At 43.2% G+C, this 132,472-nt stretch overlaps 2 protein-coding genes across 3 annotated transcripts; one reads left to right on the plus strand and one right to left on the minus strand.

Annotated features, from left to right (window-relative positions):
- The first annotated feature begins 421 nt into the window (after positions 1 to 421).
- On the plus strand, positions 422 to 63,149 carry SUMF1 (sulfatase modifying factor 1). Its single transcript, XM_035106599.3, has 9 exons — positions 422 to 658; positions 5,225 to 5,398; positions 7,634 to 7,708; positions 22,635 to 22,717; positions 26,307 to 26,429; positions 34,178 to 34,292; positions 36,935 to 37,048; positions 53,832 to 53,891; positions 59,653 to 63,149. Exons 1-9 carry the CDS (start codon positions 431 to 433, stop codon positions 59,764 to 59,766), a joined length of 1,086 nt encoding a protein of 361 aa, XP_034962490.2. The 5' UTR covers positions 422 to 430; the 3' UTR covers positions 59,767 to 63,149.
- Positions 63,150 to 75,474: 12,325 nt separating this feature from the next.
- On the minus strand, positions 75,475 to 80,810 carry LOC118081601 (histone-lysine N-methyltransferase SETMAR). 2 transcript variants are annotated; one of them, XM_035108100.3, is made up of 3 exons: positions 80,576 to 80,701; positions 77,537 to 77,592; positions 75,475 to 77,399 (listed from the first exon to the last, which is right to left on the minus strand). In XM_035108100.3, exons 2-3 carry the CDS (start codon positions 77,582 to 77,584, stop codon positions 76,599 to 76,601), a joined length of 849 nt encoding a protein of 282 aa, XP_034963991.1. In that variant the 5' UTR covers positions 77,585 to 77,592; positions 80,576 to 80,701; the 3' UTR covers positions 75,475 to 76,598. The 2 variants fall into 2 exon arrangements, with proteins under 2 accessions (XP_034963991.1, XP_034963990.1); XM_035108099.3 differs by lacking the exon at positions 77,537 to 77,592 and having other exon boundaries at positions 80,576 to 80,810.
- Positions 80,811 to 132,472: the final 51,662 nt, after the last annotated feature.

Genomic DNA, 132,472 nt, shown 5'->3' on the forward strand with positions numbered 1-132,472 from the left:
GCTTCTTTTACCTCTGGAGCAGTTTGCCGCCTGCTTTAAACCAGCCTGCTACCTCCGCGCATGGGCATGATTTCACAGTGCCAAGTGGAGCGAGAGAGAAGGCGAATAACGTGGTCAGGACAGGAGGGAAATACATACGAAGCGCGATTGTGAGAATGAAAGCAGGAAATGGGTTTAAGAAGAAACAGGTTTGCATTTCTTTGCGGAGCGGGGTTCGCGCTCCCGGCCCTTTCTTTTTCTTTTTCTCCCCCTCCCCCCACTATCATCTGCCGCGGGAGACGAAAACAGCAGGTAACCAGTTCCCTTGGAATCCGTGATCCCGAAGAAAGATGCTTAGGGTTTGAGAGGGAAGGCGGAGGAGGAGGAGGGCGAAAGAGACGCCGAGGGAAGTCAGCTGACCGCTTTGGCTTCACGTGACGTCCCAGTCAACATGGCTGCGCCCAGGCACAGGCCGCTTTGGTTCGCTCTCGCTTGCTGGGCTGTGTGGCTCCGCGCCGCCGTGTGCTTGGAGGGAGGCCAAGGCACTTGTGGCTGCAGCAGCGCCAACCGGGCGAGCGGCGAAGAAGCGGCCGCGAGGAAGTACTCCCTGGAGGCGAATGCCGCACATCAGCCAAGAGGCGAGCCGGAAAGCCCGCAATCGAAAGAGGAGGGCAGGCAGGTAGGTGGGTAAAGCGAAGCGGTCGAAGGATAGCTGTGGGGAGAAGAAGGGGGCGGTGCAAATGGTGGCACTGCAGAGACCAGATTAGGAGCACGGCGAAGTTAGGTGAACATGTTCCAGTGGACTCTGCAGATGGCATTTGATCCGAACCAATGGCTTCAAGGTACAAGAAAGGAGATTACCACGGAACAGCTTTCTGACAGTTCGGAAGTGGAACAGACTCCCACAAGAGGTGGTGGGCTTCCTTGGTTGTTGTTTTTTAAAGCAGAGGACTGGATGGCCACCTGTCATATATGATCTAGCTGAGATTTCTATATTGCAGGAAGCTGGGCTACATGACCCAATCAGAGACCTTTCCAACTCTACAATATGATTCTAAGAGGACCTTAAACAAGGTTACCCAGGAGGTATCCTTAGAAGTGCTGTGTGAATGGCTTTGTGCTTAAGTCTAAGGCATTGATGGTGAACCTTTCAGAGACCGAGTGCCCAAACGGCAACCCAAAACCCACTTATTTATCGCAAAGTGCCAAGACGGCAATTTAACCTGAATATTGAGGTTTTAGTTTAGAAAAAAAACAACTCATACATTAACATCTTTTGCAGGGGTCAGCAAACTTTTCCACCAGGGAGCCTATCCACTGTCTCTCAAACCTTGTGGGGGCTGGACTATTTTTTTGGGGGGGATGAACAAATTCCTATGCCCAGAGATGCATTGTAAATAAAAGGACACATTCTACTCATGTAAAAACATGCTGATTCCCGGACCGTCCGCAGGCTGGATTGAGAAGGCGATTGGGCTGCATCCCGCCCCCGGGCCTTAGTTCGGGGACCTCTGATCTTTCGTCTTAAAAGAAAAACACAATAACAGAGCTTTCAATGATACAAACAACTTTTTTTTGAAAGGTAAAAGTTTGCATTTGGCATACTTTTGAACAATTAATGTGATTTTTGCTGTTGTACGCATGCAGATAATTTGTCTAACCTTGCTGAACTCAAGGCGGCTTACTCCCGAGTAGGAACAACAAACTGGCAGGAGGCCCTGGCGCATCAAAAGTCAAGGCCTGCTCAGCCGCTTGCCAGAGTTACCACGGGTTACCACAGCTCTAAACGCTAGAGCAGGAAGGCTGGTCGGACACAACTGAGCATGATGGTGGGGAGGCAGAGCCAGCCCAGAGGCAGCTGTCAGGTTTGGTTATGGTGGCAGATGGGCTTGGTCAGTGACTTGAGTAGTGGTGACGCTGGCTTTGGACGGAGCGGCAGTTTCCCAGCATGAGCCCTCCTCTCTCTGCCCCCCAGCGCGGCCTCGAGGGTGAAAATGGTGCCCAGCAGTGCTGGGACCATGCTGGAAGCGGCCAGGAGCCTCCTGCAGCGCTGGAGCACCAGTTTCACCCCTAGCTACGGCCCTGCTGGAGCAATGGCGTGCGTGCCCACAGAGAGGGCTCAAGAGTGCCCCCTCTGGCATGCTTGCTATAGGTTTGCCACCACTGATCTAAGGCTTCCTCAGTGCGTACCCTTGAGTACCACCAGAAAAAAACCCACTGGCCTTTCTCAGCCTGGTGTCATCCAGATAATTAGGGCTACAATTCGCATCTCATCCTGCTTGCCAGGCTGACTAAAGAGCTCTAGGGAAGTGACTGTGCAAAGGCAAAATCACTCAGACCTATGCCTAGAAAGCACGACTAGTGGAAAACCTTTTGGACCTGTGCTTGCTGGGCATGGGGCAAACAGAAATGTGGAGGTAGCCATAGGTTTTCCTCTTCAGCTAACATATCACACAAGAGCTGGGTTGATCAAAATACCATTTCACCAGCTACCTTTGTTTAGTTTGTTGTGAAGAGGCCACATTTCCTCATCAATAAACTTAAGTATCTTTTCTCCTGTGACACCACCCCACTATCTTGTGGACTTTTTGTTATTTCTATCAATAATATGACCATTCCATACCTCAGATAGCAGGAATGGAATGATTTGTACAAGTTCTTTTTCACAGCTCATGAGGATCCTGGAACCATGATTGCTTCACAGTTTTGATCTGGTCTGGAATTTAGATTCTCCTGTTCATTGTGGCATATAGCCATGTTGGCTCAACTGCACTGGCTGCCAATTAATTTCTGGGCCCAATTCAAAATGCTGTTTTTGACCTATAAAGCCTTAAATGGCTCAAGACCGCAATACTTCAAGGACCTCCTCTCCCCATATGAACCGACCCAGAACCGATGATCATCATATGAGGCTCTTCTTTATGTGCCTTCTCCACAAGAGGGTAGAAACATAAAAATGGGCCTTTTCTTCGGTGGCTCCCCACTTGTGCAATCCTCTCCCTCAGGGAGGCTTGTCTGGCACCTTCATTACATTTCATATATTTAGGCACTAGGTGAAAACATTTCTCTTTAATCAGGCCTTAAAATACAATAATAGTAATAATGCCTAACAACTCATTGATTTGAAACAGGAGCACCATTAATGTGATGGCTCTCAAAGATCTCAGGCAAATCACTTTCTCATCCCTTACAATGGATATTATTTATTTATTTATTTGGCCCTGATCTGGCCACAGTGATCCATGCGACTGTCACCTCCAGGCTTGATTACTGTAACTCGCTTTATGCAGGGCTGCCCTTGAAGCTGACCCAGAAACTCCAGCGGGTGCAGAATGCCGCGGTGAGGCTCCTTACGGGGTCCCTGCCGCGGGACCACATTCATCCAGTGCTCTACCAGCTGCACTGGCTCCCGGTGGAGTACAGGATCAGATTTAAGGTGCTGGTTTTGACCTTTAAAGCCCTATGCGGCTTAGGACCCTCGTACATACGGGACCGCCTCTCCTGGTATGCCCCGCGGAGGACCTTAAGGTCCACAAATAACAACATTTTGGAGATCCCAAGCCATACGTCAGTGTGGGATGATTCAGTCGCTGAAGCATAAGAGAAGGGTTTTTGTTCTTCTGCCTTTAATTTTTGAAATGCTCCTGTTCTTGTGTGTGCTCCAGAGATAACCGAGGGGTGAGCTATTAATCTGTGATTTCTGAGCCAACTTGGAACAGCTACCTTAGCAGTAGTGAGTCAGCAAGAAATGGGAAGATAGGCAGAGCTGCAGTTCATACCTTCACCATAGTTTTGCATTTTATTTAGATCAAAAGAAACGCACACACACAAATAATTGCACCCCGCCAAGCAATAAGCCAAGGAAGAGAGAACACAGAACTCCTCAGCTGATGGGTGCTGTTGATGATGATCACAAGGCATTTAGGCAACTGCTGCGCTTGAGAGATGCGGCAGGTATTGCTAATATCAAATCCAGCCCAAGCTTAGGAAATAAACAGAATTCTGTTGAAAGCATGTGTGTCTCTTTTTCCTTTAGGGAACTTCGCAGTTGTGGGTGCACTGCTAACTTTCGTGCCCATTTTGTATTTGGATTGATTATAGAGAAATCAAATGGGCTGGGAAATGTTCTACCTGTTAAGTATTTTTGCCTGTTAGGTGGTTGTGTCCAGGCACAGGAGGGATAAAGAAAGAAATCTATATATATAAAAATGTAAAAATCGTGAAACTGCGTTCTCCACTTTTCTCCGTAACCGCTTGACCGATCGTCCTGAAATTTTGACACAACGATCCAGGCCACTCCCCAAGCGTTGTTGGGGACAAAAATCCCTCAAATCACACACCTGGGCAGGTATAGACCTGGTTTTCCACCAAGTCAAACAGGTGGGGGGTGGGGTGTCCGAATAGAGGGCAGGGATACGTAATGGGTCAGAATAGGGTGGGGGGAGACACAGGGATGAAACCTGCCCTCGCCACAGTATCTCGCCTCGACTCAGGGGGACTCTGAGGCTCAGGGGGATATGAAGGGGGGCTATTACCCTCCATTTCACAGACTAACGCACAGCAACGCGTGCAGGGCCAGCTAGTAGAAAATAAAAAAAGATGATCCAGTCTTAGAGCACAACAGTTTGGAACTGAAGGCAGAGCTGTGGAGGTTTATTTGAATATAGGCTCTGTAGTTTTTGTTTACTGACAGCCTTGTTGCTTGAGACTTACAATAAACCAAATACTGTATATTAGTGCTGTTTTGAAAGGTCCAATCTACCATCTTGATTCAAGATGGCATCCAAGTGTTATTCAGAAATAGACTTTCTGCCTCCCTGCAGTCAGGATAGTCTGTACTGCATTATTTTGTCTTCATTTGTTCTTCAAACTTTATCTCAGTCTTCTTTGAAGCACACCTTTATGTGTACCCCTATTCTCATTTACCTCTTTTGCATTCAGTGCCTAACTACTGATTCCTCATCCCGCTCTGTTTTGCCTGTGTAATACAGTAAAGCTTCAGATATCCCCATATCAACAACCTGAAACTCCCCCAGCCCCCAGCCCCATTGATTTCAATGGGTCTACTGTGAGAAGCACTAACATTGAAGATTACCCAATATGACCTCAGTGTAAAGTTGTTGGTCAGTGGCACGCTGATGGCCCTACAAGTGCAACAATTGCTTCTTTCCACATCCAGCATGGAAGGAAAATGAGGAGCTTTGCTGATATGTACTTTCCTGAAACTGCCTCCTTCATTTTGCAGATGGCCTCTATTCCAGCCGGAGTGTTCACGATGGGAACTGATGAGCCAGCTATAGAACAAGATGGAGAGTCACCCGCCAGGAGAATCCACATCAAACATTTCTTCATGGATCGCTATGAAGTCAGCAATGCAGAATTTGAGAAGTTTGTGAATGCCACTGGCTACCTCACAGAGGTAGGGAATAGAAATGTTTGGGGTTTTTCCCCACGGCAATATTGCAGGAAAACAGTAACTTACAAAGCGATCGTATGTGATGGATTAAGATAAAATAAAATAAATACTATAATACAGGCGACTTCCCACTTAAGAGGGGGTTACGTAAGAGGGGGTTACATTTTGCCGATAAGCAAAATGTGTGGAAGTGGGGAGTCTCGTCAGAGCAGGGAACAAGGGCAATTTAAGAGGCATCAGAAATAACTTTTTCTTTTATACTGTACCTTTGTCTCCTGAACACCAGAAAGGGCAGGGAACAGCCCTTCTGATCCTGCGGCAATACAGTTTCCTGCCCAACAGCTGTTGAGCAGGGTAGTGCAGCATTAGTGAGAGGTCCCGTGCGCCATTTTGGGAGCCCATAGGTTCTTTTTAAAAAGCCTTTCAAATATTTATTGCTGGACTTTTGGCTCACTGACATCCTCCTCAGACTCTGAGGAGAGACTCCTCATGAGCCTTGAGGACTTTCCAGCTCTTTCTTGCCATTTCCAGGATTGCTTGCTTGCTTGACTGACTTATTTTCCGGTGCCGCAAGTATACATGATAGCCGCTGACTTCTGGTCCTGCCCCTACTTAATAATAATGCAACATATGTAATGAAATGTTTTTGCATTAAATAAAATAAATTCCTTAGAGACCAACTAAGTTTGTCATTGGTATGAGCTTTCATGTGTATGCCCACTTCTTCAGATACACTGAAACAGAAGTCACCATGTTTCCACCTTGTTTTTGCATAGTGAACCATTTTCCATTGATTTGCTGGTCTTCAAATCTCACCTTAATGACAAGTTCATTAGATGCTTCTGATCAGGCTGCTTTCTTTCAGCTTCTCTCCTACTTAATAATATATCTCACATGAGCATGATTGTGTCCCGCAAGTTTCATTTCAGCTTTTAAAAATAAACTTCTAAATGATAATAATAATAATTGAATTTGAAACATTATAAAATAGCATTCCCAATCAATGGAAGTAGAAATGTTTGCTGCAGCTGCCATCTTCTCTTCTAATCAGAACCAACAGTTGTTTATTATTTATTTATTTATTACTACTACTATTGTTTCCTATTATTTATATACTGACCTTCATTTAAGGATCACAGGGTAGTTTACAACAGAAAAACACAAAAATGCATACCATAGTAATAAATAAAAACAATACCCTCCCTCCACACAGTTTAAAAGGCCATAGATTGTTTAATTAGCCAAAGGCCTAAGAGAAGAGGAATGTTTTTGCCTGGCACAAAAGTGCCAGGGCCAAGCCTCCTTGGGGAGAGCGTTCGTGAAGCAGGAAGCCACCGCAGAAATGGCCCTTTCTCATGTTGTCACCCTTCAGACCTCTTGTGGAGGAGACATACAAAGAATGGCCTCAGAAGATGATCTCGGGGTCGAAGTCAGTTTATATCTTAACAATGGCTTTAGGAAGTATCAGCGCCATCTTCTGTGGTGTTAAGTACCATCTATAGATATGCTTCAAGGTAAGCTCCCTTCTTCTGGCTGAGATGGATTTAAAGAGAGGTTTAGACCACAGTTTAGTCCATTGCGTAGGGTATATTTCGTAGTCTAAAAAGGACCCCTGACCATTAGGTCCAGTCGTGACCGACTCTGGGGTTGCGCGCTCATCTCGCATTATTGGCCGAGGGAGCCGGCGTATAGCTTCCAGGTCATGTGGCCAGCATGACAAAGCCGCTTCTGGCAAACCAGAGCAGCACATGGAAACGCCGTTTACCTTCCCGCTGTAGCGGTTCCTATTTATCTACTTGCATTTTGACGTGCTTTCGAACTGCTAGGTTGGCAGGAGCTGGGACCAAGCAACGGGAGCTCACCCCGTTGCAGGGATTTGAACCACCGACCTTCTGATCAGCAAGCCCTAGGCTCAGTGGTTTAACCACAGCGCCACCTGGGTCCCCTATTTCGTAGTCTATGAGGGGGGGAAATCGCTTTAGGAACGATCATGACCTTGAGCAGAGCGATCTTGTCATCTCCCTGTGAGTCTGCCGCATGGCGTATTACTTCCTTTAACAACAAACTCTGAATTGCTGTTAGGGAGGATTAATTAAAGGCCATTGTGTGCTTAATTGTCTGATTTGATGCTTTTTTCTTTTGACATTTTGGGAATAAAAACACTGGTGCTGCATGCATGCAAATCCAATTGACTTAGAGTTGCCTCTTCTCTCCCCGCTTCCCTTTTCTTCTTCTCAGGCAGAAAGATTTGGAGATTCCTTTGTATTTGAAGGTGTGTTGAGTGAACAAGTGAAGACTGGAATTCATCAAGCTGTGAGTCACATACTTACTAGCTATTGTGCTTTGGCCTGATAATTCAAGGCTGTGAACATTTTATAGTAATAATACTAATATGTCTGTTATATTCAAAGTACGTGGGGACCTGCAAAGATGTGTTAGATTTCAGTACAGGAAACATTATCATAATTATTTTCAAGGATTATTAGTTCACATTAATTTTGTCCATTGTATTCCTCAAATTCCTTGGGAGAAGAGCAAATACAAGTACTGTACAAAGGAATAAGTATATCAGAAGTAAATGAGGACGTTGTGGCTGGGTTATCTCTCCTTTCTAGGGGTTGATGCAGTGACCCGTGCAAACTGCAATAGCTACAGAGCTGTGCCTTTCCTTGTAAGCAGTAATTAGAATAATAGAATTGTAGAGTTGGAAGGGACTCCCAAGGGTCATCTAGTCCTACCCCCTGGCGATGTAATTGTTGTCATCTCTGTCCATCTGTCTTTCACAGGCTCTGAAGATGCCTGCAAATTAGTTGGTTGGCACCTACGATGTGCTTTTGGGGAGCTCCTAGAAAGGAAATGTAGCTCAGTGGGAGAGCATCAGCTTTGCATGCAAAATTATTGATCATTTTACTCATATAAATTACTCAAAGTGATCTACAAACACAATAGAAATACTGAAACCAATTCAAAAAGACACAATGAATAATAACTCTTTAAAAAAAGAAAAGAAAAGAAAACCAGCTATATAAATGAGGCCTAAAAGAAGCTACAAATACTTAAAAACCCTTAAATTTAAGGGCCAAAAACCCAGGTAAAAAAGTTTTTTTTTGACTGGTGCCTAAAGATGGTGCTGGGGAGAACATTCCAGAAGTAAGGAGCTGCCATTGAAAAGGTACGTTTTTTGTGTAGCCAGCCTCCAGACCTCCCATGAAGGAGGCTCATGGAGAAGGGCCTCAGATGACGATTGCAGGGTCCAGATCTGTGATTCCTGCATTGCAGGGGATTGGACTAGATGGCCCTTGGGGTCCCTTCCAGCTCTAAAATTCTATGAATACAACCCTAAAAATCAAGGTGGTGATTATACCTGTATAACAACAACAAAACCTTGCTAGGCTTACGGAGCTGATAAACTGTTCAGAATCAGGATAAGTGTCTTGCAGTGCTGTGCAGATATTCCCCCTCTGTTTTGCTCCTGCTTTTCACCTGAGAAATACAGTTTGCCGAGGGGGGCAAGAACACATTAATTTCCCCTTAAACACATGAAGGGGGCCTCTTGTGGGCTTTCAGTTGCATTTTGGCTGGCTGTTCGGGGAGAGCGCCAGGTGACTTAGTGTTTTTGTACCTTAATCAGTTTAGCTTTTGCAGAAGTGATTCATCTTACCATGCTCCCACTGTGCTCTCAAAGGAAAATATTATGCATTGGATAAATAATAGCACGCACTGGAGCACATTGTGTGCAGAGCTTCTAGGTGCAATTAGACCTTGCCGGGTTTATTCTTTGTCGCTGAAGAAAGTGGAAGCTGTGAAGAAAAGGGGAGAGAGGAAGCTTAACAAATCTGTTAAGCCACAGTTTAAGAAACCAATGGAGTGTTGACTCTGACCCGATACATGTGGCAAAACAAAACTCCCTCGCCTCCCTCAACTCTTTGGGGAAATGGGCCCTGCTTCTGCTGTTGACAATCTGTGAGGTGGTGTGTTTGCTGCTTGTAGGGCAAGATGTTGTTGTTGTTTAGTCGTTTAGTCGTGTGCGACTCTTCGTGACCCCATGGACCATAGCACGCCAGGCACTCCTGTCTTGCACTGCCTCCCGCAGTTTGGTCAAACTCATGTTGGTAGCTTCGAGAACACTGTCCAACCATCTCGTCCTCTGTCGTCCCCTTCTCCTTGTGCCCTCAATCTTTCCCAACATCAGGGTCTTTTCCAGGGAGTCTTCTCTTCTCATGATGTGGCCAAAGTATTGGAGCCTCAGCTTCACGATCTGTCCTTCCAGTGAGCACTCAGGGCTGATTTCCTTCAGAATTGATAGGTTTGATCTTCTTGCAGTCCATGGGACTCTCAAGAGTCTCCTCCAGCACCACAATTCAAAAGCATCAATTCTTCGGCGATCAGCCTTTTTTATGGTCCAGCTCTCACTTCCATACATCACTACTGGGAAAACCATAGCTTTAACTATACGGACCTTTGTAGGCAAGGTGATGTCTCTGCTTTTTAAGATGCTTTCTAGGTTTGTCATTGCTTTTCTCCCAGGAAGCAGGCGTCTTTTAATTTCGGGACTGCTGTCACCATCTGCAGTGATCAAGGAGCCCAAGAAAGTAAAATCTCTCACTGCCTCCATTTCTTCCCCTTCTATTTGCCAGGAGGTGATGGGACCAGTGGCCATGATCTTGGTTTTTTTGATGTTGAGCTTCAGACCATATTTTGCGCTCTCCTCTTTCACCCTCATTAAAAGGTTCTTTAATTCCTCCTCACTTTCTGCCATCAAGGTTGTGTCATCTGCATACCTGAGGTTGTTGATATTTCTTCCGGCAATCTTAATTCCGGCTTGGGATTCATCTAGTCCGGCCTTTCACATGATGAATTCTGCATATATGTTAAATAAGCAGGGAGACAATATACAACCTTGTCGTACTCCTTTCCCAATTTTGAACCAATCAGTTGTTCCATATCCAGTTCTAACTGTAGCTTCTTGTCCCACATAGAGATTTCTCAGGAGACAGATGAGGTGATCAGGCACTCCCATTCTTTTAAGAACTTGCCATAGTTTGCTGTGGTCGACACAGTCAAAGGCTTTTGCATAATCAATGAAGCAGAAGATGGCAAGATAGATAGCCTATTTTAAATTCAGCTAGAAGGGTCTTGTTCAGCGGTGGCCATGTTCCCCCCCCCCATCCTTTGAAGATGAAGGATTCTGATATATGCTGTGAATGGCAAAAGATTTTGTGATTGCCAGACTCTGCTCCTGTTCGTGGGATGGACAAGTCTGACAGACATATGGTAAAGCTGGGAACAGTGTATGCTCCAGCAATGCTTAGTTTTAAGTGTCAAGCTCTGGTTTTCAGAAGCCTGAAGAGGCGTCACTGCTTCCAAATGGGGCTCTGGAGCTGAAATCTGTTGGGAGTTCAAGCTCAGTTATTTCCCATCACCCCTGGCCATTGGTCATGCTTGCTGAGGCTGATGGGAGTTGTAGTTCAGCAACCTTTGGCTGGACAAAGGGTCCCCACGCCTGCACTACAACATGCTGACTCTCAGCATCACACAGGCACATAAAAGGGGAGGGCTGCATAGACTCAAGGTTATGGTTTTGTGTCTAGAGCACAATTTTAGTTTTTTGAAAAGGCATGGCCTGTTGAACCCAAAGCTGATTACTACTACAAAGGCCAGCGCTTCAAGGCCTGCTGTTTTGTAGTGGCTGGGCAGGGGTGATGGTGACATTTGCCTTTTGACAACAAAACAATCCCCTCAAAGCCAGGCAGGCGGGGAATGCATGCCTCTCTAAAAATATTTGCCCGCCGTATTGTTTCCCCCCTCAAGGAATTGTCAATTTTGGCAGGGAGGTAGAAATGCTGTAATTAACTCCCCCCCCCCAAGCGTTTGTTTGCATGCCTTAAAAAACAAACACATGTGAAATACCAGCAAAAAAACATTGCAATAAACATTGGGAGATTGTCCATCTCTCCCTTAGAGCGCTGTTCAGGAAACAACCATTTTAATATTCTGTTTGATAATCTGTGCCTCCACATTTTACTGTTTTACCCTGAGTCAAATGGCAGAATGCCTTTTTTTTTTAAAGCAGCTATTCTGTATGTCATGGTCCTTGGCCTAACTCAACAGGCATTGTCCCTGATGCTTGCAATTGGAAGCGAGTTGGAACTGGCTCATGGCCCAAAGTGTTAAAACGCTGTTGCTTCTTTCCAGCGATTTCCCCTATTTGGTTAGAGTAACTTTTAGAGGACTGTCCTTTGCCTTGTTTTTCAATATGTATTATTAGGACATCCTGGCATGCAGAACATCATCTGGGTAGGCATGGAAAAACGATATTATTCTGATGACTTTGGCCAGCAGCCTAGTGATGCAGGGAGTTGCTTTTCTTGTGGTTTGGCATTCTTAACCTGTTATTTAACAGTTCACCCCAAAGTGTTTCCCCTTTCAAGTATGTAGGCTGGAATGGAGAATACAAAAGCAACATCTGGAGGAATATTTGCTGCTTGTTGTCTTTTTCTTTTTAAATCCTTACATTTAAAGCATTAAATACAATGCAGTTTTGTTGCTAATTTTCTAAACTTCGAGCTCTCAGTTGTATGTAATTTAATACTGCACACCCACCCACCCACCCTCCCTTGGGTATAAATTGGATGGTGCTGGCAAGGCCAGGGCTGAGGAATTCATACAATTGACATTCAGGCTTTATGATCACAGCCATTGACGCCATCTAAGGAACTAACAAGGGTCATACCTAAAAATATTGATTTTCACAGGCATTTGGAAAGGCAAGTCAACTTTGCATCAGGTTCCCAGTCCAAGGATGCAAAGTTGGATCCAAAAAGCAGGCAAGATTAATTTGTTTGGCACTGGATACTTGGTAGAAAAATTGCAGAGCACAAGAATACAGACCAATAAGGATCAAAGGGAGGCTAGTTTGACATGTGTGTTTTTATTCTTCTAAGTAGCCGCTTATGACAGCAGTTTATCAAAACTTTATGAAATGTGGCCTCCTAAGCTTATTAGATCTTCTGATCTTTAGCCTAGAAACCTGACTGTCATATCCCCTGGGCTGCTACTTCCCTACATGCTGGGGGTTTGTACACACTTCTCTATGATGGCTTTTGCATGGCCCTTTTTTTTTTTTAAATGCTGCTTGTCCTGCAGTACTTCCAAACCAACTCAGCACCAACCCATTGTATGGTGTCATGGATTGTATTCAACCAAGTCATTCCATTTCCACATTTGCAAGGTCTTAACCTCTTTACCCACCCAAATCTGCTCTGGGAGGTTGTGAGAACCGCACAACAGATTTGTGGGTGTGCAGGGAGAGGAAATCCTGTTGCGCAGAAGAAGGCCTTCCACTAGGAAGATGAATTAGTTGGATATCAACCAATATTGGGGAATGGGGTTATATGTGTTTGGTTTTTCCACTGCGGTATTTGAACTAGAGGCCTGGGGAGCATGTGTGTATTGGTTTGTGTGACTTTTTCATCTTTCCCTTTTTTTGATGAACCATGTTCTGTAAAATCTATTGGAAATACCTCATCCATATAGGTTAGTGCGCAACCTCTGCCCAATTCCCGAGGAGGCCCTCTTTTCTTTTTGTCTTGAGCAACTCTTCCTTCTTGGTATTATTTGCATTGCGGTATCTCTGTATGGTTGGTGGCTGCTGTTTTCAAATTTAACGCAATTCTGTTGCTATGGAGGCAGAACATTGAACAGAAGTAGGTCAATTCAGTACAGGGTCCGATGTGCTTGGAAAGCAGAAAAGCTTAGCTGGAGAGAAATGTGGATCAGGTGAGCACCAAAGGTGCCTTGTGGACAGTCTGTTTGGAAGAGTACACGGACCTGTGTTTAAGCTGATATCTTTCTGATCGGGGCTGTCAAATACGCTGAAGTGGACAGGGAACGTGCCGTGAGACAGGTGGGATGATTGTCTTGTTTACTTTGCGTGGGCAAAAAAATAAATCGGGCCTGAAATCCTAAGAAGACTTGTTGCTACCTTAGTTGACAGAGGTGGGGTTGAGCAATGGGAATTGTGCAGGCTGTCTCCGTTCCGGCTGCTGGAAGAGGAAAACTGAAAATAAAATAGCTGCCACATCGGTCGCTGCCCACAGAGTGACGGGGAAGCTTTGTTGGGTACGTGGGATGATGATAATGTGTCAGCTGATCCCATTTACTTTGGGGTCAGAGACAGAATTGAGGTTGGCAGTGAAAAAGACAGGCAGGTACTTATTGAGGTGTCATCCTACAGACGGAACTTGGATAATGTATTGCCTGTTTTGCAAAGTCTGTTCCTGAGTAGAGAAAATGCTATGCTTGTCACTTCACAGCAAATGAACACTCTCTTCAGGAGCAAAGGGTGGCAGCCTGAGGATGAGATCAAATATGATGTGAACTGGTGTCTGCTGACCAAAGGAGCTTCTACCTTCCTCTCCCTGGCCCCCCCAGCATGCTTCCCAAATTTTCTCCGTAGCGTTAGAGGACAAGAAGGCAGACATGATTGGAGGTTGCCCTGAGTCAGTGATGCTAAAACCAGCGGGGTAGTGCTCATGGCAACAGTTTCTCCCCATGCCCACACCATTTTTAGTACATTAAAAAAAAACCATATTACGGTATTGCCCAGAAGGATGAATGCTTTCCCACTGTACTAAAGAAGCTTAATGCTGAACACAACACCAGCAAAGCTACCTGTCTCCCTCCCCAGTAATTTTCCTATCATTTTATATTCCTTTCCCATTCTTTTTTTTATTATTTGAAAGCTGTGCGCCCACCCCCTTTCATGGGTAAACATATTGGGATGTTCTTTCGTCTGAGAGAACTCTGGTCTTCTATCCTTTCTCTTCCCTGCTCCTACTAGGAGGCTGACAGCTGCATTGTGCAGCATGTACACTTTGGGCATTTGCCTTAAGGGTGGCTACCCTAAGGTTACACTGTAGTGTCTCATCTTCCAGCTAATGAGGAGGCTAGTTTCTAACCACACTCATGCAGCCTTCTCTATCCTCCAGAACAAGAGGCATTGCCAGAGTTCATGGGTGCATTCCATCCAGGCACAAATGCTCAAGGAGGCTCCAACAGAGGGCCAGTGAGAGGTGTGGCTGAGGAGTCCCAAAAGCCTGGAGGGCTGTGTTTGAGCCCTGGGCCTAAGGTTCTCCATCCCTCACCTAGAGTTACCATCTGGCCTATGGACTCGCTATTTCGGGAAGATACGAGAACCAGACAATCTTTCCCCAGATTGTGGGGCTCCCAACCATTATAACCTCTGTTTTATCCAGCTTTGGTTTGCTCATCTGCAGTCGCTCCACAGCAGCCTGCACTAATTCAGAACCAACACTGCTGCTCTTGAATTTGAAGATAATGAAACTGTTAGGGTTGCCAGACTCAATAGAGGACAGGACTTCTGTGCCTTTAATTGCCCTGCTCTCTTTTGAGTCTGGAAACCTTAAAGAGAAACCAGAATACCCTTTGTTTATGCTGGTTTCTCTTTAAGGTTTCCAGACTCAAAAGAGAGCAGGGCAATTAAAGGCACAGAAGTCCTGTCCTCTATTGAGTCTGGCAACCCTAGAAACTGTGAGCAGATACACAGACTTTATTTAAAGCCTATTCAGCGCACATTTAAAGCTCACCCCTTGGCAAAACAATTTTGGGAACCATAGTTTATTAAGGGTGCAGGAAATGGTAATTCTGTGATGGGGGGCGGGGATAGACACAATTCATGGTTTCTTCCAAGTGTATGGTTAATGGTAAACTTCAAATGGAGTGTGGGGGGGGAAGCCCCTCTCAACCACTGGATCTAGGGAGTACCGTGGTTTTCTTAGCAGCAGTGGCCAGCTCTGCAGCTTGGGAAGAAAGCACCTCTTTGCATGAAAGAGGTTGCTTTGATTTAATTAGCCATAAGACAACCCCTGCTGGATCAGACCAAAAGCCTTTTTTAGCTCTCTTCTTGTTTCCTGCAGCAGCCAACCAGATGCCTTTAGGAAGCCCACAAACAAACATGAGGTTTCACGGTCTTCTCCATGCACTGTTTCTGCATCCATTGATACCAGTAACCAAAAACTGAGTCATATAATTTCCAGTGACACTTCTGCTTTGCTTCAACTGCAAAATCTAAGCTTGGAATACTTGTGAGAGGTTTTTTTTTACAATAATAATAATAATACAAAAATTGCCAAAAACATGTTACATTAATAAAAACCCAGCTTTCATTCTTCTTTTTGTCGATTGTGCTACTTCTGATAGGTAACATTCAATACAATTTCGTGAGAGAATACAATAGAATTCACTTCAATTTAGTTAATTGAGCTTTTGGGAAATAACTAAAGGTAAGGCACTAAAGCTTCCTAACAAACAGGACAAACAGAATGTTCACATTCATTTTCTTTTATTAAAAAATGGCATTTTAATGGATTTGTTTTCGACACTTAGGCACACCCAGCATTAGAGTACTGGACCTCATTTTATTGGCTTTATTTTCAGTAAATGGTCTTTGATGTCAAAGTGAAAATGCTTAAGAAACTGTTTGGATATTATCTCCGCACTCCACCCAGGGTGTGCTTCAGGCTCACACATTTACCAACACATTTAAATCTTATATTGAAGCAAAACAAATGCATGGACTGAGAAAGCCTACATTTATTTGATAAACTAAATAGGTTTAATATCCATGCTTGAGAGAGACCATAGTTTAGACAGTCACTTCTGCAATGGGGTGCATGGGTGTGTGGGGTGTGTGTGTGTGTGTGCGCACACACACACACACACACACACACACACAGAGGCATATGCAGTCCTAATTACTGATGTCATATGCATAAGATGGTAGTTTGGGGTGGGTGGGAGAAGAATGCTCAGTCCTTAAATGCACTTCCCTTGGATTTCCAAACATTAGCTGCTATGGGTGCTATTGTGAGTTAAAGGGTGGTAAACAAAGCAACGATGTCTCTTTAAATGGACATTTTCATCTTCAAATCTGGAACCATTTCCAGTTTTAGAACACACAGGCTTGCCAACCTAAGGGAATTAGAAGTATTTTCATGCTTTTGTAAATAACCACTATGTAAACAGTCATCTTCAAAACAGATATATACCCCAGCGATGTTCCATAATTCTTATAATGCAACAGCATGACAGTATTGCATTAGTCAGAATCTAAATTATCAAAGTAGACAGGTTAGCAATGGTACAATAAAGGGACCAAACTTTTGTTTGGTAATTTATAAGCCTTACTTACCTCTTGCAGAGTAAAGCTTGAACATGCAACTGTGGCAAGTATCCCAAGACCTGCAGGGAAAAAACAGATTTACTATTGATGATTTATATGACATATTTTAAGTTAGCAAAGCGCTATGGAATGTTATTGCAGGGTTTCTTCCCCCCCCCCCATGTTTTCCCAAGAACTTTGGCTACTACCATACTTATTTTGTACGTGGACAACAGAGAGTGTAAAAGGATCCTCTCCCTCTCCGGCCAACATTGTATTGGCAGCAAACCCAGTTTTGCTGCCAATCATCTGCTTCCATGACTAGCATCTCTGTAGGAGATGGTGTTTGTAGACAGGTTTTGCTGCATTCACACTTTTAGGCCAAAGATGTATTAATTCGCACATGAAAAGGTCCATACTTTGGTGGCCTCAGCACTGAGGCCAATAGCTCAGTTGCTAGAGCAACATGACTCCTTCATTAAGCTTTTAGGTGCCGTCTCCTCAGCTGTATGCTCCAACCTGTGGGTTTCTCATTCTTGGAGCTGCAGTCCTGAGTCTAACTAAAAGAGCAGGAGCTCTCCTCGTACAGGATGGTGGAGCTTTTTTTATCAGATTAAGTATTGTGTTGCACAAGCAACAGTCTCTCCATTAGTACATTCCATCATCACAAACGTTTAATTGAGAGGAAAGAGGTTTTGAGACCTTTCGCAGTAAGCAAAGGCTGTGTGGAACCTGGCCCACAAAAGAATTAAAGATCTTGTTGTAAGACATAGCCTGGGTTGTTCGAGTGCAGATTAAAGTGTGCTTTGTTATAAGCTTGATATACGCACACTTCTGTCAGCCATAGCCAGCTTGCCTAATGGGCAGGAATGAAGGGAATTGGTTGGGCATAACGTTTGGAGGGTGCCACATTGGCTACTGCTGGCTTAGGTGTTTAGGCAGGCATCCCCAAACTTTGGCCCTCCAGATGTTTTGGACTACAGTTCCCATCTTCTCCGACCACTGGTCCTGTTAGCTAAGGATCATGGAAGTTGTAGGCCAAAACATCTGGAGGGCCGTAGTTTGGGGGTGCCTGTGTTTAGGGAAAATGCCTCTATTTCATAGAAGAATCATATAAGAGTAGAGTTGGAAGGAATCCCGGGGGTTATCTAGTTCAACCTCCTACAATACAGGAATCTCAAGGTAAAGGTAAAGGACCCCTGGACGGTTAAGTCCAGTCAAAGGCGACCATGGGGTGCAGCGCTTGTCTCGCTTTTCAGGCCAAGGGAGTTGGCATTTGTCCACAGACAGCTTTCTGGGTCATTTGGCCAGCATGACTAAACCACTTCTGATGCAACAGGACACTGTGACGGAAGCCAGAGTGTATGGAAACGCCGTTTACCTTCCCTCCACAGCGGTACCTATTTATCTACTTGCACTGGTGTGCTTTCAAACTGCTAGGTTGGTAGGAGCTGGCACAGCACAACGGGAGCTCACCTCGTTGTGAGGATTCGAACCGCCGACCTTCTGATTGGCAAGCCCAAGAGGCTCAGTGGTTTAGACCACAGCGTCACCTGCATCCCTAGGAATCTCAGTTATAGCATCCATGACAGATGTTATTGTAAGTTGTTTTAAACTGAGTTTTAAACTGAGTTTAATATTGCATTTTATTGTTGTAGCCTATGACAAAGGGTGGGAAGTAAATAAATGGATACGTAATCACACGAACACAAACACTCCACTGTCTACCCGTCATCCCTATTTGGGAGCACTTCTTTTTCCTGGAAGAAGTTTATTATGCTTCAAACCCTAAACGGGATTTGGGAGTGGGGGGGGGGGAGACACTGAGGCAACAAGTTGTGACTTTTCTCCCCCCCCCCACTCCACAATCCCCTCTACCCCAAGTGTGTATTGCATTTGGCTTTGAATTCAAGTTGGTTGGTATGCAGCTGCCAGCTTTAGGCATTATGTAACTTCAGAAAATAAACTGCTTTTACAGAAAAGTGAGATTGCTATGTTTCAACATTTTAAAGGAAGCTTGGCCATGACCTGATGACTTGGCAAGGCTAATACTGCCTTGTCGACAGAACACAGATTTCTTTGCGAGAGCAGTGATGGAGCTAATCTATGGTCATGATGATGTGAGTTTTGTAAGCTGATCACACACACAAGAATGCAAAACGATTGATTGGAGGTTTCTGCCTGTGAAATACATCACACCATATCTCTGCATTTGCAATTATGCAAGCATTTCCTTCCGAGATCTTGAGCCTGTGCTTGTTAATGGATCAGGACTCGGTCACAATAATATGCCAAGACCGGAACAGAGGCAGGCTTTAATTTGAGCCAGGGCAAAGTAGCAGGACCTGTTTCATTGCCAAGTTTCAGCTGTGGGGTCTGCGTGAAGAAGTAAGAGAATGCAAATGTGTACGGATAAGTTCCTTTGTCTCCCCACTCAGTAGTCACACCCAGTCTCTGAAAATCTGGGATAAAGAGAGAAGACTACTAAATCAGAAGTCATGACCCTGAGGTAGACCAGAACCCTCCTCTATACTTTGGTATCTACCCTTACTTTCCTTTGGAACTTGGTACCTTGATCCCAGTGAGACGCGAGTGGCGCTGTAGGTTAAACCACAGAGCTTAGGGCTTGCCGATCAGAAGGTCGGTGGTTTGAATCCCCATGGCGGGGTGAGCTCCCATTGCTCGGTCCCAGCTCCTGCCAACCTAGCAGTTCGAAAGCACCTCAAAGTGCAAGTAGATAAATAGGTACCGCTCCGGCGGTAAGGTAAACGGCGTTTCCGTGTGCTGCTCTGGTTTCGCCAGAAGTGGCTTTGTCATGCTGGCCACATGACCTGGAAGCTGTACGTCGGCTCTCTCACCCAATAACGTGAGATGAGCGCTGCAACCCCAGAGTCGGTCACGACTGGACCTAATGGTCAGGGGTCCCTTTACCTTTACCCTGAACCCAAGTGGAGAATCCAAAGCACACGTCAAAACTTATTGCAACCCCATAGCATCTCTGCAAAGCACCATCTCTGCTCCAGTTTCCCTATTAATGCCATATCACAGAATCCCACAAGTGACTCCCATCGTATGCCTTTCCCCCCAATTCTGGGACCTTGTTCCAGCTGTGCTATCACCATGTTGCTGTCTGATGCTCCCACTGTTGTTAAAACAGGTCGATTATAAATGCTGGCTCCGCTTGGGTCAGAGTGGGTCTGTTGGAAGGCTCTGTTGTAACTGCACATTGATGTCAGTTGAGAAAGAGCCAGGCTTGTTGGTCTGATTCTCACTTTGGATATGAGAGATCTTCAGGGCAGGTGTGGTTCTCCATAGGCTGCATATCAAAATTATGGGTGTGGCAAAAGCTGCAGTTCCGAATGCTGTCTTCCAAAGGTTTCAAATTATTTTAAATAATGTCTTTATCATTCATACATTATTATTTTTTATCATTTATTCATTATTAAACAGAGGTCCCCACCCCCATTTTTTTAAATGACAAATTTTGAATGGGGTTTGGGAGTGTCACAAAAATCTTTTTTGGGTCATAGAATCCCAGTAGGGGACCTGCAGAAGCAATACGTTTTTAAAAAAATTAAAAACTTAATGGCACGTGGTGGGGGATTTGAAGGCCACAAAACCTGGTTTGGCCTCACAGTATCACATGTATCAGCCTTTCTCAATCCCCAGATGTTGGACTACAACTTCCATCATCCCTAGCTAGCAGGACCAGGGTCAGGGATGATGGGAGTTGTAGTCCAGCATTTGGTGGCCCAAGGTTGAGAAAGGCTGCTATATTATTATTGTTGTTGTTGTTGTTATTATATTGATATATTATATTATATTGAAAAGAAGATTCCCTGGAAAAGACCCTGATGTTGGGAAAGATTGAGGGCACTAGGAGAAGGGGACGACAGAGGATGAGATGGTTGGACAGTGTTCTCGAAGCTACCAACATGAGTCTGACCAAACTGCGGGAGGCAGTGGAAGACAGGAGTGCCTGGCCTGCTATGGTCCATGGGGTCACGAAGAGTCAGACATGACTAAACGACTAAACAAAATTATTATTACTATTACTAGACACTGAGGGGACCAGAGTTTTGGAGTTGGGGGGACGGACAGATATAGCCTGCTTTAGAGCCATTGTTAGTCAGCACTAGACTAGACAGCCCAATGCTCTTAAGTTTATATAAGGCCAGGGTGGGAAATCTGGGGACCTTCAAATGTTCTCAGATTCCAACTCCCGCCAGCCCTTTCTAGAATGGCCCGTGCTCATGGATGATAGGAGCTGGAGTTTGATAACATCTGAAGGGCCACAGCTTCCCACCCCTGCCTTACATCACTCTTGACCTTACAATACATCATCATATAAACCTACAGGGCCAAGATTTTTGTTATTGCTGTAGGAAAATAAAAACATCTATCTGCTTATTAACAAGATTGCAATTGTAATTTTGTGAGTGAATGATTAGGGCAAATACAGGAAGGGCAACATCCAAAACTACTCAAAAAGCACCAAAGGCAGAAAGTTTTTAGGTACAGAATACATTATCTTTGGAGCAGAGGATTGAGTCTGTTGATCCATAGAGCCCTCCTAAGGAGAGTCAAACACAGTGAAGTCCATATTTTTCTCTCTAGTCAATACTCCCTACATCTGTGTTTCTGCCCCAACCCTTTTCCTTTCCGACCTATTGCTGCTTCTGTTGCAGAACACATTTCCTTTGATCCGAAGCATGAGAATGCAAGGTATTAGGAAAGCAATTAATCTCCTTAGTTACAAGAGAAGGATTGTGGCATTAAATGATCTGGGGCGCTTATATCTCTTACCTCATTAGTACAAAGGCTAATTAGATTTATAACAATTAGAAAGCTTTACAGCATTCTGAGAATTTTTGGGAAGGATGTAAGATTTAGGCAGCTCACTCTATTTTGAACAGAGCAGCTTGAAGCATACTTAGAGGATGCTGGAGAATAATTGACTTAATAGGCACTTGGAAGTTTTCATTCTGAGGTTACGACATTGTTTCAGCAGAGGCACTGCCCTGGGAATCATGGACGTACCTCACATTGGAACTTGGCTTACCTGTAATGGGTGACTGTCATTTTCTCTTTATTGCAGTGCAGAGTATGAACTGGATCTCATCACAGCACCCCCACATGTAAAAAAGCATGGATAGCCAATGTGGAATTTTCCAGGTGTTGTTGTTGGAAAACAACTCCCATCACCCCCTGCCATTTGTGCACCTGCACTTTTCAAATTTTATTTTAAGGGAAAGCAAGATCTTGCGTAGTACAGGCTGGGAAACAACAGGCCCTGGGCAGCAACAAGCCCAGCAGCCAGGGAGTTAGCATGCTCCCTCCCCCTGTTTCTGTTGTCTTCTCAGTTTTAGAAACATAATACGGGCAAAAGCAATAGAGATTAAAACTCTAATCCTGTTGATGACTGAAAAACCTGAAGCTTTTACAATGGCGGAATACCTAAAACTTTAAACTGGGACATTGTTGTGATGTTTACACACATGCTGGGGGCGGGGAAGGTTATTAAGAAATCCCTAGGCAGGGCTTTATGGATATTCTGAGCCCTTGCAACTGGAATTAGTTTGGATGACGTATATTCAGCATGGAAGCATTCCAAATGAGAGAAAATGTTCGTGGTGTAGTATTTCAGACGGAGGAAGGCGGAAAAGAAACCCAAAGGTGATCAACGGAATAGGATAATGGAATATAGGAAACTGTCTTATACGAGGCCACACAATAGTCTAACATCAAACTACGGTTTTATGATCCTGGCTTGTTCCAAAGCTAGTAACCATAGTTTCCTTGTTTGGACGAAACAGGAAACCATGGTTAATTAGAGACTTCCTGGACAAATCACAGCTTCCATAAAGAAATTGTGATACAGACAAGGTGGTTGTTCGAAAGCAGTTTCATGTACACTTATCTGAAACAGACCATTAACTGCCAGTTAAAAATGTGCACCAGTCATTTCCTACCCCCCCTTTTTACTGCCAATGATAACTTCCTTATTGAATGACCTCTGATAGGCTGCCAACACTTTCTTTGCCTGTTTCGTTTTAGGTGGCCATTGCTCCTTGGTGGCTGCCTGTTAAAGGAGCTAACTGGAAGCACCCTGAGGGTCCCGATTCTAATATCTCAAACAGGTGAGCCTCAGATAGGTATTGGGTTTCAGCTGTGGTATTTAAGGCTGCTTCTCACTGGATATTTTGAATAAAGGATGTACGGTATGTACATTTCATCAATTATGAAAGCCACATTATTTCTAATGCAGCTTTTAAAAGAGAGGTAGAGGACCTTGCTCTGTCCTTTAAAAGGAAGAGCAGCAGTTTTTGAAAGCCATTTGTGCCCATAATTGATGTAGGGTGCATATACTTTGCTCATGGACATCTGTGCCCAGATACTGAACACTTAGTGAGAAAAGGGCCCTTAAGTACATCATCTTCTTCCTGTGAGTAATGAGATCCCTAGCTTCCTGCTCTTTGACCTGTCTCTTTCCTTTCAAGTTTCCATGTTTTTCTTCCATTTTCCTCCCGTGAACATTGATCGAAGCGTTTCTTTGCTAAAAAAACAAAGACAATAAAAATAAACAAAACATTTCATTGTATGTTATTAAGACCTTCTTTGAAAAATGGCACCATGGCTAGTGAACAGCATTAACCTATTGATACGCATAGGGTCTGAGAACCTATTTTCTGTTAATAATAATAATAATAATAATAATAATAATAATAATAATAATAATAATAATAATAATTATTATTTATACCCCGCCCATCTGGCCGGGTTCCCCCAGCCACTCTGGGCGGCTTCCAACAAAACACTAAAATACAGAAATCCACCAAACATTAAAAGCTTCCCTAAACAGGGCTGCCTTGAGATGCCTCCTCATATTCTTTACAGAGTATTTGAGGAGGATGGAGGGCATGCAGGGTTTCTCTTCATTTCCCCCCAATAAAGCTACCATGTTGTATCAGGGAGCACTGTAATATGGTGAAGTATTCTGGGCTTTCCAGACCTTTTGGACCACAATTCCCATCAGCCCTGGTGTGATGGTTGGGGCTGATGGGATTTGTAGTCAAAAACATCTGGAGAATGCCAAACTGGAAAAAGGCTGCAATAGACACTTAAAAATGCATATGACTTCAGATAAAAACAGGACATTTAAAAACAAACCCTAAGAGAAACTTTTATATTCTGATTTTATTCTGTGAACTGCCCTGAGACCTGCGGGTATAGGGCGGTATATAAATTCATTAATTCAATAAAATAAAATAAAAAGGCTGCTCCAAATCCCCAGCACCAAGAACACAGATTTGAGAATTTTTTGGGCTGTTTGTAGAATATGTTAAAAGTTGTGTCACAGCTGTTTGGGTTCTTCATATTTGCTCCTTGGAATGGCCTCCTTTTGCTCTATTATCTGAAGTTGTGTATATTTTTATATTAGTTTTTGCTTGTCAATTTTAATGTGAGCTGTTAAGCTGCCTCACAGGTACGTTTTCTGTTAGGCTAATTTTATTAGGTTGAATCAAGTATGTAGCAAATCTCATTTATATTGTCAAAATACAAAAAGCCAAGGTAGCTAGAAGTGGCTTCTGCAAGGCAGGAAAAGAGGGATGGAAGAGCAGAAAATGACCTAAAAGGCCTCAAACATTCATGGAAAGCTTTGTTCTACTTCATTTATTCTCAAAATTTATGCCTTCCCTCCTTCCTGCACCCCTTTCCATTATTATTATTATTATTATTATTATTATTATTATTATTATTATTATTATTATTGTGTAACATCACAATGTGCACCCTTTATTTTTCTTACCTGAATCGCTTTGTGGAATGCTACAACAAATGAAGTGGCCTTGAGTCTGTCATTAGCATGCATTAATCAGATTCTCCCCCCCAGGGCTGGCAAAACTTGGCATATTCTTCAAATCCTTTAAGACAAGAACCACATCACTGTAATATCATCTGATGCTTGCTCCTCAGGACAATTCCGTCACTTGCTCTCCGATGGGACGGAATGAGAATGAACTGACATCAAAAATAGTTACACCAGTTGCCAGGAGATAATTAATTAATTAACAAAAAGAGGTCAAAATTAGCGCTAAATAACAGTTCTAGAAAGCAGCTCCCTTTTGTCCTACTGCATTCTGGAAGTTTATCATCCTGACCTAGGACAGGTCAAAGGCATGCTATTCCAGAATAGTATTCTATAATAAGAAGGCAGTGTAATACACTTTCTTATTATAGAGCAGCGTTCTATGATACTTTCCTTTCTGGGTTTTTTAAAAACCCGAAAAAAGAGGACGCCAAATACAGATGAATAAAATGGGTTGCTGAGTTTGTGACGTGTAGAGAATGCTGTTCGCTAAGGGAGATTCAGACAAACTATTTTGGCAAGGCCATTATCTTATCGGGACGGCAGGAGTGAAAACTCACAACATGTAGTCCGCATGTGAGGGAGGTGTGTGTGTGCGTTGGAGAAGGGGGGAGAATCAGAGGGGAGAGATGAATGAGCATTGCTAAATGCACTTTTGGTTACCGTTGGCTGGTCCTGTGGCATGCACACACGTCATTGCTCTCCGAATCAAGTTAGTGGTGCAACTCTCTGGCTTGGATTGGACGTAATGTTCCTGTTTTTCTTCTTTAAGAAAACATAATGTATTAAGCTAGAACTAGGTGTCAGAATGCCACACATACTCCCTCTGCCCCCTCTGTGGTTTAATGTCTGTTTACTAAACCAGGATCTCAAACCACAATTTGATCATTGTTAAACAGGACGTTATTAAACCACAAATCTCCATTTTGGACATCATGTAGAGCTGCAGATCAACCAGATCTGGGCCAACGTGAGAGCACAAATGAAGGAAGTCAGGTGAGGGATAACAGGGGAGTGTGCACGTCTGTTTCCTGGCTTAATTAACTATAATAAAAAAAAATTCCTTCCAGTAGCACCTTAGAGACCAACTGAGTTTGTCATTGGTATGAGCTTTCGTGTGCATGCACACTCATACCAATGACAAACTTAGTTGGTTTCTAAGGTGCTACTGGAAGGAATTTTTTTAAATTTTGTTTCGACTACGGCAGACCAACATGGCTACCTACCTGTAACTTTAATTAACTATGGTTTTATTAAGCTAGGTATATTTAACCCAAGATGAAATTTTCAATGTCCCATTCTTTTCTTTTTTTAAAAGCAATTTTGGATAATGATGAGCATTCAACAAAGTTTGCTTAGAACTCATCAGAGTATTGTTTGCCGTATCGTTTTAGACATGTTGTGCACACAAAATGAAAGTGGTTTCCAAAGGTCTGAATAACACTTCAAAAAAGTGACACCATATTGATCTTTAGGTACCTGATCTCCTTTGTATTTAAGTGACTCCGCTTTGCTCATATATACACGCCAAAACCAGTTTTGTTACTTCCCTTGCAATTTCTACCTTCCACGCTTTTCTGAGCCATTGCTTCACTTTCTTTTTACCTCCAGCCATCTTTGTATGTTTGTGTTGTGTTCTTTCGTTCTACCCACTTGAGCCTAATGAGGGGAATACTAGCATTGGGAAGGTTGCATTTGTTTAACATGCTTCGGTGGGCTCGTACCTTTTTGCGTCAAGCAGTTCCATGGTTTGGTGTGATGCTCTTAGTGTTTCACTGTGTAGGACCTGTGCTGAGGTTAGTTAACACCTCTGATGCCCTTGATCACAACATTTTGTTTTGTTTTTCTTCTTCTTTCAGAATGGATCATCCGGTTCTTCATGTTTCTTGGAATGACGCTGTGGCATTTTGCAGTTGGGCAGGAAAACGACTACCAACTGAGGCTGAATGGGAATATAGCTGTCGCGGGGGCCTTGAGAATAGGTTCTTTACTTTTGATCCTATCCTTATTGCAAGTGGAAGCAAAAACAACAAAGAAAGCCCTTTCCTATATATGCTTCCTTAAGTCGATCCTATATACCCCCCATCAGTCTTTAAGTCTTGCTAGTCTCACCTTCTAAATAGACAACATGCAACCCCCTAATAACTTAAATTGTTTAAGTTTTAACTATGAGCCCTACAAATCTTGTTACTAACGAAGACTCCCCCCCCCACCCGTCATCTTGTGATGAAGGGAAACCTGCTGGAAACCTGGATGGGGAGAAGTAGCTGCCATACTAGAAATGGCATTTTCTATTTGGTGGTAAACAGCTATATGCAGAAGCATCACCATAATAGAACTTTAATAAATACACATGGGGATCCGTGAAAAGGGGGAAGAGGAAAGGAATTGGAAATACACATGGGGATCTGTGAAAAGGGGGAAGAGGAAAGGCTTGACTATTGTAACTCGCTCTACGCAGGGTTGCCCTTAAAACTGACCCAGAAACTCCAGCGGGTGCAGAATGCCGCGGCGAGGCTCCTTACAGGGTCCCGGCCGCGGGATCACATTCATCCAGTGCTTTACCAGCTGCACTGGCTCCCGGTGGAGTACAGGATCAGGTTTAAGGTGCTGGTTTTGACCTTTAAAGCCCTATGCGACTTGGGACCCTTGTACCTACGGGACCGCCTCTCCTGGTATGCCCCGCGGAGGACCTTAAGGCCCACAAATAATAATATTCTGGAGATCCCGAGTCATAAGATGGCTAGATTGGCCTCTACTAGAGCCAGGGCCTTTTCAGTACTGGCCCCAACCTGGTGGAACGCTCTTTCCCAGGAGACCAGGGCCCTGAGGGATTTGTCATCTTTCCGCAGGGCCTGCAAGACAGAGCTGTTCCGCCTGGCCTTTGGGTTAGACTCAGCCTGACCCCTGTGTTTTTCTCCCTCATGGCTTGGATTTATGGCCTACTTGAAATGAGGCTGCACTTTAAATTTTAATACTGTATTTTAATCTGTATTTTAATTAATTGTTTTTACGTTTTATTGTGGTTCTGTTGGTGTCAGCCGCCCTGAGCCCGGTTTTTGACTGGGGAGGGCGGGGTATAAATAAAAATTTATTATATTATTATTATTCGAGGCCCAGTCCCTTCCCATATTCCTTTAAACTGTGAAGGGACTTCCTCATACACATTTTAACATTTCCTAATGCCAGGGAGTGGTTAAATTCTGCTGTTTATGTTGCATGGTGGAAATTGTGACCCACAAAGCATGATGTATAAATCTCCAAACTTAATCCCATTATTGCTTCTGTTTCTTAAAGCCACTTTGTGTTTAAATCAGAAGGATAATACAGTGTCCCCTTTTTGTAAACAAGAGCGCAATCTTAATCTCCTGTTCGTATGACTTACATTCTGCTTTGTCTATCCTGTTCATCTGGACCTCCAGGATGTCAACTATGTAAGAGTTCCAGATTTCCAGTTCTTGTTCCTTTTAGGTAAAAGTATCAACAGTGTTAGAGGAACGCGGGTGGCGCTGTGGGTTAAACCACAGAGCCTAGGGCTTGCCGATCAGAAGGTCGGCGGTTCGAATCCCTATGACGGGGTAAGCTCCTGTTGCTTGGTCCCCAGAGTCGGTCATGACTGGACCTAATGGTCAGGGGTCCCTTTACCTTTGCCCTTATGAACAGTGTTGCTTTTTGATATTGTGAGGGACAGGGGATATCGCGAAGTCCCTCCCCTCCTGAGTTCAAGCCCATCCCCGAGCACAGGGGAAAGCAGAGGGAGCTCCGATTCCAGTGAGGAAGCAGGAAGTCGTGTCCGAGGCTCAGGCAAGGTAGCGGAGCCAGGGTCCCAGGTGGGACAGGAAGGGGCAAATAAGGGGGGGAGACCCATCCCCCAACTCCGGAATTACGGAGAAAGAGGAGGGGAAAGAGGATGGGTCTGCCAAGGCTTTTGTGTTGGGGAAAGACGCGCCAAAAGCCATTCGGAGGTTCTGCAACGTAATGACCCCATCGTTCCGTGTAAATAGCAATGACTTCAGCACTGTAAATACGCAGCACCAATAAAAGAATAAAATGCAGAGCTGCGTAGCGTCGTTACTCTGAAGTAGCCTGCTCCGGCCACTGTGACAGCAACCTCCGAATCATTTTTTTGGGCTACTTTGGAGTTGCCGGGATGAGTGTGTCAGAGGCGGAGAAATGGCGGCAGATCGCGGAGAAAGCCCAGCAAGACCTGCAGCAGCTGGCGCAGCAGGCGCAGGGGGAATTAAAGGCAGCTAAAGAAGAAACCAAGAAGGTCCAGGACGACCGGCTACAACTTGCAGAACAGGTGAGAGCGCTCCAGGAAAGAGAGCAGCAATTAAGGGCGGTGGCGGTAGACCTCCAAAACAAGCTGGATGCAGAGAAAAACAAGGCGGGAGGGGCACCCCAAGTCCAAGTGCTGCCAGGAAGGAGAGCCGGGACCCTAGTAAGCAAGTTCAATGGAGACCCGAGGGAATATCATGGCTTTGAGACTGAGATTGTGTATGCTCTTGAGTTGCACCATGATGACTTCCCTGATGATGAGCACAGGGTAGCGTTTATTGTGGAGCACCTTACCGGGGCAGCCAGGGAGTGGCTAAGACCGTTAATCGCAACAAAGAATCCTTGCATGAAGAATGTCAAACTATTTCTAGAAGGTTTGAAAACGATGTATTCGTCCGATAGTCATATGGACCAGACTAAGGAGGAACTTCATAATTTACGCCAAGGAAATATGACAGTTCGCGCATATTGGGCGAAATTCACCATGCTGGTGCACAGACTGGGGTGGGAACTAGAGTCAGCCCCAATGCAAGCGGCGTTCTACTTGGGTTTGCATGAGGAGGTGAAGGATGAGCTCTCGAGAGGTCCAAAGCCCAGTAGTATGGATCAGCTGAGCAAAGCGGCTCTGGCGGTGGGGGTGAGACAGGAATCCCGATGGAGCGACAAGCAAGCAACGCGCGCAAAGCGGGCTTGGTTCCCACGGTCGCAGGAGAAGCCACTCCCCCAACAACCCTTTCAAGCCACGCCTGGGGCCAGCCAGGACCAGGAACCCATGCAGATTGATAGCGCGCGCGGGCTTTTCAAACCCCAGCGGCGCCAAGACGCAAGGAGGGAAGGGGCGGGAATTGCTTTCTCTGCAACTCCCCCCAGCATCTCGTCAGAGACTGCCCACATTGCAGGGAGTGGCAAGGAAAGGCGGGAACGGTTGTGCCCTCCCCCACTGACGCAGCACCACAGCAGGGAAACGGGAAAGCCTGGCTGCAGGAGACAAGGGGCAGCAGCCAGGCACAGTCAGCAGACAACAGCCCCAGCCCGCCCACCCGCACAGAGAGGAGCAGAGCCAGCCCACCCCTCCCAGAGCAGGAGTGGTTCTAGAAGTCACGCTAACGCTCCCAAATGGCTATCCATTGACGGTCCTCGCCCTAATTGACAGTGGTGCCTCAGCCAACTTCTTCTCGAGAACCTTTGCAGAAGAGCACCAGATCCAGCTTCTGCAGCTGGATTTTCCTCTGCACGTGGCAACCATTGACGGCAGAGAGTTGCTGGGAGGGGCCATCACTCATCAAACCCCCCCCCCATGAGAATGACGGTGGGAAGGCACTCAGAGACACTGGCATTCAACGTCACCACCATCTCAGACCCCCCCATCGTCTTGGGCATGAGCTGGCTGGCGCGCCACGACCCCTCCATCAGTTGGCACCAGAGATGCATCACTTTTGGATCGGACTTTTGCCTGGAACATTGCATGCAGCACCAACCAGGGGAGGGGCCTCCGATAGCCACGGTGGCCACCATGCACGTCAAAGGGGGTGAGGCGATACCCAAGCCGTACTGGGACCTGCAGGAGGTCTTCAGCGAAGCGGAGTCCGACCACCTACCCCCGCACAGGCCTTTTGACTGCCAGATCAACCTGGTGCCAGGGGCCACTATACCCCCAGCCAAGCTGTACGCCATGTCAGACCAGGAACTGGAGGATCTGCGCGCTTTCATCGACAAGAACCTCAAGCGGGGGTTCATCAGAGAAAGCAAGGCAGCAGGGGGCAGCCCGGTCTTCTGGGTGGACAAGAAAGACACGCAACAGCGCCGTCTTGTGGTGGATTTTAGACGGCTGAATTCAGTGACAGAGCCAGTGGCTTTCCCCATGCCCAGAGTGGATGATCTCCTGACAGCGGCACGCAGGGGTAAGATTTTCACCAAGCTAGACCTGAGGGGGGCGTACAACTTGATCAGGATCCGGGAAGGCGATGAATGGAAAACCACGATGTTCACGCCTCTGGGCTCTTTTGAATATCTGGTGATGCCCTTCGGGTTGCAAGGGGGCTCAGCATGCTTCCAGGCCTTCATGCACCACGTCCTGGGGTCCCTCCTTTTCAAGAACTGCTTGGTCTTCCTAGATGACATCCTTATCTATTCCGCGGACCCAGTGCAGCATGTGAAAGACGTCAGGGAGGTGCTGCAGCGCCTGAAGGAGAACCACCTGTATGTGAAGCTGGAGAAGTGCAAGTTTCACACCAAAGAGGTGGACTTCCTGGGCTACAAGCTGTCAGACAAGGGGTTAGCGATGGACAAGGACAAGGTGCAGGCCATCCTGGACTGGCACAGCCCCAGGACGCGCAAGGATGCCCAACGCCTACTAGGCTTCGCCAACTTCTACAGGAAGTTCATCAAGAACTTCTCTCGCGTTACGGCTCCCATCACTGACTGCCTGAGAGGCAAGCAGAAGTTCAGGTGGACACCAGAGGCGCAAGCAGCGTTCGAAAGCCTCAAGAGGGTGTTCGCCTCGGACCAGAACCTGTTCCACGTGGTTCAGGACGCGCCCCTACGCGTTGAGACAGATGCTTCTGATAAAGCTGTGGGCGCCATTTTGTTGCAACTGGACACCAACAGAGAGTGGAGACCCTGTGCCTTCTTCTCCAGGAAGTTGACCCAGCCAGAGCGAAACTACACGGTGTTTGATAGGGAACTTCTTGCGATCCACGCTGCGTTCCAGCACTGGAGACACTTCCTGGTGGGCGCAAAGCACCCCATCCAGGTGTGCACAGACCACAAGAACCTGGAGTTCTGGAGAAATGCCAGGGTGCTCAACCAGCGGCAGATACGGTGGGCAGAGTTCTTCTCGAACTTCAACTTCTCCATCCACTACATCCCGGGGGAGCAGAATGTCAGGGCGGATGCCCTCTCCCGCAAACCGGAGTACATGGAGGAGGAGGCGCCACCAGCACCCAGGCACATTTTCCCCCCGTCAGCATGGTCCTGCGGAGCAGCAGTGGTGAGCGAGGCAGAACTCACAGCACTGACGGCAGCGGATGAGTTTGCCAACCGCATCTTCAGAGAACTGAGAGGGGGGAGGGAGCAGGCAAAAGACTTTGCAGAACGCAGGGGGCTGCTCTTCTACAAGGGTGCACTGTACCTGCCCACCACCCAGCTTAGACGTAAGGTCCTCAAGCAGATGCACGACAACCCAACTGCGGGGCATTTTGGAAGGGACAAGACCGCTCACCTAGTCATGAGACACTTCTGGTGGCCAGGGGTGCGGGAGGATGTCAGAGACTATGTAAGGGGCTGTGACACCTGCCAGCGGGCAAAGGTGGTCAGAGCAGCGCCAGCAGGATTGCTGGAGCCCTTAGCCACACCACACAGGCCATGGGAAGTGGTGTCCATGGACTTCATCACAGACCTGCCTTCTTCCAGGGGCAAGACCGCAGTGTTGGTGGTGGTGGACCTCATGTCCAAAATGTGCCACTTTATACCGTGTGCCAGAGCGGTCTCTGCAGAAGAGACAGCCAAACTGTTTGTTGACCACGTATTCAGACTGCATGGCTTACCTTTAAGAGTTATTTCGGATAGAGGCCGCCAATTTGTGTCCAGGTTCTGGCGGCGGCTCATGAACCTCCTGCAGGTGGAGGTCAGCTTGTCGACGGCTAGACACCCGCAGACCAATGGACAGGCGGAGAGGGTCAACGCCATTCTGCAGCAGTACCTGAGATGCTACGTCAGCCAGAGGCAAACGGACTGGGTGGATCGCCTGCCACTGGCAGAATTTGCCTACAACAATGCAGTGCACGTCTCCACAGGGGTGTCGCCCTTTAAGGCCAACTACGGGCGCGACCTCAGATCTTTCCCGGAGAGGGAGGGGGAGGAGGAGGAGGAGGGCCCGCAAGCTGAGGATTGGGCAGAGGAACTGGAGACGGTGCACCAGCAGCTCAGAGAACACTTGGAGAGAGCCAAGGAAGCATACAAGAAGGGGGCAGATCGCCACAGGCGACGGGGAGGTCATCAGGGTGGGGGACAAGGTTTGGCTGTCCTCGGAGGGCCTTCCCACCAGAGGGAGGTGCAAGAAACTGGCACCCAGAAGGTTGGGCCCCTTCACGGTCACGCAACAGGTCAACCCGGTGGCCTTCAGACTGGCACTGCCAGAGGACATGAGGGTGCACCCAGTGTTTCATAGATCGCTGCTGTCGCCGTACAGGGAAAGCAGCAGGCTCCGAGACAGCGAACAAACCCCCGAGGGAGGGGGGGAGAGGGAAGGCAGGGAGCAACTCAATGAGGCCACGGCCATCCTGGATTCACGGAGAGGGGTGGGGGGCCTGGAGTACCTCATGGCATGGGAGGATGCTCCGCAGTCCCAGAATGAATGGGTCCCGGCCACTCAGATACAGGAGGAATTCTTGGTGGAAGAATTTCACGCCCTCTATCCCCACAGACCCAAGCCCTGGCACATGGAAAGGGAGGGGGAGGAGGAGGAGGCACGGGAGAGCAGCTCACCATGGCGCTGGGAAGCGGAGTTTGAGGAACCGGGAGACGAGGTATGGGTGTCACCGAGATCCACCCAGTCAGAGGCAGAAGCAGATTGGCAGCACATTTTTACCCCCACCAGCTCGGACGCCACGGACTTTTTGGGATTCCAGTCCTCCCAGGCGGAAGGGGGGGGCTCGCAGGACTGGGGGGAGGTGTTCACACCGACGGGCTCGGAAGGTACTGAGTTCTTAGGCTTCGAGTCGTCCCCGACACCTGGGGGGGACTTGGGGAGGGGAGAAGGAGAGCTTGGGAGGGGGGTGGATGTGAGGGACAGGGGATATCGCGAAGTCCCTCCCCTCCTGAGTTCAAGCCCATCCCCGAGCACAGGGGAAAGCAGAGGGAGCTCCGATTCCAGTGAGGAAGCAGGAAGTCGTGTCCGAGGCTCAGGCAAGGTAGCGGAGCCAGGGTCCCAGGTGGGACAGGAAGGGGCAAATAAGGGGGGGAGACCCATCCCCCCAACTCCGGAATTACGCAGAAAGAGGAGGGGAAAGAGGATGGGTCTGCCAAGGCTTTTGTGTTGGGGAAAGACGCGCCAAAAGCCATTCGGAGGTTCTGCAACGTAATGACCCCATCGTTCCGTGTAAATAGCAATGACTTCAGCACTGTAAATACGCAGCACCAATAAAAGAATAAAATGCAGAGCTGCGTAGCGTCGTTACTCTGAAGTAGCCTGCTCCGGCCACTGTGACAGATATGTTAAAATATTGCCTTGTAAAAACTATCACATAGGTAGAAAATGTTAGGTACTGTACATGTTTTTGACCTACTTCTTATGGATTAAAAACACTTATCTCTGTGAGGCATTGGGAGCTATAAAACTATCATTGAAATTCATAGCCACTCTTTTCTCTCATTTTTGAACCTTCTCTCATCTCCAAGCCAGAAGCTGCCTACTGTTGCCCTGAATAACACTTGCCTGTGCTTTTCCCAACAGACTTTTCCCCTGGGGAAACAAGCTGCACCCAAGTGGTCGGCACTATGCTAATATCTGGCAGGGAGAATTCCCTACAAGCAACACTGGGGAAGATGGATACCAAGGAACTGCACCCGTAAGTGTGGTGGATGAAATAAACTGGAAGCATCAGCGTAAAGGTGCATAAACTTGGGAGATCATGGGAAACATAGATCAATTTCAGACAAAGGCATAGAGTTCAATTTGGACGTTTTCTCTCTTTTGCTGCTGAAAAGCTGAGCAACAAATTCTTTCCCGTGACATCTGTCCCACCTGAAAATGGGGAAAAGTCACTTTGTGGTGACTTTTCCATCTAAAAAATGGCCACATGTCACACTAATCTTTAGTATGAATGCAGGAAGAGACAAAGCCGGAAAAAGATGAGGAGCAGGAAGTTGGTAGTCTCTCTTTCCTTTCCTTTCTTTTTTTGTAGGCTACTTGGCTTTATGAACTGATGACTGAAGCCTCCTTCCTATTACATTGCAAATGTATTTACTGTACTAACCGGTTTTGTCAATGAGAAACATCCGGCTGTCTGCTTGCCCTATGCAGGGTGTCATTTTTCTTGCTACAAATCATTCTCCGGTCACAGATGTCAGGATCAGCAAGTAGACGATTGACAACTTAACAATTGTTCTTGTAGATGCAGTAAGAACAAGTTGTTTCAATCCATGATGGGGATTTATGCCTATTGTCGCTTAGCAAGGCAAAATGTCAAGGATTTTGTAATCCGATTGTTTTGCTCTTACATTGCCAAACCCACGCCTGGACATCAGTCCTCACCTGAATGGTGTCCTTGTTCATGACCCTGCATATTTCCTTTCTGCTTTTCTCCTGCTAACCTTCTGCCAAGGCCCAATCTGGAAATGTTAGTTTTTAGATATGCAGTTGGCAGGAAAGCAGGTAGGCAGCCTGGAACTGGTGCAGTGATTGGACCAAGATTGGCTCTCATGCTTTCATTTGATGACAGCGAGGCAGGCTCAGGATCCAGCAGATCCCAGGCTGGTTCAGTCCCCGGTTGGGTCTTTCCGCTTGCTGCCACTGATGTGATATTTGGTTTTCAGTATCACAATATATCACCAGCTAAACAAGACGATATACTGATATATCACGGTATCTGAAATAAGATGGAGCTATGTAGAGGCGAAAGGGACGCAGGTGGCTCTGTGGGTTAAACCACAGAGCCTAGGGCTTGCCGATCAAAAGGTTGGCGGTTCGAATCCCCGTGACAGGGTGAGCTCTCGTTGCTGAATCCCTGCTCCTGCCAACCTAACAGTTCAAAAGCACGACAAAGTGCAAGTAGATAAATAGGTACACCTCCGGCGGGAAGGTAAACGGCATTTCCGTGCGCTGCTCTGGTTCGCCAGAAGCGGTTTTGTCATGCTAGCCACATGACCTGGAAGCTGTACGCCGGCTCCCTTGGCCAATAAAGTGAGATGAGCGCCGCAACCGCAGAGTCGGTCATGACTGGACCTAATGGTCAGGGGTCCCTTTACCTTTATGTAGAGGCGAACATGGAGTCCTTGGAACTCCTACTAAATTATGGGTCTAAATCACCACACACCACACACTGATGAAATCATCACTTTCATCACTGATGAAATCATCACTACGGAGGCAAGCCAAAACAGGACTTTGGTTCGGGGCTTGGATACTAAATGGCAGTATTCAGGTCCAGGACAATCCAAAATACAGTGTGATGAGTGATAGTGAATACAAATAATCTGGGAAAATATTGAACAACAACAACAACAACAAATATCTAAATTTGATGTATATAATTTTATGAAAATTAACTCAATGATAGTATGCTTCAACTAAACCATTAAAGACTTCTGGCCAATATATTAATGTTCTTCGCAGTTTCAGGGACAAATTTAAAATTTACCGTAGTAGTAGATTTAGTAAAAATATTACTTTAACATGCATATGATTTTCTACTAATTTAAGAGTAATTTCAGTAATTTACTAGTGTCAAGTTGCATCTCCTTCCCCACTCAGAGGGCAAACTGCAATTCTATGTATGAGTAAGCCCCACTCAGTTCAACTAAACTTACTTCTACTCTCCTGGGAGTAAGCCCCATTGAATTCAGTAGAGCTTAGTTCTGAGCAGGCACACATTTGCTTGCACTGCTTAAAGATAAGCACCCACCCTCCCCATCATACTCACCTCACAGCAACCACCCAATCTCCCTTTTCAGCATAAGGCAGCAACTGTTAAATCTTCCCTACTCCATTCCCCACCTCCCACAGAAAGCTCTTTCCCCCCCCAAAGCCCCCATCCCACCAACCCTCTCCCTTTTTATCAAAGGGAAGCAGGAAGGGCAAGCAAGCAATGAGATAACATCCTTTAATATTTTTGTTAACTTCCTTTTTTATATGAGAGAGAGCTCTGCGCCAGCAGAGTGCCACTGATGCCACTGGGCAGGCAGCAACCGATAAGACGCCAGTAAAGCCCAGTAGGGCTAGGTGGAGGGACAGCTTTCTCCAGTCACCCCACCTTGCCCAGCGGATGGTGGGTTTGGATAGCTCTGCCCATTATTGACTAATGCCATATATATACAGATAGGTGAAATACCCAATGAGATATGAGGTCTTCAAACAGGGACCAGATTTATTTATCTTCTGGATCAGGGGAGAAATAAAATGAAAAGTGGGAGGGGGGAAAATATTGTATTGGCTTGTGTACCTCTCTGTTCTCCAATAACCTTTGTTCTTTTTCTTTTCTTTTCTTGGCAGGTAACATCGTTCCCTCCTAATGGTTATGGCTTGTACAACATTGTGGGAAATGCTTGGGAGTGGACCTCGGATTGGTGGGGTGTTATGCATTCTGCAGATGAAACATACAATCCGGTGAGCATTTTGTTACTGATAAGCATAACAGATAGGCACTCATCTGTTGCTTTGCTCCTTCTCTGATTATATCTCTGCATGTGACAGTGCAGGTTAAAGAAGGTTGCACCTAATACAATGGCTGTGTCTACACTAGGAGCCCCAGGATCTTTTCCACAGCCACCCACCCCATATGTAATTTGCTTTGGGATCCAACTCAAGGTGCTAGAATTGACCTTGGAGTGCCTGGTGTGCTATGGTCCATGGGGTCACGAAGAGTCGGACACGACTAAACGACTAAACAACAACATTAATTTACATTCGTAGCCCTGAGGTTGTGGATTGGTTTTCCAGAAGGATGCTCACTTTCCTCTTATTTTTTTAGAAAGAAAAGTGAAACCTGCTGCAGTTGAATAACAATCATACATGTGCCTTCTTTTTACAGATTGTGTACACACACACACACACACACACACACACACACACACACACACGCATACACACCCCTTTATCACTTGTCCATCTGCTTTTATGTTTGAGTTTGCACCAAACAGCTCTGTTGAATTGTCCTATCTTTGCAGCCTCAGGTTTGAGTGTCTCTGGGTGATTTCTTTTCAGTGAGTCAGATTGTTGGCCCATCTAGCTTAATACTCTGATTGACACTCAGCCAGCATGGCCAATGGTCATGGGTGGATGTGGGAGATGTCATTTCTAAGGCAGTGATGGGGAGCCTGTGGTCCTCAAAAGGTTGTCTCTCTCTGCCTAATCTACCTTATATGGTGGTTTTGAGGACAAAGGGCACTTTCTGTATGCTTAGTTATAAGCAGCTTCACAAACCTTGGATGGGAAATGTGGTATAAATACCAGCCTGCTGTCTGTATTCCTGCACGAAATCTCTGACGGCATTAAAATTTGACAGATGACTATCTGGGGTGTAAAGCTTTCAGCAGTGAAGGTGTTGGAAAAACTGTTCCGAGTGCAGCACATCCTCGTCATGTTTCACCTCTAGAGGAGATTCAAAGCTAATCTGTTATGGTGCGTTAAAAAGTCAGCAGGCTCAAATATAGAAGGCCATGCAGGGACTCCTGCACATCTGGGGTGGGCAGCCTTTTTCAACCTGAGGGCCACATTCTTTGCTGGACAAGTTTCCCAGGGCCACATGCCAATGGTGGGTAGCAAGGGCAAACCAGGGCAGGGAAGTGTCTACACAAACCCACATCCGTATTGAGCAAAAGTAGCCAAGGTGTTGCCGTCCAAATATTGTTGGGACTACAACTATAGACTACAGCTGTGCTGGCTGGGGCCAATAGGAGTTGGAGTCCAACAAAATCTTGGGGGTACCACCTTGGCAGCCCCTGATGTAGAAAGTCTCCCGTTCTTCCTTTGGACTGTTTTGTTTGATATGCAGACATTGGATTGAAATATATATGAAGACTCATATTATTCAACATGGCTGTTGCATTAGATGCCTATCTTTGTTGTTGATTAATGCTATTAATGTCCTATTAATGCTATGGAATGATCTGAAAGAAGCTCCATTTTTGAATACTTTTGAAGATCCTCATCATCTCAACTTGGGTTTGTGGCTGCTTTACCTCCCTGCAGCTCTGAGCTGCATTGTTTGCCTGAGCCCAGCGTTGGGGGTGGTACACCAGCGGAGCAGTAGCTGGGAAAGCAGGTGGCCCCCAAATGTGGATTCCCATCAGCCCCCCTCCAGCATGGCCAGTGGTCAAGGATGATAGGGGTTGTAGTCTACCAACATTTGAAGGGCACCTCACGTTGGCAGTAAAAGTGGATGTGGCGGCTGTCTGGGTTTATTTCCTTCCTGCAAAGGTGTTACACTGCAGAGACGTCTTTCAAAGTGAATGATGGTCCAGTCTGGAGACAAAGCAGATAACAAACATCTGTAGTAGCATCCAAGGGGGAAAAGAATGTTAAAACAGCTGTATAGAACACATCTCTTATTCCTGATGTGTTTCACAGTCAACTCTCTTTTCTTCCCCGAGGGTTAAGGTTTTAACAAGTGTAATATTCACTCATGAAAACAGTCTGAATCCCCACAGACAGGAGCCTGTTATGCTTGTTTGAATTTGAGGCAGTTAGAATCTGCTTATCTCTGAAAATATATCTGAAGTTGCCAGCCTGTTTCATTTATCTGCTTAAGAGTGGTTTTGAAGAAATTTGCAGATTCTAGACACGTTGACTTAACCAAACTTTAAAAAAATGAAAACTTTGGGCTCTGTGAGATGGACTCACTGATTTTCCGGTTATCTTTCATGAGTGAATTTTTCATTTGTCAAGAACTGCTCTTGAAACACATTGGGGGTGGAGGGCGGCATCCCTCCCCACCCTTCCTGTCATGGGGGGGTGTCTGTCTGTCCTTGGGGTTGTTGTTCCCTCTGAGGGCGAGTTTTAAAGATTCTACATTGCCCTCATGCCCTGCGCATAGGCTTCCCAAGAGGCATCTGGTTGGCCTCTGTGGGAAACAGGATGCAAAACTAGATAGGCTTTATCTAGCTGGGCTGTTGCTCAAAGTGTTATTTTTTTCTTGCAAAGAAACATGTCGCGCCATGTTCCTCTTCAGCGTGCGAAGATTCTGCAGATCTGCTAGCTTGGAACAGGAACTTTTAATTAGCCACTGAATCTGAAAGCGCAAGCAAAGCTTGATGCTCAGACCTACAAAACACTATTGCCGTAAAGTAGTAAACACAAATTCTCCGGGTGACCTAAATAATCAAGAATTCTTCATTACTCTAATTAAGATTTCCATCAGGCTGCTTCTTTGTTTTGGTAAGGCTTTCTGTTTTCATGCTGGGGTCAAGGCATCAGAGCTTGAGGAATGGAAGAAGTTGGGCTCTTGAGCATCATCCTGAACAGTAGCCTTTTCTGTCGTTTTTCTCTTTCCATTTTGGTGCAAGGCTGCTGCGGCACAGACCAGGAGCACACAGCTGTGTAAATACAGGAATATCTTTCCAAATTTAATGCACATCTCCCACTTTCAAAGACTCTTCTTTCCCCCCTCTAACATCCCCCTTGCGATTCCTTCTGCTTCCCACCACCACCCCATGCTGGTTTTCTCCTCATGACACTAGGCTGGTAGGCAGCCCCGGAGTATGGAATTAGAGCGAGGCACATGGGATTAGGGCCTTTGGCTAGAGCAACATCTCTCTCACTTTCTGCTGTGGAGGAGATTTACATGCTTATTTTAATTTTTTTTTGTCCAAGTTATCAGATTAGGACAGGTTGAAGGAGCTACGTGTGTTTAGCTTTGAAGAGATTGCTATTAATGAGAGATGAGACAGTTGTTGTCAAATACTGAGCTGTGACATAGATGATGCAGCAAATTTTGTTTTCTGCTGCTCCACAGGGTAGGACCCTGAATCAATGACTTCATATGACGAGAAAGGAGAACTTTTGACCAAACATTAGGAACAACTCTTGATGGCACAAGCTGCTTGGCAATGACGCAGACTGCCTCAGAAGGTGGTGTGATCTTCTTCGTTACAGGTTTTTTTTTAAGTAGAGGCTGAATGGCCTCCTATGAGAGATGCCATAGGCGGCTTCTTCTTCTTCTTCTTCTTCTTCTTCTTCTTCTTCTTCTTCTTCTTCTTCTTCTTCTTCTTCTTCTTCTTCTTCTATCACTTGTAGCTGAGTAAGATTGTCTTCCATAAACACGGTTTTAACAATGAGTCCGTAAGTGACTGTGGAGGCCAATTCTGGATCCACACGTCCTTCCACAGAGGGGACTTTGGTTCCCGGGCAGGAGTTGATCACAGTGTGGATTTGCCAAGTGTGCCTTCCTCTTAGCATGTTTCTCCCTTGCGTTCTGAGTTCGAGTGTCTTGAAATTCATTGAAACTTTCTTGGCAGGGCGTGGACTAGATCAGTGGTTCCAAATGCCAAGAGAACGTTCAATTTTTCAGCTTTGCTTCCCCTTCTCCAGGTTTTCTGAACACTCTCTTTCTTTCTCTCCCTCGCTTTCCCCATCCTTGCAAATGAGATACAGCTCTTTCTTTAGAAGGGAGCCATAGTACTAACTGTGAAGGGCCGCCTCCACTGTAGTAACTTTAGCTCTCATTGGGATCATACCGTTGCAGAACCTCACAGGGGTCGCAGCTGTCACTTTACCAGGGAGAACGAAAAGGGAGAAGGGGACAGACAGATGTGAATGCCTGTGCAAGGAAAACCCATTCACTTCTCTTTCCTGCTCCGCATACCCACTCATACAGAAGCAGTGAGAGCCACTCTACCTGACGCACACACAACCAACCAGTTGCCCCATTCCCCTTTCCAAATGATGGATCAGCTGCTCCCCAGGCAGTTAGGGGTACCCTTGCCCAACTCTGAGCCACCAGTTTTTGTTGGCATCCAGAGGGTTGAAAGGCTAGCTGACTAGCCCCCAGCTGCATCGTCTCCTTCCAGCTGTCCCACTGTGAAGATACATCGGCTTCTGTCTCCAACATAAATCAGTGACCCAGGCCTCCCAGACACTGGGCACACTTTATCAGCGGAGCAAACAGAATAGGCACGAGACTTGTGGAAGCATACTAAGGATTTATTAATCATAAATCAGGATGAAGAAACATGTCAGTGGAAGTTCCCAGCAGACTGTAAACAGACATGTGACACATAACAGTTCCATGTCTGCAACTAAAGGTGGAATGGAATTTCCCAACAGTTTTCCCCTTGAGGGGAAGGACAACAGGAAACACAGCTGGCAATCTCAATGGGATAGACTTTATCTCTTCCCCTTGAGGGGAAAATGAACTGAGGAGCACTAGTTGCAAAGCTTTGCAGACCCACTGGGATAGCTCCAAGGACCCTAGGTTATTTCTTTAGGAGTTTAGTATTTTGACATGGCATTGTTTCAGTATCTGGTGTTTCCTGATCATGTTTGCTAGCAGAGTTGTGAATGAAACAGCATAGCTTCTTTGAATTATCAGTAGCAAACCAAACCATTTTTCCTGATAGTTCCAATGGAGCAAGGGCTGGTTAACAGTGAGGGCTAGTTGTATGTGAGAAAAAGGAAGGACTGAACGACTGTCTCCTCGTGTTTTGTCAATTATAACTTATCAGCTTGCAGAGAAGCAGCCAAGCATGAGTGTGATAAATGAACCATGCTTCTTAGCCTAGAGATGGCTTTTAATTCCAGCCCTGTTCAGCTCTTGGAAATGCATGGTTGCTAGGCAGAACTGTATGCAGTTCAGCACCGAAAGGCTAAATTAGCTGTGTGGCGCCACAGCAAGTTAGAGCTCTCCATTTTTATACATGGACAGTTACAGATTGGTGTTTTGAAATGCATTTTGGATTGTTTCATAAGTGTTAGCAGATGGGGGACAGTTTAAATGTTTAAAGAAGCACTTGTAAAACAAGCTTTTATGGGTGCTGTAATGAGACTTGCTTTCCCTTGAATCTGTCTTTGCATATTCTATCTCAACCAGTTTCCAGGCTTAGTAGGGACCTTTCCTGGTCCATTGGGGTAAGCAGGCTTGAAGGAGGGAAGCAGGATTCCAGGTTGAGTACCACCTTCTGGCCTGAAGACTTTCCCCTCAGTTTTCCTTCTTGGGTCTAGGCCTCAGGGATGGACCTAGGTTCTGAATGGAAGGGATACAATGCCCACAGAAACCAGGGTTGCGTGCACACCATACATTTAAAGCCCATTTTAAGCACATGCCTTTCCTCCAAAGAATCCTGGGAAGTGTAGTTTATGCCTCACAGAGCTAAAATTCCCAGCCTCCTTAATAGACGAAGTTCCCAGATTCTTTGGGAGAGCTTTAATTGTGCTTTAAATACATGGTGGGCTCACAGACAAGATGCACTGTGACCAGCAAAGAAGCCGAGCAGATACAGGGCTGTAATCAGCCTGCCTAATTTCTGTAGAAAACATACTTATTGGCCTTCTCACACACACACCCTGGCTTTGTTTCCCCTAGACCAGGCTTCAACTTGATACCTCCCCTCCCCTCAGTCTATTTTGGGTTCCAACTCTAAGCAGTGTTGCTTAGACTCCATGTGTGGAATTACCTTGAGAAAACTCTGTGGCTCTGCACTGCTTCTGTTTTGTCTCTAGGCTCACTGTTGGGTGCTCCTAGGGTTCAGCCAGGGGTAGCTGATGTTGTACCCTCAAGATATTGTTGGGCTCCAGATCCCACCAGGCCCAGGCCATCTGGCCAATGGCCAGGGACGATTGGAGTAGCAGTCCAACCATTTCTGAAGAACACCCTGTTGATTAACTCTAGGCCAGACAGATAAAGCTCACTCCCCTGCCTCAAGATTCTACATGGGAAAAGCAGGAGAAATCTCCCCAGTCCTGCAGGATCCCAGTGGTGAACTGGCTACTATCCATAGTGACTGTACAGTCCCTCCACTGACAGAGGCAGTGTTCCGATGAATGCCAGTCGCTGGGAGTCACAAGTGGGTAGAGCGCTGTTGCACTCAGGTCCTGCTTGCAAGCATCCTTGGGGATTCTGGTTAGCCATTGTGAGAAAAGGATGCTGGACTAGATAGGCCACTAGCCTGAGCCAGCCAGCTCCTCTTATGTTCTTAATGGGATCCCTCCCTCAAAGCAAGCCAACCAGAGTGCCAGGCATCTGTCCACCCAGCCACCCTTGGAATCGTGGGCAGAGTTATTCCCAAGAGGGGGAATAATTCCCGTACTGTATAGCCTTGCTATATATTCTAGAGAGCTCTCCCTCTTGGATGATGTATGTTTATTGCCAACTGAGTCTTCTGGGTTACCAGAAGGAGGAATAAAATTCTATGAATAAAATATAAATTAAAATTCTACCTTTATTTTGTCTCTTCCTGCAACAGCCAACATCAATAAAACTGCAATAGATGACCTGATTGATTTGCCTGCCTTGGTTACTGCATCGCTCTTTCCCTGGCCTTTCTTGCTCTCATCTCTGCTGCCACAATTAGCCATCATTCATTGGTTTCCTTCACTCGGTGCACTTCCACATAGCAGTTTTGTTTTGGGCTTGGCGTAGCACAACACATGCATGCAAGCTTTGTGCAACGTCTTCTTCTTCTTCTTCTTCTTCTTCTTCTTCTTCTTCTTCTTCTTCTTCTTCTTCTTCTTCTTCTTCTTCTTCTTCTTCTTCAAATTATACCTCACTTTTCACCAAAAATAAAATAACCCAGTCCACAGTAAATTGTCTGTGGAAGTTTTCTATCCAGCTTTCCTTTCAGGGATAAATTCTTTGTGTTTACTCAACAAAACTCTTCCTTCATGTTCCTTACCCGCCCAACCTTTTGTTTCTTATCTTTTTCCTCTTCCTTCATCCAATAATCTTTCTAACTCTTAAAAGTGTTTCAACTCCACTTAGGTATCTATTTTCAGCTCTTCCCTTAGAGTGCACCTTATCTCCCCACCCCCACCCACCCCAATTTAGTTTCTCCATAGTTCTTTCCTCCCAGGATTATTGCAGAGCCGTACTGTATTTGTAATGTGTGTGTTAACCTCTGTCCCTTCCAGTGTTTGTCTCCCTCCTCTGAGATAAATTGTAAGCCCCTTTCAGGCAGGGATCTGTTTTTAAGTCTGTGCTTGTACAGTGGCGAGATGGCACTTAATAATTAGAAGTAATTAATAACAGTGCATGCATAATGACATATAATCAGAAGGTCTTTGGGGGGGTGTCAAATAGGGCCCTTAGTTTGTCTCTTTCAAATCAGCCAGGCTGATTTTCAGGCTTTCATTATGACTGAAGGCAAACAAGCAGCAAGATGCAAGCACAAGTAAATATTAGCTTTTCATGACCTTAGCCTGCATATAAACTTAGGTGGGAACTTGACTCAGTGCTTGTTGTAACAATAATATACTACCCATATGGCATGCTGGGGCCTCTATATAGGACCAGTCTAGTGATGGGAGTGCCTGCTGGATCTGTGGGAGCCCATTGCAAGCTCCGAAGCAATCCTGCTTCCGAGTCTTCACTGATTTCTAGTTTGGGTGGAATTTGATGGAAATTTTAGTAAATATTGTAAAAAAAAATCTGCATAAAAGAACAACAACAACAAAGAATCTCTCTCTTTTTTTAAAAAAAGAAAGAAAGGCCAATTCAGTTCAAGTATTGTTTATCTAAATGACTCTGTCAGGGTTCCTTGCAAATTATGTTTCAGAAACAGCTTGTTTACTCAGGTTCCTTTCAACTACAGGCAGATCATCCTGATATGAATGACTGATATATGAAGCCCATCTGTCACCACAATTTAAATAAAAACCAGCAGAAAAACAAATATATTCTGTATTCAGGCCACTGACATTGCAGATAACCTAACTGCATGTGTTGCAGCTGGACTACATGTCCCATCACTCTTGACTACTGGCCATGCTGACTGGGGCTGATGGGGGTTGTAGTTGAACAGTGTCTGAAGAGTAACACATTGGCTACCCCTTCGGGTAAACTATGGCATAATGGATAAGGAACAGGGTGACAGGAGATCCAGCAATACAGCTACATATACAAGCCTGCCCTTAATAGGCTTGCAACATGCCATCTTCATAGCCCATGCTTTGGCTTGTTTAAAGCAAGCTCTGGGAAGTTTTTAAGCCACGATTTATGGTCCTATTTCTAATGACAAGTCATTCTCCTGGCCACACAGGAAGAGGAGAGGGGAATTGTGAGAAGGAGAGGCTAGCAGCAGCTCCTCCCATTAAACCATGGTGCAGTGTTACATGCAAATGTTGCCAAAGACAAATTGAATAAAGTTTATTGTGAGGCCCATGCCTTTACACACACACACATATACAATAATATTAAACATTTATTACATACAGTATAAACAGGTTATAAAAGGAAAGAAGGGACCTTATCCTTAAAATGTTGCCAAAGACACTAGAGGACCTGCGGCTGTTATCTGGGGAAAATGGCAGTCTTTGGAAAGGGAGAGGTCTTTTTTATCAATAAGAATGGCAACAAAATAAAACAATAGCTTTGTTATTTTAAAAATAAATCTGTTGTGGTTATTACACTCCTAAATTTAGGTGAACTTTTAAGGGCTTAGCTCAGGGGTCAGCAACCTTTTTCAGCTGTGGGCCAGTCCACCGTCCCTCAGACCATGTGGTGGGCCAGACTGTGTTTTTTTGGGGGGGAGGGGAATAAACAAATTCCTATGCCCCACAAATAACCCAGAGATGTATTTTAAATAAAAGGACACATTCTACTCATGTAAAAACACTAGGCAGGCCCCACAAATAACCCAGAGATGCATTTTAAATAAAAGGACACATTCTACTCATGTAAAAACATGCTGATTCCCAGACCGTCCGTGGGCCAGATTGAGAAGGCTTAGGTTGCTTACCCCTGGTTTAGCTTAATCCTAGATTTTTCCAGAATGTGTTTTAAGATTCTGCATGGTATTTCTACACATGTATGATTGAGGGTTTTTTTTTTAAACAAAAGGTAAGCCATTCTAGAACCAGCCCTTAACCGTTTTGAACTTCCTGACTGTAAGAGCTGTTCGGCAGTGGAATTTGCTACCAAGGAGTGTGGTGGAGTCTCCTTCTTTGGAGGTCTTTAAGCAGAGGCTTGACAGGCATATGTCAAGAATGCTTTGATGGTGTTTCCTGCTTGGCAGGGGGTTGGACTGGATGGCCCTTGTGGTCTCTTCCAACTCTATGATTCTATGATTCTATGATTTTTAGAGTCGAGGTATGTGTGAAGAGAGAATGAGCTACAGAAGCGTATTTGTGGCTAAATAAATAGATGCCAACAAGCAGAGGGGGTGGATCTGTTAGGATGGGATATTTTCTACTTACCAGTGAATTCCCTCTACTGTAATAAATACTGTTTGTACTTGAAAGGGGATTCCATTAAGGGGATAATGTTGTGTAGTGCAATAGGCAGCCTGAAGAAGGTGCAGCTCAAGTGGCTCAGTAATGCGTGGCTATGCACTAATCCTATTTTGCAATAGGCAGTTTCCACTTTAATTTTTGCTTTGCTGCCAAAACTCTCTTCTCTTGCATTCTCTTCATATAATTAATAGCTTTCGAGGGGGCACTTAATCCAAATAACCCCCTGCTCATTGTATCTGTGCTTTAGTAGCAGAGGTTATCCTTTTATAATCCTGAGCACATACCATATTTGTGAGAGATTGAGCCCTTTGTGGAATCAGAGACTGCAAAGCTTTTCATATCAGTTGCTCTTCTTCCAGCAGCAAAAGACTGACTTCCCCAAGATCGGGTCACATTCAGTGTTGCTGTTGATAGACATGCTTTCTGAGATTTTCAGTCACACTTTTTGTTGACGGCACAATGTTTCCACAGGGAAGCGCGTTTCAGGCAGTGGGCAGGTACTTTTTTACCATTTTGTACACAGTTTGAGAGGTGGGAGTTCTTTATGGCAATAGAACTCCCGGAAACTATATTAGTGGAGTTAAAAGATACAGACCCTGAGAACTACAAGTACCTCTAGAAGAACTTTTGCCTGGCTCATATATCTCAGCAGATCGCTATTGTGATTGAAACCAGTAGGATGAACCTGAAACCTTTGGTGGCATTAAGAGTTGTAGCCAAATGTTAGTCGGAGTAGACACATTGGAATTAAAGGACATGGCTACCTTAGGTCCATTAATTTCATTGGGTCTACTCTGAGTATGTTGGATACAATCCTAAACTCTTTTGTAGCAAACAATGAGACTATCTCCCAGCGTCGTATCCAGCGTAATAAATAAATAAATAAATATTCTGCAGTTCTTCTGAGTGGGTACAGGGGAGAAAAAGATTGGGATGTGGTAGCAGGCAGAGGATTACACAATTTGCTTTGGTTTCTGCTTAAGGTGCCAGACGAAAACAAAGGAGACCCAGGTTTGAATTCTCAGTCAGCCATCAAGATTTCTAAGTGACTTTGGGCCAGTCTCAAGGAAGGAAAGATGGGATCCAAATGTCCACTGAGAGAGGCATTATGCTTCTGAATACCAGTTCCTGGAAACCACAGAAGTGGGGAGTGTTGTGCTTAGGTCCTGCTTGTGGACTTTCTGTAGGCATCTGATTGGCCACTGTGGGAACAGGATGCTGGGCTAGATAAGCTTCTGGTCTGATCCAGCAGGTTCTTGTTATATAAAACACACATTGGTGTATTAATTCTTGTATATAGAGCATTTGACTGAAGGTAGGCTTGAAAGTGTGTGGGCAATAGCCTTTGAAGCAAGAATGGTGTCGTGATCCTGGCGTTCTGCAGGCGATTCAGCCCAAGGATTCAGAGTGGGAAGATGGAATTGTCTTCAAGGCCAGCCCCAGGTGTGCATACCAAACCAGGAGCACCTATTCAAGGTGAAAGCATTGTGCCAGTATCTCTCTGTCCCCTCCTCTGACTCTTAGGGCTCCAGCTCAGTCTTGGTGGAATCGCAGCATGAATCATGCTCATTCCCTGCAGTGCTGAAATCAAGGACTTCATGGCTGCAGTGATTCAGCAGCATCAACAAACAAAAACAGAAGCAAGACAAGCATTGATGTTCTTTCTGACTCAAGACTTTATTTTACTTTCTGTTAAGTTTTTTTTTAAAAAAAACAACTTGATACTCCAGCTACTTGCATGTAGCTAAAGGATGTGTATGGAGTTCCCAAATAATACTAGAAACAAAGGGATGCATCTTTTTTTCTGCCTTATTTTTTCTGTATTTTAAATGCCTATAGGTAAAAAATGAAAAGAGAGAAGTATGTAGTTATTACTGCATAGATCTCTCTTTTCATTTTTTTGCTTACAAGCTTTTCTTGAGATTCTTTTGGTCCTCAGACCCTGGATGCATTTAGAACACATAGTAGTACTAACAATGCTAATTACTAATAATTCCAATGACATTATGAAATAACATCATACTGATCATTTTCACCCATAAGTTTCCCAAAGTTTGTAATATTAGAAAGCTTTCTTTTACTTTTCGCTCCTTGCCATTCACAACACCTTAGCCTGCACTGTAGAGTATGGTTCTGTTACAGTCCTTGCCTTGCCAGCATCTTAAAACCCATTCCCATTTCACCATTTTGCAAATTGTTCCCAAGGGACCCTGCTATGTAGATCAGGCCAGAGGCCCATGTGTTCCAGTGTGGTGTAGTGGTTAAGAGCGGTAGACTCATAATCTGGGGAGCCGGGTTCGCGTCTCCGTTCCTCCACATGCAGCTGCTGGGTGACCTTGGGCTAGTCACACTTCTCTGAAGTCTCTCAGCCCCACTCACCTCACAGGGTGTCTGTTGTGTGGGAGGAGGGGAAAGGAGATTGTTAGCCGCTTTGAACTCCTTCGGGCAGTGATAAAGCGGGATATCAAATCCAAACAACAACCCTTCTTCTTCTTCTTCTTCCTTCTTCCTTCTTCCTTCTTCCTTCTTCCTTCTTCCTTCTTCTTCTTCCATATGTTCTCACAGTGGCCCACCAGGTGCCTTTGTTGTTGTTGTTTAGTCGTTTAGTCATGTCCAAATCCTCGTGACCCCATGGACCAGAGCACGCCAGGCACTCCTGTCTTCCACTGCCTCCCGCAGTTTGGTCAAATGTTAGTAGCTTCGAGAACACTGTCCAACCATCTCATCCTCTGTCGTCCCCTTCTCCTTGTGCCCTCCATCTTTCCCAACATCAGGGTCTTTTACAGGGAGTCTTCTCTTCTCATGAGGTGGCCAAAGTATTGGCGCCTCAGCTTCACGATATGTCCTTCCAGTGAGCACTCAGGGCTGATTTCCTTCAGAATGGATAGGTTTGATCTTCTTGCAGTCCATGGGACTCTCAAGGGTCTCCTCCAGCACCATAATTCAAAAGCATCAATTCTTCGGCGATCAGCCTTTTTTATGGTCCAGCTCTCACTTCCATACATCACTACTGGGAAAACCATAGCTTTAACTATACGGACCTTTGTCGGCAAGGTGATGTCTCGAAGCAAGACAGCACTCTCTGCCCTTGTGCTCCCCAGCAACTGGTGTTTAGAGACATGCCACCTCTGATACTGGACGTAATGCACAACCATCATGGCTGAACAGCCTTACCTTCAATGCCCCCCCAACCACCCCCTTTTTTCAAATATATTTTTATTAATTGTTTTATAAAACACAAATTTTCAAAAACATAAAAATACACAAACATAGAAATACAAAAATACAAAAATACATCAACATCAAACAGAACAAAACAAAAACATATCCTCTTCAATCCATTTTTATATTCATTGTCTTTTGGCTTCCCCAATTCCCCACTATCTGATTTTCCTTTTTTATATACATCTGTAGCAGTTTCTATTTCATCTTTCTTACCCATCGCATAATCCCTTTAACTCTTCTTATTTTCATCTTTCTACCATCCACCAACATTTACTACTTTTAACCTCATATTTTCTCCCTATTGCCTTAACTTCTTTATTTCCCTGGATATTCAGAGTCCTAATTATCAAATACTTTCCCTATATATATTTTAAACCTCCTCCATTCTTTTTCAACTTTGTCACTTGTTTGGTCCCGGAGTCTTCCTGTCAATTCTGCCAGTTCCATATAGTCCAGCATTTTCATTTGCCATTCCTGTAACGAGGGCAATTCCTCTTTTTTCCAATATTTTGCTATTAAAATCCTAGCAGCTGTGGTGGCGTACATGAACAAAGTAACATCGTCTTTGGGAATTTCTTCCCCTACTATTCCAAGTAGAAAGGCTTCCGGTTTCTTCAGAAATGTATTTTTATAAATCTTTTTCATTTCATTATAAATCATTTCCCAGAAGCCTTCAGCTTCACTTTGATGGCGCCACCACATATGGCATGTCCACCACATATGGTAGAATGAGCCAACATCCTCTTTACATTTCCAACATTTGTTGTCACTTTTGTGGTACATTTTCGCTAACTTAACCGGCGTCAAATACCATCTGTACATCATTTTCATCAGATTCTCCTTCAACACAGTACATGCCGTAAACTTCATACCCTTCTTCCACAATTTTTCCCAATCCGACATCATCCCATTATGACCCAAATCCTTGGCCCATTCAATCATAACCGATTTTGTTTGTTCATCTTTCAAATGCCATTCTAACAGCAAATTATACATTCTGGACAAATTCTTGCTATCTGTCTCTAATAATTCTATTTCTAATTTCGACTTTTCTGATTGGAATCCTATTTTTTTTATCTAACTTGAATGCTTCATTTATCTGCACATACTGAAACCAATCACTCAACCTATCTTTCAATTGTTCATATGGCCTTAACTTAAATTGGTTTCCCTCCTCCATCAAAATGTCTTTGTATTTCAGCCTATTCTCATCCATATTTGTCCTTTTAGGTTTCTTTGCCTCAAGTGGCGAATTCCACCTAGGAGTTTTTCTTTCCAACAAATCTTTATATCTAATCCATACATTAAACAATGATTTCCTAATTATATGATTTTTAAAACCTTTATGCAACTTTACTTCCCAACCACCCCCTTTTAAAGCTGTGTAAGATACATCTTGCGGTAGAAAATTCTATAGTATCCTGAATCTTCCACCCTTCAGCTTCACTTTGATGGCACCTGGGTTCCAGAATTATGAGAGAGGGAGGAAACATCTACCTATTTTCTCTACACTATGCATAATCTTATTCACCCTCTATCCTGTCCTCCCCTTACTCCCCAGCTTTTAAAATCTAAAAACTCACAAATGTTTTAATCTTTCTTCATAGAGGAGTTCCTGCACCCATTGGTCATTTTTGTTGGCCCTGTTTGGTACTTTTTTCAGCACACCATTTCTCCCTCAGCTCTAAAGCACTCTTTTTACACAAAGCTGCAGGTTCCCAGCATTAGTAATTTCCTTTAGACATCACCCTTTGGCAGCTGCTGGGAAGCTGCTGTTCCCCAGGGCTGCAGAGCTTTCTGAGGGTCCCAGGAGCCAAAGCAGGAAAGGGCCAGTTGTTGTTTTGTCAGATTTCCACTGCTTAAGGATTTAGTCCTTTGTGTAGCTCTTCCCACTTCTATGTTGACTAGCAGAAGCCAAATAAACCAAAAAATATATGATCAGATATACAGTATTTGTTAAAAGGTTTATACCCAGAAGTTTCTACTGAATCGATCTTCAAGATAGCAATGATTTTCTTTTTTAAAACAACAACCCCAAACCAAAAAACAATATAATTTTACCAGTTCATTTAATTTGCCTTGTTTATACAGGTTGTAAAGTTTGGCTATTCTTGGAGCATCATTTGGGTTACCTTAGTACGGAATGTCAATTTTTTAAAAAATGGAATAGAGCACATAGCCTAGTCATAGCCTAAATGGCAGAATTAAGGTAGCTCAAGATTAATTCCAGAATTAGTTTGTTATTACAGTTTCTGCCCAGTATGTTTTCAAGGTGAATGAGTCCTTTAAAACCTTAATTCTTAATTAATTAAACTCAACACAGGGTTTTGTTATCTAATGCCTGACCTGTAATCTTTATTAAATCACAAAATGCTAAAGTACGTGCACCTGGCAAATCGCAAGGGAATGATTCTTACCCAGCTATACTCTTTGAGGAGTGGCGTGTTTTGTCAATTCAAAATTGGGTTGATTAGCAGCTATGCAATTGTTCCTGAACAATCTCTTTCCAGGCCTTTTATTTGGTGCCTTGGCAGGCAAGGTTGCGTTGGTAGTAGAATACTGGCTTTCCAGGTCCTCGACCATTGGTGATATCTCAGAAAGCAAGTACTTTCGAAAGCAAACAAAATTTCCCCAGAGCCATGCTGTTTAAGAGCATAGGATGAGACCTGCTGGATCAGGCCAAAGACCCATTGAGTCATGGTGGGCAACCAGACCTATGGGAAAGGGGGACCTCAGTGCAGCAATACTCTCCTCACTTGCAGTTGCCAGAAACTCGTATTCAGAGGTACACTGCCTATATCAGTTGAGGTATGGCATAGCCTTATCCTCTTTAAATTTGTCTAATCCTCTTTCAAAGCCATCTAACTTTGTAGCCATCGCTACACCTTGTGGGAGCAAATTCCATAGTTTAACTATGTGCCGCGTGAATAAGTCTGTTCTGAATCTTCCGACACTCCGCTTCATTGGATGACCCAACTTTTAGCGATACAAAAAAAAGGAGAATTCACTTTCTCTGCACCATGCATAATTTTATAAACCTCTGCCATGCCCCCTGTGTACTCACCTTTTTTCCAAACTAAAAAGCCCCAGATGTGATAACTTTTCCTCGCAGGATCATGGTTCATTTCAGTTTTCCACCGTGGGACATTTTCTAGCTATACAGTATCTGTTTAATCATGTGATAGTTAACGCGCGTCGTTTTTGCCCGTCTGAAAGAGGGAGCGGGGTGAGATTTATATGCTTCTCAGGTTCCCGAGTGATATGCTGATAGCGGCACACATCATGGGAATATGCACTAGCACCAAATAGGTGGATGTGTCACAGCGATGCATCTCTTAAATTGGCACAAATCTTAAAGCTATATGCTATAGGAGCACAGCAAGTTGGACAGAATCTTACTAATTGTTAATATGTTTTCAATCCATCATCACAATTTCTTTAGTGTCACTGAGCTCTTAGCAGCATGTTATAAACTTACCCAGGGAAACCAAAATAACATGCTTGCTGTAGACGTGACAGAAGAAAGCAGCAATTAGACACTGATGCAGCCACTGCTGCGCTTTGGCTGGAGCAATTACGCTGGACTGTCTTCTAGTCCTGAGCAATTATTTTCAAGCTTTTTCAACCCCCCCTCCCCCTCCCACCTGCCAAGCAGCTGTAGTTAGCTTACACAACGATTAGAACTCGATTTACCATCTCTTAATTCCTTTCTACCTCTACGTTGGGTGGTGTTGGCTCCTAGTTTTGCACAGATGTTCAGTCATTGGTATTTTTCCATCCACAGAAAGGACCCCCAACTGGGACTGACCGAGTGAAGAAAGGAGGATCCTATATGTGCCACAAGGTAATGCTAAAAGGCAGCTGTCAATCTGCTGCTATGCAATAGGCTCTTATTTGTACGCCTGAGAATTAGTGACATAAAATGACACACACAGAGAATTGCATCTCGTGATGCACATCTGAAAAGAAGCACTTCTGGGTGGACAATTCTGATGGGGTGGGGTGGGGGAGATAAAACAATGAACTGTTAATTTGAATTCCCCTTTATCTAAGCCGAGATAAAATATCAGTTGTCTCCTAATTTTAGCTTGACAGCAATTTAGCTGTCCCACTTTTGCATAGTTAAGACAGCAAGGAACTTTACAATCTTCTTTTTACTCCAGCGGCCAGCCCACACAACTGCTGGCACAAGTGCTTCTCTAAATCGAGCTTCTGCCGGGGCCTCTTCAAGTGCAACTGCGTAAGGATATAAGGAGAGCTATGCAGAAACGCAAACAAGGCCCATCTCACTCTCAGGGGTGAGGAACTGGATCTGGTGGGTGAGCCAGTTCCTTATCTCCCTGCCCCAGTTTGACAACTAGTTATGGCCACCTGATGTCAGAAGGATGTCAGGCAACTCAGTTTCACCTGTGCAGTAGTTTGAAGGCCTCCCTCCCCCCCAAATCCTCTGATTGTCAGAGTTTACATAGCATGCAAGTTCTGGGCTTTGCAGGTGCCTCCAGCTGACCAGCGGTGTCTGCAGCCCTTTTTGGCCCAGCCATGCCTGCACTTTCCTCATGCCTGATGTTACATCAGATGCAGAGCAGGTGGGTGTGGCTTGGCCAAAATGGGCTTCTAGGCCAAGTGGAAAAACCTGGGATAAGTTTTTAAATAGATTGTGAAAGAGACTCAAGAATATAAGAGAAGCCAATGATAAAGAAATAAATCCTACATTCTTAGCAACCAGTAATTGGTTTGAAACACTTTGAAACACGTTGCTGTAATAGGAAATGCATGCTCCTCCATCTCTATCATTTGGCTAATTCCAATGAACCACACAGCATAATTCTTTTTTAAAAAGAATTTTAAGTCAAAGCTATGACCCCAGTTTTATTTATTCTAATTAAAAAATAATCTTACTGTGTTTATCTTTTCATTTTCCTTGGGTGCTTTGAAAGGTCCTGTTTTAAAACACACTTTAAGATTCTCATCTGTAACCTATTCTCCATAAGAAGCTTACATTTCCTACATTCAGATCACATGTTCCAGGTTTTATTTTGGGGTGAAATCAATGTCACACATTAATTAGCAGATTTGATTAAATTAACAGCGGCATTGCAGTTTTCTTTACAGATGAGTAATATGGCCCATTTTAGAGTCTACTGAAGATAGTGTAGTCTTTTTTTCTTTTTTTTTAAGGATGTGAAAACTCATTTGTTATCTCAGGGTCAGAACGCACAGTATAATGAAGCAGTGCTTTACTAAACCTTACTTCTGGATTGTCTATCCATTTCTAGGGTTTAGACATAGGTAACTGAGACTGCAGGAGATTATTTGAAATAAGCCAAGAAACTTTTTCTGAATTCTGAAAGTACCAACCTGAATTATCCCCTCCCGAGCCCATAAACTCCCAACCTTCCTTTCCTCCTATTTCTTATACTAGAATACTCTTCAAAGCCGCTTTTGTTTCAGCACGACAACACCCAGCATTAAATGTTAGAGGTCAAATGGCATAAGTTTACTTAGTGATCTTATATGCAGATCTGTTCTTTGTCTTTTGCCTGTCAATAAACAGTGTTTGAGTGTGAAAATAAAACAACAACCTATAAACAGAGAAACTGACAAAGTGTTATGATAGAAAGCAGGCATACCAACACAACATTTTGCCTTGCTGTCCAAATAAGTCTCCAAGTTTAACAGTTCAAAGTGACCTGCCTTTATGAAGCAATCAAAGTGATCCACCTGTAAGGAGCACCACACAAACCTTGCACTTGTATTGCCTTGTGTTTTCCCACCTTATACCTTGCCTGTCCCAAGCTTAACATTATAATATGCAGTTTGTGCCAGGATTTTAAAATTATAGCTTGCAAAAAAAGAGCAAAACACAAAGGTCAGACACGATCTAGATGAAGGTTACACATTTTTAAGGGCCTATCAAACTCATTCATTGTGACTTTGTTCGGAGTAAGCATAGAATCGTAGAATTGTAGAGTTGGAAGGGATCCCAAGGGTGATCTACTTCAAGCCCTCTGCAATGCATGAAGGTTGCCCGTCCTGTTTGTTTCAATGTGAGGGTAAAGCACCTGCCCAATTGTAGCGGGCTGGTTTACAGTCTCCCTTCTGCCCACCAATTCATGGAGGCCCTGGGGTCTTACAGTCCTGCAGCTGCCCCCCAGTTTGTCACGGAGGGAAATAGGGGAGGTGGTCTCTTGGAGGCACTGCGGGAGACCATTCCGGGCACAATCGCAACATACCACAGTGACACAGAGATGGAAAGGGAAGTGCTCAAAATGAACTCATAAATGAGAAGAAGGAGCGACCGGGGGCTTGAAGTGGCAGGGTGATGCAAGGAAGTCAGTGCTGCCATTGCAGCAGCAGCAATAATCCAGGGCAGGGTGTGTTGGAGAAGCAGAAGCGTCCAAAGGAGAGCGCAGCAACAGTGATACTGTTGAGGGGAAGCTAGATTTTGCTGGTCAGGAAAGGAAATGACCATAATACACAGAGCTTGCCTATTGAGGTACGTGAAGGGCCTACAGGTTCTGGGTACAGAAATATCAAAGCTAGAAGAAGGAACGCAGCAGTAACCTTATGGCTCCAGGCCCATCTTCAGGAATTGTGGAATGCTGAAAGGGAAATAGATTAAGCAGTGGATGACCAGGGGCAGAGGGAGCAAAGAAAACTGGGACTGTGATGAGTTTGAGAGAATCTTCCGGAGGGAAAGAGGATTCTCGGCATCAACAGTAGCTGAGAGGAGATCTGAAATTATACTGACGTGTGTCTTGTAGCTGATGGTTGTATTATATATTCTGGCATGTCACTTTTAGCCCATCCTTGCTATATCAAACTAATTGAATCTCTACACTGACTGGCAATTTTTGAAATCCCAGGGCACAGCTGTATGGTCCACCCTTCCTCTTTCTTAAGTTTTCAGTCAATTAAATAAGATTCTCCTAGACATATGTCATTACCTCTCTGTTCTAGGTCATCTTAATTCAAAGGCAGTTGTTGACCCGTGAGCCGAGTTTTAATGCAGAAGGCAAATGAGTAGTCAGTGTTGATGACTGATCTCGTTTAATGGGAAAAGTCATCTTGATGTCATGCATCCCAACAACTGCTGACTGTATCCATTTAATCACTCACATAAGGAAATGTTTGGCTTTTCTAAATATAGTGCTGCTCAGATAGTCAAACACAAAAAACTGAAAGCAGAACCCTCTGCCTTATTCAGTAAGTTTCTGTCTTATGCCACAAATTAATACGGTGGCCACAGGCAAACCAAATCCAGTTATGGATTTGCCTTACAAAGTGCATCAGGTCATTATCATTAATCACTGTCATTAAGTACAGTAAACATTTTGGGCTACAGCTCAGACAGAAAGGTTGAATCTGTTTATTAAGCTATAAATCCCATTGGTTACTGGCTATAGACTATGAGTGATCCAGCTGTGTTCACATGTGATTATGTGCTGCAGGATTAGGCACTGAATGGGCCTTCTAATCAAGATCTCACATGGTATATTGTGATAATGTGTGTACTATTTTGAGATAAGTCTCTGTTGGCAAAAAACAAACAAACCAGTGGTCTATTTTTTATTTTATTTTATTTTAATATTTTATTTTATTTGTATCCTACCCTTCCTCCCAAGAACCCCAGGACAGCAGGTCTAGTCTTTGCATCAAATGCAGATTGGTGTATGTGTGTGTGTGTGTGTATGTATGTATGGCAAACACATACAAGAAATGCAGGTTTATGTCTTTCTGTGAATGGTAATGGATAACTGGATTTTAAAATTTGCTATACTATCACATAGCTTCTAAATAGGATCAATAGAAAGAGTTTGGCTATATAATAGGTGGTTGAGTTTTGCCCCATGGACTAAGGTTTTTCTGCCTTGTGCAACCTGAAGCCAATGCTCACAGCTATCTATTGAAGTCCAAATTACGGTAGTTTATTTCAGTGGATCTGTACATGCTGTGCCAGCCTTGCAAATTCTTAAAGCACATACCTACAGTAGGGTTGGCACTTACAGATGTGTTGGAAGTATTCTCAGATAAATACACCCCAGCCTATTGAAACTGCCAACTTTGTTGACTTTAATGTGTTTTACTAAATATGTAAATAAAATATTGGGATTTATTTCGAGTTAATGGGTTGTATCCAATGGGTGCTTTGCACTAGTGAAAAGCATTTTGCCAGTCGCTCCTACCACCTTCAGTATCATTTCCCGAACTGTTCTAGAGGGTCCCCCAACTCTCAGCAGCATCTTTTGGAGGGCTGCAGTGGATTGGGGGTGAGCAGGTAACAAATATTGATACTGTGTCCTCTGTAAGCATAAGAGGTTTTTCCCCCTAGTTCAAATCCATTTGGATGCAATTTGGAAAGTTTTCAGATAATAGGGATAACAGGCAATTGCAAACTTAGGGAACCAAAAATTGTGTCCTATTGGCTGTATTAGAGGGAATACTGTATATATATATTCATAAAATATACAGATAGAGGTGCCCACCCCATGATCCCAGAATCACTACTAGGTATGTGGTTGTGGACATCAGGTATGGACACCAACAGCATTTCTCTGTTACCACTTCCCCATCTCTAAATATATCACTGTATCACACAGATACTGCTGCCTTACATATCGCTGCAGAAGATATGCTAAAGGATTATAAGGGGCTGAGATCACTATGGCAACAAAATTCCTATCATTCTCTTACAGCTGCACTTCTCAAAAGATAAGGCAGGCCTCCCCAAGGAGATTGAAACGATTGCTAGGGAGGCGCAGTCCATGACAGAATAAAATTGAAGAAAGGGCAAAAAGTGTGGAGGAGGATTTTAAAAGAAGCTAAAATGAAGAGAAAGGGACAATTCTTAGAGGCTCATTCAAAGATGGTAAAACATTGGCACCAAAACCACTGACTACTAAAGGGGTTTCAGATCACGCGCCAAGAGACACATGAAAAGCAGCCCTGGCTTGACTACGTCTTCCCACATATGCTGCTAGGCAAGGGGAATCATACACAAAGGAACATGTTACATGTTTGATAGTCTCCGTACTGGATGATCTGGAACCATTTCCAAAACAGAACCATAAAACTGTAGAGTTGGAGGATGTTCTTAAAGTCAGAAGGTGTTGTTTTGCTTGTTGGAGTTGAGCTCCAGTAATATTTGCCTGAGTGAAAAAGCCATGAAAAAAGCCAAGCCTTTACATCGGTAGTGCACAGGAGAAAACCTAACCGTTTTCCTTCTCATCCTAGAGAGGCAGGCTGTCAAGACCAGGCATCCCCAAACTGTGGCCCTCCAGATGTTTTGGCTTACAACTCTCATGATTCCCTAGCTAACAGGACCAGTGGTTGGGGAAGATGGGAATTGTAGTCCAAAACATCTGGAGGGCCGAACTTTGGGGGTGCCTGGTGAAGACCATCCCTTTCAGCAGATGGGTTAATTTATCTAGTTTATGATTTTTCGTTTCAGGCAGGCACCATTTTTTGGGGGTGGGGGGCTACCGTTCATGTTCCTTGTTGCTGATATAGGATCTCCCCAGTGCAGGAATACTTTGGCATGTTCAGCTAATGAATTGGCACACTTTAATTGACACCTGTGGTAACAGCGCCATTGTCCCTCTCAGTCCTACTGCTATAGGTATCGATGCACAGCCCGAAGCCAAAACACCCCTGACAGCTCTGCTTCGAACCTGGGGTTCCGCTGTGCTGCTGACACGCTGCCCGACTACTTAAAGTGACAAAGGCTGGCTGGCAGCTGTGGAGGACCGAAGGATCTCACCCGAGGCGAGAAGCGCTTAAGGAAGAGTAGGAACATGGCTCAGTGAAGGATGTCTTGCTTGCAAAGATGAAAATTGAAATGCTGAACTTTCTGCTTTAATGAACCTTGGAGGGAGGGGGAATACGGGCTGGATTTTCATTTGTTTTTCCGGAAATCTAGCACTGATGTATGGAGTATTAACTTTGATTGTTTTACGTCTGAGAACTGAGAAGAATCATGGCCATGAATTGAGGGGGTTGTCTCTTAATAAGGAAAAGAAATGTTTAAGAGGCAATTGGCGTCAACTAGGAGATGGATTTACAAAAGCAGTTAGGAGGTGAAATGCTGCTTTATTTCTTTTAATAATAATACAGTGTGTGGCTTCCAAGCGGCCCCCCCGATACCAGGTATGGCCTTCAGTGGCCAACTTCCTACAATACTGGAATCAACTTTTGTTTAATTAGCCTCATGGATTAGACTCCTAAAGATGCAGTCACCAGTGTATACAGTTTGAATTAGTTGCAAATACGTTTTCATAAGAGTGCGTATAATCCTTATAGAAGCTACAAATGACCCAAATTTGAAAAAATGTGCACAAACAATGCATTTAATGTTTCCAGTTTTTCCTTGTTGCCAAATCTAACATCCTTTCACGGAGGATGGAAACCTATATACATTTAGTTAGGAGTAAGGCTGGCATTTCTGGACCAAATGGTTGGTTGAATGAAAGGGACATCTGAAGTATTGGTGTGTGAAATGAGGAGGGGTAGGGTGAGAATCAGACACAGTGTACACCAGAGATGGGAAACCTGGACCCTCTAGGTGTCTTTGGATATCTCCTACTGTACCAAACTACCTTTGAACTCCTGTACATCACTGACTTATACTAAAGATACTCCTTTTGCAGAACAGCAAAAAGTTCTTTCTCTAGTCAATGGCCCTTTTGGGGAGAAAATACATAAAACATAATGATAGGGGAAATGATGAAAATAAGTTGTGAGGCTTAAATGTGCTAATACTGAGACCTAGCTATAGAATTTGGAAGCCGTTAGCTAATGTATTCGATGTCACTCGGTCTGAGAACAACTGATAAAGGTGGAAGCCAAAACATTTTGCTATAAGAATTTGAAATTTTCTGTCTTGTTTCTAGTCACTATAAAATATGTGTGTGTGTGTGTGTGACACACACTAGTCTTCTGGTTGTAAATGGTTTTAACTTTTAACTTATTTTGAGTCTGCATTTTATATACAGGTATTTGTAACTTACTCAGGAACCTTATGATGGGTAAGAAATACAATAAATCAGGCATAACCAATGAAGTGCCTTCCAGATGTTTCTGGATTATAACTCCTGACATTCATGGGCCATGGGCTGATGGGAGTTGGAGTCTTAAGCACATCTGGTGGGCATCATGTTGTTAAGCCCTGAAATGCCATTACTACTTAGGGATAGAGAACCTATGGCACTTCAGCTGTTGTTGAATTCTAACTTCTGTCATGCCTGACCATTGGCTGCTGGGGGTCCATCTGGTGGGCTACAAGTTCCTCACCTTTGACTTAAAAGATTTCTAATCATATGAATTAAGCATCTGTTAGTGCTAAGCAAGCTGGTGTGCTGTAAGCTTCTCACATTTCATGATGTTGTAGAATACATGGTTTTTAAATTCATTGAATTCTAGTAGCATATTCATTGAAGGTGACCCGGAAACTACAACTAATCCAGAATGCGGCAGCTAGACTGGTGACTGGGAGCGGCTGTCGAGACCACATCACACCGGCCTTGAAAGATCTACATTGGCTCCCAGTACGTTTCCGAGCACAGTTCAAAGTGTTGGTGCTGACCTTTAAAGCCCTAAATGACCTCGGTCCAGTATACCTGAAGGAGCGTCTCCACCTCCATCGTTCTGCCCGGACACTGAGGTCCAGTACTGAGGGCTTTCTGGTGGTTCCCTCGTTGCAAAAAGCCAAGTTGCAGGGAAACAGGCAGAGGGCCTTCTCAGTAGTGGCACCCGCCCTGTGGAACGCCCTCCCATCAGATGTCAAAGAGAAAAACAGCTACCAGATTTTTAGAAGACATATGAAGGCAGCCCTGTTTAGGGAGCCTTTTAATGTTTAATAGATTATTTTATTTCATTTTTCTGTTGGAAGCCATCCAGAGTGGCTGGGGAAACCCAGCCAGATGGGCGGGGTATAAATAATAAATTATTATTATTATATTATAATTTTTGCCTATCTAATCTACTGTTTTCCATTCTTCTTCCAAAGAAGGATATTGTAGCTGTTTGGTCTTTTGATACCACAGAACTGGATGCCACAGAGACATTTTCACTGTAAAACCACTTCTGGGTAGTAATTGTACAGATTTTGACCTTGGCGGAATAACCAACCCAAACCATCAAAGTGACTTCTGTGTAATGGAAACAGCTAGTATTAGCTTGTACAGTATATACCTGCACATGGTGTGGCCTACCGTAGTAAAATAACACAAAACTGAGACGAACTAAGTTAATCAACAGCAAACGCTTGGGTAGTTTTGGCCTTGGTTCACATGTGTAAAATGGAAGTGAGAAGAATTTTCACTGGGGTGAATGAGACAAGGATGTTAAAGTGCTAGAAGGATTAACAATCACCACATTCTGCCTAATGGTAGGGCCAGCCCTCTATTCGTTTTGCTGACAGTGGGGCAAGTTACAGCAAAGTGATGGAAATCAAAGAAGAAATAGCTTTGACTATCTGGTACTGTCTGGACTCCATTGTTAGCAGAGAAGCTTATTAAGCAGATAAGAGTAGCATGAGCTTGTGTTACAACAGATGACTTTTTGAAAGAGTGGCACTGCTTTATAGCTTATATTAATCATCACTAAAGCCACCAGCTCCCCACAACGACCTCTGCAAGGGCATCTTCAGATTCCAGTTTTGACAAAATGCACAGCATATGAAGCAAACCTTTACCACAAATACACACTGAGAAATTAGTAGCACACTTCTTTATCTAATTGTCTTGTTAAGAAAAGCATTAAGAAGTTCACGTCAGCAGTTTAACATAGAAATCTGAACATGTCCAGCACTCATCCCTGCTCATCCCTGTCACTATAATGCTCAGGGATTTCTTCAGTATACTGGATCTCATATTGAAATTCATTGGGAATTATTTAGCAGTTTTACCCATCTTCAGCTTTCTAGCAAATACTGTACATTTAAAGGTTAACAACCCAGTCAAGATTGTTGCCTGGATCAAGCAATGCATTTTGTTTTCCTTTGGGGTGGGGGGCAAGAAAAGTGTTTCTACTTTTTCTTCCTGGTCCTGCAATTTTCTTTTTAAAATACAAAATTAAAATAAATAAATCGTGGCTTCTAATTAAACACTCTGTTCCCAGTTGTGATTCTTGCATTGGGCTAGTGTTTTGCTTGCTTAGCTATTCAGCATTTGTGGCATTTCCTGTCCTAAGTAATTGTTGTCAGTCCAGCTGTGAATTTAGCAAATTGCCCTGTGTTCTTCTAGGGAAGAAGTGCCCCAGCAAGATTTGGAGACGTGGAAAGGTGGAGATGGGGATTTTGTTGTTGTGTTAGATTATGTCAGAGGGAGCTGTTTTGATCATAATGGAAAGTGCTCAGCTGTTGTATCCTCCCGTAGCCTTTGATTGCACAAGTTTGCTGTCTAAAGTTATCATCAAAGGCTTTCCTGTTTGTGCTATGGCATAACACTGCAGGAGGCAAGTTGTGTTGGGAAGTGTGCCCCAGTGAGTTCTCCAGTTATGAACCCTGAAAACAGTCTTTCTTCTTCTTCTTTGGCGATCACTCATAGCCGAGTAAGATTGTCTTCCATAAACACGGTTTTAACAATGAGTCCGTAAGTGACTGGAGGCCAATTCTGGGTCCACATATCCTTCCACAGTGGGGACATTGGTTTCCGGGCAGGAGTTGATCACGGTGTGGATTTGCCAAGCGTGCCTTCCTCTTAGCACGTTTCTCCCTTGCATCCTGAGTTCAAGTGTCTTCAAAACCCATGACACCTTTGGTAAAGGCTGTTTGCCAACTGGAGCGCTCACAGGCCAGTGTTCCCCAGTTGTCAGTTTTTATACTACATTTTTAAAGATTTGCCTTGAGACAGTCTTTAAACCTCTTTTGTTGACCACCAGCATTACGCTTTCCATTTTAAAGTTCAGAATAGAGTAGTTGCTTTGGAAGATGATGATCAGGCATCCGCACAACATGACCAGTCCAACGAAGTTGATGTTGAATAATCATTGCTTCAACACTGGTGATATTTGCTTCTTCCAGTACACTGATATTAGTTCCCCTGTCTTCCGAAGTGATGTGTAAATTTTTTTGGAGACACCGTTGATGGAATCTTTTGAGGAGTTGGAGATGGTTTTTATAAGTGGTCCATGTTCCACAGGCATACAGTAAGGTTGGTAGTACAATAGCTTTGTAACTGAGAAGTGACTAGGTAAGTAGAACCTTGTCTCCCACCCTTAAAGTTCATTAGCTACACCCTGAAATCTGAGAAAACCACTTGATCCTGTGCATGCATATTCAGAAATAAGTCTCAGTATGTTCAGTGGGGCTTGCTCTCAAGTATGAATAGGATTTCAGGATAAAATTACAATTCCTGCTTCTCCACTGGCACAGAGTGATCCTTTATACTACACCTGCAACCTGCAACCTGTCTCAGTCAACGCAAAACATATCTACAAGCTTAAAAGGATTCCTTGGTCTTTCCTGCTGGTTTATCTAGCAATTACTTGTGTATGCCCCTAGATGTCTACAATGTACCAGCATAATGGCAATGACGTGGGGACACTACTCCTGCACTATGCAAGTAATTCCCCAGTTGTGATAGCACAGATGTGGCTCAATCTGACTATTGAATATTCGAATCATTTGGGTGTAAGAGACCCTTAAACAGAGGGATCCTCTTCTCACCTTTGTCCCTTTGTATGCCATGATAATGCAGATTTTCTGCCCTATCCTGGGTTAGCAGGAATGAACAGTGGACTTGATTGCTTCCGTTTCCCTCCTCCCCTGGTTGTGAGATAAGCGAACCAGAAGCCTTGGCTTTGTAGTACATCCAAACCAGCGTTCTTGGTTTGCTGCTCCTGAGCAAGCCATCAGCAGCAAACCAACAACAAGCCATGGTTTCTTGTGACTTGTTAAGGAGCAACAATACAAGATCCCTGGTTTGTGTTACTCCATGGTTTCCTGGGTTATCTGATTCCTGATGGGAGGATCAAAGCAGGTGGACAGTGTTCATTTCTGATTAACCACGAAAAGCCAGAAAGTTTGTCTTACTGTTGGCACAAGTCTGGTTATTGGTGTGCCATTTATTTACAGTACTTCATAAAAACTATACACCACTCGAATATAAAAAGGGGGGGGAACCCTTCAAAGCAGTTCACAATGTTATGTGCTAATCACACACACTAAGAGAGAGCAAAGAAAAGTGCACGAGCCAATCTGAATGTAATCTCTAGATCCACTATGTCCATTTATGCTTAAAATTGAGTGTGTTTATGCACAAGCAGAACTCAAGTCAATATAAGTGTTTTGAAAGGTCCAATCTTAGATTTAATCTAATCATAGGTAAAGGTAAAGGGACCCCTGACCATTAGGTCCAGTCGTGACCGACTCTGGGGTTGCACGTTCATCTCGCATTATTGGCCAAGGGAGCCGGCGTATAGCTTCCAGGTCATGTGGCCAGCATGACAAAGCCGCTTCTGGCAAACCAGAGCAGCACATGGAAACGCCGTTTACCTTCCCGCTGTAGTGGTTCCTATTTATCTACTTGCATTTTGGCGTGCTTTCGAACTGCTAGGTTGGCAGGAGCTGGGACCAAGCAACGGGAGCTCACCCCGTCACAGGGATTCGAACCGCCGACCTTCTGATCAGCAAGCCCTAGGCTCAGTGGTTTAACCACAGCGCCACCTGGGTCCCAATAATCTAATCATATCTAATCTTAAATTTCTATGTGCCTTTTTGTGCACATAGTACACTTAGTACTACAATTAGTAGATTTCAAGACTATATATATTTAACGCAATGCAAAGAAATAGAGGAAAACAATAGAATGGGGAAAACCAGAGATCTGTTCAAGAAAATTGGAGATATGAAAGGAACATTTCGTACAAAGATTACCATAATCAAGGACAAAAGTGGTAAGGACCTAACAGAAGCAGAAGACATCAAGAAGAGGTGGCAAGAATACACAGAGGAATTATACCAGAAAGATATGGAGGTCTCGTACACCTCAGGTAGTGTGGTTGCTGACCTTGAGCCAGACATCTTGGAGAGTGAAGTCAAATGGGCCTTAGAAAGCATTGCTAATAACAAGGCCAGTGGAAGTGATGATATTCCAGCTGAACTGTTTAAAATTTTAAAAGATGATGCTGTTAAGGTGCTACACCCAATATGCCAGCAAGTTTGGAAAACTCAGCAATGGCCAGAGGATTGGAGAAGATCAGTCTACATCCCAATTCCAAAGAAGGGCAGTGCCAAAGAATGCTGCAACTACAGCACAATTGCGCTCATTTCACACGCTAGCAAGGTTATGCTTAAAATTCTACAAGGCAGGCTTAGGCAGTATGTGGACCGAGAACTCCCAGAAGTGCAAGCTGGATTTCGAAAGGGCAGAGGAACCAGAGACCAAATAGCAAACATGCGCTGGATTATGGAGAAAGCTAGAGAGTTCCAGAAAAACGTCTACTTCTGCTTCATTGACTATGCAAAAGCCTTTGACTGTGTCGACCACAGCAAACTATGGCAAGTTCTTAAAGAAATGGGAGTGCCTGATCACCTCATCTGTCTCCTGAGAAATCTCTATGTGGGACAAGAAGCTACAGTTAGAACTGGATATGGAACAACTGAGTGGTTCAAAATTGGGAAAGGAGTACGACAAGGTTGTATATTGTCTCCCTGCTTATTTAACTTATATGCAGAATTCATCATGCGAAAGGCTGGACTAGATGAATCCCAAGCCGGAATTAAGATTGCCGGAAGAAATATCAACAACCTCAGATATGCAGATGACACAACCTTGATGGCAGAAAGCGAGGAGGAATTAAAGAACCTTTTAATGAGGGTGAAAGAGGAGAGCGCAAAATATGGTCTGAAGCTCAACATCAAAAAAACCAAGATCATGGCCACTGGTCCCATCACCTCCTGGCAAATAGAAGGGGAAGAAATGGAGGCAGTGAGAGATTTTACTTTCTTGGGCTCCTTGATCACTGCAGATGGTGACAGCAGTCACGAAATTAAAAGACGCCTGCTTCTTGGGAGAAAAGCAATGACAAACCTAGACAGCATCTTAAAAAGCAGAGACATCACCTTGCCGACAAAGGTCCGTATAGTTAAAGCTATGGTTTTCCCAGTAGTGATGTATGGAAGTGAGAGTTGGACCATAAAGAAGGCTGATCGCCGAAGAATTGATGCTTTTGAATTATGGTGCTGGAGGAGACTCTTGAGAGTCCCATGGACTGCAAGAAGATCAAACCTATCCATTCTTAAGGAAATCAGCCCCGAGTGCTCCCTGGAAGGACGGATCGTGAAGCTGAGGCTCCAATACTTTGGCCACCTCATGAGAAGAGAAGAATCCTTGGAAAATACCCTGATGTTGGGAAAGATTGAGGGCACTAGGAGAAGGGGACGACAGAGGACAAGATGGTTGGACAGTGTTCTCGAAGCTACGAACATGAGTTTGACCAAACTGCGGGAGGCAGTGCAAGACAGGAGTGCCTGGCGTGCTATGGTCCATGGGGTCACGAAGAGTCGGACACGACTAAACGACTAAACAACAACAACAACATATATATTTAACAGAGCAAAATATTAATTCTTCAAATCTAATTTTGAAAGATACTTGGGAAGCAGGGGTGCTGAAAGAAACACAGTTGTCACTAAATCCTACTTTGGAACATTTATAGATAGTTCAAAGCATTGGTTTCCTGGTACTTTCTGCTGTTTAATATTCCACCAGTATGAAACAAAACAAAATGTTCCCTTCAAGCTCCTGACATATGGCTGAGCAAATCTCTTGTATGGGACTAAAGACTCTTGAATATATTTATTAACAAGTCTGAAAAGCCTTGCTCTTGGAGCTACCCACTCATCTGTAAAATCAGAACACAAGTGAAATGGATGGCATCTGAACCAGTAGCTTGTGCTTTCATGCCTATAGAGCTATGCATTTGGTAAGCATGACATCTCTCTCTTGCTCTGGCACCTGTCGGTTGCAATCTTGCTTTTAAAGAGGTATTGGTAAGTATTGGGTGAGCAGAGGCGTGCAATATAGCTGATTCTCTGGCATCCAGGAACTCCTAGCTCCAGTTTTACACTGAAAGCCTATATTTTACATTGGAAACTGACTTACCCTAAGGTGAATATAGGACTGCACCCATCATCTCTTGAAAAACTGTATGTTTAATAGAATGAAACGTAGGTAAGGAAACCAAGTTAGTCCCCTAGCATTTGTTGATCTTACAGCCAAAGAACTCCTAGTTTGTAGGTCAGGGCTGTTCTTCAGCCTTGGGTCTCCAGATGTTGATGGACTATAAATCCCATCTTCTCTGATCACTGACTAAGATGGAAGTGGATCATGGGAATTGTAGTCCAACTTCTAGGGACCAATTGGGGGACAGACTGGTGGGGATGGAATGAACAAAGACACTTCATTCACCTAGATCAGGCATGTCAAACCTGCGGCCCTCCAGATGTTTTGGACTACAATTCCCATCTTCCCCAACCACTGGTCCTGCTAGCTAGGGATCATGGGAGTTGTAGGCCAAAACATCTGGAGGGCCGCAGGTTTGACATGCCTGACCTAGATACTGCTTAGAGAATATTCTAGAAGACATTTGTCACATTTTACATCTGAGTAAATCTCCTTGTTAAGGGTAGGAAATTCATCCTTTCCCCCCGTTCTGTGGTTGTTGCCGTATCGTAAGGTTGCAAACTTGCATTCTGATACTAAGGAAGGGAGCCAGGGCTAGCTCAGCCATGAGACAGACAGCCGGTGCTGGGGACCACAGCAGCTTGCCATTCTTTCCCCCTGAGCTAGCCTGCTCTACACTCCCTGAGCTAACTAGCTACCCTCAGGTACAATGGAGGATCACCAAGGTCACATCAACATGCTGATCTGCTTGAATTCTGTATGTGGATTGGGCGAGGGTACCATCTGCTCCTTTGCCTCAGGCAGCAAAATATATTGAGCCAGCCCAGCAGGGAGCAGGACTTGGCAGACTCCTGTGGCCAGTAGTGGTGCATATGGTGGGATGGAAGCACCGTCCTCACACTTACCTGGACATGGTTGGGCCAGCAGGGTGGTGAGGTCGAGTCCATGTGGGTGAACAGGAAGGAGCAACCCTTCCCCATCGCCCATATGCAGCAGTAACTCCAATAGCACCCCGAAACACACACCGCTACTGCCTGTGGCTGGTGCTGGCAGCTGTGAAGGAATGAGTCTGCCCTTAAGTTCTAACATGGGGAAATGTATAGCAAATCAGCTGCTGCTGTAAACCTCTCTTCATTCTAGTCTGCTACACTAGCTATCCCCAGCTCAACAGAGCCTATGGAAAATGGCTATGAAAGAACCATTTGAGCGGGTAAACAAAAAACCCCGACTAGGCCATTATTTTTTTGGTTGAGTGGCTAGCAGTGCTGATCTATGTTTATCCCTCTGGGTCTTCCTCCATGCACCTTAGAATTTATAAGCAATTTTTTTTTTACCCCCTAAAAAAAAAATCCTATGGAAGATGAAAGTGTAGCACTTAGGCTTGTGGAAGGTAGGGAAAATAATAATAAGATCACACACTACTATTATTACCCTTCATGCAAGGATCACAGGGGGTTTACAATATAAAAACACAATAATACATACCATAGTAACAATCAAAAACCATACCCACCCCTAGTTTAAAAGGCCATAGATTGTTTAATTAGCCAATGAAAGGCCAATAACAGTTGGAGTCTAGCAATATCTGGAGGACAACAGTTATCTGAGCATGATAAATCTTAGATCAGGCATCCCCAAACTGCGGCCCTCCAGATGTTTTGGCCTACAACTCCCATGATCCCTAGCTAACAGGACCCGTGGTCAGGGATGATGGGAATTGTAGTCCAAAACATCTGGAGGGCCGAAGTTTGGGGGTGCCTGTCTTAGATGATACATGGGAAAGTGTGGAATAGTCTTGCAGCAGAGATTTGTGAGAAGGGGCTGTGATTTCGATTTTGAGGCAGGGATAAGAGAGATCCCAGCTGCTTCTCATGAATCTCTGCTACAAGATTATTCCACTATTTATTTTGTATTTTCCAAATAGATTTACGGTATTATGCTTAGAGCAAACTCTAAGGTGCACCTATATGCAAGTCTTCCAGATGGTAGAAATAGGAGCTCCATTGCACCTCTTTAACTGTCGATTCTGACTGGTGTCCAAACCCAAGAAAAGATTGCTAAAATTTGCTTACTAGAACAAATCCAGCTCTGCATGGCTAAATCAAAACCTGGTATTAAAGGAAGATATGTATAAACAAAGTGATTTGTCATCTTTGGATACCACTAGAACTGCCCCCCTGGTATACTATGTTTAAATATCAGCAGGGCCATGAAATAACTGTTTTGAAAGCTTTCAGCCCTGTTAGCTCAGATTTCATTTGATGACCTCTGCATTTTTTAGATGAAAGACACAGCTATATTCCTGTGAGGGACTCAGGAGTGCATTGCACTATATGTCTTGCTGCCCTGTAGCAGAATGGCAGCATTATGGTGTCACAGCAAATCTTCAGTATTGGAGGCAGCAAGCTTCTGAATGACTATGGGAATCACAAGTGCTGTCGGGCTTAAGAGCTGCTTCCCGCAGACGTCTGTTTGGCCAGTGGAATAACAGAAAGATGGATTAGATGGGCCTTTGAACTGATGATGATGATGATGAAGAAAAATTATTTATTTATACCCCAGCCACTCTGAGCGGCTTCCAACAAAGTTTAAAAACACATTAAAAGATCAGTCATTTAAAACTTCCCTAAACAGGGCTGCCTTCAGTTGTCTTCTAAAAGTCAGATAGTTTTTTATTCCTTTGACATCTGATGGGAGGGCGTTCCACAGGGCGGGTGCCACTACTGAGAAGGCCCTCTGCCTGGTTCCCTGTAACTTGGCTTCTCACAGTGAGGGAACCGCCAGAAGGCCCTCGGCGCTGGACCTCAGTATCCGGGCAGAACGATGGGGGTGGAGAAGCTCCTTCAGGTATTCTGGGCTGAGGCCGTTTAAGGCTTTAAAGGTCAGCACCAACACTTTGAATTGTGCTCGGAAACAGCAGTTCTCTTTTTACACTTTTAAAAGACTGGTTCAGAAGTAAAGAAACTTTAGGAAAACTGTGGTGGTTTAGAAGAGGCAATACTGAAAGGGATAACAAAGACCTTAAAAGAGAATGGGAACCATTTAAACATACAGTGGTACCTCGGTTTATGAACACAATTGGTTCCAGAAGTCTGTTCATAAACTGAAGCGTTCATAAACTGAAGCGAACTTTCCCATTGAAAGTAATGGAAAGTGGATTAATCCGTTCCAGACGGGTCCGCGGAGTACTTAAACTGAAGCGTTCATAAACTGAAACATGGGTGTAATTGGTTCCGGAAGTCTGTTCATAAACTGAAGCGTTCATAAACTGAAGCGAACTTTCCCATTAAAAGTAATGGAAAGTGAATTAATCCGTTCCAGATGGGTCCGCGACGTTCATAAACCGAAAATTCATAAACCGAGGTGTTCATAAACCGAGGTTCCACTGTATATGAAGAAACAACATAAAGAATTGGACTCACTGGCAGGGTTTGAATAAACAAACACAATTGTATATAACAAAAAGTAAGATTATATGTATTGGGAAAATTTTGGGAAACAACACGCAGGGTGAGTAATATGGAAATAAAACAAAATGGGAATATGAGGGAAGTCCAGGGGAGGGGGGAATATAGAAAATTGTTAGATAAATATTGTTAGAGGATGTATATATGGGAAAACCAATAAAAATATTTTTTGAAAAAATAGAAGAGGCAATACTAGTAATAGTAATAGTAATAATTTTTTATAACAGTCAAAGATCAGTTCAGAGGCAATACTATATCCATATCATTGCTGAGAACTAAGCCTAGAATAAACACAGAAGAACTGCAGTTTTGTTACTGACTCTTAGCTGCTTAAAGCCAAAGCTCATAAAGGGGGTGTTTTTGATCTCACACTTGAATATGATGCACAGTTCCAGCTGACTCTGCTTTTGTTCCCTGCTCATCACGCTTGCTGCAGTCACCCCAACAGTAACATTATCTGTGAAGTACATGACTTCTGCACTGCTCATATCACTTCCTTGTTTAAAAGATCTCTTCTTCCTGCCTATGAAGATCCCAAGGCAGCTACAAACAGCACAGAATAAAAAGAAAACGAAATCCAAACCACAACTACAAATGCTATATAAAAGCCAAATTGCTTTGGCTTTGGTCCTGGCACAAAACCATTATTCATTTCAGTGGCAGTCATAGGTTACGCCCTTAAGCGCAAAGCAGGTGTAGCCGAGAGAACTATTTGCGGCCAAGTTGCATTACTAAGGAGCTCCAGTTTTTCCAGAAAAGGCATCATAATCATTAGACCTGTCTAACTGTATGTTAACTTATTTTGCTACATTGGTCTATTATCTTTGGCATATCACACACATGTTTTTGGAACGTCTTCTGAGTTTCTATACTATGTGGGGGTGGGAGGCTACCTGAAAAGTTTGATCGTGGCTGAGCAATTAGTTGGAAGATTCAGGCAGAGAGAATAAATCACTTTACACACTGCATATGCTATGGAACTCACCTGCACAGAAGGGCCACCCACAAACTAGGGTGGCTTTTAAAAAGGATTAGAAAGAAACCATGGACAAGGATAACAATGGCTACCTCCACTATTAGAGGGGGCCTGCCCTCTAATAGTGGAATTGGCTTCCCACGGGCATCTGTTTGGCGACTGTGAGAACAGGATAGTGGACTACAAGGTTTGACCCAGCAAGCTCTTCTTGTGTTCTTAAAGGTATGAATGTGCACCCATACACACAACTGTAATAATTATAATTCTGTATCAGAAATCTAAGCAGATAATTCCTTTATAACGACGACGCAAGCTGTTTGTGCTTGTGGATTTTGACCAAAAAAAAAAAAAAAAAGCGAACAGGAGAAGTTTGAAGTGTTACATTGTAAGTGAACATTCATTTTTAAAGGGGGAAGTGGTCCCTCCCGAAAAGTGGTTAATACTTGAAGTAATACAATAGACACATGTCCGTGTATAAAACGAAAAGGGAAATGTCTGACAGGGCACTGAATTTCAGACTGCTTATGTGGCGCCTCAAAAGGCAATGGTAGCAGTTATGTTATGATAAGATTAGCTAATCTTCATCTGTCCACTGTGACCCAGTTGGTTTCCCGAACTTGTCTCGCAAAAAGAAAAGAAAAGAAAAAGTGTACTGGGTAAAGTAAACCTGTCACAGGCAGACTGGAAATGAGAGCAATACCCATTATCTTCCAAGAGAACAAACTCCTCTCTTTTAAACCCCCCCCCCAATGTTGTTTCCTCTGTACAGGTACTGTATAAGCATAGAGTTAATGACTATGGAACTTTCATTTACTAACTGGAATACACAGCTGATCCAGATGACATTTTGAAGAGCAGAACTCTGCTTCTGAGGAACTGTATTTTCCCAGCTAAAAAAATCTACAATATGGAGTTGCAATGAAAATGAGATTCCTCTGCCCACCTCCACCTTCACTTCCACCCACCGAAACACGAGGTCTTTTGCGGTTCTTATAAATTGCTGGTGTGGGAGTGCTTTGCTTCAGGAGTCAGCCTGGTGGTAAAAGTGGGTGGTTGGCAAGCTCATATCCTCACCCAAGCTTTTGCAGCAGAGATGCGATCAAGAGGACAGTTCAGACTTATTCAGAACTTATTCAGACTTATTCAGAACTGCTGCCAGTCAGTGTAGACAATACGGAGCCAGATGGACAAAGGGTATAATGTTCCTAACAGTTTCTGGAGGAAACAGTGGAAGAGAGCTATCATCCCAGGGGGCTTCCCAGTGACTTTTGTTTTGCCTTTGTGGGAACCAGGATACTAGATGAGGGAGGCCTTTGGTCTGATCCAGCAGGGCTTATGTCTTTAAGGCTTGAAACACAGATATTTAAAACATGGGAATCATCACAGTATAATATTTTATTCATTTCTTTTTTAATGCCTTATAATGAACCTTATCTCAATCTCAGGAATAACTAGATGTGCTAACAGATGGCTATATGAATTGGGGGGGATGTATACAAATATATTTGTATTTGGAGTTTAGTGATATGACATGGTCAATTCTTCCTGCCTCTGTTTATGTCCTCTATCTCTTGTTAAAGTTATTTGGTGGCTGAGATCAGCCTTTAATGTATAATCTGGTGGAAGGAAGAAGTGATAACACAGGATAGAGTGGTACCTCGGGTTAAGAACTTAATTCGTTCTGGAGGTCCGTTCTTAACCTGAAACTGTTCTTAACCTCAGGCACCACTTTAGCTAATGGGGCCTCCCGCTGCCGCCCCGTGATTTCTGTTCTCATCCTGAAGCAAAGTTCTTAACCCGAGGTACTGGGTTAGCGGAGTTTGTAACCTGAAGCGTCTGTAATCCGAGGTACCACTGTACCTTCTTTGATGTTAGACATTGTTTGGAAGAACATGCGGTATTGGAAGAGGGGGCTAGCTAATTAATAATCTGCACTAGCTAGTCGGGCAAGGCACGTAGGCTAGCAAGTTAGCTATCTATAAACTGGATGGTTTGGGGGCATAGTTCTGAGAACCTCGTGCATGAACTGATGGCCAGAGGGTCGTGCAAAAACTGAAGGGGGGTCACTGCCACTTCTTGAGGGCTTCCCAGTAGCAGATCGAAGTACTTGCTTGGTAATGTATACGATTGCTGTTTAGAATAAAATCTTTAATCTTCTCATTCACTTCGTGTTTGTATTGCTTCTGAATCTCATTAAAAGAACCTCCTTGCATTTAGCTTGTTGCTGCTTCCAAGCCAGACTGAAAAAAAATCACAAAAGAGGAAAACAGGCCCCTTGGCTTTTATTGAAGGCAGGCTTGAATGATCACAAAAATAAGGCTTCATATATATATATTTCACTTATAGTCTCATACTGTGCAGCAGTGCTATTGCTTACAGTGATTTCCTTTCTCTGCTTAGAGAGCCGAAATTGAAGGGATGGGAAACCATTTTTAATCATAATAATATACATTCTTGTGTATTTGACACCAGTACCAGGGTATTTGTTCTACTGGTATGCAAGGTCAGGGCACTGATTCACACATTTCCCTTCTGGAAAAGGAATGTGAGGTTCAAAGAAGGCAAGAAAATGGCCTCCAGTCCCAATTGAACAAGTGATCATTAGAATAATCACTAGGTGCAAATTTATGTTGACTTGACTGTAACAGAGACAAGAAAAAGCAAGGACAGTATGTGTTTCTGAAAACAGGACTGTAGAAGTGCAACAAAGAGAGCAAGATAGAATGGCGGGAAGACTCAGAAAATGTGATCAGTGGAGAATATCTGTTGAGGACAGTTAAACAAGTCAGTAAAAAAGGGCAGGGGGAAAAGTTGATGGGCAAGATGGTGAGTGGAAAGGAGAATCATATATTGTGCCAGTTTATTGGGTAGAATTATTTCCTATTCTTTATTGAATGGCTGCACATACTCATTTGTTTATGTTCAGTGTTGCTTTTGTTGTCTAAATAAAATAAAAGAGCTGGCTCATATACTTGATGCCTTCTGGTCCGGATGGATAATAAATCTCAACCCACATCCATGCTTTTATCAGCCAAGTAAAGGGTAGTTAAAGGAGGTAGTGATAGTGGTAACTTACTTTAGATATTATGATGGGTGTGAACTCAGTGGACTGCCTATTAGACAGTAATTTGAGATTACCAAGTCACCTCTAGGGACAAGGGCCTGGTGATAACCCCAGGCAGATTAAAAGGTATATGAGACAGCAGTTTATGTTAAGCAATTAATAGTATACACAGACTATTTCATAAATAATTTTTATATTGATAGATTTTAGGTCTGATGAGGAATCTAGTCACACTGGCATTCATTTGTTATGCCCCTAATGCTTTAACTGCAGGGGCTGGAAACCTGTGGTCATCCAGATACTGTCGGACTCATAAGCCCCAGCGAGCATGGTCAATGTTCAGGGATCATGGGAGTTGTAGTCCAGCAACCTATGGGGGGCCATAGGTTCTCCATCCATGCATTATCCTTTTATGACTAGAACAAAATATAGAAGGGGAATAACTTATTGCTGTACAATCCAAGAACAGAAAATTACTGGTTATACGTATGTATTGCTAATCACATGTACACAAAAGCAAGTTTCAATTAAATCATCATGTCCCATTTCTAGGTTTGGGTTATGGATATAAATATCCAGATGGTGAGTCATTCATTCCATAGTAATATATTTTAAAAGTTCATTAAGTCCCCAAAGGATTATTTCAGGAAGAGAGGCCCTGATCCAGCTTTGGCTGAGTGCAATTAGTCAAATGTGACAGCTAGTAGTAGCCTGGGAAGTCACATGTTCCATGTGCATCAAAAGTTATATCCAGCCACTTCAATCAGCATTGCAATGTTAGATAGGGAAGCAGATCTCCATCATCTACCTGTGTGGAATGCTGATTCCATGCACTGATCCCTCATACCAGAACAGGGCATTAGTATTTTTGCAATGGTAATTAATATATAGAGAGCATCACATGCTACTGGTTCTATTCTCAGAGTGTTTCCACAGCACGGCTTCTTGGGTCATTTTTGTGGAATAATGAACTATCATAGGGCAAAAAATTTGCACATAATTTGGCCCCACAGTAACAAGGTTTCTTAGATACTTCCACTTGCTGCAGCTCTTCTTGATCTTTCTCAGGCGAGTAATTATGGTATCTACCTGAATAATCATATGAAAGTTCTTCATTGGCACAAATATCACGGTTGGCAAAAAGTGCCAATTTAGGTACCATTGAGTCTACTCGGACAGGAACCATAAAGAGGTTTGGTTCACAGGAATGGTTCAGGAACCTACCAACATTACCAATGTAAGTGGGATCCACAAATGTCTCCATTATCTGTCCATTGCAGAAATGCTCTCTTACTGCTATAATGTAATTTGAATCGCTTGATGTCTGTGACTGTATCCTTCCACATGCTTCTCTGAAGTTGAGTATTTCCCCAGCGTATTCACAAACAAATCTTCCTTTGGGTATAAACTCCAGGTTGCGGAGACCCCATCCTTTCTTGGCAGTCTTGAAGACTTCAAGCCGGAATTGCAAGCCCCTTTGAATCACCCTGTTTTGACACAACTCTCCACAATGGCACATAGTGTTGCATTCAAAAACAGGCTTCGAAAAATCTAGTTCATTTCCTTCACAGTTAATGCACTGATTGTTGTAGTTTTCCCCATAATGAAGGCAGGAACACGTAGAGGCAAGACAGGAAGAGGAATGACAGCTGCAGCCATTAAGGGAGACTTCAGATGGGTCTGGTCCTCCTCCCTCTCCAGCCACATGATCTGGGCTATACTGCAAAAGAAAACAGATCATTGTGTAGTGTATTCTACATTAAAAAAACAAACCAGCCATAGCATATGAGACAAATACTGCATACTCCTATACATGTCTACTGAGAAGAAAGCACCACTGAGCTCAACAAGACTTACTTTTGGGTAAATGCATATACAGCTGAATTCTCCATTCAAGGGTTTCATTATGTTTGCTGAAATACACATCAACATATGAAATGTAAACATGTTTACAAGCATACACAACTAAATGCTTTTCTGCATTTGCGTTTTTGATTTTGCCTTGCTCCCTAGAGGATTTCTGCAGAGATCTATTTTTACAATGCAGGTGCTAGTCCACATGGAATGGCTGAGGATGCACTAATAATTTAATTCCTCTAAAGTAGCTCATTAGCCAAAGCAAGGATAAAATTACCCTGCCAAGCTCACACAAATCTCATGCTTCTAATTTTATCTGAAGTGACCAGCCGTGATTCAGCGTGTTTGGGGTGGCAAATGGGTCCTTTAAAAACATTAGAAGAATGTGAAATAAAGTTTGCTTTATTTCTACATGACAGAATACAGAAAGGAGATGGTTGAAGTTTAATGCATTTCCTATTTAATTTTCATCAATATGTGGCTGTGATAATGTACATATTGATTTATCACAGCTTTGCTAGTTTCATTTCCCAGAAGGTGGAAGAAGCAACAAGGGGATCATCTATCTTGGACCTGGTGCTCACCAACCGGGAGGAGTTGATTGACGAAGTGTAAGTACTGGGAACCTTGGGAGGAAGTGATCATATCCTTTTAGGTTTCATTTTCAGAGACAAAGGAAAGCTGAATGTAGTCGGGGTAGCTAATGCCGCAGAAGACAGAATCAGCATTCACTATGACCTTAACAGTTCAGAGAACTGGGCCATCGTTTCCCCATCCCTGAAATAGATGGCACATATTCTGGAAGGTATTGTGTTAATGTTGAAAAGTAAAATATTTCCATAAGTCTCTTTTTCTTTTCCCCTTTCCCTGCCATATTTAATCCAAATTTAAATTTGTACTGATTTTTCACTACAAATTGACTGGGAGGAATAAATTTATTATGTATCATGTCTATTCCAAAATTTAAGATTATGTAATTTCAAACTATATTTCAATGAGAAGACATTTCAAAAGTCCACCCACTTTTTGTAGCATCTCATGTTGATGACTGATGTAAGAATATTTTTATTTGGTACACAGTGTACACACGTATTGGAAAAAACATGTCATTGCAACCCTTTTTAAATCAATTTATAATAAGGTCTGCATTCATACATACAACACATCTAATATTAGTAAACTTTAAAATCAAACAGCAACAGGAAATCTAAACATTTGCCTGTGAATTCCGTTTCAAAGAACACTAATAATTTAAGCAATAAGGTGGAACGGTTCTGCCAAAGATAAGAGTGACATCTCATGGATGTTACTGATAGTGCAGGGTCCTTTAGCACTCACTGGAGAAAGCAAAGGAAACCTGCCTACTTTTCCATGTAGTGATGGGCTGGTGTCTGGAAGGGTTCCAGCGGCTTTAGCATCTGCACAAGAGCTAGAATTCGAACTGGAGGTAAAAGCAGGGCAAATACCTTCAACTTTTGAACTCCTGCCTTAGCAGGAGGATTAAAGTTATAGGAGACCTGCCAGAAGACAATGAGATCTATACTTTCAAAAGACAGGGGATATCGCAATACCAAAGTGAATTAAACTTACATAACTCTCAGCTCTGCTTAGAATCATAGAATGGTAGAGTTGGAAGGGACTACGAAGGCCAGGTCCAACTCCCTGCAATGCAGGAATCTTTCTAACTGGGACCAACTGGATAGCTCAGTTAAGAGTGTGGTGTTGATATAACACCAATGTTGCAGGTTCGATACCCATATGGGACAGCTGCATATTCCTGCATTGCAGGTGGTTGGGCTAGAATAGATGATTCTCAGGGTCTCTTCCAACTTTACCATTCTATGATTCTATTAGTCAATATGTTTAGGACTAGGGTGGAATAGTATTCCAAGTAAAACAAAAGTTTGACTTCACACTTGACTTTAGAGAGGCCACAGGAAGTGGACACCTTGCTGAAAGCAGGTCTGGGTCTGCTCGAGGCCTGGTTGGGAAACCAAGCAGTGCCCCCCCCCCCCTACACACTGCCTTGAGTTCCATGGTGGAAGAAAAGCAAGTTATAAACGTGCTAAATATATGTGTGGTGTAGTACAGTAGTTCGAGCACTGGACTAGGACCTGGGAGACCAAGGTTCAAACCCCTGCTCACCCGCAAAGTTCCCTGGGTGACCTCTCTGTCTCTGCCTAACTCACTTTGCAAGGTTGTTGTGGGGGTTTAAATGAGGAGGGTGGGTGGGAGAGCACAAGAGCCATGTGTGCCACCTTGAACTCCTTTGGAGGTGGGGGGGGAAGGGCATGCAATAAACCGATTAAATGAAATTGCATGGAACTATTCTTGCAATGATGCGTGATGTATACGTGAGCTTCAGTCCCAAACATTGCAGGTATACCACCCGTACATGCGCAGCCCAATCCTATGCAACACTTCTGAGTACATCTATGTAAGTGAATAATAATAGTCACAGGTAGGTAGCCGTGTTGGGCTGACGTAGTCGAAACAAAATAAAAAAAAATCCTTCTAGCAGCACCTTAAAGACCAACTCATACCAAAATAAAAAAATTAGTTGGTCTTTAAGATGCTGCTGGAAGGAATTTTTTTATTTTATTTTGAATAATAATAATCAGTGCTTTTTTTGGGAGGGACTCATACCCCCTTTTTAAAGAAAAAAACACTAAAATAACAACAACAACAACAACAACAACAACAACAATATACACTCCCCACCCCTTTTCTCCAAAGGAACTCAATGTGGCATACACAGCTTGTTCATCCTAATCATTTAATCCCCTGTGAACTCTCTCCCCGAAGGAACAGCAGTTAGAAGAACCAGCGGTTACATAAAACCTCTGTACAGTATTGAGAGACCTGGGGAAATTCCCCTTACCAGAGGTAAGTGGCAGACCCAGAAAGAACTACAATTCCCAGCGACCCTTGCGAGAGAGATAAATGGCCGCCGTCCCCCGCCCGCTTTTCCACAGCTGCTGAAACTGGCTTCGCCCTCTCGTTCCTCCGCCCTTCCGTTTCAACGGTCGCCGCTCTCACCTGGAACGCCGGCGGCTCCTCCAGCCGCGGCCAAACAGCCACGGGGAAGTTCTCCAGCCCTCCACTCACGTCCATGTTTCGCCTCTAAGGGTCAACCCAAAGAGCCAATACGGCAGGGGCTTTTAAAAAAAAAAAAAAAACCCTACTCTTTCCTCCGCCCTGCTCTGTTAGGATTGGTCAGCTCCGCGCAAGGCTTCGCTCGACGAATGGCCAAGCCACCAATGAAGGACAAGCTGGAGGTGGACGCCGGAAGCGTCGCTGGAAGAAAAAGCCAAAGACTTGAGTTGAGAGTCGCGCATGGACTATCGCTTGCGGGCTAAGTTGCAGGAAGGCATTCTACTTACAGTAGATATTTTGTAGAATGTGTGCACACCGCTCAAAAACAAACGCTCAAAGCGGGTTTGCAAAAAGATAAAACGATAAAAGAACATAAAAAGTCATAGCTGTATTTTAAAGCATTGCAAAGCAGCAATAAAACTGCTGTCACATTTGCTAAGCAGGGTTGATTTCAAATTGGATGGGAGACTGCGTGTTGAGATGCCTGCACTGCAGGGGGTTGGACTAGATGACCCTCTGGTCCCTTTTTCAACTCTACATTTCTTTGATTCTACAATTAAAATTGGACCCAGGTGGCGCTGTGGGTTAACCCACAGAGTCTAGGGCTTGCTGATCAGAAGGTTGGCGGTTCGAATCCCTGCAACGGGGTGAGCTCCCGTTGCTCGGTCCCAGCTCCTGCCCACCTAGCAGTTCGAAAGCACATCAAAGTGCAAGTAGATAAATAGGGACCGCTCCGGCAGGAAGGTAAACGGCGTTTCCGTGTGCTGCTCTGGTTCGCCAGAAGCAGCTTTGTCATGCTGGCCACATGACCCGGAAGCTGTCTGCGGACAAACGCCGGCTCCTTCGGCCTATAGAGCGAGATGAGCGCCGCAACCCCAGTCGGACACGACTGTAGCTGATGGTCAGGGGCTGCTTTATCTTTACAATTAAAATTACCTCGGCTTTCATAGAATCATAAAGTTGGAAGAGACCATAAGGGCCATCCAGTCCAACCCCCTGCTTTCTAAGAATGTTTTCTGCAGGTGCTGAGAAAAGTACAGTGAAGGCATTTGAAAACTCTGCATGTGTGTAGGAAAACACCATACTTTTTAAGCATAGCAGCAGTGTGTCTTATCCCAACCAAAGGAAAAAGGGTTTTTAAACAAACAAACAAACAAACAAACAAACACAAAGAAACAAACAAACAAATTTTAAAGTGGAAGAATAAGGTATCTTCAGAAAAGTCTGCTGCACACTTGGGTCATATGTTGAACTTAGGCTGGGAGGAGAGAACAAGGTCACATTTTTTCTTTGGTGCACATTGAGAGGCAGTGTGTAGGATTTGTGGTGGTCGTTGTTTTTGTGTGGGGGAAAAAAACAAAGCAGCCACAGCCAAACCTTGTAAACTTACTGGATTACTTACTGGGCTATATTAGGGCTACTGTAACCTCACTTCTCGCCCTCTGCATCTCTCTATTACAACAGTTTCAGAGTATAGGCAACAGAAGTTAGGCTATCCCTGTCCAGACAGAGGCCACCAGCCAAAGTTGATGGGAGGCAGTCTGCGCCACTGAGGCCACCTGAGCCTCAAGCGGCAGCAAAGCATCCAGAAGAAGCCCCAAGCTAGGTACCCTTTCCTTCAAAGGAAGTGTGACCCCATCAAGAGCAAGCAACCTCCCATTGGGGTGCCATGGGCCTGAAGAGCATTCCCCAAGCATCAGCCTCTGGACACTACCATACAAATTTTGTAGTGAGCTTAAACAAAAAAAAATGTGCTGTTTGGTTTAAATCTAAATTAAAGATAAAGAAACACGAGAAGGGAGAGGGGGACTTTGAACGGAGCACCTGGATGGCAGACTGAACAGGCACACAGGCTACCTACTCAAAGTCTTCTTCACTATGGCAAGATACATTGCATTTCTATTAAAATTTATAGCAATTATTTTTTAACTTTGTATCTATACATATTAACATTTCTTGGTGTGAAAATACTTGCCTTTTTTGGTGATGTATTAAATTCCTTCCTTCCTAAAATTGGAAAAGGAAGAAGATTTGGAAGGTCATGATAACAGATATGGATGGCAAGCATACTTATGGTATGGGAAAGGGAAAGTGCATAAAGGATTTTACAACCATATAATTAGGAGATCGTTAATAGTGTGGGAGAGGTATAAAGATTTAATAGAACAAAAGACACCATGGTGGCTATCCCTAATTGAAGCTTTGTTACTCAAACTGCTAGGTAAAAAGGGAATTTGGCCTACATATAGAGACCTACTGAGAGATCAAGAAGGAAAATGGAAATTAAAAGACTACGATGAAATTAAAGAACATGTCCAGAGTTGGTTGCATTATAGACAATTAAATGAGATTCATAAGGAAGATAACAAAAAAGTGTTCAGTTACACAATTTCTAGATTTCAGAAGGAGGTTATAGAAGAAGATGTGAAGTTATTGAAAAAAGCATATACAGTAGTATTCTGCTAGAATGGGAAACTAAAGATGAGGTCAAATCGGTTATGTTTAAATTGGCGCAAGATATAGGACATAATATACAACTTGAGGATTAGGGAAAATTGTGGAAAGCAAATATGAAGTTTACAGATTGTACTCTCTTGAAGGAAAATTACATGAAAATGATGTATAGATGGTATATTACACCAGTAAAAATGGTTAAAATGTATAAAACCAGATCAAATGCATGTTGGAAATGTAAAGAAAAAGAAGGTACTCTTTATCATATGTGGTGGGAATGTAGAGAAGTTAAAAAAAATGGGAGATGATATATAATGAATTGAAAAAAAAGTTTTTTAAAAAACCAGAAGCACTTTTGTTAGGGATTTTAGGACAAGATTTGCCAAAGAAAACAAAGAATTGATTTATGTATGCTACAACAGTGGCAAGAGTTTTGTTAGCACAAGGATGGAAGAAAGAGGAAATCCCAACGAAAGAACAATGGCAAGAAAGATTGATGAACTATGCGGAACTGGCAAAGTTAACATATAAACTACGCGAGGACAACCGTGACTTTAAGGAAGAATGGAAACTTTTTACAAATTATTTACAAAAGCAACAAAAGGACTTGGACTCATTGGCAGGTTTTGAATGAACATTCACAAATTTATGAGTAGAACATGATGATAGATAATGCAGTGATATGTACAATTTTGTAACATGCAGATAATAATATGTACAAACAAACCAGAGAGGGGAGCTGAGGGAAGTTTCTGGAGGGTGGGAGAGGGAGGGAGGGGAGGGAATAAAAGGGGGAAAATGTAATTGGTTATATGTATTTGCAATTTGTTTTATTCAAAACTTCCTTCCTTCCTTCCTTCCTTCCTTCCTTCCAGCAATGGTGAGTGGTTACCCACCTGTACAGGTGATAGAGACTGCATAGACCATGAAAAGATGTTGGAGAAGACGAGAGGGGGAGGAATGACAGGAAATAATTGTTTTACTAGTTTTTGATGCCTCAGCTATTACAACTGGGTCTCAAAGTTTCATTTTCTTGCTCCCAGCACAGCTAGATGTATGCTCTCTCTAAAAGCTAAATTAATGCAGAACATTAATTCAGTTGCAAAGCCAATCCCAGTCAACCCTTTAGCTCCATTAATTATTTTCTAGCTCACAAAGTATCTGAAAGTATACTTAATAGCTGCTCATTTTATAAACTTCTGTGTAGTCCCTCTACTGTGAAATGTTGCAGAGCCATTGGGCTGTCAGCGTGCCCCTCTTTTGAAAGGCCAGGCTCATTATCTGTAGGTCACAGCTGGCTTCTCCTGATCTGAGAAGCAAAAAAGGAAGTCAAAGATCACTTCCAAGGCATTCACAAGCATTAGGGCTTTCCTGCTGTTTACTAATGAGACGGCCAGCCCTAATGAACAAAACTAGAGCTGGAACCACAATCAAATTATGGAATATAGCAAAGTCAAATAAGTCAATATGTCACTTGACTTTTCTTTGTCCAAAGGCAAAAGCAATGATAGTTAGGGTAATAACTCCCAACTAGCCCATAACCCACTAGGTGTCCCCATTGCAGCCCAAGACTATTGGTTGCCTCATTTTACTTAAAGCAAGCACTCAAAACACAACAATCTTAACACTTGATGGAGAAGAATGTCTGCCTCTTGTGAGAAACTTGTCCCAGTCATAACTGAGGGCAATCATATCAGATCTATGCAATTTATAATTCAGTTTGGCTTATGTAAGCAGCAGAAGACCATTGTTCTCGATTACGTTAGAGGACTCTGCAATTGAAAAAGCATCTGAAAGTAATTCTAGTGTTATCTGGTCCAATAATGTAGCATTGTTATGGGGAAATAATTGGCAATGGGGGTTGTTGCAGGGTTTGGTTCCCTTTGCTTCATTTTTGATGGTCCATTGCTGGTGGCAAGTAGTCATTTCAACTTGAGGGTCTGCCTAGGAGAAAGATAGGTGTGCATACCAAGGCCCAATGGAGGCATCATTTTCCAAGATGGGTTGTAGTTTCTTGAGAATACACTGGAGAAATTTCAGGTGAGAATTGCAGATAATATGGCGATGTTTTTTGTTACTTTCCCTGCGGGTTCTTCCCCAAGGCCACAGTTTTGTTTTTGTGAATCCATTCATTCACATTGCTTAATAGACACTGAATATCTAAGAATGTCTGATATAAGAATTCCTGCCCAAGAAATTGGAGTAAACACATTGCATAATAACGTTTAGCTGAAAGACTGGGCAGTCTGCTCTGGAGGAAAGCCGGAATCACATAGGCCTATGTGAAGAAATCATTTTTTTAAACAATTATATTTCCTGTGGTAAGGATTTTGCTTCAGTAAAAACCACCAACAGCATACGAATGTAACGAATCAATATGGCTAACTGGACCGAACAATACCCCCCTCACACATGCAAACAAACCTCACTGCAGCCATGTAAAGACAACTAACTAAGCACTCCCCCCCCATCCCTCTCACTGCCAATGAAGTGTAATAAGTGAATAGAAAGAGAACCTACTCAATTGACGCAGACACAAAACCAACCCCACACGTACACTATATAAAAGAATATGTTTCACTACCCCACTCCCTCTCCCCACTCTCTTCTTCCCCCAAATGTTTTTTGCAACTGGCTCTCCTTCTTTTAACATGAGACTCAGCAACCTTGAATTCTACAAGTTGCTATTGCCATAGAAACAGTATACAGTGGAACCTCGGTTTATGAACACCTCGGTTTATGAATTTTCGGTTTATGAACGCCGCAGACCCATCTGGAACGGATTAATTCACTTTCCATTACTTTCAATGGGAAAGTTCACTTCAGTTTATGAACGCTTCAGTTTATGAACAGATTTCCGGAACCAATTACACCCATGCTTCGGGTTAAGTACGCTTCAGGTTGAGTACTCCGCGGACCCGTCTGGAACGGATTAATCCACTTTCCATTACTTTCAATGGGAAAGTTCGCTTCAGTTTATGAACGCTTCAGTTTAAGTACTCCGCAGACCGTCTGGAACAGATTAATCCACTTTCCATTACTTTCAATGGGAAAGTTCGTTTCAGTTTATGAACGCTTCAGTTTATGAACAGACTTCCGGAACCAATTGTGTTCATAAACCGAGGTACCACTGTAGCTCAAATTTTCACTGTAATACCAGCGAAGCATTTACTACTGAACTTTGTAGGGTTCAGTAGTCCAGACAAGTCTGACTAATGGGGGGGGTGCATGCATTATTGAAATTCACTGTTTTGAAAGGGGGGGGGGAGTGAAAATCCTCTGTAACATCACAGAAGTAGTCCATAACATCAGGCTTAAAAAAACCCTAAGTTTAGTGGTATCTCAATCATAAATAAGCATAATTTCTTAATTGTATTTAAACATTGAGAATTATTAGGGCAATCTTAGACATGTCTGCTCAGAAATAAATCCAGTTGAGGTATATAGGACTTACATCTTTAATCACAACAATAGCAAGAATGCAAAAAACCCCAATCATATCCAATCAAAGTCAAGTCCTTTTTCTATATTTTGTCCAGTTATCTAATTTCTTTGAATACTGCTTCCCAGATTGTGGTCACCTTATCACAGGTCCACCACATGTGATACAAACCGAACATCACACACCTCCTCCAACAAACTATTCTCTAATAAATAATCTAATCTCATTATGGACACCAGATTTTCCAAGGCTGTTAGGGAGAAACCCTTTATGGGCTCCCTGAATGAATCTTCTTCTTCACTGTCAGGTGAATAAGCTAAAGGTGGAGAGTACAAGCAAGTCTAAGGGCCTTGATACCAGCCTTGCTAGACCTCCTCTGTGTTATTCTAGTATTAGATAAAGTTCACGACAAAGAAGTAGATAACTAATTTTGTCTGGAAATTTTAAACAACCTATAGGTCTATGGGTCTGTGTACTCCCAATGCACTGCTCTAGAGCTGACATGCTGTGTCCTGGTGTCTCATTTTTGCTATCATTGCACAGATATGCTGTAAAAACTGCCAGTTATGCTTTTCGGCTTTTAATTTATTATATTTGCCTTATGTGAAATGATAACATTTCTCTTGGGCTGATGTTGAATATTATCTTGTTATCAGCCCTTCATGCAGGACAAAGTAAATAAATAAATAAATATTCTTGCTTGCATTCTCCCCCCTCCCATAACAGCTCAGATTGATTTGTTTCTTTGTTTAGTGATGAATGTGGTACATAATGTCAGATTGCTGAAGGAGATCTACAAGATACAGTATTTGATTTCCAAATTCCTTAGCTGATTAGACCCAACTGAAGAAAGTGAAGTAAGTTATGGATAGATAGTGTCTTATAGCTCCATGCTAATTTTGGCAAGACCGTAATGTATATATTTTTAATAGTACGGTTTAAGAAAATTAGCAAGTTACAAGTTAAGCTATTAGGGAGAAGTGACTCATAAAAGACATCCGCCAAAGGGACGTTTCTGGAATGAAACCAGATGTTATGCTTGGCAGCGTAGTTTGCTTGTATACTGTACTATATGTTTAATGCTATCAGAAAAGGAAAAGCTTATTAAAATACATCCATTTTAACAGGTTTTAATATTGCATTTTAAAATTACTACAACCTGCTGTGGAATCTCACAGTGAAGGGTAGGTAAGAAATCTAATAATAATACCAGTAGTGAATGTTGGATGGGTTGGTGGCATCCACCCGGCCTCCCCACAACATAGTCACTGCTACTTATGGGGAGGGAGAGTGAGAGGAGGAACAGGGAGAACAGTGCTATGCAAACACACTGGCAGGAGTGCCAGGAAGTCATAGAACCATAGAATTGTAGAGTTGGAGGAGTTTCCTGAGGGTCATCTAGTCCAACCCCCTGCAATGCAGGAATATCAACTAAACCGTCCATGACAGATGGCCATCCAACTTCCGCTTAGAAACCTCCAAGGAAGGAGAGTGCATCATCTTCCGAGGGAGTTTGTTCCACTGTCAAACAGCTTTTACCATTAATACATTTTCCATGGCATTTAGTTGGAATTTCCATTCTTGTAACTTGAAGCCATTGCTTTGGGTCCTACCCCCCCCCCCCAAGAGCAGGAGAAAACAAACTCGCTCCATCTTCCATGTAACAGCTCTTAAGATATTTGAAGGTGACTATTGTATCTCTTCTCAGTATACTCTTTTCCAGGCTACGCATGCCCAGCTTCTTCAACTGTTCCTTGTAAGGTTTGGTTTCCAGATCTTTTATCATCTTATCCTCCTTTGCACAAGTTCCAGCTTGTCAATATACTTCTTAAATTGTGGCTTCCCGTACCCCAGGTGGGGTCTGACCAAGGCAGAATATCGCGCGACTGTGACTTTCCTTGATCTGAATACTAGACTTCTGTTGATGAGCCTGGAATAGCATTCACTTTCCCCCCCCCCCCTGCTGCATCACACTGTTGGCTCATGTTAAATTTGTGGTCCACTAAGACCTCTGGATCCTTTTCACAAGTATTACTAGCAAGCCAGATGTCCCTCATCTTATATTTGTGCAGCAGGTTCTTCCTGCCTAAGTGCAGAACCTTACATTTGTCCATTTGAAAGTCATGTTGTTACTTTTTGCCCAGTTCTCCCATTTGTGACGGTAATCTTGAATCCCAGTTCTGTCTCCTGCGGCATTAGCTACCCCTCCCAGTTTAGTGTCATCTGCAAATTTGATGAGCATTTCCTCAATTCCCTCATCCAAGTCATTTATAATGGCTTGAACAACAATGGGACAAGGACCGAACCCTGTGGCACACTACTTGTCACTGTTTACCAGGACGACGAGGAACCATTAGTGAGCACTGTTCAGGTGAAGTAAACATTGCTGCTCCACTCTGTTACCTAGTAGAAAACTGATAATTTGCAACTCATTAAAATTCTGGTTACAATAGCAAGCTTTTCAGCTTCACAATCTGATTTAGAGCATTGTTATACAATTCATGAACACTCTCTTTTAAAAACCTTTTAAGAGTGAAATTGATAAGCTAGTGATTGTCTATCTGATCATTTTCAGTACTCTACTGAGGGTATAGGATCAGGACTGCAGAGCTGTAAGGTTTCTTTTTGTTTTGTTCCCTCTCCAAAAAAGGGAAGTTTGCCTTTCCTTGCACCTGTTACACCAATACAGTGGTAAATGTACCATTGCTGGACAGGTCTGCAGCTACTATGGTGGTAGCTTGTTAAAAATATTTTCTTGCTTGTTAAAAATATTTGTTCATACAGAGCTTCCGCTTTCTGTAATCACATTCATCTCCATGTTTGTCATCAGCTTTTGTAGGTAATTTTAATTATCTCCTTCATCCATCCCTATAGTTCTCATTTGTAACATCTGTGCAAAGCAGAAGTTCAATTTCTTCCAGTCCAAAGGCCTCTAGCTCTGCAGTATCAGCAAAACAAAAAGAAACCATAATAAACCTCCCAACCTCCCTTGCTATCTAAACACTTGACCAAGAGATGGCAGTAAAGCCATGTTCGTTACAAGAAACTGATTAACTTCCTGGATGGTTCACAACCACCTTCTTTGACTGCTTCATTCTTGGCATAGCTCTTCCAAGATCAAGTTAGTTATGTTTTGCCAACATTCTTTTGCAATATTTTGCCTGTTGTCACAAAATTAGGGCTTATTTTCTTTTCCCACGCCTTACCATTTCTTATCTCATTTGCCTCCTCTTCCTTATTATTTGTTTCTCTTTTGTTCCACTAATGAAAATCTGAAATACGACACTGTTTCATTTGAGCCAAGGCGTATCAGAACACCACAGAACATACTTGCAAATAAATAAATACAATCATATGTTTAATGACCTTTTCTATCTATGAGTTGGAATGCTTTGTTCTTTTAATTTAGAGAAAAGGGTGTTTTGGACTGGAAGTGGGAAGAAAAAGTGTTCCTCACATTTTTAAAGTTTTTGTGTTTTGATTTTGGCAATTGGTTCGTAGGTATAATCAGTGCATGAATTCAAAAACTTCTCATGTGGCATGAGATTAACAACTTTACTTAAAAAATGCAAACTTAAAAAATGAAACACAATACCAGTTTTTTTGGGTTTTTTTACCAGGCGTATTAGTAATTTTTATCCTGCCTTTTTTCTAGACTGGGACTCAATGTGTCCTACAACAAATTGTAACAAAGATAAAATACAAAAAGGCTAAAAACATAAAATATTAAAGAAAAACCATAAAAGTTTAAAAAGTAATTAAACTGAAATAGAATTAAAATATAAAAAGATCTATATAATAAAAACATATAATAAAAACAGCACAGCACTCTGAAAGTGTACACAAAGATAAAGATGATGAAAATTGACTGCAGATAATGAGTTAATCTGTTTTAGATTAATACTTCTGCATCTTCCTGTCCTGGAGAACGAGACATTGCTCATCAGGTGTTCTGGACTTAAAGTTCCTCAATCACATTGTTGTAATTAACTGATGAATCCAATTCTTGTTCAGCATACAAAATCATGAACGAAGGAAGAAGAGAGGCTGGAAATCAACAGGATGGAAAAAATAAGGACGAGAAATAAGTAAAGAGGCAGAAAGCTAACAAAAGAACCACAAGAGTGGTCAAGAAACCAAAACAGGAGATTTTTCCTGCAGGGAAGACAACCCACACCACGCTGACCAGAGGCAGGACGGATCTGGAGGGCTGAGGGCAGGATGGGTCCTCCTCCTTGCTTGTGTGCAACAAAAGCAGCCCCTTACCCCCACAGACCTCTCTTCACAAAAGAGGTGGCGAGCGGAGCTTGGACAGAGACAGAGCTATGAAACAAAAATAGACACAGACAGAAGGAAAGGGCTGGAATGGATCAGCAGCATCTGCCTGCCTCTGGAACAGACCTGGAAGCTGATCTGAAATATGAGCTGCCTTTAAGCTGCTTTGAAACATGAGTTCCTATGTTTTTCTAAGGTTTCCTTACACGTAAACAGTCAATTAGTTACTTCTGTGTTTTATTTTCTTTTGAAAACAATGTCCCATTTCTGAATCTCTGTTCTGATTACTTACGAACGACTCAACAACCAAATTTTTCGAATTACGAATGGGGCAAATGGCCGCACGCTTACGAATTTCTCGACATCTGAACGGAACCCGCGGCGGTTTTAGATAGGGTTTTTTCGACTTACGAATTTTTAGATGGGGTTGCTTCAACTTAAGAATTTTTTCCGTTTCAAATGCATTCCTATGGGAAATCACGTTTCCAATGACGCTTTTCGATTTACAGATTTTTCGACCTTTGAAGGTGCCTTCGGAACGGATTAAATTCGTAAATCGAGGCACCACTGTATTAAATAAATGTACTTAATCGGACTGTGGAGGTGCCCCAGTTGTTTATCTAGGCTGTATTGGCTCCCCACCACTACCTCTTGGTGCTCCTACCAGCGTGGTTTCACAGATTTTTGAAGCAAGCCCTGCAAAAAAAAAAAAGCCTTGTTCTCCTTTAAAAGTGTAAACTGTCAGTCTGAACTGTCTGCGCATTTCATCAGAGAGTTAAAATCACAGGTGGTGATTACTCCACCTCAAGGGTGGAGGGTGCTTGGGCCTATTTGTCATATATGGATTTTAAAACTCTTCACTGAGGTTTGGGTATGTGCATGAATCACTACTCTTACAGTGCCTCCTTTCAGTTGGAGATATTACCTCTTTTTACAAAAAATGGGGGGGGGGGTCTTCAAAGGCTCCCTTAAGAGCTACACAGCTTCTTGACACTCACTTTGTGGTGACCTTCAATATAGACTTTAAAATTCACCATTGCCCTTTGCACTGTCTTTCCTCTGTTCCTCTAAAAATGGGCCTTGGGACCTGGCTTTGAGGCAACGTATAGTCATAACAAATGGATCTGTCAAGCAGCAGTTTGCATTTATGAATACACTCACAAATGCAAACTTAAAAGAAGACATCATGAAATGCCACAAACAACTCAGTAAGTATGTTTTCAGGTTATTGCCAAATTTATTTTATTTTTTGAACATTTTAAATAGTTGCTTTTAATGGTTTAAACTGATAATTTTCTTGTTTTATTCTCTTTGTAAATCACAATCAAGTAGTGTATAAGTTTTATGAAATTAAAAAAACCCCACAGATTTATTTTGGGGTCAAATGCACCACACTGGGCTTTCAGGGAAGTATTAGATGTCCTTACGATGATTGCTGAGAAAAATTTCTACAACACATTTGATAGCATGTAGAAGGTTTGAATGTGTTAATTGCAGCTACAGTTGGACTTCTGAGTCAGGGCCCATACTAGGCAATATGTTATTCTAGTACAGTCATACCTCATGTTACGTCCGCTGCAGGTTACGTCTTTTCAAGTTACGGACGCGCCAGAATGGGTTACTTCTGGGTTCGGCGCGTGCACATGTGCAGAAGCACTAAATTGCTCTTTGCACATGCACAGAAGCGCCGAATTGTGTCGTGCGCGTGCGCAGACATGGCGCTTCAGGATGCGGCCTTTTCATGTTGTGGACGGGCCTCTGGAACGGATCCCGTTCGCAACCAGAGGTACCACTGTATTTAGCATGCTAACTGCTCTTAAAATCTGGAGCTGGAGTTTGTGGCCTCCAAAACAATGTTTGCAGTTTCCTGCAGTCCCCAAAATAAACTGTGCCTCATTATGCCTTGCCTTCCTGAACATCCTTCATGCTCCTTTGATGTTCATCATTATAGGTCTGCCCAAATGTCAGTGACATCAACAAACGTTTTTGCGGCTCGTCTCATTTCATGAATGCATTTATTAGCAACTTTTATTAATAACCACACATACATTATCATATTTTCTCTCCTTTCCACTTTTTATCCTTTTCTTTTTTGAAGTCATTTCTTATGTTTCCATCCTGGTGTTCCTCCAGGGACCTTGCAGTGGCACAGCTAAGTTTATTTAACTTTATCTTTGTAGCTAAGCACACTAAGGAATGGCAATCCATGGCATACGCACACATGGCTTTCAGACTGCTTTGTGCGGCAGATAAATAGGAGGGCATGGACATTACTGTGTGACTTGGGGACTTTATGTGTGAAGCCAGACAGACATGGCTCTGATTCAGTAGCTGCCCATGTGGGTATGGCAGAGTTCCCTCTGGACACCAACATCACTGCAGCTTACTTGGACAAGGCAAGGCAGTGGTGACGTTCAGGCTGCTCCACACACTGGTGGAGACAATCTGGTGTTCCCACCAGTATGGCTGGGCATCCTCGACCATGCCTCTGCTCCATCCTGCCATAGCCCCATCCCAGTAAGCAGCAGCCGCAGCACTGTCAGAAGGCCAGCTCTGTAGCCCTGCCATAGAGCTGCTTCTGGTCTGATTCATTGAATTTCTTGCATCCCAAGAAACATGGGGAGGGATTGAATTTTTTTCACCCTTTTGTACACCCCCCTGGAATTTTCTGACTATTCTTTTAAATAAATGAAAAAATAGAGAAGTGGTCTGCTCCAACTACAAAGCTCTTGACTAGCATATCACCACATGTTCATGACTGAGGAAAGGTACACCCACCTTCTCCTCTTTCAGGTAAAGAGAATTGATGACTGTGTGGACCAGCCAATTGGCTTGCCCAATGTCACTCAGGCTGCAATCCTATACACATCTACCCAGGAATAAATCCCATTGAACTCAGGGATTGCTTTTGAGTAGAAACGAGGAATATTACAGTGTTAAGTGAGCTTCATGAGTCACTGGGAGTTAGGACATGTCATCTCATCTATCTATCTATCATCTATCTATCTATCTATCTATCTATCTATCTATCTATCTATCTATCTAATCTATCTATCTATCTATCTATCTATCTATCTATCTATCTATCTATCATCTATCCTGTCCTATCTATCTATCTATCTATCTATCTATCTATCTATCTATCTATCTATCTATCTATCTATCTATCATCTCCAAACAGAACATTAGCCTCTGCACTGCACTGGCTTCCTGATAGAGCAGAAATGTGTAAATATGCCAAAATGTGTCTCCACAGCTGAAAGCTATTACCTTGACATGTGTCAACAACAAGGTCAGGATGTACCTAGTTTATAAAATATAATGCTTAAAAAATAACACATGATCATGAAAAAGAATTGAACAAGCATTTCTAGGCGAAAGAAGCTACACCTGCTGTAGAGAATTCCCAGATTTTTATTGGCCAGGTAAGCATCAAATAGGGACGCGGGCAGTGCTGTGGTCTAAACCACTGAGCCTCTTGGGCTTGCCGATCAGAAGGTCGGCGGTTCGAATCCCCACAATGGGGTGAGCTCCCATTGCTCGGTCCCAGCTCCTGCCAACCTAGCAGTTTGAAAGCACACCAAGAAAAGTGCAAGTAGATAAATACTGTAACAAAGGAACATGCTGAATCTAAATGTAAAAGTGAATATGAAAGTCTTCAAGCAGCAACAATAACTGCCAAAACAACACCAGTAAGCAGCTTCTAATGGAGCTAAATAAGAGGTCCATTTTAATCTGCTGCTGAGTCCTATTTGATCCTTAAAGGTAAAGGGACCCCTGACAGTTAAGTCCAGTTGCAAACGACTCTGCGGTTGTGGCGCTCATCTCGCTTTACTGGCTGAGGGAGCTGACATTTATCCAAAGACAGTTTTTTCCGGGTCATGTGGCCAGCATGGCTAAGCTGCTTCTGGCGAAACCAGAGCAGCGCACAGAAACACCATTTACCTTCCCACTGGAGTGCTACCTATTTATCAAGCAATAGGCCTGCCTTATTCACAAACTGTAAGTGGTGCTTGTTGCACTCACACCGTGAGATCTGCTTCGTTTCCAAGGTTCTGGAAAATATGGATGCTTATTCCTTCTGGAAAACTAATAAACATCATTATACATAACCAGAAGCCATTGCATCCTATTAAATTCAACGCAAACATAATATAAACCAATTTTCCAGCCTAGTGGGTCAGAGTAGAGCCACTCTCCTTTGGGTACACAGATATTCATAAGGTAATTGCCACAAAACACAACTATACATGGAGTGGGTATTCCAGGATACTAGGAATTGTGGTCAGACCACAAATCTGTGGCTAGCATTTTATCCAGCTCTCTCCTCCCGCTGCTTTGTGTGCCACTTACTGGTTATGTTCCTTATTTTCTCACTAGTTACATGATGAACAGCTGCTGCAAATGGGTGTGGAAATGTAGGCCAGGGACAAGTGCTGAGTAACTGGTTTTATTTTCTTCAGCCCAAATCCTGGAAAATGCTCCTGCTTTCCATAAGTCCTGCACTTGAGTTTTCTGACCAGGCAGTAGGTGAGTTCATCGTCACAGTCAAACCTTTGTTTCTCTGGTCACATCCAAATCATACTGTAGTTTGTTGAGAGTGCTGGGAACCGTAGCACTATGAGGTAAACTAAAGTTTCCAGGAGCCTTTGGGTGAAGCCATGACTGTTAAAGTGGTATAAACATGCTAATGGTGCGAGCAAAGTCCCTTTTTATGGATGACAATTATTGCCCTGCTTGATCATGACAGTTTCTGTTTCCTATTTAGCATATGGATTGTCATTATTATTTGTCATTGTTGCAGTTTATTTTTAGTAGTGCTGTTGTGCCATTCTGGGCAGTGTGTGCCGCAGAACCAGCCAAACTGTGTGAGTAGCTTCGCTTGAGCTGAGGGCCAATTGGCAGCTGGATACTTTTTTGATTTAGAGGCATGGAATGTGCAACTGTAGATGACCTCTGTTTCTACGGAATGATTTGTTTGACTACACAAAACAACACTGAAGTAGAGTCCATTGGCTGCAATTATCACATCAAGGGAATAATTCACAAACTTGTTCTCAAAAAGCTCTTTCAATATAACAGGCCCTTAATATAATCTTGGTATTTCCCACTGCAAAAGCCTATCATGCCCTTAATAACCATGAAGAGGGAAAAGAGCATGAACACGGGACAGATAAAAAATAATGACATCTCCATCTCTGTTACAAAGGTGAGGCCAGGGCATTTGGATTTAATTGGGGACTTTGACGGAGAGCAGTAAGCCAAACAATGATAGCAGCGTGTGCTCATAAACCACTCCCACCCTCTCATCTTTTTGTTAGAATAGCGACTGGTCTTTTATTCTGTAAGGGTGGTACCGCCTCTAGGTCTCTATGTGCCTGATGTGACTGCAATACTAGAGAATATTGTTAACCCCCAATCTCCGCCAAGCAGTAGCAAGATTCAAGGGGGTTCCATAGTTGTGTTTCCGTTGGGAAAAATCAAGGCACAGGGGAGGCTAGTGTTGTTAAGAAATATGGTTTATTGTACACATATTTACACCTGGGATCTTCAATGGAGGGGGTGCAGAACATCATACCCCTCAACCATCCCAATTTGACTGAGACATCCCAGAACTGCACAAGCCACCCCAAGCTTCTGCTGGGATCCCGGAATGTGCCAGTTTTTAGTCCTGCGCTCTTGCATGAGTCAGCTGGCTCCCATGAGAGAGTGGGACCCAAAGACACACTTTTTGGGTGCCACACTCTTGGTTTGAGCCTGTGTGTGTGTGCACTGGCTCCTCCTCCTCCTCCTCCTCCTCCTCCTCCTCCTCCTCCTCCTCCTCCTCCTCCTCTGTGTCATGTGCCAAACAATGTTGGCTTCTGGAACTTTGGCTTAAAACAAAACAAACTGAGGGCGAAGGAGTTGTTGTGGCCCTCATGTGCATGAGTATGTGGGTGTGTTGTGGGTGGGGTGGGTGGAGGGGACAGGCGAGAGACTGTTGGGGTGGAGAGGTGAAGTGGTGGCAGCAGGGCATAAAGGCGGGGCCCATCAGTGGGATGGGAGGAGTGGTGAGCTCTGAGGGAAGGAGGGGGCTTGGGTGGGAGGAGGTGGAGCCTCTGTCGAGGTGTCCGGTGCGAGGGGGTGTCACTGACGGGTGGATGCATCTGTGGAAGGAGCAGGGAGGCGTTGGCAGAAGGCATGATTTCAAGTGTGTTGAATTCAGGGTAAGGTCCCAAATTTCATCAGTAGGATGTTGGAGGGTATGGAACATTATACCCCAAAGGGTCTCTCATTAGAGACAAACAGATCCAGTTGTGTGTGTGTGTGTGTGTGTGTGTGTATGTATGTGCGCTGGGCACCTTTTAAAGTTAAATAAAGAAGAAACTTAAAAGGGATTTGCTTCCCTCCTTATGCTTTGTGGACAACAGTTTCCCTATGAAAATAGAATGCACAGTGTGGGTGTCCCTAGGAAAGTAACCTATCCAATTTCAGAAGAACAGGGCAGGAGCTAGGGAGTTGTGGTGATTTTTTTTAACAGCTTCAGGCCACGAATGGCATCATAAAGTGAGTGCCAAGCTTATTTGACAAAAGTGGATGTGTGGTCATGTGGCAAAGGCAGAAGGCTTTGAATGCCTAGCATTTTCCAAACAAGCACTGCTAACAGAACCAGGGAAGAGCACAGAATAAACAAGAACAAGAGGACATGAACTCAGCACCCTGTTTTTCCAAAGCACTGGTAAAATCATCTCCTTTGTTTAGAAGCTGGATCTGTCAGTCACAAAACAGTTCCCCCTCCCTGGAACTGTTACTCATATGTTGAGTTGTGGATAAATGTTTTTCCTGCCTGCAAACAACTTCTGAAGCAGTTCAGAGGTCTCCACTTTGTTTCGGGGAGGTTCAGATAGATCTCACTTGGACAGCCTTGACTCTGTCAGCAGTGGCTCAGCTTTTATTCTTCATCAAGGATTCATCTGCATCTTATGCACGCCCCTAATAGTGAATGCATGTTGAGCTTCGAATGGCCACTTGGGTAATGGACCATAATGGATGTACAGTATCACAGAGCAACACTTCCAAGGGCAGGGGAAGTAAATTTCAATTCTGATTGTAGCTTACATAAAGAGGAAGTGCAATGATTGCAAAGTGCTAGGAGTCACCCCTATTGAAGGATCTTTTCTTTCTGTAGACAGTAAATTGTGTGGCTGACTTTCATTGTTTGGCTTTGAACTGGGATGAAACCAATTTATTGTCTCAGTGTAGGTGTCTCCTCGTTATCTCAGAGTGTTTTGCTGTTGTGCGCTCTCTCTCTCTCCTTGTTCTTTCTTTCTGAATGTTCATTGTTCATTCTCTGTTCTTTCTCTCTGAGTGTGTGTCTCACTGTTGTACTCTCTCACCTCCCATTGCTTGCTTGGTGTATTCTAGAGTTTTCTCTTTCCCCACACTTCCATCTTTTTCCAGTACTACTCTGTATGGTATCGACTTCACCAGACTTGGCAATTTGATATCCGCTTTATTGCGGTGGTCTGGAACCAAGCCCGCAATATCTGCAAGGTAAGCCTGTAGTATAAACGGGTTTGGGGGAAACCCGCGAGGAAGAATTTGGGATAGGGCAGGCGGGCGATTTGGGTAGATTGCTGAACTTATGCCAAGTGCTCAGTTTCTCTCTAAAAAAGGGTAGAATGACAAACCACCCACTCCTAAGCATTTTTGCTCCGCAGTGAGTCCATTGAGTCCAGCAGGGCTTACTCCCAACTAAGAATACATAGCACTGCAGCAGTGAAGCTTGCAGAAGATGCAGTTTTACTCAGAAGTAGCCAGTAGGAAATAATAGTATTGAAAAGCTTATTAAAGATTTACATACCTTTGCCCCTTCAGTGTTGCTCTTGACCAGGCCTGTTAGCTGGTCCTGTTCGCTAGGGATCATGGGAGTTGTAGGCCAAAACATCTGGAGGGCTGCAGTTTGGGGATGCCTGCTCTTGACCCACAATAGAATATGACAAGGCTTGAAAAGGAATAGGGACTGAGTTGTAAGTGGCAATCACAATATGTGACTGCATAATGTGTTACTGCTCTTTACACGGCAGGGGAATTAATCTTAACAAATTCCCTACTTTTTTGGGGTGCGTGAGTGAATCCCCGCCTTAACTCTTCTCTTAAACTGATTCTTTTAAGAAAACAAACTCCAGCATTGCACTGGCGTTTGAACAGCACAACATTTTTCATCAGTACCAAGCCAGAGGTTTCTGTTCATGTGAGTAGGCTGGTTATAAGGCTATTACAGAGCTGCTATGAGGCTTCTTTTATCTTTCTCTGTCTTTTGCTATATAACTGTGCAGAGAAGGCGAAAGGCAGCATTTCGATGGTTAAATATTCCATTGTCCCGTTTTATAGTTTAATGAGTTGAAAAACCCAAATACCTTATTGGTGTTTTTCCCTCTCAGACAAATGCTTTGATTACTCATTTGCTTTGCCTTTCTATCTGCTCACCTTATCATTGTATTTCACAGAATCCTGCTTATGGAGCTTGCAATTAGTGATACTTTTTATATATTTCCCCAGAGTCTTCTGAGAACGGGCTACAAATTTGTTGTTTCAGCCGTAGTCATCAAACTTTATTTTCTAGATGAGAAATGTGGTCCCGTGGTCCTCTGTGCTAAAGTAGCTTTTAAGGATTTTTGACAAGCTCTGCAAGATGATAATAGTTCCCAGTTAAATTCTTCTTCAGCAACATCTGGAGGGTCAACTGTTCCCCACACCTGGCCTAGACCATCACCTAATGCAGTGTTTCCCAAACTTGGGTCTCCAGTTGTTTTTGGACTACAACTCCCATCATCCTTAGCTAGGTAGGACCAGTAGTCAGGAATGATGGGAATTGTAGTTCAAAAACAGCTGGAGACCCAAGTTTGGGAAACAGTGACTTAACGCCTGCTTCAGCAGTCGATGCAAGTTCTTAGAATGGTTGAGAAGCAACAGCTACACTAGTGTTACAAAACCATGACAATGCAGTTTTTTTAGTACTGGGACAAAAGCTATAGGTTTTGTTTACTCTGATACTTATGCTAAGAATATAATACAAGGCCCTAATATTTGATTATCAGAAGCAACCCGACTCATACAGACTGCAAAGGGAGTCAGTTTATTTTCTTTGAAGGCTGATTTGTTTACCTTAAACTTTCTTTAGTCACAGCCTAATTTTTGGCAGTTACATTTATGGTAGATATCCACACATTCTTATCTTAGGAATGGTTCTTTACACCCTAGCTGCTCTGCAAGCTTACATTTGGCAGACTCCGGCTTTGAGGTAGGAGTGCTCAAATTAGGTGTGGTTTGTGTTTTTAAAATGGCTTGTTTCTTAGGCTAGGCTACAGAAAACCCATCCCAAAGACTTTGGCAGTTAAGATGTAAGCTGAAATATACTCGGAGTCGAGAGTGAATTTCATGCTCTTTATTCAGCTTGTAGTAGCAATAGAGGAAGAAGAGAAGAATCGCTCTTTCCCCAAAACCGTCTGCTTATATACATTATTTATTTACACAATGGGCCTTGCATGATTGGCTACTTCAGGGCTGCACCTGTGGGCCAATCAGGTTGCAGATTGACTTCTGCCAGCAGCCTAATTGGCTGCTCCTGCGGACCAATCAGATTGCTGCATTCTGGATCCTATTGTTCTAGGATTCAGCTCAGTACATAACATAAGCCTTGTTGCTTAGCCCAACTAATACACACTGATGGGTGAATTCATTCATACCTTAACATTTTTCCAAAGCCAGTTAAAAAAAACAACATTTTGGTCACCAATGTGAAATCTCATGGCAATGAAGTTCATAAGTTGATAATTAAACACAGAGAGCTACTTGTTACTGAGATGATCTAGTATGTAGTTTGACTGTTTTATATGATTTCCTGCAGTTCTGTTAGCACTGTACCCTTGGATCTACTGTGAGGAAGGGAGGGCTATAAATAAGTTTAATAAAATAATTTTATATTTGAAGACTCCGATCCTAAACACACCTACTATGGCATAATCCCCATTGAGCAATGTGGGACTTACATTTGAGTGGACTGTGCTGCAGAAGAATGGATTTTCTGAATTTCCTAAATCAGATGAATAAAGGTACCACAATACACATGAAAGTTGAAGGACTGACAGCAACCAGTAAGACAGACACATTCCGAGCGGCTGCTGTCCACCATTTTGTTATTTTCCATGCCTGGTTTCTAAGCAACAGTCCCTGTGCTCCCTCCACAAGGAAAGCTAACTAACAGAAGTGCCCATATGCTACTGTGGTTGTGATGTGAACAAACAACAGGCAAATTTGTGATAATGAAGCATGTTGTCAATTCTATCTGGCAAAGATAGGTAGTACCAAAATGAAAGCCCAGATCAGAGACTGTAGCCAAACTAAAGATAGAGAGAGAAAAAGAATTTTCCAAATCCTGATGGCTGTCCTTGTAGAAGCTGAGGATTGCTATGACGACTCCCATTTTACATATCCATGAAAAAGAGGACATGTCTTGGAAAAGGAGGCAACTCTATAGATGAGAACTGCCATTGAAATGTATTAACTTTTGTGGACCAAGTTAAGTGGTAAAATGCCAAATGCAAACTCATGACTTGCATTGTTCCTGCGCTTTTTACTTCTATACATTAGCAAGTGAAACATGGAAATAAGCACAATCACCTGTTAATTTGTGAAGCTCTAGCTACTGCTTAAGGAGAAGAAGCTGCAGAGTCCTCTAATGTGATACAATACTCTTCTCCTGTTTTTATAGGCTAAACTGAATTATAAATTATGCAGCTAATATGATATGGTTGCACTTTATCCAATGCACATGGGCCCAGATCATGCAACTATTTTTTCTAGATAAAATCCAGCTGCATTATCTGGGCCTATATGCACTGGATTTCACATGCTTATGTTCCAGCATGAATGTATGTTTATAGCAGAGGTGGGCCAAAGGCTCTGCTTCCCAGTCTTCACCATGTTTAGGGAAACGATCAATTTGTCCAGTCCAGACATTTGTGTTGGTAGAGCTAGCTTGTATACCAGGCATCCCCAAACTGCGGCCCTCCAGATGTTTTGGCCTACAACTCCCATGATCCCTAGCTAACAGGACCAGTGGTCAGGGATGATGGGAATTGTAGTCCAAAACATCTGGAGGGCTGAAGTTTTGGGGCGCCTGTTGTATACAGATGATCCTGAGATATTACTACTAGACCTTTAAATCTTTCTTCCTGAAGTTCTTAGGAATATGGATATACATGGGAACAGGTTTGACTATGAGCAGGGGCAGCCCATCTGAGGCAAAAGAGAAAGGTACTTCCCTTACTTGGGTTGTGCGGCGCTGGGAAGTGGCAGTGGCAGGTTGCGACAAGATCTCTTTGAGGTTCAATAGAGCACCTTCCCAAAGGCGTGCTGGTGATTTCCTCCAGGAACATGCAGAATGAAGACCTTCGCCCCGCATGTCCCTTTCACAAGGTAAGGCAGTTGATGGTGGGTAGAGGATGGACTGGGGGGGCAGCCTGCCTGAACTGGGGGGACATTGTGCGTGTGATGTCATACATGTGCAAAGGGCACAACTCGGCACACCTGATGTCTGATGATATCCTATCACAGGCAGCTTAATGCTATTTTCTACTCTAAATAAGTCAATGTAGTCTTTATTCCCTAAACAAGTAACTTTGCTAGATTTGAAATTTTTAAATGAACCGCTAAGAGTAATCACACACAATATGAAAATCAAGTCATATTTCAAGTTCATGATCGTTGCTACATCCAGCAGGAAAATATTGGAATGCCACCTATATTTTCAAGTCACATTACACATGCAATGCAGTTTTTGTAAGAAGAACTTATGAATACATCATTTGGAATATTCCATGGCTTTATCACATAAATGCTGACCTCTGGGTGTCATGTTAGGCAGTGTAATCCTCAAAGCGTTTGAGCTGGCAAAAATCCCACTGAAGTTCATGGGAACTTTATTCAGAATGAGATGCTTTGAAGGTGACTCCTTTCAGAGGGTTCCTAGGCACTCGTCATCTTTTGAAAGTCTGTCTGTTTAAGCCAATCTCCAAGTACATCAGAGGCTTACTTAGAAAAGTAATTCATCTCCATATTCAAAACCATATTGTGCATGGTTGAAAACAGCATTTTAGAAGGAGTTCCCCACAATTGTTTCAAGTGAAACTTCACAAGAGCTCATTTCACTTTGAGAAAAATGCACAAGGAACCAGCAAATCAAGCTTGTGTTGAACGGAATGTTTTAGATAAGGAGAACCCCCTTTAAAAATTGCCTGAATGTGGGGAAACGTGCCACAGGAATCAATCAGTTTCTCTTCATCTGAATTATTTTCTGCAATTTTGAAGACCATAGATTAACAAAGACTTGGATGGTTTTGTTTTTTGTTTGCTAAGAACAGAGAAAGGAAAGCAAGCAGGCATCTGGTTCATTGGGGGAGGGGGGCGCATTTTATTGCAGTAATTTCCTGTGGTGATTTTCATATGAATTATCGAACCATTACATCTGTGTGTCATGAAAAACTATAATATGAGATCACAAAAAGATTTGGCACTGATTTTTTCTAAATGTGGAGGAATTTTGCTTAAAACGTATTTAAGAATTTCAAGGACATTTGATGAGGCTGGCAAAGGTTCTCTGTTCCTTTGCTGTTGTTGTTTGTACATCTCTAGCTTTAACCAAAAGGTAATGGAAATATTAAGATTTAAGATGCCTTTTTCTGTAACAACTGGTCTATTAGGCATTTTAGTATGCAGGCTGGCTCTCTGCTCATAGAGCATGATTATTCCAAGTATACTCTCTTTCAAATGTGCCATCTCCCATTGACATGATTGAACATAATGACATCCCCTGTGATACAATTGGTAGGCCAAGACTCCTTGATGCAACGATAAGGATGCTATTATGATTTAGCATTTCATTGACCCCCAGAATGAGGATTCCTCTAACATTTATGCCTATTATTGCCCATTGAATCAATGCTCTCCAGATGGGATGCAGAGAGACCCTGCCAGGCACTATTAACATTCCCTTTGAATTTATTTTTCTCATTCTTACTGATGCACACATTTCCTTTATGGAAAGTTGCTCGAACAACTGATGAGATGTGGATTTTGCAAGCGCATGTTTAAATCTATCTATCTATCATCTATCTATCTATCTATATCTATCTATCTATCTATCTATCTATCTATCTATCTATCTATCTATCTATCATCTATCTGAAGAAGCGTGCATGCACACGAAAGCTCATACCAATGACAAACTTAGTTGGTCTCTAAGGTGCTACTGGAAGGATTTTGTTTGTTTGTTTGTTTCGACTACGTCAGACCAACACGGCTGCCTACCTGTAACTGTCTGTCTGTCTGTCTGTCTGTCTGTCTTTCTGTCTATCTATCTATCTATCTATCTATCTATCTATCTATCTATCTATCTATCTATCTATCATCTGTCTGTCTGGTCTGTCTCTCTCTCTCTGTGTGTGTGTGACAGAAAGACCTGAGAAATAACTTGTAAGACAGCCTGTAAAAGCTCCTTCTCTAGTTCACACAAAGGATCTCAGGATAACCAGTGATGTGAAAGACCTTTCCCTGAAGAGCTACTGCCGGTCACAACAGACAGTACTGAGTTGGATGGACAAATAGTCTGACCTGGTACAAAGCAGCTTCTCATTTCATACATTCGTTTATTCATTTATATCCTGCCGTTCTGCCAGGAGCAGCATCCATGGTGTGTCCCTCACCATTTCATCCTTGAAATGACTCTGTGAGGTAGGCTGAGACATAAGGTCATCCAGTAAGTTGCATGGCTGAATAGGAATTTGAATTTGGCTCCCTGAAGTCCTAGTTCAGCACTCTAACCACTAGTCCTCTTTCTTAATGCCATAATAAGTCTGATAAAGGTAAAGGTATCCCTGACCATTAGGTCCAGTCATGACCGACTCTGGGGTTGCAGCGCTCATCTCACGTTATTGGCCGAGGGAGCCAGCGTACAGCTTCCAGGTCATGTGGCCAGCATGACAAAGCTGCTTCTGGCTTAACCCACAGCACCACCCGTGTTCCGGCCAATAAGTCTGTTACTTACTGTGCAATCCTATGCATGTTTACTTGGGTGCAAGTGATTGGTCCAAGGCTTCATAGCTTGGTGGGAATTTGAACCTGGACTTCTCTTGTCTATGCTGCACACATGCTAACCCTTGTGTTTCAATAGAAAGAGAGTCCTGCTGTTTTGTGCATGATCTCCTGAAGCTTGAGTTACTACATGTGGAAAATCCTCCTGAAATATGTGGAAGAACATCTGCTGATAATGCTTTGCAGCATACATTTTAGTTCCTGGAGAGCTGAAATAGCCAGCAGCTCAGCATGACAAATTTAAGTTCTGCTGCATAGCAAGGGGGTGAAGAGAATTGTGCTAAGCTAACACTGTTCTCTCCCTGCTTCTCTGTGACAGCCGACAGCTGCTTGTGCCTCTGCGAATTTGCACACCACCGTCTTGAGTGCTTTCCTCTGCACTGATGCTTGTGGAAGAAGGTGACAGAAGAACGAAGTGACAGATGTTATTAAAAGCAGTGACAGAGCATGACTGTGAGAGGACAGTGAAAACCCACACTGACACTAGCACTGAATGACGAGATTACATGGAAGAGAAAGGGATATGCTGTGTACCTGTGAAAAGAGATTTCTTAGCTCAAAAGGGATATACAGTACTTTTGCCCAGAGAGTCACTGGAAGGGAAACTCTTCCATTGCTTGCCACACAGAGCATCTCCTGTGCTGCAAATCTGAAGGTAGTTTGTGTTCTGGATGATAACGTCACCCAAGTCTGCTAAGGGGGAAATGGGAAGAATGCAGAAGAATTTGGCAACCTGAAGAAATCTCAAGGAGCACAATCTGTTGTGTTTTCCCTTGGAGAGGTTGTGCATTTTTAATGGGCAAAAGGAATTATTTTCTTTTCCTAAACACACCACAACCATCCTTCAGATCTTTTATTGGGTACAACTGCACAAGGATTTGGGAGGATAATGCATTAATCGTAGGTCTTTTAGAGCACATCCAGACACTTTCTCTCTCTCTCTCTCTCTCTCTCTCTCTCTCTCTCTCTCTCTCTCTCTCTCTCTCTCTCTGTGTGTGTGTGTGTGTGTGTGTGTGTGCGCTTGTGCTCGCACTCACTGAATCTTGGAAACATTTCAGTTCTTTACACTTAACATGCGGTCAATACATATTCTGCCCTCTATTTCCAGTTGCTAAGCTGTGACTGCCATTGTTAATGTAGCCAAGCTGTTCAATGTATACAATAATTTTCCCACAGGAAAATCATTTGGTCTGCAACATCACCACCAGTGCTTGCTCAGTCTAAATACTTGCTTATACTGGTGGCTCTTGAAGGGATCAAAATTGATGTGTCCCATCTATGAGAAGAGTGGAACAGGGAATCTGAACATCCCACATGACACAGGAGGTGGTCCTTGATGCTTCCAGCCATTAAGCTATTTATGTAAAGATGCATCTATCCAGCAAAAAGTAACATGTCATACCTATTGCCGCGGACTGTCATACCGCGGACTATCTCGCCAGAGTGGTGCATGCTCTAGTTATCTTTCGCTTGGACTACTGCAATGCGCTCTATGTGGGGCTACCTTTGAAGGTGACGCGGAAACTACAATTAATCCAGAATGCGGCAGCTAGACTGGTGACTGGGAGCAGCTGCTGAGACCACATAACACCAGTCTTGAAAGATCTACATTGGCTCCCAGTACGTTTCCGAGCACAATTCAAAGTGTTGGTGCTGACCTTTAAAGCCCTAAACAGCCTCGGTCCAGTATACCTGAAGGAGCGTCTCCACCCCCATCATTGTGCCCAGACACTGAGGACCTTCTGGTGGTTCCCTTGCTGCGAGAAGCCAAGTTACAGGGAACCAGGCAGAGGGCCTTCTCGGTAGTGGCACCTGCCCTGTGGAACGCCCTCCCACCATATGTCAAAGAGAAAAACAACCACCAGACTTTTAGAAGACATCTGAAGGCAGCCCTGTTTAGGGAAGCTTTCAATGTTTAATAGATTGTTGTATTTTAATATCCTTTTGGAAGCCACCCAGAGTGGCTGGGAAACCCAGCCAGATGGGCGGGGTATAAATAATAAATTATTATTATTATTATTATTGTTATATGGAGAAAGCTTCACAACAAATTATTACCATTCTCCCTGAAGCCCTGGCAATGTGGAGTAGGGATGGGAATCTCTCTTCTACATGATGTGGTGCTGCCCAGTAATAAGACCGTAGAACTTCTAGAATGCTGACAATGAGAAGAGAACAGCTGGAAAATATGGCATGAGGCATTTGGAAGCAGACTTCAGAAAGATTGTAACCCTTTAACTCCAACAGCTGATCACACAAGATGAAAAGCATAGCCAGGAGGGAGGTATATATATATATATATATATATATATATATATATATATATATATATATAGTAAAACTGGTCTTTTGTTAGCTGGCTGTCAGCATCCTAGCTATTAGTACAGCAAGTGCAGTGGAACTGCCCCTTCTTCAATTTCATTTAAGACAGCCATATAGTTAACAGAATTTAATAACAGTAACACTAGCAATAGCAATTTAATAATAATCACTCTTAGTAATAGCTTTTCAGAGCTGAGAGCTCATTCTGCAGAATTGTGGTTTATGGTCTGCTTAAACCACCATGAGAAAAGGGGGTTGAAAATGAATGAAAAAGAATGGGCTTGGGAAATGAATTGGGCTAATGGGGGAGGTGGTGTCTTGAGAGCCAGTGTGGACTTGGTCTTAAGCCAGGTGGACAAGCTGAAGCCCAGAAGACAAATGTGGCCTGCAACTTCATTTTATGCAGCCCATTCTTCCATCCCATCAGTTCTTTCCTTCCTGTTTCTGCCTTATGTTTCCTTGCTTTTTAAAAATGTTCCCCTTCTGTGTAGTTTCAGAACAATTGGAAGGAATACCTAACCCCCTCCCCCGGCAAACTCTGGTTGTAATGTTTTGGGAATAGAAAGGAAGGAATTGCTTTCCAAAATAGTCACTGTACACCAATATCTGTTATACTAGACAAATATAGGACTGGGAATTCTAATGGGAGCTGGCCATCATGGAAACTGAAACAGGGCAGTTTATACTCCAGAGCAGTTAATCCAGAGATCTTTGGTCTTTGGTTCAATGCAACAGATGATATCCTCTGCCCCCCAAGAGGAATCCAACCCTTGATAGAAAAAGTTGTCTTCTAGATCCTTGCTCAGCTGTGAAAAGCTCTGTATATGCTTCCAGGTATCCTATTTAGTGTGGGATAACCAGCCTCATATAACCAACATGTTCAAGTCTAATTAATGCATGAAGGGGTTAGCACCATAGAGTAAGATGTCCTGTCAGGCTTAGTTAGGTCACTTCCCCTCACCCTGAGAGGATGGTAATCAAGCCTATCGTTCACCCCTCATAGAGGTTCAGCATGCGAGGAGGTCTGAGCTGGTAGCTGCCACTCAAGCCACTCTTGGGTTTCTATGCCAATAATTTAGGGATTTTAATCACTGTAACTAAGCCAAGTTTTACTGTTTGTGCAACTTTTCTGACTGATGTATGGAAACCCAGATGAAGAGTTTGCAAGTAAACCATGTTTAGCTTACCAAACGTGTTTTTGGAAAAAGCACTAACAACCTATATTTCCAAGCTTTACTTTCCTGCATATTTTGCAATTTAAAAGCTCTGCTGCTGGGCTTCTCTCACCAAAGAGTACTTGCCCCAATCTTGGATCTTGGTATCCAGGAATTCTCCATTTATAGACCTTTATTTTTCCTTGAAGCCAACATTTAGTCAATGAAGGGGATGGGGTGGGGGTGGGGAATGAAGCAGTGATGTCCAATGAGTGTTTATGTATGCCAGTATGTCATGTCTCTGATTGGGTTAAAATATATGCAACGTCACCCAAGCTAATTCAGGTTTGGTGAAACAATTAAGAATGAATTCACCACTCAATATCTTCTTAATTCATTACTTGAATTAAGGTATGTTTGCATTTTTAAAAATCCTGTGTGTATAGTTTAGTTTAGTCCCTGGATAGCTCCCTGGTGATGGATTTGTTAACATGACATACCTTTCGATGGGCTTTGTGCTTAGTTGCAACACTTCCCATTCTACAAGGGGGCATCTCACCTGTCAGCCACATATAATTGTTTCTAGGTAACATCTGCTGGAAGTGATCTGGTATGTCTTCTGGCTAAGCATTAGACTGGCTTGGGGAATGAGAATTTTAGTATGGCAAAGCCCTTCTGTGATACAGTGACCCCAAGAAGTTAAGAGTTCTTAGAAGCTCTGTTATCTCTCTTTCTCAATGTTGTTGCGCTAAGCTGGATATGATTAGTTTTCAGAGACTCGGGATTTCTCAGGTGGCAGATATTCCAACCTTCTGAAAGACGATGTAAAGCGATTCTCTTTTTAGTCTACGCCAGCCTATTGACAGTGCTGGGATACCCGAAGAGAGTGCTATTGGCAATGCATCATTCTTGTTCCCCCTGTGCTTTCCTACTGTTTTCATCAGCTGTGCAGTGTAGTTTTCTTCCCCTAGATGATTAGTATCCCACTGTTTCTTCTGTTAATTGTTGAGTTCAGTTAGACTTTTTAAAAATAATAATCCTGATGAGGATTCATATTTCATTTGAGGTCCTTAAAGAGCCATTCTGTTAATGACAGACTAAATAACTTTGCCCACTCATAGTAAATGTTGGAAATACTGTAATATTACAAAATGTTTGTCTGTTACACTGAAATGTGCAAGCTAAAAGGTAACCTCCCAATACACAGGGGAGAAAAGCTGTCCTAATTCCAAACCTGTTTGTTTAATACGAAGTTTCTGCCGTTCAGAATTCTACTCCATTTCTCCAGCCAATCTCAACTTGGACCATACAAATAATAGTAATCCCCCACCACAACCTGGACTGAATATCCAGACTCTGGGTGAAACTAGGCATGATGTTATTTGCAAGAATGCAGTTTATGTGCACCCTTTTTTGGTAACGAGAATAGCAGCTTCAGGGGAGTCTCAGCTGCTTCAGAATGTTGGTGTTGATGTGGAGAGTTTAACTCTTTCTCTCTCTGTTATGTTCTGGTCCCAATGAAAAAATGGCCTCTCCAAAGTTTATGGCATCAATGGTAGCTTTCCTTGAAATCCAAATAGCAGCTTCAGAGGGGTGATTTCTGTCAGGACAGTGGCAGACATAGAAAGAGTTAATCTGTCCCGCAAGCGCATGGCAGCCAGTTTGGGCCCTGTGATCTCACCCCAAAAAGCATGACTTGCAGGGAGTGCAGCCCCAGAAAATGGCACCTTGGTTATTCATTGTGTCTTGTTGGAAGGTATGCTTTTCTTTGGTTCTGAAAGATCTGTACTACAGATATTTGGATGCCCAGGATGACCAGCTTCTGTTTTCTCAATTCTGACATGTCAGATTGTGCGCTTCCTATCACATGTAGAGTTCCTTCATCCAGGTAGACTAAAGGGGTAGACCCACACAGAGTAAACTTTGCTTTTAGATTGCATTCTTGCTGCTTGGAATAATTTTACGCTTGGCTAAGTTTTTTTTCCCTTCTGTGCTGGGTTTTCAACATCCTTTCCGTACAGCTATGAGTTTTCTATTTTTAAACATTTGATTTTAGTTTCTTTTCCTGGATTAATCATCTGCCTGTATTTCCTGCATCTCATATCCTGGACAGCAGCCTGATCACTTGCAGCTTTTCTCTTGCTGATGCTTCAGATTTGAAAGAATTTGTATGACTGCACAAAGCTTCTTTATGCTGAGTCTACCTAGCCCAGTATTGTCAGTGTTGAATGGTGCTTGCATCTCCAAGGTCTCATCCCCCCACTCCTGGCTTGCTACATACTGTATGATTCTTAGTTGCCAGGGTGTCACTGCTTACCTGACCTCCTGTCACCTCCAGTGTTGTGGCATACTGGGAGTGTGAGTTGGTAGTGAAGTCGGTGCAGTTCAAATCCACCAGTGGAGCTAATCTGGCACTCCAGTCTCACTCCTCCTCCTGCCGGTACACCATAGTGATGTTGGTAACAGGAGCGTCACCTCTCCCATCAAAACTGTAAGCTAGAGGTGCCAGATGTGGGTGTTCTGCTAAATGTTCAAAATACAGATGTAGTTAATAATCATCACAAGAGAGGTTTGTATACATCTGATGAATTTCTTATATGTTCAGATCAGTGGGACCTGCCATAAAATGTTGAAGTGGCATGATATCCTCTTCAGGATTTCAGCCAAGCCATTTCATTGCCACCAACAATCAGTTTTCTGCTCCCCAATTGTCAGCATCTTCAGTTTTCACTGGGCTGTTTTGGATCTCATCTTGCAAGTCAACATCAGAAACAGAGGGAATATGACATCATAATTTCCCCTAAATCCATCTTTAATATTGACTTTTAGAGGTACAAGATTCCATGTTCCTGGAATTACATTGCCTCATGAGAAATGTTTAAGTTTGGGACTTTTGTCCTGGTTGCACCTTTGGTCCAAACGAGATGGAAGTGTTGCCCTGAGTTCTCAGAGAAAGAATTCTAAATTTCCTTTGCAGTTTCCCCCTTCTCTCTGTCAGCAATCACTTGACCTCTTATTGTGCTACCACAGGCAGGACTTGTCTTTGCTGTATACGATACCCACTTTATTAGTGGATTCTTTTGCCAGCAAAAGACTTGAATCGTATCTGGACATCTAATCCAAATAGCCTCATTCCTTTCTTATAGGAACCCTCAAAACAACTTGTTTCGCTACAGCAAATTTCTTGCATGCTTTACATTTGAATTTACTGGTTCTCGCAGTTCATTATGGCTTCCCTCCTTCACCTTGACATGATGCATGATAGCCTTTGTGTAAGGGGCTCAATGCCCAACTCAATGCTGAACGTCAAACAATCAATCAATCAAGTAGCTTGTGAGTCTGGTGGTGTTTAATGGCTTCTTTCAGGCCGGATGCCTGAAAAAAAGACACAGCACCACATCAATGAATAATACCCAACATTGATCTTTTAAAAATGACAAACTATATATTTGGTGTCATCAACAATCTGTATAGAAGCGATCCAACTTGATTAAACTTGAGAAAGACCTGACCCGCAAATGTCTTTTCTCCTCCTTAAAAGAAGGATTGGAAAGATATTCAATTCCAAACGCTACACTGAAAATACACAAAGAGCCAGACATTCACAGCTAATGTGCCCCTCTAGGTTGCTCGCCAACATAATTTTTATCTTTTATTAATATGTACAATTGATAGATGTGTAGTACTGAGTCTGCAAAATTCTGATTCAGAAATCACATATATGCTGGATAGCAAAAGCAACTGGAACTTCCTTTTTAGCTGCTTTCCTGTTTTTGTATTAATTTGTGTTTTAGTCGTTCATTTATGAAGCCATGGAATAAGCTGGATAAGTAGCTAAAAAATAAATCATAATTTACAATATTCCAGTAACAAACACCCAGTGGTCTGTATATCTGGCAGTGCAAGGTGAAAAACAGTATGAAGGAATCTGCGATGCATTCCACTTTCTGCACTCCATTAGACTGTCAGCGCGGAGATTCCTCTTAATGATTAAGTCACTAACCTCTAGAAAATCAATGCTACCTTACAATCTGCTCTCTAACCTCTTGGTACCAATAACTAGAGTAGCTTGGTTGCCCAGTTTGCTAATGCATTATTTATAGGTCATTGCCTAGCAGAGAAGAAGGGGTGGGGGTGGGGTGGGAAGAGTCCTGCCAGTGCAAAAGGGGTTAAACATTTTCTTGCCCAGATGAATACAGTAGTCCTTAATTGCATAGAAGTCACCAAGGTCACACTTCTCCTTGCATGTCAATGCTAATTTCCAATAGACCCAGCCAGCCTTGTCTTGGACTGTGAGAGGCAGATACATGCTGGTTATAGAACAAAGGCACCTATATACAGACACTGCTTGTGTGTGTGTGTGTGTGTGTGAGAGAGAGAGAGAGAGAGAGAGAGAGAGAGAGAGAGAGAGAGATGTTGGGAGGAGGAACTTAAGGAACCAAAAACTACTGGCTTCAAATGCTGAAAGACAATGCAGTCAAAAGAAGGGTGTTGCAGCTCAGATCAAATCAGAATTGCCAAGCACTCAGAGTTACCTTTTCCCTCCCAGTATGGCTGTCAAACAAGGCTAAATTAAAGTTGATAGGGGCACCGAGGCAGCAATAATTCTGAGGGTCCCCTGGAGTACAGAGATACACAGAGGAATGCTCACTCCAGTTAAAGGAAACTTATTTTGCCTCCTTTCACTTCCTCTCTGCTGTCAACAGAATGAGCACAGGTGTACTTAACTCTGCTGTAAAGAACACTCTCTTTAAAGAAATAGAGCAACTTGGATGCTCCAGAAATAGCACAGAAAATTGGAAAGGAGGGCTAGGCAGAGAATTCAACTTGGACTTAGGCGAATGGCGTTCAAACCTCAGCTTGACCATGACTCTGTGGTGACCTCTCCAACTGCAGTTCCCTGCCTGCAAAATGGACGCCATCACTACCGTAGTTGAAAACAGACCCTCCAGGACATCGGTACTATTACTATCAGGTTGTTACTTTTAATGTTTGATGTTTTATTATGCTTTTATATGTGTTGAAAGCCACCCAGAGTGACTGTGGCAACCCAGGCAGATAGATGGGGTATAAAAAAAAAAATATTGTTGTTGTTGAACTCCCATCAGCCTCAGCAATCAGTGGTCAGGGATGGGAGAATTTGTAGTCCAGCGATATCTGACAGCACACAGGATTCCTCTCCCCAAAGTAAAACTTAGTTAAAACGATGGATTTGGCTCACACTGAATATGGTGATGGCCATCAATTTAGATGGCTTTAAGGAGGGGGTGGTACAAATTCTTGGAGGATGAAGCTATCCATGACTAGTTGTTATAAGTGCCTCTGAATAACATGTTGCATAGGACAGTTAGGAGAAAGCTATCTGCATCCTACTTCTGTAGGCATTGGGTTGGATGCCCATAGCCTCCAACATTTCTCCGATGAAAATAGGGACATCCTAAGGAAAAGTGTGACATTCCAGCATCAAATCAGAAACTGGGATGGCTTCTCTAAATCACGGACGTCCCTGGAAAATAGGGACACTTGGAGGGTCTGGGGTGCTTCGCGAGATAGGCATTTGGTCTGCTTAAGCAGGATCATATTATGTTACAGTATTAAGGAAAAAACCCATCAGTCTAGAGGTCATCGTTTATGCTTGCAGGCACCCCAAAATTTTCAGATACAAAGCTTTTGATTTCCCTCACTACTTTTGAATATCAGTCCCCTGTGTTGCACTGCAAGCCACTTCTGCAATTCCATTGGGTTTTAAAAGCAGTGTTTGTTTGTTTTTGTTGATAGAGGCATCAGTTAGGGAAGAGAGTCAAGGACCTCATGAGGTACACAGAACGAAGTTCACAGCATTCTAAGTAACAGCAAAAAGCAATGAATTATGGATGTTCTTCTGTATGGTTAATTTGCCCCTGATTAGGGAGAAGTTTTGATTTGTCTAAGCTATAAACAAACTATAACATTTGGTTGGATGCCTTTTAAATGATTATTTGATTTATCCAACTAAAGGTTCAAACTCCACAACCCAGGGGAGATTTTCATATTTCTATAGATATTTTAAAACAAGGCTCTATGGGGCGAAATCCTGATGGATTTTCTTTTAGGGTCTGTGCCAGCCCCTGCTACCGCAGAGGAAGGCAATTATTTGCTGCCACTATGGTAGATATAACAGCAGAGCACCCCATGTGGGTTTCTTTACTAGGACACTGCACAGGCCCCAAACTTTGCCTTGTATCTCTCTGTCTCTCTGTGTCTGTGCACACACATGTTTTGAAATCCAGTCACTATGTGCTTTCTCTGCTTCAGTCTGTGTTTCAGGTTATGAGTTGCTCTGTGTGAAATGAACCTCTGTGGTGTCCAGTCACTACAACATGGAACCTAAAAATGTCTATAACTTCCCTCCTTTGTGGCCAAAATAGATGAACTTTACAGGAAGAGGAGCCCTCCCAGAATGGATTAAGCTTGCCAAATTGCAGACATCACTTTGCCAACAAAGGTACGTACTGTATAGTTAAAGCTATGGTTTTTCCAGTAGTGATGTATGGAAGTGAGAGCTGGACCATAAAGAAGGCTGATCGGTGGTGGTGCCTGCCCTGTGGAACGCCCTCCCAACAGATGTCAAAGTGGAAAACAACTACCAGACTTTTAGAAGACATCTGAAGGCAGCCCCTGTTCAGGGAGGCTTTTAATGTTTAATAGATTACTGTGTTTTATTTTTCTGTTGGAAGCCGCCCAGAGTGGCTGGGGAAACCCAGCCAGGTGGGCGGGATATAAATAAATGATGATGATTATTATTATTTTTATTATTATCACTGAAGAATTGATGCTTTTGAATTATGGTGCTGGAGGAGACTCTTGAGAGTCTCATGGACTGCAAAAAGATCAAACCTATCCATCCTGAAGGAAATCAGCCCTGAGTGCTCACTGGAAGGACAGATCCTGAAGCTGAGGCTCCAATACTTTGGCCACCTCATGAGAAGAGAAGACTCCCTGGAAAAGACCCTGATGTTGGGAAAGATGGAGGGCACAAGGAGAAGGGGACGACAGAGGACGAGATGGTTGGACAGTGTTCTTGAAGCCACCTACATGAGTCTGAGCAAACTGCGGGAGGCAGTGGAAGACAGGAGTGCCTGGCGTGCTCTGGTCCATGGGGTCACGAAGAGTCGGACACGACTGAACGACTAAACAACAACAAGGTCTAATGGCTTTTTGTGTGTGAGAGAGTGATTTCTCCATACTCCCTTATAAGCAGAGTGGATGCAAGGGTTTCTTTCTTTCATACCTTAACTATTTTAACTGAGTTGCCTGAGCAGTGTGCATTCTTGCCTTGTGCATTTTTAAAATGGAGGCACCACACACACTTTTTTTATGGTTGTTTGTGCCCTCTGACAGGCTTTAGAGACCTCTTAATATGCCTTTACATGTCTCCTAATCAAGCCTCTTTTTTCCAGCTGGAACTCAGTTCTGGCACCTCTCAGGTGGGTGCCATTGCCATTATAAGAGAACAAGGGAGGCGTTCATGGTGAGTTCCGGAACCACTTTTTCTGGAAAAATAGCACTGCTCCTAATACATGTTTACATGTCTATAATAGACTTAACAATGTGAGGATGTGTAAAATGCTGCCTGCAGAGTTCTGAAGAGCCCCAGGTTGGTTTGTTGCTTTGCTTTAAGACAAAAGAAGATTTTAAAAAAGAACTTAAGTGAACAAATAAACTAATTGCAGTTCGTGTTTCAGTGTTGGATATCGATCTCATCCACTATCAGAAAAGCTCTCTAAAATGATATATATTTTTGGCCTGGTGTGGACATACGGATCTCAGCTAAATAAGCAATGATATGAACTAGGCTTTTGGCACCCTTTCCCTTCTCCCTTCTTGGCTCGCCATAATCAACAAATGGAAAGATCTAGAAAGCCATTGCAATTTGTGCTACAAAGTACAGACAAGTATAGCCACAATTAAGCAGATAATTTGCCAAGCTAAACTACAAATTTGCCAAGCTAAACTACAAATTTAAACATTAGTGTAGAAGCTTTTAATTCACCATAGTTTCATTTTAACCAGGAAACCACAGCTTCCCACTATGTTTCAACCAGGAAACTATGGTTACTAGGTTTGGAGCAAAATGAATCTTATTCTGCACCTGGTAACCACAGTTTTCCAAATTGGGAATATAGAAAAAATATAGTTAATGGAATACTTCCAGGCTCATTGTAGCATGGTGTCTCACTTCATATCTCAGCTTCTTTATGCGTCCTCAACCCTGCCCACATCAATAGTTCCTATGCATAATGCCTGCTGGAATTATGGCTTTCTAGAGTGGCGTTCACAAAATCCCCTCACGTGTTGAAAACTTGTATGAGGGGTTTGTAGATAATTCTAGCTATACCCTGAAACAATCAGTGGTAGGGAGAATCCTTCTTGGTCCAATATTTTTTCCATTGCATGGAAGAGCCCTTGTGTGTGTGTTTGGTTGCTTCACATGACTCCTGAACATGCAGGGGATATAGCTGGTCTCCATGCCTTTGTTGGAGGCAGGACTGATTGGTTTGATCCCACAAAAATGTTTGCAGGCTTATGTGAACTCCCATCTAGACAGTCATAGTCCCAGTAGACAGTTCACATAGAAATCTGATGTGTGGGTGGGTGTTTCTCAAGAGAAATACAACCCTGAGTAAAGTGACAAAAAAGGATTTAATGTTAGATAGATTTCTAACATTGAATGGAGTTGATACACATTGGTGAAACATTGCTCAGCTGTTTATTGTATTGACTTTAATCCACCATGCATTCCCCCCCAGATATGGTCTCAGTATTGAGAAGCAGGCAATGCCATGGGATCGAAAAAAATGCTGCCTAACATCCCTGCTTAATATTTATTCAATGGGGGGGGGGGGTTACAGGATCCAACTAACCCTGCAAGCCAGTGGAAGTCAGTGCAAAGGTTTTCGCTGTGCAAAGGGGGCTTTCTCCTCCTGCACCTTTCCTAAATCCACTCCAGAGAGAGGGTCAGGAGAAACCCCTAGAAAAGCATGCAAGAGGGGAGGGATTGTGCCATCTGACAAGCTGAAATGCTTTGTGCTGACAGACACGTGTGGTGTTGAATTCCTCCCACAGCCCCTTTCTACCAGTGCAAATCTTCTTCATTTGAACAAAAAGCCTGGTGCTGCCTGAATGCTATTACGGTAGTAGCCGCAAGGTCTCCACTGGTACTACACAGTAAAATGTGCCGTCTCAGCATGAAATGCTGGCGTTAAGGGCCTTGTGTTCAACTGCATACACATATACAAAAGGGGCAGATGGTGCAGGATACTGGAGGAAAGATGGCTGTGCTGCTAAGCAACCAATTATGCTGGCATGATTTATTCTTATGACAAGATTCCACACAAAGCAATTAAGCAGTGTCAGTGTTGCACGCTGTACGCCTCAGGGGTGTGTGATTATTCATGCAGTCATTCATTTCGTAGCTGGTGGGAGCAGGCAAACTTCGGAGGCAAAGATGCTCCAAAATACTACTACTACTACAACTACTAATAAAAAGTGATACAGAGAATTTGTAGGTAAGTAGTACAGTGGTACCTCGGGTTACAAACACCTCGGGTTACAAACTCCACTAACCCGGAAGTAGTACGTCAGGTTAAGAACTTTACCTCAGGATGAGAACAGAAATTGTGCGGTGGTGGCGCGGCAGCAGCAGCAGCAGCAGCAGCAGCGGGAGGCCTCATTAGCTAAAGTGGTACCTCAGGTTAAGAATGGTTTCAGGTTAAGAATGGACCTCTGGAACAAATTAAATTCGTAACCAGAGGTACCACTGTATTGTCTGAGGTTGAAAGAGGAAGGGCCCTAAGTATTAACTCCTGGTATTAACATACAAGGCAGGGTATATAACCAGGATGTCAATGGTACCCCAAACTCAACATATCACAACTGCCGTTATGAAGTTGTATGTATACCACATTCCGGCCTGCTAATTCCACCCTATAGCGTCACCACAGTTATCTATTGGTTATCCCCATTTATTTCTTATTTCTTTATTCATTCCATTTATTTCCATTGGTTATCCACATTTATTTCATTAACCAGAAGTTTCAAAACCTGCTGCCTGTGACTAGACAGGGGGAAGCTGGAGAGAATCTGTCAATCCATAAATCATTCACCTTTGCTGGGGAAAAGCACCTTCTTCTCCAGTGTTCCATTCAGCATTATACAAGTACAATGTCATCCCATTAAAACTAGAGCGACCACCATAAAGCATACATACAGTCTTGCCTGCTATTGCTGCAGCTAGATTGAACTGGGGACGATGACGACGACACTCATTTACCCAAGCAAGAGCCTCTACAGCTTGAGTTCCAAATGGGTCTTAGTAGCTCATTATGGAAGAGGAGCAGCAGGTACCTATCACGTTGGTTGTATTATGAAGACCTTTGCCGATGAATTTTGAAGTATAAGCTGTGAAAATGCACAGACTTTGACAAAGGTTAAGCTTAATACACACAGACACAGACAGAGACACACAGACACACACACACTATACTCAGAAGTTTGACAATGCCTTAGTCTAGACATGGATGAAATATGCTTAACCGTAGAAAAAGTCTTATTAACTGCTCTCCTCACCTCATTAAACCACCTCCTTCCATGCACCACTTTTGTGCTCTTATAATTCCAGTTGGCATCGTCTACTCACCTGAGATGTTCACATTCAAAGCTGTCCCTAAGACTAACAGGGGAATGTTTTTTCAGGGTTTCTGTCTTGTTGGAAGTTGCTGAAAAACCTGAGCCTCAGTCAGGGTTTGCCAATCTGGTGGCCTCCAGACATTTTGGACTGGAACTCCTATCAGCCCTAGCCAGCACAGCCATAGGAATTGCCGTTCAAAGCATCTGTGGGCACCAGGTTTGTGAAGGCTAGCCTAGGAGTACAAACCTGGAATTGTATAATTTATACAATTTTGTAAACCACAATGCTGGGGAAGCAGAGACATTTCCTGAACTGCTTAAATATGTGACTCTAATTTCTTGTTGTTAAAAAAGCACACCATTAACTGTTGTTCTTTTCTTTATCAGCTATTGTGACATCATTCCCCCCCTTCTGTTTACAACATCCTTGCCCTGCCCTAGAGGGATTCCATCTGGGCTATGTAGCTAATTGGACTCAGTTGCATGCTGCTATCACTGAGGCCAAAATAATGCCATTCTGAATGGGTCTCATGGATGATCCTGGACAGTAAGTGACTACGCTGGGGTGGCAACATGATGTCAACAAAGATTTGGCTGCAGACAGACATATCTGATGGTGAATGAAACATGCTGAGGGAGAGGGCAATGATTTCTATCTGGAGAAACGTTTCATCTTTTTGAAGGAATCACCGAAAAATTGCCAAAAGGACTGCTCTTTTGACACTGACAAAATGATGAAGTCACATTCTTTTTCTCCCCTGCCCTTGAGTTCAGTTCTCTGAAATGCCCAATGCAGGGCCACAAAGTTTGAGGAGTATCGAATTCTAGTTGGCTGCAAGGAGAAACTGCCTCCGCGATGTCTAGTTACTGAAAGTCTGCAGGATGTGAAAATATATACTTTGCTTCTAAGGATCAGAAGTGCTTATACTTTTGCAAGCTATGGTGGGCACATCAGGCATCCTGCATATTCTATGCAGCAGCACAGCAGCTTTAATATAATGGAATATAAAGCATGTTTGTTTATGTTCTACTTAAAGATCAGATTTACCATATTGGCCCGAATATAAGCCACACCTAAATATAAGCCACACCTTTAAAATTGGAGAGGAAAAAATAAAAAAATAAAAAATACCTGAATATACAGGTGAAACTCGAAAAATTAGAATATCGTTGAAAAGTTCATTTATTTCAGTAATTCAACTTAAAAGGTGAAACCAATACAGTACAGGAGATAGACTCATGACATGCAAAGAAGATATGTCAAGCCTTTATTTGTTGTAATTGTGATGATTATGGTTTTAAACAGAGGGTGAATTGAATGGGTGGGTGGGGGTTGGAGGAGAGGCGGAAAGAAGAGCTAATTTGTCCATGGCTAGGGGGCGCAATCTGGACGGTTCTGCCAGGGGCACAAGAACACCTAGCTATGGCTCAGCAGAGACTGGGATGGGGGATACACACATACAGACATTGGGGGCAGCTCTTACATGCACATACCTGACCCCCATCTATATACTTTGAGATTTTATGCGTTCAGGCATTTGCCTACTGAGGCCTAGTGAAATAGAACCTGCATATCCACAAATATGAAAACCTTTATTTGCCCTTCATGAGAATCTCTATTCATTACAAAGACTCTGGATGGGAAGGTCATGCCTAGTGGATGCCCACAACTGATTTTCAAAAGTGTCTTTGCTCATACAAAATCTCCAAAGGCAACCAATGAGTTTCATGGGGTTGATATAATATAAATCAAATCAGGTCGTAATTTAACATCACTGGGAATTCTCTGCATATCAGAGAAATAGCCCACAAGGTCAATACATGCTGGGCCAAGCATGCCTTTAATGATCAAACAACCATAGAATTCAAAACTAGTATTGAAAACCAGTATCTGCAAGAAGCTGTGGTCATCTCTCCCTCTCTCCTCATTTCATAACTCATTCCCATCTGCCCGACTCTAAAAATGTTCCTTGATAGCTCAGTTCTGCTGGAAAAAAAAAAAAGCTTTTCTAAGCAAGCAGGAGAGGCAGATGTAGGTCTGCTGGCAACCTCTGTGGTAACTTTGTGACTTTAAAAAGGAATGAGAAGAATTCCCAGAGGATAGGGCAACAGCTACTAGTCATGATGGCAAGAAATTGCCGCCAAGATTCAGAGGAAGCAAACCTCTACATACCAGAAGCTGGGGAATCAGAGAGAAAGAGAGAGTTATTCCCTTAATGTCCTGCTGGTGGGCTTCCAATAGTCATCTGGTTGGCCACTATGTAAAACAGGAGGCTGGTTGGTCTGGTCCCACAGGTTATAAGGCTAGTGTTACTGGCCTTGCATGTGATGCTCTAGCCGAAGGTACAAAACAATAACAGCCCTATTTTCTCCACCCCTGGTTTTCAAAACATCTTTAATTGACTTTAGACAGATTTCCTGATGGTGGTGAATGTGAACTAACAGTGAGAGAACAGGGACACTTGGATATGTGATCAATAAAGTGGTTAGGAAGTGTGACACTTTCACCCATGTCCCATTGCAGGGAATAATTACTTGTATTTAAGAACACTACACAGCATTTGCTTTATAAAATGACAGACCAGTAATTCATCTAAGATGCACATAAAGTATCATCTGTGAACTACTGGTAGAAACTAAATAATCCATGGCTCCTTTCCATGTAATCCAAATGGGGACCATTTTTGTTTTGTTTTTGAGCCATAGAAAAAGAAAACAGCATGGTAGGTAGATCAGGGGTCTGGAGCAACTTTATGCTGCTTTACTGCCTATGCATTGATTTGGTATCAAACACCCATGCAGTAAAAAGATCAATCTGTTCTTATCACAGATGTTTATAGATATTTCAATGGGACTTCCTTACAAAACAGTAAGAAACTCTTATGAAGCCAAACGTCTTTCTCCCAAACCTCTGTTTCCCACCTATATCAAAACAAGAACACAAGAAGAACCTGCTGGATCAGGCCAATGGCCCATCAGTTCCAGCATCCTGTTCTCACAGCGGTCAACCAGGTGCTCATGGGAAGCCTGCATGCAGGATCCGAGCACAAGAGCACCCTCTCCTCCCCCTGTGGTTTTGAGCAACTGGTATTTGAAAGCATTACTGCATGGAGGCAAAGCATAACCACCATGTCTAGTAGCTATGGTTTTCTGCTACGGGGATAGCATGATTAGCTTAGAGTTATGTCACTTCCTTTAATAAGCCCCCGTTCTTCTGTGCATCTATACGTGGACGCTCCTTGTGCATCTGGCAGCTGCTCTGTTTCTCTGTACAACTGTTTCCATGAAGGCTGAGCTCTAATAAGCTAGGAAACTACCATGGAGGAAAACCAGCCAATTCTACATTTTTGACATAGTGAAACGGTCAGCATTTCAGCCTTAAGGATAATTAAGCTAATTTATCCCCAATATAATTGACGTAGAATACATTCTGAAATTCCCCGTTAATTCCCCTCTGCACATTTATTTGAGCAAACTTCTTCCTGGCTAGAGGCCTTATTATAATAAGACACATTCTCATTAGCCACAATAGGTTGTGTCCAAAGACACCATTCTGCTTGTGCGACAGAGCTCCTCCTTCTCTTCTCTTCTCTTCTCTCCTTGCCCCTTATTAGGAGTGTGCTGAGTTCCAACCCACCATTTCCTTCAAGCAGGGCAGACCATTACCCATCCCACCTCCATTTTCTTTTTTCTTTTGACACTTAACATTCTCAATGTTACTGGGTTTTTGGTAACCCCCTAAGATTTTCATTTGGGGAGGGGGCAGAATTTCTGCAGATGTTCCCCAGACATGGTGATACTTTATTCTTGTTTCTCTATGTCCACATTTTGACTCCATTTCCGACTGCACCCCTCCCCACCGAACTCTCTGTTAGATGGAACCATTTCAACCTTGGTCCCCTAATCTGATCAACTGAAAAGAGATGGAGTAGATAAAACCCTTAACAACTTGGGACCAGTTGGCCTACAGGATCACCTGAGCCTCCCTGTGCTCACTTGACTGCTTTGATTGACGGAACTGGCACTATCACAGGTGAGACATCACGGAATACCTGATCCGCATTTGTAAGCATTTGATTGCTTAGTGTGGCAGTGCCTATACTTTGGAACTCACTGCCTACTGAGATCAACAGGTGCCTTAAGCACACTCTCTTCGGTACCTGCTAAAAACATCAAACAAATTCTGTTCTAATATCCCTTACATGTCAGCAAATTTTCTTACTTTGTAGACAATATTTGATATTACCACTTTGTCTTAACACATTTCAGCAAATCCAAAATCCTGAAGAGGAGAGGGTGGGTGGGAAGAGGCAGATCCTAAACCGTGATTGCTTAAATACCCTTCATTTTTATATGCACTCTAAGTGGCTTATATTTCACCTCAACTTCACTCTCCTAGCACAAAGCAAAGAGATTTTCCAGCACAGTATGCAGCAGTTTACCTTTAGGTGAAAAAGCTATTAGCCAGCCCCTGCTAAGCTATTGTGTGCAATAGGCAAGCTGAAAAGAACCATGGCTTGCTCTTCAGGCTTTTCATTCCTGGATTTTGGGAATCATTAGCTGAAATTATTTTTAAAGGAATATTTTTTTTAATAGGTGAGGAAGAAAATAATAGGACTGAGCTGTAGGATGACTTCTCTGTTGAAAAACCAGAGAGAGAGAGAGATTCAAATCCTGCTTTGCATGACTATACTGAAGGCCAGGCCCATATATTAAACCAATTATCCCTTAGTGTCTTAGTGATTAATGGGATGAACTCTGCACTGCCCATTATCTTACTCACTAGGCTGTGCTGGTCAAAGGAATAATGTTACTGGCAGGGAGAGGAAGAAGTGTTTCAGTTTAGCTTCAATTCCTTTTCAAGATTCCCAATTATTTTCATTTCTGTGTAACCATCAAATGGTCCTGAAGTCTTTTGGCAGGTTGTGGCTCAGCAGCAAAGGGATTGGTGCATAAAAAGAAAGAATGTGGGTGAGGTGTGATAAGAAGGGTCCCACAAACATGCCCATACTATTTATGAACACATTTACTTAGCCGACCCTTCGTTGGTCAGGATCTCAGGGTGGCTGGCGTACAACAGCTAAAACAGGCTTCTGGTTCCTATCCATGGGGATGGCTCTTTCAACATTGGAGAGAGGCACAGGCTGAAAAGGGGGATGGAAGGGGTTAATCTATCCTCTATAAACCTCTTGGGAGGTACAATGGTTTGTCTCCAAAGGATCAGCTATGCACTGATGTGAACCCCCCCCCCCAAATGATGCAGAGGTTCTCCTTATAATTGGGTTTTAATTAGCATCAAGAATAGACATGAACCAGAGGAGATGGACATTATAACTGCGAACAATCAGCTGGATGGAACTGAGGTTTGAAATTGGGAGAAGATTCTATCTTGTGCTGGAGGTGGATGGAGGAGAGTGGGGGGCTCTCTGCTATATTTTATGGAAGTTTTTGCATTTATGATTTAGCAACCCTCTCCTAATACTGAATTTTAAGATATATGTACAAGTGAGGATGGTTTGATGTACAATGTAACACTGAGATTCAAGAGAAGATGTATTTCAAGGTTTTTGTTTTTTAAAAAGCAAAATGCTATGGTAGCAGCAAAAGGAAAAGTGCCATGAGGGCTTTTTGGATGTTGGAAGAGGAATGGCACTGCCTTTTGCCTCTCTTCCCAGCCAGAGGAATAAACGGCGAACCTCTGGACCTTGTTGGTTCTTGGTGCCAGTGGAAGGGAGGGACCTGCTGTTGTTGATTTGGAGTTGCTTGAGTATTATGGGAAGGAGATGAGCCGGAGAAATAAGAAGTTGCAGCTCCACCCCCAACCAGGTTGGAACACAACAACAGTGGGAGTAAGGAGATAGCCCCAAATGCCGCAGGAAAAAGGAAAACATCAGAGGGACATATAAGGCCAAGAGACTAACAACTGACTTTTGGATGTGGCGCATGCAGGATTAAAAGGAGAAAGCTATGGTTCCTCACCACAAGCTAAATAATATAACAACACAAATAGAAATCATTAAGAATACAGCTGTTAATTATGTGATAATGTTGAAAAATGGAATGTAATAGAAATAAATAAGAATAAGAAATGCAGTAATATTAGATTATAAAGATCCATCAAGAATGGTACGCGGGAAGCCTCTTAACAAAATTGTATTAATTTGGAACTAATTTGTGTAATTGGGTTTATATTGGAAAATCAATAAAAAAATAATTGGCCATAAGGGAAAATATGATGAAGATGCTGTACAGATGGCATCTGACACTTGCCAAGCTCGCAAGGAAGTATAAAAACAGGTCAAACCAATGTTGGAGACGTAAAAAAGTGACAGGGTGGATGTTGTGACAGGATTAAGGAATTTTGTGATACAGTTTACAATGAACTAAAGAAAATGTTTAAAACTACATTATCTAAGAAACCAGAACTATTTATTTTAGGCATAATGACATCTGATATTAAAGACAAAATAAGACCGCAGTTGATCTATGCAATCACCGCCGCCAGGACTCTAATAGCCAGAAATTGGAAAAGGGAAACCCCTCCAACCAAGATAGAATGGCAAGCTAAACTGGTAGAATAGCTAACGTTAGTGGGGAAAAATGGAACCAGTGAGAGGAGCCTCAAAAAGGAGGTAGACAAGGAATGGAAAATGGTGAGAGAATATCTCCAAGGATACTGCAATTTGTTGTTTAGTCGTTTAGTCATGTCCGACTCTTCGTGACCCCATGGACCAGAGCATGCCAGGCACTCCTGTCTTCTACTGCCTCCTGCAGATGTTAGAAGAATGAGTAACAACATATGGTATTAATATAAAAAACAAGAATGATGAAATTAAATACAGTCATGTTGTTGTTGTTTAGTCGTTTAGTCGTGTCCGATTCTTCGTGACCCCATGGACCATAGCACGCCAGGCACTCCTGTCTTGCACTGCCTCCCGCAGTTTGGTCAAACTCATGTTGGTAGCTTTGAGAACACTGTCCAACCATCTCGTCCTCTGTCGTCCCCTTCTCCTAGTGACCTCAATCTTTCCCAACATCAGGGTCTTTTCCAAGGATTCTTCTCTTCTCATGAGGTGGCCAAAGTATTGGAGCCTCAGCTTCAGGATCTGTCCTTCCAATGAGCACTCAGGGCTGATTTCCTTAAGAATGGATAGGTTTGATCTTCTTGCAGTCCATGGGACTCTCAAGAGTCTCCTCCAGCACTATAATTCAAAAGCATCAATTCTTCGGCGATCAGCCTTCTTTATGGTCCAGCTCTCACTTCCATACATCACTACTGGGAAAACCATAGCTTTAACTATACGGACCTTTGTAGGCAAGGTGATGTCTCTGCTTTTTAAGATGCTGTCTAGGTTTGTCATTGCCTTTCTCCCAAGAAGCAGGCGTCTTTTAATTTCGTGACTGCTGTCACCATCTGCAGTGATCAAGGAGCCCAAGAAAGTAAAATCTCTCACTGTCTCCATTTCTTCCCCTTCTATTTGCCAGGAGGTGATGGGACCAGTGGCCATGATATTGGTCATACCTCGGTTTAAGTACGATTCGGTTTGAGTATTTTCAGTTTAAGTACTCCATGGACCCGTCTGGAATGGATTAATCCACTTTCCATTACTTTTAATGGGAAAGTTCGCTTCAGGTTAAGTATGCTTCAGTTTAAGTACTCTGCGGACCATCCAGAACGGATTAATCCACTGTTCGCTTCAGGTTAAGTACGCTTCAGGTTAAGTACAGACTTCCAGAACCAATTGTGTACTTAAACCGAGGTACCACTGTAATGGATATAAGTAGGAAGACGATGTTTGGATCTAATGGTTACAGCAGGAAGAGTATTATGGACTTAATCAGAAGTACTCACATTTCTTTTTCTTTCTGTTTGTTACATTGTATATAGACATATTAAATTATATGTAGGTAGCAACGATTAATTGAACTGGAACACAGACCAACTTAATTTGTAAACTTAAATGCTACCTTTTTCCTTTATGGGAAAATCTTTGCTATTTGTATTATTATTTCCTTTGTTTATAAACTCAATAAAGATAATTTTAAAAAATTGGCAACAACAACAACAACAGCTAAAACAATAGATGCTATGAAACCACATATCATCAATCAAAACATTAAAAAAACCTTCTGTTGCAACAGGTGAACCACATCAGTACATTTGATCACGGCCGTCTCAACCATGTTGGGCGCCCTGGCGCCGTGGTGCGGAGATCGCTCCGGCGTCCCCGCTCCGCCCCATTTCTTGTCACGGCTGGTGGGTGGGCATAGGGCGCAGCATGGCTTCCGCCCCACACCACCCAGCCTACCCCTAGAGCCGGCCCTGCATTTGATATTGAACCACATCAAGGACTCACAAAGGCACAAAGGAAGAGATGCATCTTAAGGCTTTGTTGAAAACTCATCATTGGGGAGGCCAACTGAATCTCTTGAGGGAGAGTGTTCCAGAGGTGGGGTGCCATCACAGAGAAGGCCCTGCACAGCATTACCTGATAAAAGGCTTTCCCCTTTTGACAGGAACACCAACAGAGCCCTTTTTTCAACAGATCTTAAGCTCAGAATAGTAGGTTCAGAGAGAGGCACTTATTCAGGCATTGGGGCTCCCAAATCATTTAGGGTTATATAGGTTAATATCAAAACCTTGTATTGGGCCCACTAACATATGAACAGGCAGTGTAACTTGAGCCGAATTGGTTTAATATGATTCGGGATGGTCATATCATCATTCAGCACTCTGGCGGCTGCATTCTGTGCTAGCTGCGATGCCAGACCATCTTCAAGGAGAAGCCCATATAAAGCACATTACACTTACAGTAATCTAATTTTGAGGTCACCAGAGGGTGGATCACTGTTGGTAGGATATCCTGGCCCAGGAGCAGCTGCAGAAATCATGCCGGTCAGAGTTGGAAACCGAGGCTACTTGCCAATGACATGTCTGGACCTATAGTGATTGAATCCAGAAATACCTTGAAGCAACAGATCTGTTTTCAGGGACAGTGAGATTCCACTGTCTTCAGGCTCCCCAGTTTCCTAACACAGACCACACAAGAACAGTGCATCTATTTTGTTGGGATTCACCTTTAGTTTTGGGCCATCATCTGTTTCTGTCTTCAGGTGCTGGTTCAGCACCTGCATAGTCTCACCTGATTCAGATAGTATGGAAAGGTACAGCTGAGTGTTAGGACTCCATGCCCCAAATAACTTAACATTATGGGAGATTCCTGGCAACTGGTAAATACAGTAGCACCATATCGTTTCCTCTTGTCTCTCGCAGAAAAGTGATATTGTTACACAGTCAAGTTCCCTGTCCTTCTCCATTTCCTTGGCTGATGCTCACGGAGTGGGAAAACTCATAAGGTGAGGATGTCATTTCATACATTTTGTATTGCAAAATGTTACCACGAGAGAAGGAGGAACGGCATAAGGCTGTTGCTGTGGTTTACGCTTTTGGTCCTTGAGAGCTGGCAACCACCTTATATTGTAATTCTTATTAAATTTTCAGAGTGCCATAACTCATGTAGCCAAATTAACAGCAGCCAGGGGTGTATTGGACCCAGAGGAACCTTGAGTTTTGCAGAAGTACAGTTTCTTTTATATAATAATAATAATAATAATAATAATAATAATAATAATAATAATCCAAAGGAGGGAAGAAACCCCCAAAACTGCTCAGTGAGACCTGAGCTTGCTCAGTGCCCAAATGAGGTTAATGAGGAATGGAGAAAGAGGCATAGAGATATAGATAGACCCATCTTATGGTCTGGATCAGGCATCCCCAAACTTCCCCAAACTTCGGCCCTCCAGATGTTTTGGCCTACAACTCCCATGATCCCTAGCTAACAGGGCCATTGGTTGGGGAAGATGGGAATTGTAGTCCAAAACATCTGGAGGGCCGAAGTTTGGGGATGCCTGGTCTGGATAGACCCCTAGTTATCATTGAGAAGCATTTTTTTTATAAAAAATATCCTTAGGGAAGAAAGTGAGATCTGTTCCTAGAAATCAATGGTGAAATCCAAGGTTTTAGTATATCTGGGACTGGGTACCAATGTGTTCACCCTCAAACAGACCAATGAGGATTAAGTGAGGTCATTGACTATGGAATGCTGACTGACATGTCGAGAAGAAAACTTGGGGTGTGGGAAGAGAATGAAATGGAATAGTCATAATATTTCCTCACTTCATCCAATTATGACCCCCCTGGATCTTAAATTATAGCTGGAGTTTTAATTGCTAACTTCCTTTCATTATCTATAAGATCTGTTCCCTTACGGATTACTTTCGCTATATTTTTAAATTAGAATGTTTACACTTCAAAGCTTATTTCATCCCCTTGCATTCAAGTTTTAGAAATGATTTAGGTTAGACTCTTACTTCCAACCTCTACATTCCCTTGTTAGGATGACGGATGATCTTCCTCACAAATCCAGAGTGCTCCACTCCCTCTTGTATCTCATGACCCCTTTAAAAACAGCCTCATGGATGCTCAAACAGCCACGGCTTAAAACATCCACGAAAGGAGATCACACAGCTTTTTTCAACAGCTGCTCCTTAGAATTAGAATATTTACTCCCAATATGCAGTTAGGGAGTCCTGTAGTAAGCAAAGGCTTGTTTCAACAGCTGCAGAGGTATATTATAGAAAGAAAGCAAGATTTACAAACAAAAAAGGCTAGTTCATTGCACTGTTGTTTTAATGGGATTGTTATATTGCATATTTTAATTGTGGGTATTTATATTTTAATGGGAATGTTTAATATTTTAATATTTAAATGGGATTTTTTTATTGTGTATCTTAATTATGGATGCCTATATGTCAATACGTGTGCAATTGGGGTTTTGTTTTTTTTAGCTTCACAAACACTTAGAAGTCTATTTTGGCATTAAGTGGTATAAAATTAAATAAATAATAGGGGGAAATGGGCAACAACATTCCTCTTCTCCCAGGCCTGTGGCTAATTAAACAATCTATGGCCTTTTAAACTGTGTTTGCGTGTTTGTGTGGGGATATAGTTTCTGTTTACTATGTTACATATTTGTGTGTGAGTGTTTGCAAATAGCCCTGTGATCCTTGGATGAAGGGCTGTATAATAATAATAATAATAATAATAATAATAATAATAATAATAATAATACTCATATGCCACCCCCCAGTGGTTTTAGGGGCTTTCATCAAGCATTGACCCAGCAGCACTTGTGATTTAAGTACTGGAACAAGAGGGCACAATAAAACATTGGGACCCGAACCCTGGATATTACGGTAAGGGTTGTAGAATGAAACTCCATTTATTTCTTTTCCTTCCCTCTGAGACCATCCTTTAGATGCCTAAAAACTGCTATTGTGTACTCTGTTCTTCCATAAACTCTGCATGATTACCTCTTGCAACTCAAATCATCTGCTTTGTTTATTTCCTTTGGATTCCCTCCAGTTTTTGAATACCCATAAACTGTGATGACCGAGACTCCCACACACCACTTGAGCTAAGCCCTCCTGTATCAAGTGCCAAGGAGAGTAGTAGCTTGTCTCTCACTGTGCAAAATTAATCAGGAATCAGCTCCCCACCACCCCAGACAAGAATGCCACACTGTTGATACAGGCTCAGATTGTTATCTGTATACTTTCCATAGGCTTCTGCTCAGTGCAGGCAAAGCCATTTTCTATTTACACATTTCGTTTCCTTCTCCGGGATTTAATTGCTTTATATTTGTCTTAGGTGAACTTCATTTTATAAAGTGCTTCAATTTTGAAAAATTAAATATTGTCCTCTGCGGTGACTGAAGCAGCGCCCTAGTTACGTATCACCTAAAAATTAGATGGCCATAAGTGACAATCTAAAACACCTACTCTAAGATGTGACCTCTGTGGAATATTGCTTGCTTATTTTACAGTGTTTTAATCTAGTGGTAATAGTTTTCTGGTGCGGTAGGAAGAGGAATGGGAAGAAAATCTCGCGAGCGTCAGGAGTGTGGGTGGGTAGTAGCGAGTTACGTCTAACTGCAGTAGAAAATAGTAGCATGGGTTGCTTTGAAATGGAATCGTGTTAATGGAGAATGGATCTATTAATGGCTGTTTGCCATGATGATGAGATGGAACCTCCAGATTCAGAGGTTATATGCATGTTGCTCATGAGTAGCAGATGGAGACGACTGTTGCCTTCATGTCCTGCTTGTGTGTTTTCCAGGAGCATCTAGTTGGCTCTTGTTGGGAATTGTATTTCATCGGTCCTTAGGAGGGTGGGCTGTCTGGGTGAAGTCAAGGGGTGGGAGGAGCTATCCATAGATGACCCTGGGGAGGTATCTAGTGGACTGGGTCAGGTCATGCTGAGGTCTAGAAAGCCCAAGGAGCTGGATGGGGAAGGTCCCAGTGGGATGGCTTTCTATCACCCCATTCTGTCACCCCATCAGCCTGCTGAATAGTTTAAGGTTTAAGGTTCATTATTGTTTCACAAGATGTGTACAGTGGAACCTCTGTTTACGAACACCTCGGTTTACAAATTTTTGGTTTACGAACGATTGTAACCCGGAAGTAAGTAAACCAAGGTTTCTGAGGTTTCCAAGGCCTTCGCGGTGGCCTGGAGCGAAGGCCCGGCCTCCACGAAGGCATTGTGATTGTGGAAGAGGACCCTGTGCCCCCATCCAAACAATGACTATCATCAGCCCAGGTAATAAATAAATGTTAATTATTTTTACCTAAAATATTTTTGTTCACCTAAAATACTGTCTGATTTATTTTATAGTACAGTACAATGATTATTGCCTTCATTTTATGGATCAATGGCCTCATTAGACAGTAAAATTCATGTTAAATTGCTGTTTTAGGGGGTGTTTTTCATCGTCTGGAACAGATTAATCCACTTTCCATTACTTTCAATGGGAAAGTTCACTTCAGTTTAAGTACGCTTCAGTTTAAGTACAGACTTCCAGAACCAATTGTGGTTGTAAACTGAGGTACCACTGTGTCTCTTTAAAAGCCAGAGGTAAATGTCATGAGCTGCCATAGCTTTGCAGCTGTGGCGCAGTACAGCAGGTGATGTTAAGTTTGTGTGAATTAAGCTGTGTCAGCAATTGGATATAGTATATAAGGAGCATTGTGTACCTCTCTAGGTACCCTGGTGGGTGGGTCACTGGATGGGTCATGTTTTGTAGAGTTAATGTAACTTCTGTTATTTTCTATAAGTAAAACTAAGCAAAAGACTTATTTTGCATTCTCTTAATTATGTGCAGAACACGTAGTCTCCTCAGCATGCTTTCTTCAGCGCAGTTACTCAGGTTAAATTTCACAACACAGTCACCCTGGCACTTGCATGGTCCTCACCAGGCATCCCCAAACTGCGGCCCTCCAGATGTTTTGGCCTACAACTCCCATGATCCCTAGCTAACAGGACCAGTGGTCGGG

This window comes from Zootoca vivipara, chromosome 2, assembly GCF_965207765.1.
Source record: "Zootoca vivipara chromosome 2, rZooViv2.hap1.1, whole genome shotgun sequence".
NCBI classification, from domain to species: Eukaryota; Metazoa; Chordata; class Lepidosauria; order Squamata; family Lacertidae; genus Zootoca; species Zootoca vivipara.

Coding starts and splice junctions, on each gene's coding strand:
- LOC118081601 (XM_035108099.3), bottom strand. CDS start 80,650: ATGGACGTGAGTGGAGGGCTGGAGAACTTCCCCGTGGCTGTTTGGCCG. Junction 77,400..80,575: donor AGGAGCCGCCGGCGTTCCAG/GTGAGAGCGGCG, acceptor TTTCTTTTGCAG/TATAGCCCAGATCATGTGGC.
- SUMF1 (XM_035106599.3), top strand. CDS start 431: ATGGCTGCGCCCAGGCACAGGCCGCTTTGGTTCGCTCTCGCTTGCTGG. Junction 7,709..22,634: donor AGACTGGAATTCATCAAGCT/GTGAGTCACATA, acceptor GTTTCGTTTTAG/GTGGCCATTGCTCCTTGGTG. Junction 37,049..53,831: donor CAGATGAAACATACAATCCG/GTGAGCATTTTG, acceptor TTCCATCCACAG/AAAGGACCCCCAACTGGGAC.